This window comes from Hyperoodon ampullatus (assembly GCF_949752795.1).
Source record: "Hyperoodon ampullatus genome assembly, chromosome: 6".
Classification (NCBI taxonomy): domain Eukaryota; kingdom Metazoa; phylum Chordata; class Mammalia; order Artiodactyla; family Ziphiidae; genus Hyperoodon; species Hyperoodon ampullatus.
In genome coordinates this window covers 106318236-106462414 of record NC_136919.1, presented here as the reverse complement: position 1 = coordinate 106462414, position 144179 = coordinate 106318236, and the positions used below count along the sequence as shown (strand labels likewise).

Here is a 144179-nt window from a genome sequence, read left to right as displayed (position 1 = left end):
AGCATTTAAATGTGGCTCCTGCCTGCAAAGAACATATGGCTTGGTTGGAGGGATAGTATTAATGGTCCTGGTGTAGTTTGAGATCATGAATTGTGTGGTTCTGACAATGAAGGATCAATAGGGACTCAGAACATTAGGATACTAAGGGTACTAAAGTATTCAGGCTGGTCCTTGAAGACTAATTGGCTTGAAATATGGAATTGTGATATGTGGGTTGTAGTCATTATTTATTGCTATTTAATATATTATTCCAAAACGTATCAGTTTAAAATAATATACATTTATTATCTCATAGTTTCTGTGGGTAGGGAATCCCTGTGCAGCTTAGCTAAGTGATCTGGCTCAGGGTCTCCCCTGAGGCTACCATCAAAGTGTTAGCCAGGGCTGGGGTCTCATCTGAAGCTCAAATGGGGAAGGAATCAATTCCGGGCTCTCATTGTTCTTGACAGGCTTCAGGTCCTTGAGGGCTGTTTAACTGAGGGGCTCATTCCTAGCTGGGAGTTGGTGGAGGCTGTGCTCAATTCCTTGCCACATCAACTTCTCCAACATGACAGTTTGCTTCATCAAAGTCAGCAAGAGAGAGAATCTGCTGGCCAGATGGAAGTTACTATTGTATGCAACCTAATTAGGGGAGCGACCTTCCTTCACCTGTGCTGTATTTTACTGAACAGAAGCAAGTGCCAGGTCTTTTCCACACACAAGGGCCATGTTTACTGTGCTTACGACTATGGACTACAGGAGAAAAATGATCTTTGTATAGAGCCCAGCACACACAGAGGCATGGAGGTGACCGCAAGATGCATCAGACCAAACACAGTGACAGTGTGCAGCTCTGAACAAGGAGCGGAGTCACAAGACCGATGGCTGAGAAGCTGGCCTGGGAGTAGAAGGCAGCACACGGATCTGTGAGATGAGAAGAAATTGTGAGAAATATCCACGTGTGTCTCCTACTGTGTTCTGGCTAAAAACATTTTAACTCAAATCTCACCAAACTTTTAGTCATAACTCCAGTTATAGGAAATACAGGGACAGAGCAACAATAAGATGACACCAATAGGGACTTCCCTGGTGGCGCAGTGGTTGAGAATCCGCCTGTCAATGCAGGGAATACAGGTTCGAGCCCTGATCTGGGAAGATCCCACATGCTGCAGGGCAAATAAGCCCGTGCGCCACAACTACTGAGCCTGCGCTCTAGAGCCCACGAGCCACAACTACTGAGCCCACGTGCTGCAACTACTGAAGCCCATGCACCTAGATCCCGTGCTCTGCAACAAGAGAAGCCACCGCAATGAGAAGCCCGTGCACCTCAACGAAGAGTAGTCTCCGCTCGCCACAACTGGAGAAAGCCCGCGTGCAGCAATGAAGACTCAATGCAGCCAAAAAAAAAAAAAAAAAAAAAGTGAAAAAATAAAACACCAACAGGAAACAATCTGAAAAAATCCTTAAAGTGAGACGCTTTTCATGACAACTGGCCTGGTCTCTCCAACAAGCCAATATCATGCAGATATAAGGGGTTGGGAGGGCTAGTTTAGATAAAAACAGAATGCAATGCTTGGATTGTGGTTCTAAAAACCAACTATAGCAGAGGTCCCCAACCCCCGGGCTGCAGACGGGTAGTGGTCCACAGCAGGAACCAGTTAGGAACCAGGCTGCACAGCAGGAGGTGAGCAGTTGGCAAGCGAGCGAAGCTTCATCTGCTTCTCCCCATCACTCACGTTACCCGCTGAACCCCACCCACTGTCTGTGGAAAAATTGTCTTCCAGGAAACCTGTCCCTGGTGCCTAAAAGGTAGGGGACGGCTGAACTATAGGACACATTTGGGGTGGACAACTGGGGAAATTTGAATATGGACTGAGCATTAGATTACATCTGGAAATGATTCATTATGAAGTATTCAGGGGTAAAGTGTCATGAAAGCTACAACCTATTTTATAAATGCTCAGAAAAAATACATACATAGCCTTATATTGGGAAGTCATAGCAGAAAAAACAAAATATTATAAGACTTGGGAACATGACAATACTCTCAAATAGGCTTTGCTATAAATTCCAGAAAGCCTCTTCCTTGATGCTTTGCCTTAGTCAAACTATGTCTTTCCCCTCAAAGTAGCACAGCGCTCTCTGCTCAGAGCAATTGCTCCACTATTTTTTGTTGAATTGAAAATGTTCAAAGACATTAGGCCACCTTTGGGTTCAATATGGCTTCAAAAAAGGAAGGGCTTCTTTTTCTTACAGAACAAGAAGTCTGGGGATAGCAGTTGCCGGTGTAGGTTCAGCCGCTCTGTGATGTACCCCGAGATCCCGGATCTTTCTGTCTCCCTGCTCCTCCATCCTTGGTGTGATGGATTTCAGATTCACATTTGCTGCCCCCTGTTTGGAGGTGGCTGTGGTGACCTTCAGTGCAAGAAGAAGGGGAAGCCTCCCATGGGACCTTCACTGACATATCTTTGGCCATAACTGCTCCCATGGCACACTGAGCTGCAAGGGAGTCTGGGAAACAAGTATGAAGCCATTCTTTTTAATTTTTTTATTGAAGTATAGTCGAAATACAATGTTGTGTTAATTACTGCTGTACAGCAAAGTGACTCCGTTTTATAGATATGTACATTCTTTTTCATATTCTTTTCTGTTATGGTTTATCACAGGATATTGAATATAGTTCCCTATGTTATATAGTAGGACCTTGTTGTTTATCCAAGTATTAAGCCATTCTAAACTCTCTTAGGGGCAAGCAAAGGAGTTGACTTTATGAATTGGGTTCTGGAGGAGCTAACAAACAAGTTTGCCCTCCAACTCTTTCTTACCCTATCGAAAGTATCTTCTAAGTAGATTTCTTTAGTAGGTATCCATGCACAAATTAAAGGAAAACGAAAATAGAAAAAAACCTAACTTGGAAAAATTACTGCATTTAGTATGGATGGAGCATTAATTCGTTCCATAAACATTTCGCAAAGCCCTGACTACACACCAAGCACTGGGCTGAAATCCCTGGAGACAAGGATGGCTGAGGGATGTCCCATATCCTTAGGAAGTTTACAGTACAACTGTGGAAACAGGCCTATAAATAGATAGTTACAGTATAATGTGGGAAAGGTCCTGTAAAAGAAACACTAAACAGACAGTGACAAACTAGCATGGGGACTCAGAAAGAAATGTTTCCAAGAAAATTCAGCACAAATGAAGGCCTGGTGATGAGGGCAGCTTGGCACCCCAAGGAGCTGTGAGCAGCTTTATGGGCCACTCTTGTGAGGGCTTGTGTGTGTTCTTCTAAGAATTTTCATTTTTTAGCTTTGCAGAAGATGTGCAAGACGTGGAGTCAAGAGCCTCCTGGTTCAGCTGCTGACTAGCTGTGGGAGATCAAGTTTGAAATTTAACTCAGGGAGCCCTTTTAGTTAGCGCTGCAATCTTAGAACGGTTCCCATCCTATAAGAACACTCGTGCTTGTGTGCTGGTTCTTAACTGCGGAGCTGCCAATGGTGGCTGCAGTTGCAGCCATCTGCTAGCACTTGGTACATTTTTTTTGCAGAACAAGCCAGACATAACTCACTATGGCAAATTTGTACCTGGAAATCACGGAGATGTGATGGCAGACAAGCGCTGTGGTCTTGGAGGAGTCTTGCCAAACTGTGAAGTGAAACCTGCAGAATTTCCTGTGACAGCACTGACTTCCCAATGACTAGCATCACCGAAACCAACATCACCAGGAGGAAAGCACTTTAAATCAGGAAATAATGAAATAACTTCGGATCTGCCAAATTCGGAGAGAGAGACTGCACGCTGTCATGGGTGCTCTAATTTCATTTAATCTTTTTTTTTAATAGAAAGCCTTCACCTCTCCTTTTTTGGTCACTTAAGCTTTTCTTGCTGGTGGTTTAAAAATGTCTTTTATTCCATGACATTATAGGAAAGGCTCTTCTGGAGCCATAGTTTAGTTATAAATGACTCTTGCACAACTGTTTTTTATTTCCATTTTGTTTCACTGACTGAGAATGTAAATTGAACTTTAGTGCTATTGTGCTTTGTTCTGCCTCTCTTTGTGGAAATGTGTTCTGAATTAAAGCCCACGAATAAACCAGAGCCGTCCCAAATATTGCCCTTCAGCTTTTGACTAGCCTGAGAGCCAAGAAAAGATAGAGAATGTGGTTTTATGAGCCCCAGATGGCGTAGTGGGTGTCATGATGTCTTTATGCGGAGAGGTCATGGGTTCAGTCTCCATCTGGAGCCGTCTCAGAGCCACTTTGTATCCAGAGGAGTCAAGATGGGATCTTGGGAAGGGGACGCAGTGCCCCCTCTACCTCCCCATGCGACCTTGATCAGGGTCCATCATCTGTGCCTTTGATGTAGACCAAAAGGCTATCCTGAATGATTTCCCCACAATCACTGTCTCCACTGACTTTATCTTTGCTAGGACCCCATGTTAGCTTCTTCCCTGTTCATCACTGGGAAACTTACGGCATCCTCTCACTCACTCACTCCTGAAGCAAGTATGAAGGCTTAGAGAAATATTTTTCTGGTCCTCCCTATGCTGTAGTCCTTGGAGAAAGAATAATTAAAAGAAAGTTTCTGAGACCATTTTCTGCTTCTCTCTAGAGCAGGCATAAATCCAGACATAGTGATGGCATTTCATTTTGCTTTTGAATAGTACTGGTACAGTAAAGTCATAATTGATTTGTGGCCATGTTATTAACTCATGTACCTTTTTTTTTCATTTTCAATTTAAAAATTAAAAAATTGTGGTAAAGTACACATAACATAAAATTTACTATCTTAACCATTTTTTAAGTATATGGTTCTGTGGCATTAAGTACATTCACATTGTTATGCTACCACCATCTCTCCACAGAACTCTTTTTATCTTGCAAAACTGCAACTCTATCCCCATCAAACACTAACTCTGCATTCATCCCTCTCCCCCAGCCCCTGGCAACCTTAATTCATGTAGTTTTGCTAGAATTTTAGATATAAGCTGTAGGGAAATCATCCTCCCTTTTTCTCCCCCCAGCATGCTGAGCTTAGCCCAGGAGCAAGGAATCTCTTCCCCTTTGCTCCAGTCAGCACAAGGGAAGAGGGGAATTTCTCTGATGGGTGTTTGGGGGAAGCCGAGAGTTTCTGGATCATCCATGATTTTTTGGAGGTAACAGTCTCTCCAGATCTGGTCATTGGGCTCTTCTGCCTTCTCAGGGGCTGTGGTGGCTCAGATCTTCCTGTGACTGGATGGGGCTGGGGGAGGATATTAAGAAAAAAGCCCTTAGAAAGTAAAGGAAAAACCCTTTTCTCCAATCCACTTTAACACTTGTAAAACTGGTATTCTGATCACTGATTGTCTTCTTTGTCAATTAGTTCCGAATTCAGGAGAAGAAAAGAGGGGTATTATTTTCTGCCCCCCAGCAATCTCAACACAAGCTTGAGAACTTTGTGCATGTCTTCCATTTTAAATTATGAACACATTTTAGTCAATTTGTTGGCATATCTTTGAAGATTCCTTAATTCGACTTTCTGTTCAAGTCATACACCAGTCTTGGCGATCAAGAGCCAGTTCTCTTAATACTAATAACTGGCACCTTTTCATTTTTCATGAGACTAAATAAATCTTGACCTTGATTCTCCTGGGACTGTTCCAGTTGCCCATGAGAGATTCAGCCAGGTCACTGATCACGAATCCATGGCAGCCATGGAGAGCAGCCACCCGTGGGACTCGTGATTTGGTGCTCAAGTGGGAGGAAACCATTCTCTCTGTTGCCATTGCTTCTTTTCTTTATATTTTTTATTTTGACATAATTTTAGTCTTGCAGAAAAGTTGTATAACAGGGCTGAGTGTTCCTGCATACCCTCACCCAGGTTCCTGTAACATCGCCCAAACCATGGTGATCAAATCCAGGAAATTAGTGTTGAAAGGATGCTACTACACAAATTACAGACCTTATTCAAGTCTCACCAGTTTTCCCACTACGTCCCTTCTTTGTTGCAGGATCCCACCTGGCATCTAGTTATCATGGCTCCTTAGTCTCCACGGTTCTGGGACAGTTCCTCAGTCATCCTTGTCCTTCATGGCCTTAACATAGTCTTGAAGAGCACTGGTCAGTTATTTCTATAAAATGCCTCTTGATTTGGGTGTGATGCTTTTTCATGGTTAGGTTGAGGTTACACATTTTCAGCAGGAAAACCACCCAAGCGGTGTTGCACCTTTCTTAGTGCAAGGTGCCCTCTCTGGGTTCCTCATGTGGGTCTGTCCGATCCTTGGTGAGGTCACCCTCAGTCCCCTGGGGAAGGTTGTCTGTTGGGGTCCCCACTATGCAGTGTTGTTATTGGAGGGGGGGATATTCTGAGACAATGCAACTATCCTATTTCTTCTCAAACGTTTCCTCACTAATTTTCACACCCATCGGTGGATATTGCCTACAACGATTATTATGTCTGTTACTACCTAATGTTGATTTTCTATTTCCCCACGTTCCTTATACCATTGTTAACTGGAATTCACCTGTAAGAAAGAGCTGTTGCTACTTCCCCATTTATTTACTTATTCAAGTTTTTATTTGTGCCCGTATGGACTTTCAGATATTTATTTATTCAAAGGGTTAGACTCCACTATGTACGTGGCTGCTCCATTGGTCAGCCCTTGGGTCCAAAATCTGGTGCCTCCCTCCTGGCGTGTGTAACTGATGCAAAACAGTTCTAAAGTCAGAGGTAGCCTTTGTTTTACGCTAGTTACCATTTCAACGGGTGCTCCATGCCAAAGGCACTGGATTTTTTCTAATATCTTAATATAATATCCTGCTAATTAATCTTGACCTAATGATTAAATTTTTAGTCATAAAAAGTTTGTTATTCGTGAGAGGTTTTGCCTGGTTTTTGAGGGAATCAAATAAGTGCTTGACAAAGTGTAGGGCTCATTAAATGCTAATCATTAATTATGGTTATTGTTCCGATCACTCAGGAACAGTATCATTATAAATAGGACAATTCATAAAGATGCCAGCAGAAACTCATTCAGAAAAACATTTCTCATTTATACAATGGGGTGAATACCTACCCCACGGAATTAATGTATATATTTTATATATATATATATATATATAACTGTTATTATTTTGATTTTAAGTGTTATGTGGACCACCTTCAAGCATTTCTTCTTTAAATGTTATTCCCCTGCCCCCTAAACTAACTCTATCACTAATCAAGTTACTCGTTGCAAGTATTAGTAATAATTAGTTTGTTACCTTTGTGGGGAAGGATCAAGGGTGATTTTTGTCCTTGATGCTTTCCTGAACAGTTTAAAGTTTCTATACAATGAACATATATTTTTTTCTATCATAATAAAATGTTATTTAAAAGATTTTATAATGTAACCCTTAAACCCTGCTCAAAATGAAGTAGAAATCTCCCTTTGTTGAAGAGACAGGATGTCTTTCCCATTTTGTTCCTCATATTGAAATGCACAGTTGTTTCCCCCTTGGGCACCCACACTTGTTTGTTTATACATCAGAACGGTGTTAGGGAGATTATTATGTTAGCTTGTAAAATACACACAACTGGATTCATCGTTCTCCTTTTGAAAATAGTACCACCAGGAAAATGTGATCTGTTCAAATTTCCCCAATACAGTAAAGAATTTTAATTTACTTATGTTTCGGCTTCGAGAAATAGGATTGCTTAAACAAACTCCCTCCAGACCTTGGAGTGCTGTGGGCCAGGTATTGGATTAAATTCAACAAGCCCGAGTTTTCTTACCTAAGTGTAACCGTATAGGCGAATTAGCATTTGTTCACCAAGCTCTGCTAAAACCTTGAATGGATTTTAACCTAGATGGGTTTAATTCAGAAAACTCTTTCTACAGCAATAAACCTCGAAAGCATTGAAGAAAGCATTTGGAATATAGCTGCCCAGCCTGAATTCCAGTTAAGATGGAATGAACTAAGTGACTGTAAACAGTGCCCCTGATGGTTCAGGGAAAGGGGTGGCAGCGGAGGCCTTGACACTGGGAAGGTCCCCCCAGGGGCCCAAATCCCAGGGCCTCACAACTTGTGGTCATTGAACAGAGCTCATCCAAGTCCCCAGGGCATTTGTTTGCATAGAGTATCCATTCTGGTTAAAAATCTCCAGGCTGTTTACCTGCTTAATGAAAGTGAATGACCCTGTTCTGGGAGAAGGCTGGTGGGACGGGGAAGGCGGGGAGGGGAGTGATGGAGACACCCCTCACTGAAAAAGCAGAATATGCCACCCCAAAAATGCCACTTTGGCATATTGATTTTTTTTTTTTCTGTACGCGGGTCTCTCACCGCCGTGGCTTCTCCCGTTGCGGAGCACAGGCTCCGGACGCGCAGGCTCAGCGGCCATGACTCACGGGCCCAGCTGCTCTGCGGCATGTGGGATCCTCCCGGACCGGGGCGCGAACCCGCGTCCCCTGCATTGGCAGGCGGACTCCCAACCACTGCGCTACCACTGCAAACACTTGAAAAATAGCAGGTGCAGAAAGGGCTCTGACCTCCTCCTTCTCAACTAAAAGCAGGTCATCAATTTCCAGTGATAAAGTGCTCTCTCCATACTAAGCAGAGAACATTCTTATCACAGAATCAATACCGAGATGGATCCCCACAAACAAACCTTACTAAAACAACCCTTATCTTCCGTTAGTTTCCCCCATATATTTATCTTCCCTCAATTTACTGCCCCTAGAAACATGAACCCCCTTTCCTTTGTTCTGTTTCCACAATCTTTCACTCATTTTTCCATTTCATTTCTGTGAGGCTCCCTCATTTGTATACAACATAAACTTTTTCTCACCTTAACCTCTTTTTTTTTTTTTGTCAGTTTAATTTGCAGGGTCCCAGGAAATGAACTTAAGAGTGTGAAAAAATGGATTTTTTTCCCCCCTCTCATTACACCACCACTTGACTCTCCTTTATCCACATGAGTAAATCTTGCTCAAGGAGCCCCTGCAGCTCAGAGAAACTGGAGCTCTTTTCATTGTAAAAATAAAAAGAAGAAAGTTCTGTTTCTTAGCTTTTTGGGGGGAGCTTAAGATTTAGACTGGTAGCTTGTTTAGTAAATTAACCTTGTTTGGGATGATAAGCCCCTTTGAGAATCTGATGGAAGCTATGGACTCTCTTCCCAGAAGAGCCCAGTTGTGTATAATGAGGGTGGGTGGTCCCTCCTTACAGCATCCAAAGGCATTTCTTGCAAACTTATGGGAAATGATCAGGGAACACTGCCTGGGGCGCTGTGGGCTCAGGAGGAGGACTGTAGCTGACACTTCAGGTCTGGGTCCATGGCTCCTCGCACCCTGGTGTAGGTCTCAACCAGTAGTTCTTTAGAAACTTGAGATCTCTTTGCAATAGCTAAGGAGGGGTTATCAGTCCTTTTCAAATGATCTCCTGTTTAAACAACATTCTTTTTTTTTTTTTTAACTGAATTGTTACGAGCACTCCTCCCAGTTGATGAAAGAGCAGAAATTGTATCAATAGCTTTATCTTGCTTACCCACTCCAAGATGTCTTGGGCAAGTGTCCTCGTCTCTTTGTTTCTCAGTTTTCTCATACTAAAATTGGGGTAATAATAGTATCTATCAAATAGCATGGTTGTGAGGATTAGATAGGCTAATATGTGTAAAACTCTCAAAACTGTCCCTGGTACCTGGTAAGTGTTGTCTAAATAGCTTTGATTTGATGATCAATGGACTCAATGATTTCTAAGGTTCTTTCCTGCTCTAAAAATCACAAAAGCTACCTCCATATATTAATCTACTACCCTGTTGACATACTTTATTTCACTTAATGCCCCAAACAATCCTGTGAGTTGGGTTATATCACCTGGTTAGAAAAGAGGAGGCTGAAGTTGAGTAATTTGCCTAAGATCACAAAGGAGTTGGTTCAGTCTCAAAGATGACACAACCAATCTATAAGGGAAAAGAATCTGAAAAGGAATATATATATATACACACACATATATATATGTGTGTATGTATATATGACATATATATATATATAACTGAATCATTGTGCTATATACCTGAAACTAACACAATATTGTAAATCAACTATACTTCAATAAAAAAAAAAGGAAGAAATAACTCAGTCTAGAAATGCCTACATACTGGATGGTTCTGACTATACCACATTCTGTAAAAGGCCAAACAATGGAGACATTAAAAACATTAGTGGTTGTCATTGAAAGGGGAGAGAGCAAGGGATGAAGAGGCAGAGCTTAGAAGATTTTTAGGGCAGTGAAACTATTCTGTATAATACTATCATGATGAACATATGTCACAATACATTCATCCAAACCCATAAAATGTACAATTATCAAGAGTGTACCCTCTCTCTCTCTCTCTCTCTCTCTCTCTCTCTCTCTCTCTCTCTCTCTCTCTCTATATATATATATATATATATATATATATATATATAATGGAATACTACTCAGCCATAAAAAGGATGAAATAATGCCATTTGCAGCAACATGGATGGACCTAGAGATTATCATATTAAGTGAAGTAAGTCAGAAAGAGAAAGACAAATACTATATGATATCACTTATATGTGGAATCTAAAATGTGGCACAAATGAACCTATCTATGAAACAGAAACAGACTCACAGACATAGAGAACAGACTTGTGGTTGCTAAGAGGGAGGGGGCGTGGGGGAGGGATGGAGTGGGAGTTTGGGGTTAGTAGATGCAAACTATTATATATAGAATGGAGAAATAACAAGGTCCTACTGTACAGCACAGGGAACTATATTTAATAGCCTAGGAAGAGAATATAAAAAAGAATGTATATATGGGTATAACTGAGTCACTTTCCTGTACAGCAGAAATTAACATAATGTTGTAAATCAACTATACTTCGATTAAAAAAATAAATGAAATAAATGAAAAAAAGAATGTACCTTAAGGTAAACTATGGATTTGGGGGTGATTATAATGTGGCAATGTCGGTTCATCCTCGGTAACAAAGGTACCATTATGGTGAATGATGTTGATAATGGGAAAGGCTATGCATGTGAGGAAGTAGAGGATATATGGGAAATCTCTGTACCTTCTCAATTATGTTATGAACCTAAAACTGCTCTAAAAAGTAAAGTCTTTAAAAAAAAAAGGTGACACAGCCAGAATGCAAGCCCTAATCTCCCCAAATTACAGACTGAGAAGTTATTTTCAACATAGAGAACAAGGAATTAGTACCAGAAGACAAAAGGAAATTTACCCATCAGTAAGCAAAGAACAAGGAATTCAAAGTGTATAAAATGAGTGGACAGTTCCTAGGAGAAGAAATCTACATGGCCAATAAATCTGTGATAAATGCTCAGTCTCACTGGCTATCAGCAAATGTAAATTAAAGTGACAATGAGAAACCATGGGGTACCCACTGGAAGTGCTTGTGAGGACAGAGGGAAATGCACACTCTCTACAAATCTCTTACTCTTTTAACTTCTCATATTGCTGCTGAAAAGTTCCATGCTACTATTATTTCTGATTCTTTGTATGTGTATTATTAAGCTGCCTTGGGTAGCAAGGAACTGTAGGGGAGGCAAAACTTTTCCTCTACCCTCTTAGTTTCTGTAGCTGCATTTGCAAATGAAACTGGCAAAAGACAGATTAACAGGAGAAAACCCACACAAATTTTATTTGATGTTAATTTTAACTTTTATGTGTACATGGAGGCTTCTACAGAAAAAAAGTAAAGACCCCAAGGGGTGGTTAGACCTGGGGACTTCTATGTCATTTTAACAAAGTGATAAACTGTGGAGATGCAATTAGATAAAGGAGAGGGGTTTAGGCTTCTACAGGCAGTAAATTCTGGGGAGGTAAATATACGGGAGAAAGTAGTGAAAGATTAGGATTATTTAGTAAGGTTTTTCAATGCAGACTTATCACCTCCATCTCCAGCGATAAAGGTGGTTCTTCCCTTCCTGGTAGGGGAGAGGGGTACAGCTTCATGAAGGGAAACTTATGCCCTGTTTTTAGGCAGATAGGGGGAGGCTAGAGATCCTTTCCTATATCTGCTGCTTCTCAACTGCTTTCAGCTCAAAATAATCCTTATGCCAAAGTGGCATATTTTGGGGTGCATGGTTCTGATTCTTCCCAGAACATAACACCTGTCTAAAAGTAGCATGAGTACACTGATAGCTCCCTTAAGGAGAGGTGTAGAAGGAAGCAATCCCAAGGTTGGATTGGCACCTTCCCATGCTCTTCAAGGCTCCAGGCTCTTTCCAGCTCTGCCCCTCCCTCCTCAGTGTGTCAGCAATGGTGCTCTTCATTGGGATAAGATGGCTGCACCAGCTCCACACATCACAGCCCGAGTAACAAGGAGAGTAGCAGTAAGATTAAACAGTCCCAGTAGATGTCTCCCTGCATTTCCTTGGTCAGGGCTGTGCCACAACACACCCTGTCCAGTAACTGACCAAGGGGCCCTAACTGACCATGCCTGGCCTGGATATGATTCTTCCCCCAGGAGGGGCCATACTGCAGGCTTCTGATCTGGGGACATCCACAGTGTCTGTCACAATAGAAGATCTGTATTTTTTTCTCTATGGAAGTTTAGGATTATCAATTCTCCCTAGTGTTTTGGGCGGAAGTAGATAACTCTAAGCCCCATATTCTTTAATTCAGCTTCGGCTAGAACATTTGGCTGAAGCGGAAGCATTTAATTAAAAAAACCCAAGTGAGGGCTTCCCTGGTGGCGCAGTGGTTGAGAGTCCGCCTGCCGATTCAGGGGACACGGGTTCATGCCCCGGTCCGGGAAGATCCCACATGCTGCAGAGCGGCTGGGCCCGTGAGACATGGTCGCTGAGCCTGCGCATCTGGAGCCTGTGCTCTGCAACGGGAGAGGCCACAACAATGAGAGGCCCGTGTACCGCAAAAAAAAAAAAAAAAAAAAAAAACCCAAGTGAATGCGAATCCTCTAACATTTAACATTTTTTTTCCTGTTCTTTCTTTCTATACCTTTGGTAATTCAATATTGTTCCTCCTAGAATGATTCTCTAATTTTCTTATATTTTCCACCCTTCTTACCCTGATTCCTTAACTTTATCTTCCATGCCACCTACTGAACTTGTAAAAAAAATTAATTTAGGCTGGTTTTTTTTTTTTTTGGTCTCTGATAATTCTTCTCAATTCACAAATGCAGAATTTTCTCTTCTATTTCTGATGATATCCAACCACAGGAATGTGTGTGTAAATAATTCTTTACCTGATTATGTTTGATTTGTTCATTTGTTTTGGTCCCTCCCACGATGGTGATCCTCATCCATCTGCTCATATTCAAGAGTCAGGTGCTGAGAAGCTGGCTGAGGGAGTTTGGGGCTAGTGGCCTCCTAGGAGTAAGCCAGTTTTTTCACTTCACATGTCAGTGCTTGGAGGTTTTTTTCTCCAAAGAAGGACCCTCAGAGGGGTGGCCCTGGGCAGCTGAGAGCCTGCCTGCCAGAATTCTAGAACGTACTGGACAGACACACCATCCAGTTTCTCCTTGAAGGAAGGGCTTGTTGCCCCAGCTGTCAGCTCCTTCAGGGTCTGTCTCAGTTGTAGCGAGCTCCTTACCTTGGGAGCGCAACTTGCCCAATGACTGATTGGGGTGAAGGCCAGCTGTCTGTGCCTGAAGTTGAACTTGAGCATCAGGCCAGGCCTGCTCACCGTGCTGAGAACAGGGAGAGGCGGCACAGCCAGGCAGGGTGCTTCCAGGTCCTCCAAAGTCCTAGGTTTAACTCTCTGCTGAAAGTGACCACTGCCCCCTTGGAGACTCACTAAATGCTGAGTCCTCTTTTGCAAAACCTGTAATAGCAGTCCTAGCAGACGCTGTGGATGCCACATTCCCTCAGAGTTCATGTCTGCCCATCTGTGACACCTACAGCCAGCGCCTGTGGCTGCAGGAGCTTGTGCAGAGTGGGCTAGAATGTGCTGAGCAGCCCTCAGCCAGAGGGGCAGGGGTAGGGCCACTAACAAGCCTTCTGACTCTCCAAGCAGTCAACTGAGAGGTTCCCAGCAGGACTGAGCCCCTGATGTCCACAGCGTGACCCTCTCACTGATATCTATCCCTGGAGAGATGCCAGTGCCTCCCGCTCCCCTGCAGGTGCTTCCCGGGATCACCTCCCAGATACACTGCTGTTACTTTAATCTTCATTTCAGGGTCTGCTCCTGAGGGAGCCCAAACTCAGCCACAGTCAGTCAGTAGACATTCAATCAGCACCAAGCTGGATGCCCTGCATGACCCGCTTAGTCAGAGCTCAGTTTGAGGCTGGCTGTGGGCGCCATTCTGATTGGCCGTCGGTTGTGTGCATCCATTCTGACTGGTCATCGCTGGAATCAGGGCTCTGCCCTAAGGGGGTCGGGTAACTGATTACTTAAGCCTTGTGGAATTGCCCCACAACTCTGGGAAGCAGCTTGTCCCACCTCATTTCATAGAAGGGGAAACTGAGGCTCAAAACGTTGCCTGAGGTCATAGAGCTAAGAAACTGGGAGATGTTTATTGAAATTCTATCTTCCTGAAAAACCCCAGAGTCCTCTGTTCTTAACGTGGAAGAGTCTGCTCTGCCTGTCCAGAAACAGATGAAAAGTGATTCGGAAACAATAGTCCAGGAATATCAGTAATGTTCCCAAGACTCTAAACACCTATTCTCTAACAAATAAATGCGTTTCTCTCACTTTGTGATTTATAAGTTATTTTTTGATACACCAAAAAAAAAAAAAAAACCCACAAAAAAGCCCCAAATACCATCATGTGAAGGGAAAAAAATCCCAAATTTAAAAGTAGAAGGTGGTGAGTGGGACACAAAGAATGTTACAGTTCAGTGGAACAAAGGAAAGTCACGTTGATTAGAAATTAGGGGAGATTAGAGGGCCTTTTGGAAATTATTGTTTTCCCAGGATTTTATCTTCCAGGGCTATTTTTAGCCCATTTTGGATTGCTGTGTGATAGAGAGAAAAGTATAGCAAATGGAGTGAATAGAAGTCAAGAACAGGTCTTGGTGACCTCCTGGCTGTAGGACGAGAGGCAAGTTAGTTTCCCTGTCTCTTTTCTCATCTGTAAGTGGGTTTTGGGGGGGTGGTTTAAATGAGTTGCAGTTTCTTGGAGAGCTTTGAGATATAATGTGACAGATGCTAATAGTCTACACCCTTGGGTGCTTTTAAGCTAAGTCTTGGGGAGAAGAATAAGTGGGATCCAATTGTGTCATCCTGACGTGTGGGTACAAATGAAGATCCGCATTCCATTTCTTCTTGGTGCGCAATCTCTTCCCAAAATATTTGTTATAAAGCCCTTTCAAATTTGAAAGCTCTTCAAAATAACCCATTCATTTCTGAAACATAAACACACTTGGAATTTGGTTTCTATGAAATTATTTAAGAAATGGCTGTGTGACTATTTCTGAAACATAAGAGGAAATACAGTTGGTAAATGCTTTAGATGTTAAAGTGTGTTTTTTTCTTTCTTTTTTAACCAGACTCTGATTCTGAAAAATCAACTTTCAAATATAAACATTCCTGAAATCAGAAAACTGTACATATTAGCTGCCGAAAACTGGGTTTAAACCCAATTTTACACCCTCTTGTTTGACTGTAGTCAGGGTGGAGTGAAGGAAACAGTTGGGTTTTGAATTCCTGAACACTGGAGATGGAAAGGGAGTGAAGCCCGTGGGACAAAGTGTGCAGGTAGCCACAAAGCCGCCCACGGATCTCCCAGAACACAACTGCGTGTTCTTAATAGTAAATTATCTTAGGGTAATTTTCCATTCGTTTAACAAATATTCGCTGAAGAACCTAGTTAGTGTCACTTATGCTTCTGAAGGAAGAAGTTAAATATTAATAAAATGCTCCAGGTTTAATTTACCTTTGGCATGAAAGCCATCATTACTAATGAAAGATAATAGGTGACATTCTAACAGCTTATAAAAAACAGGGTACTGAAACAACAAAGTTGAGAATTAATATAAAAGTTTATTTCTAAGTATTCAGAACTCATCTAATCTGCCATATCATCTCGGTGAACAAGGGCTGTCTGCAGTAGCAGTTTTGCAGAGGGGTGGATGCCAGCACCCCACAACCTAATTTAAAATAATCAAGTCCAGATGCCGTTGCCAGAAAAGAGGTTTGCACCATTCACCACTGTGACCTAGATCATATTTCAAAAGTGTCAAATCAAAGCTGTCCCACCAAAGCCTGATTTCTTAATGAATTCCTTATGTATTTCATCTCTTGAATACAAAAAGTGGGGTATCCACTGGGGAGTAAAATTCAGATTTACAAAAACAAAACCTGCGAGTGTGATCCTTTGTGAAACACACCCCTCACAGTTGATCCCTTCACTGTAGAATTATTTACTGCTTCATTAAGATGTTTTTATTTAAAAAGCCACATCGAGAGGCATCATAATATTCACAGAGAAAAGGAAATATGAGCTGAAGGAAATCTCATTGAAATCTCAACATTAACATCTTTAAAAAATGCTGACATTCTGTCATGTTAATCTGGTGTTACTAAGAGTAAAATTTCAAAAATTTTATCATTTCTGTATCTTAAATACTGGCCTTTTTCTTGAAGAAAGATTCTAGCTAAGGGGGTGTTTTTGAGTCCTGACTTATTATGCTAAGTATGTCTGAATAATGAAGAGCAAGTTTTCTTCTTTTTGGAAAAGAGAAAAGAATAATGATCCTCGAGGTGATTATATATATACAGAGAGATGGATGGATGGATGGACAGACAGATGGATGGATGGATGGATAGACAGACATAAGGACATAGTAGTGTCATCCGCTTTTGAACAATAAAAATCTCCCACCTTCAGGCCACCAGTTCATTGTGGTCTTTTCTCAGAAAGATGAAGCCTAAAAGCCCTGAGAAGTACTTGTCCAAGAATTCAGGAAAACGGGGCTCTGTCTTACACATGCCTCCAGGACACTGAAATTAAAGTATGAAAACTCCATTTTTTTCATTCATTCAACCAATAATGATTACAGAGTGCCCACTCTGTACCAAGGCCCAGAAGTGACTCTTGCAGCCATGCAATTTAAATGGTTCATTCCTCTTTCCATATGCAAAATCTTTAATAGCATTTCCAGTTCCAGAACAAGAAAGTGTAGGCTCATTTATCCCTCCTCCACGACCCCCCCAAAAAAAAACAACTAAATAGCCTGGAAATAATCCAACAGAGAAGAATAAAGGATTCTGAAAACTGGAAAGAAGAGGTGGACTAGTTAGAGACCTCAGGACTTCAGGACTGATGATGTGGTGAGTACTTTTATCTCCTATATGCCTCATATGGGTGCCAGAGAGGCCTGAAACCTGGAATCACTAATGTGCATAGACAAGCAAGCAAACAAACAAACAAACAGACAAGAAAGGCATTGGCCAAAGAACCCAGAAAGGAGAAACTCAACAGAGCCAAAATGGTGGGGGGTGGGGTGGAATGCTAACTCCCACTTCCCAAGGGGGCACATCAGAGGGTTCCATTTGCCTTCAAAGTCACACTGGGCTGACCCAACGCCTTCTCCACCCCTTCTTCTGGGGACTGGTGGGTAGACTGATCCACCTCGGGGCAGCATCAGCACAGCCTGGCATGGCTTCACTCTCCATCCAATGGCATGAGAAGATCCAGGCCCTGTGGCTTCAGTCTCTCCACCTCCCTTGGCTGAAGGTGGTGGCCTTGCACTCTAGGTGACCCAGGAAAGCAACTTCTACCCCTTCAGGCAACACCTGCAGGGGCTGAGCAAGAGACCCAGAAATGCCAAAGAATGAAGCATACCAGAATAGAACGTCAAGGGCTCTGAAAACTAAACTGTCACTGGAACTACAGCCCACAAAAATAGGCCAGAACCTAGACATTAAACTTAAGAAGGGTGAGTGTCTAATAAAATAGATTTAAATAGCATTTAAAAGTCTCCTAATATAATAACCAAAATGTGTAGGATACAATAAAAGTTCACTCATCTCCTAATATAATAACCAAAATGTGAAGGATACAATAAAATTTCACTCATCATACCAAAAACCAGGAAAACCATACTTTTAATGAGGAAAAAAAAATCCAATACTAAAATTTAAAAAATGCCAGTACTGAAATGACTATGATGCTGAATTTATTTGATAAGGATTTTTAAATCCTTGTATTTAATAAGAATGCTTCAACAAGCAATTACAAATTCTCTTGAAACAAATGAAAAAATAGAAAATCTCAGCAAAAAATAGAAATTATCAATACAAAAGATAGCTATATGGAAATTATAGAACTGAAAAATATAATAACAAATATTAAAAAAAAACTCACGTGGTAGACTCAATAGTAGAGTAAAGATGACAGTGGATAGAATCCATGAACCTGAAGATAGATCAACTGAGTCTATACAATATGAACAAAACAAAAGTATAGACTGAAAAAAACATGAACAGAGCCTCAGTGATCTGTGAAACAGATATGTAACTAAATATTTAAAATTTATAACATCCTATCATCAGGGTCCCAGAAGGGAATGAGAAAGAGAGTGGGGCTGAAAAAATACTCAAATAGTTCTTTCATTATATCAAAGAAATAATGTTTAATTACTTCATTAATTTGGCAAGAGACATAAAACTTCAGAGTCAAGAAGCTAAGTGAAACCCAAATAGGATAAACCCAAAGAAGTCCAAACAAAGACACATCATGATTAAACTTCTGAAAAACTAAAGACACACACACAAAAAAGTCTTAAAAACAATCAGACAGGAATGATGCATTAACTATACAGGAAGACCAAATTAATGACACTGGATTTCTCATCTGAAACCATCAAGCCAGAACTTAGCAGCACAACACCTTTCAAGCTATAAAAGAAAAGAACTGTCAACCTTGAATTCTATATCTGGCAAAATTATCCTTCAGAAATGAATGGAAAATAAGACTTCTCAGATGAAAGAAAATTAGGAGAATCTGTTGCTATCTGATCTACATTTAAAGATTGGTTAAAGGAAGCTCTCCAAACATAAAAAAACCATTATGGATTGAATTGTGTCCCCCAAAATTCATGTGTTGAAACCCCAATCCTCAATGAGACTGTATTTGGAGATAAGATATTTAAAGATAAAATTAAGGTTAAGTGAGGTCATAAGGGTGGGGCCCTAATTTGATAGGGCTAATGTCTTTACTGGAAGAAGAGACACAGGGGCACATGAACATAGAAAAGTCTTTGTGAGGACACAGCACAAAGACAGCCATCTATGAGTCAAGGAGAGAGGCTTCAGGAGAAACTAAACCTGACAACACCTTGATCTTGAACTTCCAGGCTCCAGAACTGTGAGAAATAAATTTCTGTTGTTTAAGCCGCCCCACTCTGTGGTATTTGTTATGGCAGCCTGAGCAGACTAATACAGAAAATGACAGCAGACAAATGATGGGACCTTCAGAGAGGGGAAGAACCCTGGAATGAAGAAATATAGAGGTGAACCCAACAGACTATTCTTCACCTCTGAGTTTCTTTCATTATACTTTAAGTTTGAAGCTAAAATCATAGCACCATTTGATATGGTGCTCAATGTATATAGTGGAAAACACTAAAGACAATTATATTTAACAAGTGGGTAGGGTAAAGGGATCTAAATGGAAATGGGGTTTTTATACTTCACTCAAAAGGGTAAAAACCCTGACACCATAGGTGGTGAGAAATTACATAGGTAATTAACCTAAAGCAACCACCAATAAAGTTATACAAAGTGGTATATGAAAAAATATTACAAATAAAGAAGAATATTGCAAATAAAGAAAGAAAAAATGTTCAAGTAACTCACAAGAAAGCAAGAAAAAAATAGAGGAATGAGAAACAAAGGGACAAATAGAAAACAAATACCAAATGGCAGAACTTAAGCTCTAACACATCAATGATTAATTTAAGTAAACCAATTAAAAGAGATCAGTTATTCTTCAGTAAAGTTGGAAAAAAAATTAAAAATAGATAGAGTGAATAATACACATTTATCAATTATATACAGACTAAGAAAATGACTTCACAGATAGCATAGATAAGTAGGAAGTAAAAGGATAGAAAAAGATGTATCATGTAAATAGGAATTAGAAAATAGTAAGAGTGACCATAATAATAACAAATAAAGTAAACTTCAGGGCAAGGAAAATTATTAGGAACAAAAGTGGGCATTGCATAATGATAAAGGATTAATCAACCCACCAGGATGTAGCAATCCTGAGAATGTGTGCAGCACCTAGCAGCGTTTCAAAATACATGAAGCAAAAACTGATAGAGATTAAAAGTGACATAGACAAATTCACAATTGTAGTTGGGTATTTCAGTACCCAACTTGCAGTATTTGGTAGCACTACCAGAGATAAAATCAACAAGAATACAGATGAGTGAACAATACCATCAGCCTAGTAGCTTTAACTGACATTTATAGAACACTCCACCCAACAATAGCAGAATACTCATTCTATTTAAGTGTTCATGGAACACTCACCATGATGACTATGTCCTAGGTCATATAACCTTAATGAATTTAAAAGAATTGAAATCATAGAGAGTATGTTTTCTGTCCATAATAAAATAAAATCAAGAAGTCAGAAGCTGAATAGGGGAGATCAGCTCAATGCTTTGTGATGACCTAGAGGGGTGGGATAGGGAGGGTGGGAGGGAGGCTCAAGAGGGAGGGGATATGGGGATATATGTATACATATAGCCGATTCACTTTGTTGTACAACAGAAACTAACACAACATTGTAAAGCAATTATACTCTACTAAAGATATTAAAAAAAGTCAGTAGATGAAAGACAACAGAAAACTTTCCAAATTCTTGGAAATTAAACAATACACTTCTACATAATCCATGGGTCAAAGAGGAAGTCTCAAAAGAAATTAAAAAATAAAAATAAAAAATTGCATAAATGAAATAAAAAATACAACATATCAAAGTTGGTGGGATTCATCTGAAGCTGGGCTGAGAGGGGAGATTTATAGCACTAAATCCTTATATTAGAAAAGAGAAAATATATCAGTAGTCTAAATTTCTAACTCAAAAGACTGGAAATAGAAAAGAAAGGAGAAAACAACAATAAAAAGCAAACAGAAGGAACAAAACAAACAGCAACAACAAAAAAGCAGAAGTCAATGAAAATAAAAACAGAGAAAATTAATGAGACAAAAAACTAATTTGTCAAAAAAAATCAGTAAAATTGGCAAACCTCTTGACAAAAAGAGAGATGACACAAATCACCAATGTCACAAAGGATCCTGCAGCCATTAAAATAATAAGAAACAAATACTACAAGCAACTCAATGCTCATAAATTTGATAACGTAGAAGAAATGAACCAATTCCTTAAAAACCACAAACTACCAAAATTCAGCAATATAAAATAGATACATGACTAGTTCTATAATCATTAAAGAAATAGCATTTGTAATGAAAGCTCCTAAAAAGAAATCCCCAGGTTTCAGATGTTTTCAAATAGACAATTTCTCCAAACATTTAAAGAATTAATACCAATTTTTACAGATTGCTCCTCTTTCAGTAAAGAGAAGAGAACACTTCCCAACTTATTTTATGGTTAATTACAAGACAAACATGCCCACTACCACTGCCACCATTTAATCTTGTTCTGGAGATCCTGGACAATGCTACAACGAAAGAAAAAGAAATAAGAGGTATAATGAACATCTAACTAGAAAAAAACAAAAGAATCAACAAATGATTCAGTAAGTTTTCAAAATCGACTTATAAAAATCAGTGCTGGGGCTTCCCTGGTGGTGCAGTGGTTGAGAGTCCGCCTGCCGATGCAGGGGACACGGGTTCGTGTCCCGGCCTGGGAAGGTCCCACATGCTGCGGAGCGGCTGGGCCCGTGAGCCATGGCCACTGAGCCTGCGTGTCTGGAGCCAGTGCTCCGCAACGGGAGAGGCCACAGCAGTGAGAGGCCCACGTACCACAAAAAAAAAAACCAGTGCTGGTCATCGTGTGGCTCAGAGTGTGCTTGGAACTTTGAATTATAATGCCAAGACATTTTCTGAATACGTTTCTGCTCTCAACTGCTCATAACTTCTTAATTATCTACTGAATGCATAAAGGAATAAGCCAGAGATAAATTAAAGGGAAGCCCAGAGCCTCAAGCTTCTCCAACATCCATCAAGGAAGCTCAAGCATGTCAACTGAATAAAAAACGTCATCTTTCTCCCCTTCAAATGTCCAGCTGCAGTCTTGACCAGTGGCGTCTAATACAAATATGATGTGTATATCATATATATAATGAATTGTTTTCAGTACCCACAAGAAATGAAAATGGAAAATAGTGTCCTTTCTAAGGACCCTTTCTGCCTTCCTGAGGAAAAGACAGAGGCCGAAAGGATGATGACTGAGTGTTTGAGAAATTGTTCTGGGGACTCAGTGACCTTCGCTGATGTGGCTGTGGACTTCACCCAGGAAGAGTGGACTTTACTGGACTCTTTTCAGAGATGTGATGCTGGAGAACTACAAGAACCTGACCACAGCAGGGTATCAATCATTGAAACCCACTCTGATCTCTTAGTTAGAACAAGAAGAAGGTTTGAGGACAGTGGAGAGAAGAGGAGTCCTCCAAGACTCAGCAATTCAGCAGGATAATCCTGGGGAGAAAAACATCTGTTGGAATTGAAGCAGTAACATCGAATTGAAAAATGCACTGAGGAATTTGGAAAGACGAGCTCATCTCTCCCATTGAGACAACAAGCAGGTTTGGTTCCTACTTCAAAGAAACTGAAATAAATCCCACAACCTCAGCATTCCTCTCCTGTGAGACAACCAAGCGTATGTGCAGACTTCACGTGGGCCCTCTGTGTCACCCCTGAGAGACTCAGGGACAAAGGGAACCAAGACAAACAGGCTAACTTTCCTTGGAAGAAGGGAATAATCAAGTCACAAGTCCAACAGTTTTGGTGATGGAGACGTGGCTTCCTGGAAGAGGCAGAACTGTAGTGGCCAGTCTGGGTGGAAAGACAGAAAAGCATCTGGAATCCACTTATGAAAGCTCTTCCCCTAGACATCTGCCCGTGTTTGGGACAAGAAGAGGGAACAAGGATCCCTGCTCTCCTACTTCTTAATGATGCTCATCAGTAAGTATATCAGTAGTTACATCAGTTTGCTTTTCCTTAATTGCTCAATCTTATACTACCTTACTTTTTCAATGTCACTTTACACACAGTGGACATTATGTGGAGTTTTAAGATACCTAAGTTTTTTCTATCCAATCTTAAAATTCTTTTCTTTTACTTGGAGCATTTACTCTATAATATAATAAATTACTAATAAATTTGAAAAAAAAGTCAATGCTTTCCTACACCAGCAAAACTGACCAGTAAATACTATAAAAGTAAAATACAAATTACAATAACTAAAAGTATAAAATATCTAGAAATTATCCAAGAATCCAAAAATCCCTTTATGGGAAAACTTAACTCTAATAAAGGAGATTGAAGATCTGAATAAATATTTACAAAGATGTCCCATTCGCTTAGATTGGACAATTTAATATTATAAGATGTTGATTCTTCCTAAATTAATCTATGAATGAAATGCAATATCAGACAATTCCACTTGGATATTTTTTGAGGAACTCAACTAAATTTATTTTAAAACATATATGAAGGAATAAAAATCTATGAATAGTGAAGTCAATTTTAGAGAAAACAAAGGGTGAGTGTGCCCTGCCAAATATTAAGACATGTTGAAAGATGATAATTTAATAAAGACAGTGAAATTGACACGAGAACAGATGAACAGACCAAGGGAACATAATAACTTAAAGACTGATCCTTGTTTGTATGAGACTTAATATAAGATAAACTATAAGAAAAAATGAATGGAGAAACAACAGTTTGCTTAGTGAATGATTTGGGAAAACAATCTCACCATGTGAAGAAGAATAAAAATGAAATTTGACCCTTACCTAATCCTGATACAGGGATAGACTTTAGCTGGATTAAAGACCTAAATGTGAAAATAAACATCTGAAATCAGTGGAGAGCTAAGAGTTTTGAAAAGTCCTTAAATTAAACTTCAAAAGCAAAAACTCTAAGGAAAAAAAGTTGATAGCTTTCATTACATCAAAATGCACGCTTCTGCTCAATGAGACAGCTAAGATATAGAGGTCAGCTAGTAATGCAATTGCATGAAACTATAAGGGGTTGTTACCTGGCATAAACCAAGAACTCCTAGAAGAATGAACAAGTGAAAGGTAGTAATTCAAATAGAGAAATGGGGAAAAGATATGTAAAATATTTTCAAAATAGGAGATCCTAATTAAGGCTGATAAATGAGGAAATAGAGACATAACATTACTTAGATAAATGTTTGGTTCTCCAGAAGAAATAAAGAGAAAAAGGTTTAAGTGGTTGCCTCGTGACAGTGTGGCTGAAGGTGGGAACATTTGGGGTAGAAATCCTTCAATATAACTTGATTTTTAAATTTTAAAAGAAAAAGAACTAATGTCAGATAGCCTCATCCATATCTTTCAAAAAATTAAAGGAAATATCTCAGAGTCATCTAGTCAGTAGTAATTACACTGAAAATGTTTCATAAGAATAAAAATTTTAAGATATAATTTCAAAAATGACAGCAACATACTATTCACAAAATAGAAGGATTCAAATAGGTACAGATAAGTGACAAATAAAAAACAGATCTAATAAATCTTATAGAGGAATTAAATATATCATATTTTATAAGACTTTTTAGCAGATTACAAGAACACAAAAATACATTGAACAGATAAAATTATATTGAAATGAAATAGATATGAAATACAAACGCGAGAGTACATAAAAATATAAACCAAGAAATCTTTTTTTTTGGGGGGGGGATAGGTAATAAAACAACAGTAATTTATTCTCTCACAGTTCTGGAGGCCAGAGTCCAAAATCAAGATGTTGGCAGGTCTGCACTCCCTCCAGAGGCTCTTGGGTAAGATGACCAGCTTGTGACGGCTGTTGGTAATCCTTGGCATTCCTTGGCTTGTAGCTACATCACTCTGATCTCTATCTCTGTCTTCATGTCTTCTCATCTCCCCTGTGTCTCTCTTCTAAAGATACTTATCATTGGACTTAGGTACGCCCCCGTCAATTCTCAATACTCCAGAATGATCTCTTCATCTCAAGAACCTAAAATTAGTTACATCTGCAAAGATCCTTTTTCTAAATAAGGTAGCATTCACAGATTCCTGGAATTAGGATGCAGAAGTCTTTTTTTTTTTTTAATTAACGAATTTTTTTTTTTTTTTTTTTTTGCGGTACGCGGGCCTGTCACTGTTGTGGCCTCTCCCATTGCGGAGCACAGGCTTCGGACGCGCAGGCTCAGCGGCCATGGCTCACGGGCCCAGCCGCTCCGCGGCATGTGGGCTCTTCCCAGACCGGGGCACGAACCCATGTCCCCTGCATCGGCAGGCGGACTCTCAACCACTGTGCCACCAGGGAAGCCCTAATTAATGAATTTTTAAAATGGAAATTTAGTTGATTTACAATACTGTATTAGTTTCAGGTATATAGCACAGTGATTTGGAAAACAAATAAATCTTTTATGTTTAAAGTACGTTATAGTTTCCAAAGCATTTTCATTTTGAATATGAATTAACATTAACATTAGCTGAACATCACTCCAGACACCTTACTTTGGAGATAAGTATCAATATATATCTCTAAGATTCTTAGGATCCTCAGATACATGTAACCAACAGAGAGAGAGAGCACACTGAAAATGTGATTTTGGGGCTTCCCTGGTGGCCCAGTGGTTGAGAGTCCGCCTGCTGGTGCACGGGACACAGGTTCGTGCCCCGGTCCGGGAAGATCCCACATGCCGCGGAGCAGCTAGGCCCGTGAGCCATAGCCGCTGAGCCTGTGCGTCCGAAGCCTGCGCTCCGCAACGGGAGAGGCCACAACAGTGAGAGGCCAGTGTACCGCAAAAAAAAAAAAAAAGAAAAGAAAATGTGATTTTGCATAAGAAGCAGTGTGATTTGATGGATGGACACATAGTCGCTGGAGCCCAACTACCTGGGTTCTATGTAGATTCTACCTCTTATTGGTTGTGTGAGGATGGGCAAGTCACTCCACCTCCCTGTGCCTCAATTTCCTCAACCATAAAATGTGGATGTCAATAATCCCCACCTCACAGGGTTTCCTTGAGGATGAAAAAGTGCTTAGAACAGCATCTGGTATATTGTAAGCTTTCAATTAAAGACCACCGTTTTCCTCGGTCTGATTTCCAACAGACAGAATGCCAAGGAGGAGCAGAGACAGGTAAGGATAAGGAGAGAAGGAGCCATTGCTGGGTCTGGGCTCTATACACTCTTTTTTTTTTTTTTTTTTTTTTTGCGGTATGTGGGCCTCTCACTGTTGTGGCCTCTCCCGTTGTGGAGCACAGGCTCCGGACGCACAGGCCCAGCGGCCATGGCTCACAGGTCCAGCCGCTCTGCGGCATGTGGGCTCTTCCCAGACCGGGGCACGAACCCATTTCCCCTGCATCGGCAGGCGGACTCTCAACCACTGCGCCACCAGGGAAGCCCTCTATACACTCTTTTGCAATTTTGTCAGATGTTTGAAGCAGAGTTTCATTCAACATTTTTGGAGGTGTTTTACTCCCCCAGGTCCCAGGCAGCTCCCTAAGACTTCCAGGGACCCTGAGAACAGGATGTCTTTTGTCTCATCTAGAGCCTTCTGTGGGTGGTTGGGGGATGGGTAGCAAACAGTGCAAGGAGAACACTTTCTTTCTTGTCTAGCTTTTACCTGTCTTTCCACCTCCTCCCCTTTTCATTTCATTAGACAGGGAGTTTCACCTTAGCTCATTCTCTTAGTGTTCTGACACCACATGGCACTCATTTGGTTCTAGAATCACCGAGAGGTAGGCAGGACTTGTAAGACTGTGACCATATTACTGATGAGAAAGCCAACTGTCATAAAGTAAAGCTATTTGCTTAGGGTTGTACAAGGCTGTAAGGAAGAGCCAATGCCGTGAGTCTATAACAAGAGCTCATTGCTCTTGTTCTAGAATCTATTCACTCAATGTTTACTGGGTCAATGAGGGTCAGGTTGCACTGATGCAGGGGGCAGAGGGGACAAAGATTAATAAATATAGATCTTCTTTAAAAAAATTTTTTTTTCCTTTGGCTGCACTGTGGAGCATGTGGGATCTTAGTTCCCCGACTAGGGATTGAACCTGTGCCCTCTGCATTGGGAGCATGGAGTCTTAACCACTGGACTGCCAGGGAAGTCCCTCCCTGTGGATCTCCTAGCATGTTCAGAAGAGGTTTCCATCAACACAGCTGGTTGAAGCATTTGACCTCATCAGGTAGTTTCTGCCTGAGAGAATTAAGGTCTCCATCAACATGTTTGAAGGCTGTATGGTGCAGATACAACCGTGCCCATTTTAAAATATGATAAGTTGATTCTAACATTCTTCCAGAAGAGAAAAAGTGTGAGAATGTCAAAGAATATTTTGAACAAGAGAAAGATAGGAGAGTTGTCCAACCAGATACGAAAACATATTAGAAATCAACACTAGTTGGAAAGTTCTGACATTAGCCAAGGCAAGACAAACGGCTCTCCAAGCAGCTATGGATCCATACGAAGAAGTATTTGAAGGAGAAAGGATGGCCTTTTTATAATTCTGGAGTGGGGACACCTTTTTAGCAAGGCAAAATTTCCAGACCATAATGGAAGAGACTGGAGGACTTGATAGCATAAAAATTTGAAATAGTTGTAGAGAGAAAGATAACAAACTCAAGAAAAGAAATAAAAAAAACTTGTCATATAGATACCTGATAAAATTATTTGTTGGTATCTATCCAAAGAAAGACTTTGCAAACTCTTAGACTCAAGATTCCAATTCTAAAATCCACAAGGTAGAAATACCCACAGAGGCACATATAGTTACATGTTCCAGGATGTTCATTTCAGCACTGTTTGTCGTAGGAAAAAAATAAGAAACTTAAATGTCTACAAAAAGAAAATTAGTCAAATAAATTGTAACACATCCAAACTACAGAATACTCTTCATAAAGTAAAAGGAATGAGGGCCTGGTATAGAAAAATTCCTAGGTTAAGTCAGAACAAGGAACAAGGCTGTTGTTCTGCATTTTAAAAAATCTATTTGAATATAGGTATATATGTAAATAGAAACCGGTCCTGAAGGATCTCCAATGAACTGTGAATAAGAGTTACCCCTGGGAAGGGGAGTGGAATGGGTGGAAATAGGATTTTCAGGTTTTATTCTTCATGCCTCCTCATTATTCGGATGTTTAATTTGAACATGTAATCACTGTGTAATTTTAAAAATGTAAACAACAAGGAAGCAAGGCTCCTCATCCCCAGGGACGAAGAATAAGGACTTTGCACATCCATCTAAGCTGGGGAGTCAGACGAGCCAGGAGGCCACCCAGCCACTAAGGGACAGAAAACAGATGTGGAGGAACCGTGGGCCACGTGCACTCACCAATCCCCTGGTGCTCAGCTAAAAGCAGAGACTGTGGGTCGATTGCACAGGGCAAAGGAGGGTTTTCTCTTCACTTGAACAAAAGAAATCAAGAATGTGCAAGAGGCAGATGTGACAGCCATAAAATGATGTATCACCCACAGATCTGAGGCCGTGGAAATGGCAACTCAGCCCTGTTCTAACTCAACTCAGCTCAGCAGCAGCAGTGTTAGGATGCTCAGATAGAGAGACATCTCTGCTATCCCGGTAGGGGACTCAGGCCTGCCTGCATGGAGGCAGCCTGTTGGGAGGCCTGGCCTCCAGACCTCTACTAGTTCTGGGCTTGTGAGCTGAGAAAGGGCTAAGCTGCAAATACAGGTCTTTCTTACCTGCAAGGAGCTGGGAAACCCAACAACGCACCACACTTTCCCTGCCTCTTTCACTTTCAGTGGCATCAGAGCCTAAAGAAACATGCTGGGAATTTGAACAGAGGTCTCTCTCTTCAGCTCCAGCCCCCAGGGTGGGTGGGGCACTCAGTTTCTCAGCTTTCTATCAGCCCCCGTGTGGGAGATGGAGGGGTGGGCTTGGAATTAACTGCCAGGAGATCTGGATTGTCAACAGAACATGCAGGAAGCTGGTTCTAAGCCGTGTATGTGATTTAAAGGGACAGAAATACTCCTTCAGTCTTCAGTATTTGGGGTAGCTTCCATAAAGCAGTTGCAGGAAAAATCACGGACCTGGATGTCATGTAAGTCCTAAGCCCTCCTGGAGTGATTTCTTACTGGATCATGTAAGAGGTAAGAGATCTGCACTCCTGTATTGAGTTCTTTTTGCCAATTTGTCTCATTCACATTATTATCATTAATAATAACAATAACACATATTTTGTACTTACTACACATCAGGTGCGATTTAAAGTATTTGCATGTATCATCTCACCTAATTCTCACAACGGCTCTGTGGGCTGGGGCACGATTACTCTCATTTCACAGATGGAGAAACTGAGGCACAGTCAGTTTAAGCCACTCTCCAGGCTCACACGGATGGCAGGTGGTGATGCTGGTTCTTGCCTAGATGACCTGACTCCAGGGCTTCCTCTGCACTGTGCATGGAACCTTCAGCAGCCTCCTCAGACGTCACGGGGTCTGTGGACTAAATGAGGGTGAGAGGACAAAGGGGCCCATGGTGACGAGCAGCATGGGCGGTGCCTCCAAGGAAGTTCTTGGAAGCCATCAAGCAGGGGAGGGATGGCGTGGGGTTCAGGGGGACAGTCACTCTGAGGATAAGTACCAACAATTGGGGGAATGGAACCCAATATTTGAAGTTTTCTGGCTTGTGCATTTTCATCAAAATAGGGTATCGGTTGGTGTGAGGCTGAACAAAGGGGCCTCCACATCCCCTCTGGGAAAGGTGTGTATGGGTAGTTCTTTCTCAGCGACAAGAGGTCTGTCTGGAGCCAAGGAGAATTTTCCAACTTGGCCTGGGAAACACTATGACAGCAGGAGGATTTAAGATAATTCAAATATAGTCCTTCAGCCCAACTCTCTATTTCACAGAAAGAACTTGTTCAGTGAGGAGTAGGGTCTTGTCCAAGGACTCATGGCTATTGAGTAAATGAGCTAGGACCAGACCCTGTTCTGTTTTTGAATTTGCCTTGGGCTGCCTCCTGCTCTGTTCTGGCACGTGGGCCACGTGCACTCACAAACTGCGCACATCACAAAGGGGATGAGGAACCCAGCAGAAACCACCTCTGTGCTGAGGCCTGCCACCCCATGCACGTCACAGACTTCCAAATGTTCATCATGGACAACACAGATAAGAGAGTATTTGCTGTAATGACTGCAAGAAAGTCAGTTCATTAGTAGTTATGTTCATTATCAGAGATTCATACTTGATTCAACGGTTTCTAGTATATTCAGAGTTGTGCGCCCATCACCACAATCCGGTTTTCGAACACCTCCTGGAAAGGTCCCCGGTGCTGACAGTCTTCATCAGTCGATCCCATTCTCACCCCCAGCCGCAGGCAACCACTAACTTATCTTCTTTTTACATTGGTTTCTCTGGACATTGAATACACATGGAATCACATAATTTCGTGGTTGTTTTCATCTGGTTTCTTCACTTACCAAAATGTTTTCTTTTTTGAGATTTACTTATCCATTTTTTTATTGCTCAATTGTATTCCACTGTATGAATATACCACTTTTTGTTTACTCATTCATCAGTTTGCAGACATTTGACTATTATGAATAATCCTGCTATGAATAGGGCTTCCCTGGTTGCACAGTGGTTAAGAATCTGCCTGCCATTGCAGGGGACACGGGTTCGAGCCCTGGTCAGGGAAGATCCCACATGCCACAGAGCAACTAAGACCATGTGCCACAACTGCTGAGCCTGCGCTCTAGAGCCTGCAAGCCACAACTACTGAGCCCACATGTTAAAACTACTGAAGACCGCGCGCCTAGAGCCTGTGCTCCACAACAAGAAAAGCCACTGCAATGAGAAGCCTGTGCACTGCAATGAAGAGTAGCCCCCACTCGCCGCAATTGGAGAAAGCCCACGCGCAGCAACAAAGACCCAATGCAGCCAAAAATAAATAAATAAAATAAAATCCTGCTATGAATACTTGTGTACAATTTTTTGCACAAACGTGTTTTTATTTCTCTTGGAAGTGGATTTGCTGGCCCACATGACAAATTTATAATAAGAAACTGCCAAACTTTTCCGAAGTAGTTGTACCATTTTACCTTTCCACCAACAATGTATTGTTTCCAATTTTTTCCATATCTTGCCAATATTTGGTGTTATCTGTCTTTTTGATTATAGTCATTCTAGTGAGTGTGTAATAGTATCTCTTTGTAGTTTTAATTTGCATTTCTCTGATGACTAATGAGGTCAAATATGTTTTCATGAGTTTAGATATTTCAATGTCTCTCTTGATGCAATGTCAAGTCTTTCACCATTTTAAAATTATGCTTTTGGATTTATTTTAGGGTTGTGTTCTTTATATTTATGGATACACATCTTTTATTATATATGAGTGGCAAATATTTTCTCACAGTCTGTGACTTGTCTTCATTTCTTTCAAGCTATCTTTTGAAGAACAAAGTAAACAATGAATTAATGAAGCTTAATTTACCAATTTTTCCTTTTATGGCTTACGCTTTTGGTACTGTATCTCTGTTTCCCTAACCAAAGATTTAAAATATTTCCTCCTGTGCTTTCTCTTAGAAGTTTCATAGTTTTAAGCTTTATATTTAGGACTGGGGTGCATGTGTCCTAACCTGACTCAAAGCCCCACTTTTCCTGAGCTAGAGCCTCCTGTGGACAACAGAAAGGGAGCCGTTGTGGGTGGCTTCTTTCTCCCCTGGGGGCAACTGTTGAGTGGAAACCGGCTCAAAAGGTCTCCATGCTGCTCACCCAGCCACTGCCTTTCTAAACAGAGGTCCCTTGATAGAGCACTTCAGAATCCTCTCTCTCTCACTGTTTCTAAAACAGCAATTTGTAACCTGCTTGAGGTTTGAGATGACTGTTGTTTCTCAACATTTTGCTTGTTTCATACAAATTTATTGCTTCCAGTACATATTTTCTGTGATGTGTATTACCAGATTGTGGTCACTCTATAGCTTTAATATAAAGACTCTATTTTTGGTTCGTGTTGATGTGTTTCAAGGGTGGAAGTTAAATAATGTGTGAGCATTAAATAATGTTAATAAAGTTAAATAATGTCTACCATCTTTTCCAGGAACGTCCAATCATTTTTTAAACGTAGCAATAAACAACTAGATTATTGCAATTTTGACTTATAGAGTATTATAAAAGTAGCTAAAAAGTTACAATCCTAATCTGTTTATAAAAATAATAGGCCTGGTATTTTTGTAGTCATAAGTGGCCAAGGGTTAAATCAGAAGGAACCAAGGAAATTTCAGATACTGTACATTGAAGAAAGGCACTAAGAAATTAATATTTTCCAAAAACCCCCACGACAAAAACACATACACACGCACACACAGAATACTACCCTAGGTCTGCAGAATTTAAAATCAAGAGACTATTCTGTTGAATAGATTACATATGCAAAAGACTGATTATCAGGAATGGAGGTTTATTTCATTAAAAAACAAAACAAAACAGATTCATCCCCCAAAGAGTACTGTATCTTTTAAAGCAGCAGCAACCACAAGGCACATATGTACAAAATACCTCAAGCAAAATAGAAACTAAACATTAAAAAAATATGTTATTTAAAGATGTTGAAGACCATTTGTCAATATGAACATATATTATAAATGACATTTTTAATATAATTTTATTCCTTTCCCTTTAATAGAGATGGAGTAATAGTGTAATATTTATGTACTACCTTATGGCACATATCACAAACATTTATACCACCCAACTTGGTTTGCTAAAGAAAAACAGATAGCTGAAGCACAGCTTAAAAATTTTATTTTTAGTGCTTTCACATCTTTTTTAGATATTTGGAATTCATAAGCTGAAAAGAAATAAAGGTCTCATTTTCTTTAGCTTAGAAAAAAAGCTTGTAGTTATACGTCCCTATACAAAAAAGAATACATTCTAGATATTCTAAAATATCAAGGACATGATTTCTATTTTGGGATCATCACAATAATCCTCTTCTGAAAACAGATTAGAAGTCAACACATAACAAATGTAAAGGTCAATTATACTAAAATAAAATCGTATTTGATTTAAATTATTGCTCGCTTAGGAAGTATAATGACTATTCTCTGGTTAGGGATGCTAAGATTCACTGTTAGAAATGGTGCAACATCAGTATTTAGTGTATATAAAAATTCTAGGATTCAAATATATTATAATGAAAACTTTATAATAATCACACATAAAGTATTCTTTATATATTAGCTACCATTGAGCTTCACATGATGAAGACTGAAAAAGATGTGGTTGAATTAGATCTTCAATACATTTTGTATCATATATGCTGAAGTGCCTCTAAGCTTTAATGTTGCACAGACAATTTTCTATGAGATATTAAGGAGTGCTCACAATCTTTATCATTAGAAGGGAAAGAAGATACACTGAAGCTCCATTTTTAAACAATGACAACAAAAAAAAGAATATAAAATCTAGTATTAATAAAACGTTTAAATAGTACTAAAGAGCACAATTTAAATATCAGTTATATGCCGTCATTAGTTTTTCTCTTAAGAAAATCAGTTCTTGGGCTTTTGGATTTAAGTACCCAGCATCCTTCTCATGGTCATACACTGAGTTGATATCCACACCATCTAGTGACACCCTGTCTGGTTCCCGCAGGCCCCCTCTGGCTCACTCTGCAGTGACTCAGGTCTGTCTGCGTGTTGCGTGGTGAGAGGCCACCAGGCCCCAGACTAAAGCAGCACAGTCTGGGCCACCTTGCTGATTGTGGTCGCAGCTTTCTCCAGTTCCTCTTCTGTTTGTTCCACTGTGACCACAACCCTAATGCTGAGAAATAATAAGGGACACAAAAGATAGTCAACTGAGAGTCTATACCAAGCATCAGCCTGCCACCTGTTTTTGTGAATAAAGCTCTTCTACTGGAACATGGCCTACTGTCCATAGCCACTTTCTCACTGCCCCGGCAGGGTTGCGTAGTTGTGGCAGGGACCTTGTGTCCTACAAGCTGAAAGCATTTTACTATCTGCTATTTACAGGAGTTTGCTGTTCCCTGCCTGGACTAGTAGCGATCTAGTCAAGGTAACCTTGCAGTAGGGCTCTGCCCAGGGCCGGCAGAAAACTCTGTCCTTTAAATCTACCGCTGCAAGCAGTATCAGGCCCAAAGCAGGAAGTCAACGTTTCTCATATTAACGAGTGTGTGGTTGTTCATAAGTGTAATTCAATATGTCATAGAGAAGTTCTGCAATACTTTGATGCGAGGCAGAAAGTTTCAAGTTTTCAGGAAACTGAAGACAAGAAGTATCAGCCTGACAGGGCACTTCTACCCCTCTCCCTCTCACTCCCCTCTGCAAACATCCGCATCAGCCACTGGACACATACACACTGAGTTGGGATGGGCCCAGAGTCCTGAGGGCACAAAACGGTGGCCCCTGTCCTCACGAAACACAGGATCACAACTTTGGATGGTGTAATTAGAACGGAGAGAGCAGGATCTTTAGGGTGCTTTCGAGCTGCTGCCAGAACAGTCTTCCAGAACCCAGCCCAGTGCTCCACGCCTGCACAGCGCTGACTTTGTGTGCTCTCGCGGGTCTCTCCCAGACTCTTCCAGGCTCCCTCTCCATGGTGCCTCTCAAACCTGTGCTCTGGGCTCCCCAGATGCACCTGTATGTCTCCACGCCACTGCAGATCCTGCTGGAAGGCCCGATGCCCACCCCAGCTTGATTTTGCAGGCTCGGCTTAAGTGTCTCCTGCTCTAGGAAGCCTCAGCCCCTCCCAGGCCAGAACTAACCATGCCCTCCTCCTCTGTGACCTCCCTGACCTGTGTCATGACCCTGAAACCCTCAAGCTCTGGGTGTCTACCTTCTTGGACTACACTGTTTTAGTGCTTAGGGGACAGAATCCGGTGTTGAATGAACACCAATCTTAACTCATGAGTCGAGGCGCCTTCCCATTGAGGGCTGCTTGAACCTCTGTAGAGGTTTTCCCCACTGTCACTTTGCTTTCCCTTGGGTGCTTAATACGTGTTTGTCAGATGAAGTACCGCACAGCGCTTGGGCCAGAGGTGGGATGAGCAGCGCCCCCCAGACTGTGCTCACCCCCACCCCCGTAAGGACTATCCTGGTGGTGGAAACAGCTGACCCAGCACATGCTACCGCAGCACAGTGGTAGGTCGTCACCAATGCGAACCTGGGCTCTCCCAGTTCTTCTTGGGATCTCAGATGTGTCATTAAGTTAATTACAGAGTCCTGAGGGGATTTTCAATTAAAATGGGAAAACATCTAGGTTAAGAACAGAAACAGGTGATGTTCTATCTTTTAACAATACACATTCTTCCTTATCCTGTGACAGTCTTTCAAAAAATTTCAAAACATAATACATTTCATACAGAGTTGAAAGTAGAAAACAATGACTCAAGTCATAATTTTAAGTCTACCAACCTCGGAGGAGGGAGATACTTCTCTTCTTTCTCCAGGTAGCGCGCCTGAGTTAACGCGATGCCTCTGTCCATGCACTGTGTGAGGAAAAGGAATACATTTGCGACCTGGACTGCAGACACTGGTCATTGAAACAGGAAGGTGCACTGAAATGCTACTCTCAATAGTAGTTTTCATTCATTTTCCCAATTATAACTGCTAGAAGACAAAACAAAATACCACAGAATCATCTTATCATCTTGAGAGCACAGTTCTACAGAACTTCCTGCAATGATGGAGGTGTTCGCCCTGTGCTGTCCAGGACAGCAGTCAGGGGCCCACGTGGCTCTCGGGCACTTTGAGATATGGCTAGTGCAACTGTAACACTGAACTTTGAATCTGACTTAATTTAAACAGCCATAGGTAACTAGTGGTTACCACTTTAGGCAAAGCAGAGTTAGGACAAGGGGAAACAGGACCAACAAAGCTCCGGAGGCTAACCAAGAGCTGGACTTAACAACGCCAGCGGAATCATTTCAGAGAGGAATTGCTCACACGTCAAATATCAACAACACCTCTGATTCCCATGTGCTACACTTGGACACAGTGCTACCAAGCACAGAAGAGTCTGGTGTCACATTCTGCACAGCTCTCCAATACATCAGCTACCTGCCAACATTTTTTTAAAAATTAAATAATCGCTATCAAAATAAAGCATAAAGTCAGACGAGAGTAATGGTTTATAAGGGTTTCTCTTCGGGGTGATGAAATGTTTTGAAATCAGATAGTGATGGCTGCACAACCCTGTGAGGATACTAAAAACCACTCAACTGTATACTTTAAAGAGTGAATTTTATGGAACGTGAATTGTATTTTTAAACAAACAAACAAACAAACAACCAGCTAGAGCAAGGGGTGCTGTAAAGGAAAGAACCATCACTGCCAGTGTGTGGCGGTGCAGGTATTTGCCTGAAGAGGCGCCATTCTGTAAGCTGTGAGGCAAGGTTTTCCTCTGCTAGGAAAAGATGGAAAACAATGGCAGGCAATGTCTTTTGCTGATTCTACATTCTGGAAGTGTACTTGGAAAACTTAACTCCTTCTGCAAACATCTGGACTGGCTCTGTTTCTAGTCCTGTCTAGTTAAGAAACAGTATAAACCATAGCTCAGTTTGTAAAAACTGTTTTATCAGGAAGTCAACAAAAATTTGGCAGAACTGCTCAGCTCTGCAAAGCTTAAACAAGAACTACGGTGTCATGATCCTTTTTCTCTTTCAAATACTGAAAAGAAAAAGCAAAGAGGAACAGGAGAAAAGACTTATTAAGATGGAAGCTGCAATGATGCAAAGAAACTCTAAGGGTTTTCCTCTTCCTTCCTACAAATGCAGTTTCCAGATAGTATTCTGTTCCCTTCCCCAGAGGCTGTTCTCTCCTCATTCAACTCTCAAGGTGATTTCCTGAAGACAGCCAATATCCAGTGGGAGCCCACAGATGTAATTTCGGGATCTGTGAATTGTCCAGACTCACTGTTTCTTTCTGTTATGAGGATAACCTATGTAAGAGAAGTATCGAGTCACTTGATTCACATGCCCTTTCTGAGTCTCGCTCTGGAACAGAGTAGCAGTAGGACCTTAGCTGTTGCTACCTAGTGAGAAAAGAACTGAGGTGGATCTGACTGGAACTGACACCCTGGCACCTAGAGAAGGCCCACGTCCCGTGACACCAAGTGTGTAGAGAAGCACCCTGAGGGGGGTTCGAGGGGAGGCTCTGGGATAATAACGGCGCCACCACAGACTCCAACACAGGACATGCAGCTTCACAAGGCTGCTCTGGCGGTGGTCAGCGTCAGTCACACCACCTGGCAACTCAGTTAGAAAACAAACTCAGCTGACACATGAAGGTCATGTCATAATTTGACTCTTACTAGGCTTGTCTGTTCTGCTTATATTTAATTTATAAATTTGTTTTGGTATTACATTTGTATAGGAGCTCTAATTAAAAGGATGCTGTACTTCCTTTATACATTTAAGTAATATGACAATAAAAACACCGAGGCAGTAAAAAAGGTCTGTGGGACGCTTTTCCCCTTTAAAGAGTTTTTTTTCATGTTTGCAGAGCTGCACCTGAGGAGACAGGCGTGACATTTCCTCACCCAGCAAGGCGAGAGCCACTGCAGCCTGTTCATTCATAATCTGACACGTTTCCTTAATTAGGAATCTCATATTCTGGGTTTGGTTTTATTTCGTTTTTTTAGGACAACTGACTCTGGAAGGCCACAAGTTGCAAGAAGCTCTCCACAAATCAATGATCCACAAGTTACAAGAAGCTCTCCATGAATCAATGACTGCAGGTACTGTGGTTCACACATCGTAGGGTACAGGTCAGCTGAAGCCAGCGGTGAAGCCAGAGGCTGGCTTAGCACCACAGTCTCCATACTGAGCAGCCACGTGACTGCCTGCCGTGCCACAGCCGGGCAGGGGCACATGGCAGACTTGACCATCACTACTACCCTGACGCCTGGCAGCACGGACTCAGGGAAGGAGCCTCTGAAAGGAACCGTCAGGACAAGCAGGACAAGGAAGCAGAGCGAAGCCTGTCTTCATTCTCAAAGACATACTCCATGTATTTCAGATTCAAGTACAAGGCAGCACCACCCTCGGTGCTCAGTGCTGCAGGGCCACTTGACCGTCCTTTAGAAGGAGGAAAGTGAGGAGAGAGGACTTGGGTGAATCCAACTCTACTGAACAGTAAAGGCCAAGGGATCTTCCCTAGTGATGCGTTTCTTAGTTAATAACTAAGGTACACTTAGTAGTAAGACTTTCAGAAGTCAGACATTTAAATCAAGCTCCCAAGTTAGGCATGGTAAAGAAGTGGCTCTTCCTTCCTTTTTGGTTACAAGATTATTTCGACCTGTTTCTGAGCTATGCTGGGTGTTCAGAAAGTCAGCTGTCCGGTGTCGTGCGCCATCACCATACACAATGCCATCCCCACCTACATGGGCAAAAGCCTGGCTTTGTAACTGGTAAGCAACTGGGTTTTCTGGAAGACTAATTATTCAGAGTGGAAGCAAAGTGTATTTTTAATACAATGTGGCAAAGAACACAACTTCAATGTGAGCTGAAAACTGACCCAATGGAATAACCTGCAGCCTGTCAGTAGAGACGTGCTACAGACTCCATTGGGCAGGGAAGATGTCGGGAAGGCTGGGCAGCAGAACAATTCCATGTCACCAGAGGGGGAACCACAACTTCTATTGTACCCAGTCTCTCAGGGCAAAGAGAGCATTCTTAAAAATGACCTTAAAAATTGCCTGGGTTCAGGGTAGAAGGGTACAAAGAGATTCACCCGAATAACTGGATACTCACTTGAGTTACTATTTCCTGAAGTAGTTTAACATCTCTTTCTCGACACCCAGTGCTCTCTTCCAGCTGGAGGTGAAATGCGGGAGAAATGGACTCACCCACCACTTTTAATCCAGAAATGCTGAGGAAGGGAAACACACACACAAGCATAAATCCTCTTCCGAGCTCAGATTTCTCACATATAAATAATTTTACAAAGTCTGCATTAAAGAATGTGACAGAAACTTGGGACTTCCATGGGAAACATCACGTGGTGGAATTCCAGATCTGGCAAAGGGAGGTAAAAACGCACGCCCTGGGCAGTGCCTCCTTGTCTAGGACACCCTGCAGCATGGCTGGGGAGACGATTCCCGGTCCCGCGGGACCCTCCGGCTCACATTTCACAGAGAAAACGTGCGTCATCCCCAGCCTCCCACCAGACGCGGTCTACGTGCCTCACTCACCTTGGCTGGGGCCACCTCCTCCTCAAGGGGCCCCTTGCATGCCCACTCAGCCTTGGGCCTCTGCCCTGTCGCTTCCTCTCCTCACCTGCTCTCTCCTGTTCTTGCACGGCTAGCGCCAGACACGCCCGGTCCCAGGGCCAGGGCCAGGGCCACTCCTCTGGGGGCCTCCCTCACCACCCGCTTTAGGGAAGTGTCTGCACCATCATTTCCTATTACCTCTGTTTCCTCCACGGATAACATATTATAATTGGTAATGCTGCTTCCTTATTTTCTAAATCTTTAGCTTATATCTTGTCTTTTATAAACTAAAGGGATGATTTCTGACACTAAAATTTTATACTTTGATCACCAACAATATATTTAGGTTGTAAAGCTGTCTTCTTGTGTACATGTTTAATTTTAAATTTTTCTTGAATTACAATTATTTTCTTCTCTCTTAGGATTAACAGCACAGAAATCTGCTGTTTCTCAGGAAGGAAGGAAGATTTCTTTAGGGGTGAAAGCCTGCATTTTCAAATGATTATTGCAGTGTTATGAGAACTGTAGGCCATATAATTTAGCCAGGTATGGTTTGATTTCTGACCTATCTCCTAAGACAAAAATAGTGATACATGTCTATGTGAAATTGGGCTAAACATTTTAAATGGCTTTCATTTAGTCTGCTCTACCTGGAAAGATTTGCTTTTCCTTTAGAATGAAATGAGCACAAAAAGCACTTGCTAGCATATTCGATTCTTCAAATATGTTTAGGACTCAACAAGCTTTTACTGAATGACTACCTGTGCCCCGAGTATCACACGAAGTGAGGAAGCTAAGCTCACCTGCCTTTCAAACCACCCTTGAACATCATTAATTTGTGTCTATTTTTTTTTTTTTTTTTTTTTTTTTGCGGTACGTGGGCCTCTCACTGTTGTGGCCTCTCCCGTTGCGGAGCACAGGCTTCGGACGCGCAGGCTCAGCGGCCATGGCTCATGGGCCCAGTGCTCCGCAGCATGTGGGATCCTCCCGGACCGGGGCACGAACCCGTGTCCCCTGCATCGGCAGGCGGACTCTCAAGCACTGCACCACCAGGGAAGCCCTGTATCTACTTTCTTTAAATGTAATGCATCACATTAGGATCTCTCAATAAATCAGGCTGCAGATTTGAATCATGGAATCTTAGACTCCAGGGCTTCGGGAATATGGGGAAACCTTATAGATCAGTTGTTTTAATACTGTAAAAAATAAGAAATATGCTTTCAAAACCCATTTCCTAGGTGAATTTTGAATGTGTTAAACTTGTACACAAAGAAGTATTAATTGTTTTAGGTCATGTACTCTCAGGGAGAACTTAAAAAATCACTTTTCAAATTGCATTTCATATGAATTAAATGGCCTGGATTTTCCTTGATACAAACAAGGCACCTATAAGCCCAATCGAGCTTATTATTTGATCAAATGGGCTCATCTCACATGTTAGGTGGAGCAAGTTGGTGAGAGAAGGAATGAAACAAAATGCCCTCTTTCTGGCTGCCTGGATGCTGAATGTCACATTAAAGTTTAACTAAAACCAAATGGACAGAGAATTATAACTTGAGTTTAGAAAGTTAGAAGCTGTGTTTCAGAGCCTGTTATACTTAAAAAAAACATTTCTGGAGAGCACATTATTTACCATATTATTTTACCCATTTTACCAAATGGAAATACTAAACACTGGTCTAGGTCCTAGGGATAGAACAATCAACAATTCAGACGTGGTCTCCATCATGTGCTTAGTGTGGGGAAAGCGCTGGACATGAATAATTATCTGTTAGAATTTAGGGGCTCTTCAAGATTCCAGCAAGGACCCAAAGTAGCATAGGCCACTGACTTCCTCTCCCAAATGCAACCTCAGAGATGAGAGAAGCAAATCACTGATTAGAGGAGACTAAAAAAAATTACTTAGAACTGAACACTGAAAATACTTACTGCCTTTGAAATGTTTATCCTTAAGATAATTATTAGAAAATAACACCAATAACCTAAATGTAAAAAGCTAAGAAAGAGTAAAAAAACACAATTCAATGAAACAAGAAAGTAGAGAAATAAGGAAAGAAAATCAATCAGAGAAGACAAAATATGAGTAAAAAACAAAATCAAACTTAAAAAAACGTGCTGGGCAAAATCCTGGAAAGATTATCATAAGAATGAAAACGACAGAAACAGAAAATAAAAAGGGGAAATAATACAGACACAAGAGAGATAATCACAGACTATGCCCAGCCCAAAGGCCCCAAGTCTAGAGAGTCTTACAGAGGAGTCCTGCTCAACTTTGAAGAAACAAATAATCAAGCCTGGTCTTATACAATGGTTCCATAACGCAGGGAAGTGGAAAAACTGCTCAAAACTTTATTGAGGCTACCACACATTGATTCGTAGGTTATGTAAGGTTGCTGTAACAAAAGATTATAGGCCCATTTAAATTATAAATGTGGATATAAAAATTCAAAATTCTAACTAACAGTGCAGAAAAATATACTGTAATCAAGGAGGGACTTTCTCAGGAATGCAAGGATGTTTTAACATCAGAAAATACCGTCATCCCTCGGTAGTCACAGGAACATTCTGGGTAAAGTGCAGGAGTAGAGGTGGGTTTCAGTAGTTTCAAGTGTACATGAGAGGTGAGGATATGGAGAGGGCACAAACAACTCTGGAAAAAGACTGGCTACAAAGAGAAGCAGAGCAATGGGCTAGTTGCTAGAGGGGAGTGTGGGGTGACAGGAGAGAAGAATTTAAGACAAGATAGGGCAGAGTGTACTTGAATGCTAATCAAATGACTCAGGAAAGGGGAGAGACTGAAGAGAAAGGAGAGGAGACACCCGAAGGCACTCGGTCCTTAAGAAAGAAGAGCTGTGACGGATGGAGGAACGTTTCTTTGGCTATAACACGAGGGAAAGACTGGTTCGGATACCCGCAGGTGTGCAGGTTTGTGAGGGAAAATGAGGGAGTTCCCAAGTGACAGCATGAGGCAAGGCTGTCAGCTCAAAGTGGGTGGAGTGAGACAGAGGGTTAGGGATTTTGGAGAGAAGAAAAAGTGTGAAAGGGCTGGGAAAAGTAGAGGATTGGACTTGAAAAATAAACAAATTAACACTCATAGAATAAAGGGCATCTGAGGTAGGTGTTATGAATTGACAGTGACTCCAATGTGCTAGGCTGAACTGGTTTATTAATATTTCATAAGCCAATGTAACTGGAAACAATAATATCTCTCTACCATAAATCATGCAAGGACTTTTGTTAGGATCAGAAAGTCAGACCCAGACTTCAATTATTTCTCCCCCTACTTTATCTGGAACATCTGTGACCTGCTTATTTATTAACTGTCCTTTTTAGAAAAGTTTCTAGTTTCCATATCTGGCAATAGGGACAGGACTTCCATGACTGAGAAGGCAGGTTTCAACTTGGAAAGGCAAAAAGGAACCACAGGCAAGGGGAGATCATTTTCTGTAAGATAAGAAATCTGCCTGAAGATGTCACTAGCCTCAATTTTTTTCTCAATTCTAGAGGAATCTTAAAGAACTACTCTTGCGTAGTTAAAACGAAAGTAAACAGAACACTCATAAGGTTCACTTCGATTTCACTTGTTTCTTTTTCTTGAGGTAACTTAAAATAAATCAGTAATTTTCTAAAAAGCAGCATGGACAGTATGAACCCACTGTCATCCTTTTACCCTTACAGATGTGTGGAAATTCTCCAGTGTTTATGCTGGTTATTTCTGGTGGCAGCATGTTGTGTTATTTTTTTTCATCTTTGTTACCTTCTGTACTGCTGTAATATTTCACCAATGAGCTTGTATCATTTTTAGAAAAACAAAGTTATGATTTTTTAAAACAATGACAAAATGGATGCTCTGGTTTCACACACAGAGACAAATTTGAATGAACTGTGTTTTTGGTTTCTTAGCTGCAATTTAGACAAACTGACTCAAGCCTATTAAATGCACTGAAAACCAAAGAGGTGACGTTCAAAATTTTTCACAAGTTGTTTAAATGTTGTGCAGATAAACTTTTGAGTTGGTTGAAAATATAGAAAACTCACCCTTGTAAAGCTTTATGAATTCGTTTGCACTTTTCCTTCAACACTGCAAAAATACCTGAAGGAAACAAATACATTTGATAGTACATTTGGAAGATTGCATATACTAATCTAAAAATGTTTTTAAAGATCCAGTTCATCAATTTAAAATGCAGCAAATCCTTCTGCCCACTAATTACACACAAATAGACAGCCAGTAACTCCTCTGAAGGTCCCCAACTACCATCTGTGGCATATACTAGCTGGCACCTACTCACCCAACTTTCAGCAAAATCTGGGATGAGGTTTTCTACAACAAAACAATGGCTCTTGTTATTATTAAGATACTATAAATTATCTGGCCAAGAACAAAAGGGTACAAATATATTAAATATTTCTGGACCCTAAACAATTTGGGAAAAAAATAGACACTGCAGTAATGTTTATGATCTCTTCTTGATATTTTCACTTTCTTTTAAGGAAAATCCACAAACTGAAATATCGGAGGAGACAGGAGTGGCAGGGTCTCTGACAAGCAAGTATATGAATGTGCACACAGAAACACTCACTTTTACTGATTCTCTGAATTAAAACCAATGCTGAATCTTTAGAAATTTATAAAATTTAAAATTACAAACACCAGGCCTGCTTTTCCATTTTCCTTTTAGCCTTTGGTGAGGAGGCGCTATCACAGCCCAAAACCACATTTTAAATTGAGTCGACTGCCCATTAAGCAAGCTTTAATAGTTGGTAAACCTGTATGGCCTCAGCACCAACTCATGAATCAAAGGCTGATGAGGAAAACTAGGTAACAGTTATAAAATTATAAGTACCAAAAATTAGCATACTTCAGCTAATTTCTCAAAAAAACCTGATAAACTAAATGATGACTGACCCAGAGCTAGTCCCTCCTTTTTCTGGCATCTCTGCCCACCAAGGGAGCGAGCTTTGCTTTGGCTCTGGCTTCATCTCCAGAAACACGAGAGAAGCTCTAACCTGAAACCCTGAGGCAGAGACAACTTTTTCACCATCATTTTTCCCATAAATTGCCAGATAATGTAATTCAGAGCCAGAGCTTTGTCTGGGAAATCATTTCCTCCAGCTATTTTCTCCAAAAAGGCAAACCAGCAGCATGGCTAACATGACTTGAAATATCTTTGATTTCCTGTGTTTAAAGGTTATACCTGGATTTTCTTCCATGATGTTGAGGGCCTCAATTGCAGCAGCAGCTAAGAGGGGAGGTAATGAAGCTGAAAAGCAGTATCCCTGGCCGGAAAGTCGCTGAGAAGAAACACACAAGTTATAAAACATAAACACTTTTTTTTGTCTTTGTTTTTCTTTGGCTAAAAAAACTAAAGGCACCAAATCTCTGCGCTCCCTATCAAACAGCACGTACAAATGGTGAGGTGGTAAGACCCAGGCATGTACAGAAGTTATGTAACAAAACCAAAACTTTTTTAGAAAGGGAGATAATTTCTAAATGTAAATATTTTGAATGATTCTTTAACAAATCTACTTCTAAATTAAAATTGTGTGACAAACTAAGTTAGAATGAAATTCTGTAATAGCGGTTACATTTTTAGTTGACCAATGGAGCAACAGGTTTCAGTTTTTGCTTCTGTTTTTAAAAAGAACCCACCTGATGGTCAATTACGAAAGACCTGCCACAGCAGAAACCCCCAATAGAAGCAAGTGAATTCTCCATGTTGGCACTAATAAGATCAATATCATCAATCTGTCAGAAAAGAGGGACAGCGGGAGTTATTTCTCAATTTAAAGAAAAGGAGGGGGTAAAAAAAAAGGCCAATGTCAATCCTAGAGACAAAATTTCAGCACTAATCATGTCAACATCTGGATTCAAACTACCTCCTTGAAAGTAAAGGGTAAGTCATACAAAATCAATCGTTAAAAGGACCGATGTTTCACAGCCCACCTCTGAAGATGTCTCACTTTATACTTTTTTGCCATTCCATCATTCGACAATTTATTCACAGTGGAAGAGACAGATAAAAGATGAAATCTAAAGTTGTTTGAAACGAAACATATTCAGAGGTACAAGATAAGATCATTTCCTTGCTAAAACAGTGGTCTCAGCTGGCCTTCTCCATAGAAGGTACTTGAAAGAAATAAAAAGAAATCTATCAGGGTTTTGAACACTTTGGAACAAGTACTACATTCCATTTACCTTTTCCACCTTTTCAAAAATGAAATCAATTTATCCAAACATGATGGCAATGGGCCATCGTGGGCTCTGACCAAAATGGACCAACTGGGCAGTGGATGAACCTAATGTGCCCACTGGGCTCCTGAGTACCCACTACCTCCTCAACTGCTCAGCACTCCTTTGGTCCTCACCTTCTGCTCCAGCCCCCAGCACCAAGTTCCATCCTGCATACAGTAGCCATTCTGTAATTACTCACTGATGGCCATAATAATGACTGGTCAGATCACATCTTGTGTTTTTCCAAGTGTTCCACAGATCCAACAAGGAAACCTGTGCACTCTTCTTTTTTTTTAACCTTTCATTATGAAAAATTTCAAACATATACAAAAGTATAAAGAATTCCCATCAGCAGATTCAATAATTATCAACTTACGGACAATCCCGTTCCATGTATAAGCCCCCTACTGCCCTCTTCATTTCTTTGGAGCATATCTCAGACTTTATATGTTTTCATCTATAAATATTTCAGTGTGCATTTCTAAAAGATATGCACTCTTTCAAAAACATTACCACACTTAAAAAATGAAAAATTTCTTAATATCAAATACTGAGTGTTCAAATATCTCTGTCTCACAAAGCTTGTTTTTCACAGTATTTGTTTGAATTAGGGTCCAAGTAAGGTTCATATATTCTGCACTCTTACTCAAGCCATTATAAATACTACCTCTGAGACAACTGCTGGAAGCAGTGAGAAAACTAGAACAGTGAAATTAGATAGTGCTTTTTCCTTCTTTAAAATTTTCATGCTTAAAAATTGCTCTGGTGTAAATTTTACTTGAATTACATTTCCATTTATCTTAAATTCTTCAGTGCATTTCATTGCCAAATGTTAGCTTGTCTTTGAAGAGTATGCTTCAGTCAACTTGGTGTGATATTCATTCTGCTCTACATTTTTCTCTAGGTCTGTATGGGTAGAGGGATGCAAATAATCTAAGGTGAGTTTATCTTTTATAGTTCAACATTTTAACACAAGTTGCAAAACTTTTATGCACGAGATTTGGAGAAAAGTTTCCTTCACATCAACCACACAGCAGTGGGTAAGGACAGGTGACACAGTGGTGCGTGAGGACAGGTTCTGCAGATGGGCCCACACTGTTCCTCTCCGAGGCTCTAGGAGCAAAACCCACTAAGAGTGGGGCTAGTTGAGGCTCATTTCCTTTCAGCAAAAGAAACAATGAAAAACTCACTCCAGTTGTCTGGGACCTTGAGCGGCTTTGTGAATCCATGCTGGTGGTATTTCTATTATATATATAAATATAAATCACCCCCATACACACAAATAACAATATAGAATTTTAAATATTAGAAAGAACATCTTTTCACTGCTTTGATACTTTCTAAAGGACAACTTAGAGAATTCTTACTGATTTTAAAGGAAAAATGGAAGGCAAATTTAACTGTTTCTAGAGAAGAAACACTGAAAGCTGGGATCAAATGTTACCGTGTAAACAGAACATGGTATTCTAATGATTAGCCACTGAGTTCCAAGGGAAGATAGGGACCCTGGTCTGGCTGACCTAATCCTCTGTGGGCTCAGTGAAGTGACAGACACCAAAGCTAAACCCTGCACATCGATGAGGAACACTGTCTTGTGCCCATGAAACCTGCCCAGCCAGACGGAAGTGCATGGTTACTATACGAGGGAATGTTCCAAAAAAGGAGAGCTTACATCGATTCCAAAGTGTTCAGTGACTCCTCGGCCATGCTCCCCCAGGACTCCAAAAGAAAGGCTTTCCTCCAGAAAGATCCTTGCTTTATATTTGTATTTTAACTTAACCTAAGTGGTAAATAAACACAACTTTAAAATACTGAAAATTCATAAAATTCATATTTGTGAATCTGCCTACTTGCTAAAATTTATTTGTAACCTTCAAATCAATACTTAGGGCATATCTGCAGGGTGGTGAAAAACTTTGAGTCACCTGAAATGCACCTTCCCATCTGAGTTAACAGGCTACTGCTTCAGCTTATACTGCAAACAAGTGTCCTTTTCACATTCTGTTTACTGCCAAATTTTTCGCATTCTGTGCTTTTCTTTGTGATTTTGTTGTTTAAAATGGCCCCCAAGCACAGTGCTAAAGTTCGGCCTAGAGTCCCTAAGTGCAAGAAGGCTGTGATGTGCCTTATGGAAAAAATGTGTGTGTTACATAAGCTTCATTCAGGCCTGAGTTATAGTACTGTTGGCTGTGAGTTCAGTATGAATAAATCAACGATATATATTAAATAATGTGTCTTTAAACAGAAACACATATAAAACAACGTTACGTATTGAGTGACTGATGAAAATGTTGTGACTAGAGGCTTGAAGAAAACTAACTCTGTATTTGCCCTAGGAGCAAAAGTTCAGTATTTGGTAATTCAGTATCTGCAGCAGGTTTATAGTACATAAATATATATACACACACACACACACACACACACACATATACACACACACTTTATAGAACATAACTACAATGAATAATGAAAAATAACTGTACTTTAGATGCTCTAAAATGATTCAATTTAACTCAGTAATACAGACAGCACAATGCCAATTTTTAAAGAAGGAACTGTTAAGACATTATGAGTACAGACATGTAATCTAAATACTGGTCTGATTATACATAAAAACTCCTAGGGAAATGTTGTAAATATTCTTCCCTCAGAGGCACTGTTCCAATTTAGATTCATTTTTTTAATCCAGAAAAAGTTTTCATTAATATGTTTTTTAATCTTTTTTTTTCCCCTTTGCTATCTGGCTTATAAGAAAGTCCTTTCCCAACTAAGGTTTAGATGCATATTTATCTATATGTTCTTCTAATTATTTCATAAATTTTTTAGTTTATACATTGGGAGGCTGAACATATGTACAGATTTTTCCCCCTAGTGTTTAATTGATTTACCCCTTTATGATATGTATGTGATAAGTTTCACAGCTGAATTAAAATACAGTGATTATCAACCACTAAATTTTTATATATATAACATGAAAAGTTGGGCTCATAAATCTTTCCATGACTCATGTAATCTTCTCTTGTGCCAGAATCATAATTTTAATTATTAAATGTTTAATTACTATGATTTTTTCCACTGAAACTATAGAAATAATGCACAGAAATATGTAAGATGGGTTTATGTCTCATATCATGAGTCTGATAATTTATTTTTTAACCATCAGGATCTTACAGGCTAATCTTGTGAATCAACATCAAATTGGGAGACGGGTCCTCACTGGGTTTTTAGCTGAATTTTCATTAACAATGAACAAACTAATTTGGGGAGAATTACATCTTCTCAATACTGATTCTTTCCCATCCATTAATATGAGGTATTATATGAGTGAGATAGTTTCTAAAAACCATGTTTTAGAAAATATTTAATAATATTATCACAGTACTGGAACACAAATAGACAAGTAAAACAAAACAGGAATCTTTTTGTCAAACCCTAATTTGTATCCTCTAATTTTACACACTCAGTACTTTAGGTACTTGATCTGTTCCTACACTTTACATTTTGTTTCATTGGCTGTATATTTGCCCATCAGTACTGCTTTATTATTGTACCCCGTAACATACAGTTCTAGTATCTTGTGGCCGACTATCTCTCCTACATTATTCTATCAGTCTTTGACACTCACAAAAGGAAGGAGAGCAAAACAAATCATCTCTTTTATTGACATTTAGGATGTACCTAGATTTCCTCAAGAAATAATGAAAAACTAAAAAAATAAGATATGAAGCCTTTATTTTGAATCCCTATTCAATTGATGGACTCATAGATTCAGATTTTAATGGTCAAATGTAATGGTGGTTTATTACAGGAAAATCAGTGTAATACATCATATTAATAGAATGAAGGATAACGACATGATTAACTCAACTGGTGCAGAAAAAGCACCTGACAAAACCCAAATCTCTCATGAGAGAAGCATTCAACAAATAAGAAATAGGAGGGAACTTCCTCAACTTGATAAAGGGCATTTATGGAAAACCCACAGCTAAAATCATACTCAATGGTGATGGCCTGAAAGCTTTCCCCTTAAAGAGCAGGAATGACACAAGGACACTCACTCTTGTCACTTCTAGTCAGCACTGTACTGGAAGTTCTAGCCAGAGCAATCAGGCAAGAAAAAAAAAGAAAAGCATCCATCCTTGGAAAGGAAGAAGCAAAACTAGCTCTATTCACAGATGACAAGATCTTATATACAGAATAAGATCCACAAAAATACTGTTTCAGCTAATAAACAAGTTCAGCAAAAGTTGAACGATGCAAGATCAATATACAAAAGTCATCTGTATTTCTATAATTAGTAGTGAACAATCCAAAAAGGAAATTAAGAAAACAAGTCCATCTATAATAGCATCAAAAAGAATAAAATACTTAGGAATAAATTTAACCAAAGAGGTACAAGACTTTACAGTAAAAACCACAAACAATACTGAAAGAAACTGAAGAAAACTGAAATAAATGGAAATACATTCCACGTTCATCAATGAGAAGACTTAGTATCATTACGACGGCAGTACTTCCCAGAGCAATCTAAATATTCACTATAATCCCTATAAAAAATCTCAATGTCATTTTTTACAGAAATGGAAAAGCTGATCCTAACATTCAAATGGAATTTCAAGGGACGCCAAATAACCAAAATAATCTTGAAAATGAACAAAAATGGAGAACTCACGTCTTGATTTCAAAGTTTACCACAAAGCTACACGAATTAAGTACTTAAGCATGGTACTGGCATAAGGCTAGACATATAGACAAATGGAATAGAACTGAGAGTCCAGAAATAAACCCATATACCTACAGTCAATTGACTTCGACAAGGGTGCCAAGATCATTCAATGGGAAAACAATAGTTTCTTCAACAAATGGTACAGGGACAAATGGATAACCACATGCAAAAGAATGAAGCTGAATCCCTCTCTCACAGAATATATAAAAATTAAGTCAAAGTGGATCAAGGACCTAAAATAAGAGCTAAAACTATAAAAATCTCAGAAGAAAACAGAGGGGTGTATCTTCATACCCTGGATTTGGCAATGTATTTCTTAGATATGACACTAAAAGCACAAGCAACAACAAAAAACTAGATAAATTGGACTTTGCCAATATTAAAAACTTTCGTGCATCAAAGGACACTATCAAAGAAATGAAAAGACAACCTATAGAATGAGAGAAAATATTTGCAAATCACGTACCTGATAAGGGTCTAGTACCCAGAATACATAAAGAACTTTACAAAAAGATAACCCAGTTTAAAAATGGACAAAGGACTTCTACAGACATTTCTCCAAAGATATACAAATGGCCAACACAAGAAAAGTGGCTCAACATTATTAGCCATTTACGAAATGCAAATATACTTCACACCTACTAGAATGGCAAAAATTAAAAAAAAAAAAGTATACATTGGTAAGGATGTGGAGAAACTGGAACCCTCCTCCATTGCTGGTGGGAATGTAAAATGGTACAAGCCACTGTGGAAAACAGTATGGCAGTTCCTCAATAAGTTAAAAATAGAATTACCACATGATCCAGCAATTACGTTGCTAGGCACATACACGAAAGAGTTGAAAACAGGGATTCAAACAAATACTTGTACATGAATGTTCACAGCAGCACTATTCACAAATGCCAAAAGGTGAAACAATCCAAATATCTGTTAACAAAAAAACCAAAATGTGATATACCCACACAATGGAATATTACTTAGCTTTAAAAAGGAATGAAGCGAAGAGTAGCCCCTGCTAGCCAAAACTAGAGAAAGCCCGCGCACAGCAACGAAGACCCAACGCAGCCAAAAATAAATAAATTAAAAGAAAAAAAGAAAAAAAAAGAGGAATGAAGTACTGATAAATGATGCCACAAATTGGATAAATGATGAAAACATTATAAGTGAGTGAAGCCATAGTCATATATTATATGATTCCATTTATCAGAAATACTCAGAATAGGTAAATCCATATAGACAGGAAGCAGACTGCTGGGGGCTAGGGGCAAGGAAAAATGCAGAGTGATTGCTTAATGGGTACTGGGTCTTCTCTGGGAGTGACAAAAAGGTTTTACAACTAGCTAGTTGATGAGTGCACAACACTGTGCACGTACTAAATGCCACTGAACTCTACACTCTAAAATGGCTAGTTTTATGTTATGTGAATTTCACCTAAAAAAAAAAAATCTCAATAGTCATGGTTTCTAAAGACAGTGTACTGTATCCCCTTTTAAAAAGCTGAGTTTTAAAAAGTACATATTATATGATTTCATTTATATGAAATTCTACAAAAAGCAAAACTACAGGAACAGAAAGCAGATCAACAGTGGCTTGCGGCCAGGAATGGGGGATTGATTACAAAGGGGCATGAGGGACTTCTGGAGTAACAGAAATGTTCTATATCTTGACTGTGGTGGTGGTGATAGGGGAGTATACATCTGTCAAAACTTATCAAACTATACACTTAAAGTGAGTATATTTTATTTTGTGTCAATTATACCTCAATAAAGTTGGTTTTATAAAACTCAGTCTTTTTTTTTTTTTTGGCGGTACGCGGGCCTCCCACTGTTGTGGCCTCTCCCGTTGCGGAGCACAGGCTCCGGATGCGCAGGCTCAGCGGCCATGGCTCATGGGCCTAGCCACTCCATGGTATGTGGGATCTTCCCGGACCGGGGCACGAACCCGTGTCCCCTGCATCGGCAGGCGGACTCCCAACCACTGCACCACCAGGGAAGCCCCTAAAACTCAGTCTTGATTACTCTTTAAAGGTCAGCGTTGGCATTTAATGTTAATCTACTTCCCTAGTATGATCAGAATGTGCTTATGATACCTATTAAGCAAAGCAATGCAGACATTATACATTAAAAATGGTCATAAACAAAAGGCCTAAGTGCCAAATAGTCTGAATACTAAAATAATAAATAAACATGGTTGCTCACCAATTCTGGAAGAGGGCAAATAGTTCCAGTATTCATATACAACCCTTCGACTACAATGAAACGTCGAGTTACACGAGCCTTGCGAGGATTCTTTGAAAGAAAAAAAAAATAGAAGTTTTAAATTTCAGTGACTCCAAATACAAAATCTGTTATGTGCTCTCTAGCACTTTCACCCTACAAGATTTATTCACCAAGATAAATCAACAAATAGATAGTCAAACTAAATTAATTTCAAGCTCAAGGTGTGAGATCCTGTTATTTTGAGATGAAAAACAGTGCTTTCTTCTCTCAGACATGTTTTCCGGTCACACAGTCAACTAGGAGGCCTCACACACAAACACGAACTGTTTAGACACTGAGAATACTAAAACACAATAAAACCTTCCAAGCCCAGAATGACTGGGAAGGGACCCAAGGGAACTTTCTGGGGGAGATGGGGACGTTTTATGTCATGATGGGGGCCATGATACCGGGCTACATGGGTATAACTGGTCAAAACTGTATAACTAGGACTAATGTATTTCAATGCCTGTAAATTTTACCTAAAATAAAAAGAACTCTAATGATGATGACAATCATCATCATCACAGAGATTGAGTGGGGAGTTAGGTGAAGGTTCAGATGATACAAGAATGGCAGAATATTGAAAACAAAGCTGGGAGAAGGGTACAGGGGGCTTCATTATACTACTGTTTCCTTTGAATGTGCCAGAAATTTTCCTAATAAAAAGTTAAAAAACAGACAAACCCTGATCTCACTTATTTACCAAAAAACAGATGAAACCTTTTTCCTTCCTTACTCCTCACTACTGGTTCAAGTAAAACTGGACTATGACCTCACCCAGTGATGTTCGAAGGTGGTGCAGTAGAGGGACTCTTTCAAGTAACACACACCTTCCCACACCCCACTGATGTCATATCACTAATAAACCACTCCCACTGCTGAATTTGTAGATGTTTCAGGTACACTGCACTGAAAAAATTCCACAGAGTTTGCCGCCACCTTTCTACTCAAAGGTTTCTTGCCTCTAAGCTTCTAATGAACAACTAGAACCTCAAATATCAGAGCTATTCTTTAAGGGGTATTTTAGAACCCACAGCTGTATGTAATGCTCAAAAAAGTGTCGGCTGAAGCATGCAAAAGTTTACATCATTCTTGGTCATCTTCACTCTGCCACTAACTCAAACCTGAAGGCTGTGGGTCTGCTGGGAGGTCACAGCTGAGGACATGGGGGCATCCCGCCTCTCCCTGCCTTTAAAAAACAAAGTATCTTTCTTATGATCTTAAAATACTCAATGAAGGAATATTTTATTTTTGGAATATTCTTGGGAAATGGAAAATTACAAAAAAGAATTTAACAAATGAGCTCGTTACACTGCACACTGGTAACTTTTTCTTGTAAATACGTATCTTTGTAAATTACCTTGTTCAAATCAGGATTTTACTGCAATCGGTCTAGGACGTGAGGTTTTAAAATATTATGCTGTGAACATTTTCACATTATTTAATATGATTTAAACCATGATTTTAATGGAGATTTAATATTCCACCTTGTAGATATACCGTAAATTATTTAACTGCTCCCACAGTGTTGGATTTAGGTTGTTTCCCTCATTTTGTTTTTTTACATCACGTGAATACCCTTCAATCTTTGACACCATTTCTGATTCTCTTCTAAAGATAGCACTCCAGAGGGTATGGATATTTAAGAATCCCAGAATATACCTGCCCATTTACCCTCTAGAAAGGCTGTGCCAACTGAAGCTCTCCTCAGAGTTTTTGGAAGACCCTTTGTATCCTCACATACATCAGTGTGGCACTGATTATTACCATAAAAAGTTTTCCCTAATTGGACAGGCAAAAACTCTTATCCTAATTTCTGTAATTGTTAGTGAGGTCAGATTATTTTCTATTTGCTCAGTTATCTGCATTTCTTCTATGAACTGCTGTTTTTATCAACTGTCTTTTTTTTTTTTTTAAGAAGGATTAATATGGGATAAGAGAACTCTATAAGAAAAGGAATGAAAAAACATATGAACCCCATTAGTTGGGAAACTGACAAAAAGAGTGTGATCCAAACTCAGATTATTTAACTTACTTTCAAAGGAAATATAAGCATCTAAGTACAAAATACTAAAAAATTTAACATTTATTATTTTTGTGAAAACAAAATTAAAAAAGAATTATTTCTAAAAACCAAAATGTAAAGTAATTTAGAAAGCCTACTCTTGGCAGGAATATGTGGTATAAATTAACTAGTAAAAAGGTAAAAACTATAAAATGGAAATAAATTTTAAGATAACTTTATTTCTTGTTATTCATTAAAAAAAAGTTCCACAGATTATAAATCTTACACAACACACACACAGAACTTTAATATGTTGTCTTCCAAATTTGTACAATGCTAACTTGGCGAAATAACTCTACAGCAGAATGGTTCATTGGTCACACTTTCTAAGGTAGTGTTTTTCAATACGGTAGCATTCCATTACTGAATCGGAAAAGGGACATCCTTTTACAATCTGTAGAAAGAATTAATCAGTGGAATGGTCTCAATTTTAAGATTTTCCCTATAGATTTTTGTAAATTGTGTAATTATAAAACACTGTCTATAGCACACCTAGCATAAAATAGCAGAAGTCTACGCATATTCATCACAAGAATGTGTATGATCATGAAGTGCTGCTCTTAGGCTATCACCTCAACAAAGATGATAGAATCCAAAAGGAATAATGCAAATATCTGGAAAAATGGAAATTAACACAAAATTAAGGATGTGATGAGCATTTTTATTAGTTACTCTAGTAACGGACGAGTTACACTGCGAAAGTCCACTTGAAAGTGGTGTTTGAGACAAAGGATGTGGTGAACGGGTTCCCAGTACAATCCACACACGGTGGTTCCTGATGTAGAACCACAGACCATAGAACTACCTTCTCTGTGCATGTTGTCAGGGGCAAATAAATGCTAATACTAACAGCGATGCTTTGAACACGTTTCCTCTGTTCCACTCTCTATCAGAACAACAAGGAGCAAGTTCCACCTGCCTAATTCCCTCCCTGTCCCAAGGGACTACACAGGTGCTTGAGAAGAAGTGTAAATAGGTTGCAAGGTAGAAGGAAACCATGCTTGAGGCAGCTGCTTCCCACAGGGAGCAGCTGCTCAGAGATCTGGGACGAGGTTGGGGTAGGGAGAAAGAGTCTTCACTTTGTTCATAAATTCATAAATTAAGATCTGCTGTCATAGTTTCTTCCAGTGAATTGATACATGATTTATTCTGATATGAATAAGCCTATTTTGAATTCACTAGATACATCTTGTTAATGCCCTAATGAGTTCTGTTGTTACTTCTGTAGAGTTGAGTGTACATCCCTCCACCCCCAAAATGCATGCTGTTTTTCTTTCTCTCCTTTAGAAAGCTGCCTAGATAACCTTCCCCCAAATTTGCCATATATAATTATGGCAATGATGAGGCAATTACTATCAGGCTTGACTCTCTAATCTGAAGTACATTTAATAAGCAGAAACACCCTTATTTAATGTCCAAATGTGATCCACAGGCAAGTTTTCATGACAAATTACCATTTCACTTATAATTTAGCTAGTTAGAAAGTACAAAAGAACTCTGTAACTTTCTTCAAAAGAATCACACCTTTTTAAAATTTTTATTTTATTTTTATTTATTTTTATTTTTTTAAGAATCATACCTTTTGATCTTCAATTTCTTGTTCTTTCAATAGTCGCTCCAGGTCATCCATATCATTATGGTTAAATAGCTTAATGTCACTACGTGATGCCTGTAATCCCTTCTGAATAGCAAAGCAGGCAGCTTTATCTCTGCAAGGAAGAGAGACCCACCAAATTGGGGTTTAAGGGGTCTTGTCAACATTCTCAGAAAAGGAATGCTTGCTTTTGTAAGCTGACCAACATCCACTTGTTAAACTGAACATGGCAAATAAACAAAACATGTTTGAACATTAATACATTATTGTTTGCACTTCACTCTGCAAGCCTTTCCACATAACTACCACACTGATTCTGTTCCAGGAAGCAAACTCTTGCCATATTTTGACCTCTGAGAAATCAGCATGCATCTTACTATATGGATGGCATATTAGTTTCTTCAAAGTACTTTTCTCTTTCTGAAAAATAAATGAAATATTGGTGTATCTCACCATCAGTGGCATCTCTGATTTGACTGGCCACCATTCTGCCATTACTTTGCTATCAAAAGGAATACTAGGTTACTGACTCTACATAACCCAGGGGAGAACTCTGAGTCATGCAGATTAATCTTCAGTAAGATCTCCTAAATTGAGTTAATGGGGGGCAGGATATATTTCTTAAATTAAGTGTATTATTTAAAAGTACATGCAACACTTCTACTTCTGAGAAATTAGACATATTTTCCCTATTTTTCTCACTGGGTACAACCAAAAATCCTGGACATCATGATAAGACAAACATAAGATGACGCTGAAAAATGGAGAGAAAAGGCAGACCAGCGAGGGACCTGAGAAATGACATGAAACAAGTTCCTGGATTTTCCTAACTTGGAGCTGATGCAGCTGGGAAACTGGAAATGCCAACAGGCAGAGACAGAAAAGCTCTGACGAAAGTCTGCTCTCTGTAGCCAAAGGGACAGGAAAGCGGGCAGCCCAGCAAATGTCTCTACTGCAGCCAAACCACAGAAAAACCTGGGCCTGTCCCCTCCACACTAGCAAAGGCTGAGAGGGAGACCCAGACTCTAGCCCTCACAAGGCCATAACAAGGCTCCCCAATACCCCTGTGGGAGCTGTCAGAGAAGGGAGCCAGAACTTGTATCTCTGCTGGGTAGTAACAAGTGGCTCCCACTGTGGTGTTAGTGAAGACCATGTGGAGAGACCTAACTTCCAATCCCCTGCAGGGAGAGACACTCTCCCCTGCCTATGCTTAGGCTGTGTCAGGGGAGGCTCAGAGAAGAGCAGGACTCTCACCAACAACCAGAAGAAATGAAAATAACCCCACCTCAGTGTCAGTGGAGGCCCCGTGGGGACCCTGGACTTGTACTTCCACCTGACAGTAATGAGGCAGCAGTGCCCCCCTGCCCTTGTTGGAAGACTGTCAGAGAAAGCCAATTAAAACAGAAAGTTTAAATAAAGCATAAACTATAACAGCATAATATGAAACTGTTCATGTTTCACTTGTCATACCAAGAACCAAAAAATATCAAACAATGAAAAAAAAACCAAAAAAAAAAAAAAAAAATCAACAAATGCCAGTACTAAGATGACAGAGCTGTCAGGATGATCTGATAATGACTTTAAAACAGTCATGATAAAAATGTTTCATGAGTAATTATAAACATGCTTGAAACAAATGAAAAAACAGGAAGCTGCAGCAAAGAAAAGGAAGATACAAAGAAGAATCCTGTGGGGATATTAGAACTAAAAAGCAAAATAGTCAAAAGAAAAAGCATAGTGGATGAATTCAGCAGCAGAATGGAGAGAGGAAAGAATCAGTGAGCTGAAAGATGTTAACAGTAGAAATCAAGTCAATGTAAATCGCAGAGAGAAAGTAGACTAGAAAGAAAAGAACAGTCTCAGGGACCTGTGAGACTACAATAAAATATGCAACATTCAAGTCTGTGGAGTTCTAAAGAAGAGAATGAGGGTGGGACTAAAAAGTTACTTAAAGAAATAATGGCTGAAAACCTATAGATTAAAGAATAGGCTTAAAACTATAGATTAAAGAAGCTGAGCAAAATTCTTGCAGGTAAACCCAAACAAATAAATGCCAATACAATTATAGTCAAACTTCTGAAAACTAATGACACAGAAAAAAATCTTGAAATCAGCACAAGAAAAATGACACCTTACATGTAAGAGAAAAGCAATTTGAGTGACAGTAGATTTCTCATCAGAAATCATTAACACCAGAAAAAAGTGTCCCAATGTATTTCAAATGCTGAAAAAAAAGACCTGGCAACCAAGAATCCAAAACTAGCAAAAATATCCTTTAGGAATGAGGGGGGAGAAGACATTCTCAGTTGAAAAAAAACTAAGAGACTCTGTTCCAACCTGACTTCGCCTTAAGGAATGGTTAGAGAAAGCTCTCCACACAGAAAAAATAAATAAATAAAAGAATCTTAGATTATCCAGAAGGAAGAAAGAACACTGTAAAAAGTATGAACAAACACACTAGGCTTTTCTTCCCCTCTTGAGTTTTCTAAGTTATTTTGGATGGTTGAAGTAAAAATTATAACACTATCTGATGTGGTTCTCAAAGTGTTTACAGGAAATACTTAAAACAACTGTATTATCAATAAGGAGAGTAAGGGGATGTAAAGGAAGATAAAAGATTCTATAACTGAACTGGTAAAATAACACCAGTAGAATGTGATAACTTATGCATACATATAACATCATACTTAGAGCAATGACTAAAAAACTATACAAACAGAAACACTCGAAAACAAATAAATAAAATAAATGAGATAAATAAAAATGGAACTCCAAAACTCATTCAATTAACCGAGAAAGGCAGGAAAAAGAAAAAAGAAAACAAAAAACAGAGAGAATAAGAAACAAAAAATAAAAATTGGGAGATTTAAGATCCCATATATCAATAATTACATTAAATGTTAATGGCTAAAATATACAATTTAAAGACAGAGAGTGGCAGATTGGATTAAACATGCTGTCTACAAGAAATTCACTTCAAATGTAATGAGATGGGTAGTAAGGGAATGTGTGTGTGTATACATGTAGTTATATATATATATAGTTATATGCTATATATATGTATGTATGTATGTTATATACAATAATATAGGTAGTATGGGTATACATATATATTACATACAATAAACACATAAATGCAAACATTCAAAAGGGAAAGCAGAGTGCCTATGTTAAAATCTGATAAAGTAGACTTTGGTACAAAGAAAATTACCAGAGACAGAGAAAGATGTTATATAATGATGAAAAGAATCAATCAATTAACCAGGAAAACTTATCCTAAATATGCACCAAATAACAGAGCTACAAAAGACACAAAAACCGATAAAAGTGTAAGAAGAAATTGACAAATTACAACAACTGACAGAACTACCAAACAGAAAATCAGCAAGGATATAGAAGAACTCAATAACACCATCAACTAGGAAGATCTAATTGTCATTTATAGAACACTCCATTCAGCAGAATATATTTTTTTCTATTTAATGATAATGACAAAAAAATTTTTTTTTCTCAAAAGGTAAATAAAGTTTCATATGTAAATTGCTTTTTGTCTCACTAAAACTTTTATATAAGTATACCTTAGGAAGTCGACACGTAAAACTAGCGCTCTCTTAGTGGATTAAAGGATAGCAGTGGCAAATGAACGTTTTGAATGTTTTTTTTGGTTTTTAATTTGCATATCAGTGACTTTAAAAAAATAATGGTCAGTGTAACGTTTGATCATTGAATACTATAATATGAAAAACAGAAATGTATAAAGAAGGAAATTAATCACATGTGTCCTATCATGGAGTAATACCTTCTCACTGGTGTCTTCACGTGGCCTTTTCTCTGTATTTACCAGAATTTTTTTTTTTTTTTGTGGTACGTGGGCTTCCCACTGCCGCGGCCTCTCCTGTTGTGGAGCACAGGCTCCGGACGTGCAGGCCCAGCGGCCATGGCTCACGGGCCCAGCTGCTCCGCGGCACGTGGGACCCTCCCGGACCCGGGCACGAACCCGTGTCCCCTGCATCGGCAGGCAGACTCCCAACCACTTGCGCCACCAGGGAAGCCCCAGAATATTCTTTTTTAAGTGACTATGGAACATATTCCAAGATAGACCACATCATGAGCCATAAAACAAACTGTAACAAATTAAAAATTTCCGAACGCTTGGAAACTAAATAACACACTTCTACATAAGTCATGGGTCAAAGAGAAAGTCTAAAGAGAAATAAAATACAAAAATGAACTAAACAAAAATGAAAATAAACACATCAAAATTTGTGGAACACAACTATATCAGTGATGACAGGGAAATTCATAGCACTACTACATTAGAAATGAGGAAAAGTCTCAAATCAGTAATTGAAGTTCTCACCTCAAGAACCTAGACAGAGGAAACTAAACTGCAAATGAGCAGAAGGCAGGAAATAATACCAGAAATCAGTAGAAATGAAAACAAAAATACAATGTAGAAAAATCTATGAAACAAGGAGCTGATTCTTTGAAAAGATCAATAAAATTGACAAATCTCTAGCAAAAATGACAAAAAAGAGAGTAGACAGAAATTACCAGTTAGGAAGGAAACAGGGATCTGCAGACATTAGAAGGATAATAAGGGGCTATCACAAACAATGCTACACACACAAATTTGACGATTTAGAGGAAATGGACCAACTCCTTGAAAAACACAAACTACCTCAACTCACTCAATATTTGAATAGCCTTACAAGTACTAAGAAAATTAAATTCATAGTTAAAATACCTCCAAAAAAAAAAAAAAAGACTCCAGGTCCAGCTGTTTTTACTGGAGAATTCTACCAAACATTTAAAGAATTAACAACAGTTTTATACAGTTTCTCCAGAAAATAAAAGAGGGAACACTTTCAAACTGACTTTATGAAGTATTACCCTGATGCCAAGACCAAAGTCTAAAAACAGTAAGTATGGTAGCATCAGGGAAATATAGACTAAAACTACAATGAGATATCTGTACACACCTATCAGAATGGCTTAAAAAAAAACAAAAAAGTGACAACATCAAATGCTCCTGAGGATGTTGGAGAAACTAGATCACTTATACACTGTTGATGGAAATGTAAAATAATACAGCCACTCTGTAAAAGTTTGGCAATTTCTTAAAAAACTTAATGCACAATACTTTATGACCAGCAACTGCATTCCTTGGCATATATCCCAAAGAAATGAAAACTTATGTTCACAGAAAAACCTATACATGAATATTTACAGCACCTTTATTTGTAATAGCCCCAAACTAGAAACAACTCTGATATCCTAAATAGGTGAATGATTCAACAAACTGTGGTGTATCCATACCATGGAATATGACTCAGCAATCAAAAGGCACAAACTCTTGATTCACATAACAACCCTGGAGAATCTCCAAATAATTAATGCTGAATGAGAAAAGCCAATCCTCAAATGTTTCACCTACCGTATGATTACATTTGTACAACAATCTTGAAATGATGAAATTATAGAAATGGAGAATAGATTAGTGGCTGCCAGGGGTTAAAGAGTGGGTAGGGTAGAAGGGATATGGGTGTGGCAACAAGAGGGATTATCTTGACTTTATCAATGTCAACATCCCACTTTTGAAACTGTATTACAGTTTTGTAAGAGGTGACCATTGGGGAAGACTGGGTAAAGGGCACATAAAATCTCTGTATTATTTCTTACAAGTGTATGTGAATCCACAATTATCTCAATATAAAACATTTCATTAGAAAAGGGTACACAAAGTAACATAAAGACAGAGTGACAAGGAAAGACTTACGTATATAAACAACCATTGTTCTGAGACCTACTGGCAAAGCATTATCACTGTTTACTACAAAAGAAAGAAAATAAAACATCGAACGTAGAGTCTATGCCTAATGAATTTATCAAAAACAATTTATCAAATAATTTACTAAACACCATTTTTACCTCTAGCGTTCCTACTTTCAAATGAGTTTCAGGTGGAATATTTAAAATTATGTATAAGGATGTGACAAAGCGAGAGAGAGGCATGGGCATATATACACTACCAAACGTAAGGTAGATAGATAGTGGGAAGCAGCCGCATAGCACAGGGAGATCAGCTCAGTGCTTTGTGACCGCCTGGAGGGGTGGGATAGGGAGGGTGGGAGGGAGGGAGACACTAGAGGGAAGAGATATGGGAACAGATGTATATGTATAACTGATTCACTTTGTTATAAAGCAGAAACTAATAAAAAATAAATAAATAAATAAAAATAAAATGAAAAAAATATGTATAAGGGAATAATTAAGTTGTCTAATGACTCATTAGAAACTGAAGTTCTAAGACACCAGGCATAAGATTTGAAAGTGAGTTTAGACTAGGTTTCCTAGCAGTGAAAACCAAAAGGACAATATAGTATTTATTATCTGACAAAGGAAGCATACAAGTTCAACTGTAACTGTAAACTTTTTCTGGACTTTAAACTCAAAAAGGAATTTGTGGTGGGGGCTTGTATAAAGCGATATTGGCTGGCACTGTATTGTAGTTGTCTGCAACTATGCTTTATTAAAAACCTAGAATCACTGTTTAAATCACTGGCTCTCAAATTTGTAATGAGTCTTTATTATTATTGATTTTTTAAACTATGTGCAAGAAATTAATAGAAACATTCATTTTCATGGTCACATTGGGGAACAATTCTACTCAGGCCCAGGCCATGTGCTGGAGTGCTCCCAGGTAACTGTCACAGGGCTGTGGGGAAGAATGGGACACAAGCGTGCTGAAAACCCCTAGGAAGAGCCAGCCCTGCAGCGTGTGCTTGAGCTTGTTGCACTACAGGTGCTCCGACAGTGAGTGAGAAGCTGCAGGATGGTATAGGGACTGAGGTAAGCCGGGCTCTGAAGTCCAGTCACTTGGACCCCTCTTTTGAGCTCCAGCCTCCATTCATTCTCTTACTGAAGGTATTTATTGAGTACCACTAAATGGCACATGCTATCCTAGGCAATGGGCTGGTATAAACTGTTGAATGTGCTATAAAAGAGTACAGTGAGTGTGAGGCAAGATGTGCCAAGAGCAGAGGGTACGGGTGCACATGAGCACACATGCACACACCTGCATATATAAGTTAAGGGAGGCCTGAGAAACTGATTTTGACAGGCATGTAAGTGCCTACATGGTCATGGATTCACAAGGATACCAAACTCCTCTGGCTGTAAAATTTTCTCCACATGCAGCAAGGGGTTTTGACCTGGTCTGAGAGCTTGGGGAAGGCTTTCCTGCAGAGGTGGTATATGTGCAGGAGGAGCAGGGATTAAGTAGGAGATGAGAGGAGGAACAATGTTCTAGGCATAGGAACTTAGGGTCTTAGCACGTGCAAAGGCCTTGAGATAAAACTAGCATATAAGGCTGGTAAGGCTACACAGCATGACCACCTAAGGGAAAATGGCCCTAAAACAGGAGTATAGAATGTACAAGATCATAATAAGAACTTGGATATTTATTTTAGGAACAATGGAAGCTCTTAAATGGAGTGTCTGGCTATGGTGTCAAAAAGGAAAAGAGGAAACAAAAGTCACTCTGAGACCTAAATTAAGAGGGTCATTTAATAGTCCACTCAAAGGATAACAGAGGCTCGGGCTAGTGGCAGGTGCTTCTGAAGGGTACAACCAGCTGCCTGGGCTATGCCAGCCCTCACTCTACTCCTCTCTGCTCTTCCCCTGATGTTGCTGTAAAAAGCAACACCATACATCTAGTGCACATGTATGCAAGTGTGTAGATTTGTTCCTGGAAAGTTAAGGAAGTCTGCAACTCATGACTTCTATATTCTTAACAAGCCATGAAGCAAGATCAGCAGAGACCAAGAGTTGCAGCGAGGGTGCTGAGAAGTGGAGTGACTTTATCAGGTAGTGTGAGTGACTATGTGGGTTACGACCATGGACTCACAAGGACACTACACTGTCACAGAGCTGCACAGGGAAAGCAGAGGGCTGGCCCCCTCCTACATAAGTTTGGCCTTCTCAACATCAATAAATAAAATCATAATGGCAGATAACAAAGTACTGACACCTTAAGGCATCCTTCCAGTGGAGGTCTCACTAATTCTGCAGAACTACTTGGCTGGGTGACTATATATTTCTTTAAAAATGAAAAAAAAAAAAAAAGTCAGTATTATTTTAGGCAGATGACCTCTAACAAAGAAGTTCTCTAGGAGGGCCAATATTATTTCCAAAGGAATCCTGGTAAGAAATGTCAGTAAAGATTACTTACACAAACACAATGTCCCCTCTCTTAGAGTAAGCAGGAATAGCACTGGCTATGGTGGCAAACCCATATGAGTATATAATGGCTTCTTCTGTGTTCATAAATTTTGCCAGGCGGTCTTCCAAATCCAAGTGCACATCTAGTTCAAGAGTAAAAAGTTAAATGGTTAAACTGTCTTATAATTCTTTTTCTTTGACTAAAGAATAAATAAAATAACATAAGCAGTTTAGTTATTAATACTGTCTAAGATAATTCTGGGCCAAAACTGTTTCTATACTCTGTGAACTGAATCAGCTACTCATTTGTCTATAAATATGTGACTGGGACAGCTCTGACTCTAGGTTTTGCTTTTATATCACTCTAGCAATAAGAATTCAAGGTCCAGTGACCTTGCCTGCTTTAACTTCCCTCAACCAACAAGGCCAAGACTTTACCGATGTATGACATTAATTTATTAACGCCTTTCTGCATTTTAGTAGAAGTGACCAAACCGGGCATTAAGACAACTGTCAAGCAGCTTTTAAAAGGAAAAGAAAGAAAAAAGAAAAGTAGTTAGGTTAAAAAGAACCCCACATACTCTGCGTCAAGAGAGAGGAACGTTTTCAGTTGTGGTGGTCACTCCTCTAACAGCTTGGGTCAGCACTTAGTTGTGGCACCTGCCATCACTCTGCAGGACTGAGTTTGCCTGAATTTCTTTTTAAGTGTACTGGTGAATTCAAACGTATAGTACAAAGAGAAATACGGTCCTTTTATGGAAGCAGCTTAAGAAGAATGTTGATGTAATTATAGGGATAAATTGTAATTATTAAACTGGTATTTTTTTTTTCTCTCTTACATCATGGTTCCATAAAGCCTTTCACCTTCCCAGGCTAAGCCATGAGGCTTCACACCCTAGGATGGAGGGACCAGCGATGTCTAAAATAAATAGTGTACCAGCTGGCTGTGAACTGGAAAACTTTGAAGTGTCTGAAAAGGAGGCATTACCCAAGAGAGAGAAAACTTTTTTAAACCTTCTTTAGCTCTTTTAACTACAGCAGGACCCAAGTCTGGAGAACAAGATCAGAGTTTTACCACAGGCTCTGTGCAAAGAGAACTCAGAAGTTGATACAGGAAGGATGCAGCCAGGCCCCTCCAGCCTTGGAGCTTCGTGGGAGAAACGAGGAACTCTGAGGAGTGAAGGCAGACTTTCAGAGCCGCGCCATGTCCACTGAGGGGAACTCAGAAGTGGAGGCAGTGGCAGGGGACCCAGACATTCCCCAGTGAGGGGTGGTGGAGAGGGCCGATGGCCCGGCAGAGCCCTCCGGCCCAGATGTCGAGGACCTGTGGCTGGGAGCCTCGCTCCAGGAGACCCCTTCAGCATCAGCCTTCCCTCCAAGTATGCCCCTCCCTACCAGAGACATTCCTGCTGAGAAGAGGGAGAGGGAAAAGACCTGAGGGACTGAGACGTACAAAAGAAACAACATAACCCAGCTGGATACAAGGCTGGACACTGAGTGGACTAAATATTTCCAACAGAGACCTGGTTAGTTGTTAAGCGTGAGATTTCCACCAACTGCCAGGGAGGAACAAGTGAGTAAGGTCAGTTCAGCAACAGGAACAACCAAGTTTTTAGAACATTTGAATAAAGTGTCTAAAATCTGTAAACCCACTCACTGATTTATCAGAGGCAAGTTAATCTTATTGTGATGCTTTTTAACTAGTAAAAGACAAAATTAAGAATTATAAAAGATACAACTTCACAAAGGACTATATTTTAAAAAGTAGTTAAATGAGGGCTGTCCAACAATCTCATTCAATTGTTAATCAAACATTTAGTAAGTATCACATAAAAATACTCTGATAAGCACTGGATCAAAGAGAAATATAGGGTTTCTGCCACTTGACAAAGTGAGACAGCTAAGAGAGGCATCTGGCAGCTGTCAGTGGAGAACTCGGAGCCCAGAGGGCAGCTACAAGGCTAAGCTGTGCCTTCAGTCCCCTGGTCTGAAGCACTTGGGTCCCTTCTACACTCAGACCTACAACACGTTCACAGTGACTTCTGATTAAGGGCATACAGGTCCCTCGACTGTGAACCAAAGGCTGCTGGGGTGGGCACCAGCTATTGAGTGAGAGATGAGAAGACACAGAAGGTCCGAACTAAATCTCAATTTGATGGCAAGAGAGGTACAGTGAGGAATTAGAAAATTTAGCAGCAATATCCAAATAATAAAATAAACTGAAGACCACTTCATTTGTAGACTTCTTAAGGGATGATACAGAATTGTGAAAATGAACTATTTATCCCATGCCAATTTATCCCATCAAGTAATGATAAACAACTAAGCATGCTTCTTCCCATTTATAAGTTAAAATGTATACCAACAGAGTTTATTACATAAAAAACACATGAAATACCATTTGATTTCCATTACCAATCAGGTAGTCATTTTTATAGAAGTGACACTTTCATTAGATCAACATTAAATAAATATGAGATTTCACAGTAACGTTTAGAAGAATGCATCCCGGTTGATCAAAATGGTACCAAAAGAGTGCTTAGCTCTTCAAGCATCCAATCTGTGACATCAACACCACCAAGTCCGAAGACTTGATCTTGCTCCTGGCTGCCTGCCCTTCCACGAGATATGCTGCCAGGGAAATGTGGCAGGCAAAGTCTCGCAAGAACGAGGAAAGCAGCAAAGCACCAGAGAGCCAGCTACCTCCATGCAGCTGAGCACGGGCGTGTCTCAGGCATGTCTTCCTTTCCTCCTTGTTAGTGCTCTCTGAGCACCCTGCCTACAGATAGGTCCCCACCACTCTGCTGCCTCTCACTTCTGAAGAGACGGGGGGGTAGGTCCCCCGTAGGAGGCCTCCTTCAAATTACAGTGCTGCCTCTGAACTGGGAATTATCTACCCCAAATCTCAACAATTTAGCTAGCAGATGGACAACCCAAGCCACAGTGAATTGCTCTCATTCAATATCTACATTTTAAAAAGAAAAAACATGCTATGGATACAGACAAACTGTTTTTGCCAACTACAAAAAAGGATTTTAAGTCATTCTGTAGCTCTAAATGACTCTCTTCATTGATTAGCAATAAAACAGTAAAACAATCTTGGCTTTGTTTTAGGGCTTTAGAGTTAGCTACCCAGTTGATAAAAATTATGTTAGTATTCTCATTATACATACTCATAGCCATTTTTATGTCATTGCCATAAAGTGGTAAGAAGAATCTCTCTACAATAAATCAATGACTTACTGGTTCTTCCCTAGTCCCAAAAGTTTAAAAGAGATGGGCCTTTCCTCCTCCTATCTAAAGACTGGGTTTTAGCTGATGTCAGCCTTGCAAAGCAGGTTTTGTGACAGGTAAACTCGGACAGTTGCATAACTTCTTTTGATGTCTGATAGCTACTCTGCAATGAAGAAACTCTTAACCCAAGGACAGGGGAGGCAGCAAAGAGAAAAACTGCCAGGGCATGTTCTTTGACTTTGGATGCCTATCTTCTGTGTGTATGATCCATTTCAACAATTAGTGCCACAGATTTGCATGCGTCATTCTCTAATTCACTGCTAGGAACCAATATGGTAGGCAAGAGGCCACGGAGGAAGGTGACCAGAAAGCCTCTGTGTCTTCTCAGCACTTGCTGCCCTTTCTGGCACCTGCTCCCTCACCAGAACGTAACAGATGGGAGGCAAGGCCAGGGCAGGATGCCCCACACCAAACACAAGGCCTGGTTATGGCAGTCATCATAGGGGGTTCAGATCTGGGCTCCCTCATTGCCAGGTGTGAACCATGGACAGGCCCAAAACTGCTCTGTGCCTCTCAGGTCCTTCCTCTGTCAAATGGTTAACAGTTCTACCTGCCTCAAAGGATTGTTAGGAGAACCGCAAGAGAATGCTTATGAAACACTCAGAACAATGTCTGGCATGGAAAAAGCAACATGCTGGTGTTTGTTCAATTAACTCAATATTTGTAGAATTAAAAAAAGTAATCTTTTAGAAGGAAAAAAGGTACGCTATCTGCTAATTAAGTTATCCAAATCCTGGATATTTAAGGACTATCTTATATTAAAGCCACTTGTTCAAGTTCCTATTTATCAGAATAAAAGGAGGTATTATGGCCTTCTTGATTGTTTTTCAGAGGAAAGACTATAAAACACCCAACTTTAGAACAGTTTAAAAACAACCAACTATATTTTCTCTTAAAATCTCCATATTTTTGTGTTACATACTTTTTAAAAATCCCTTGAGACTTGGGCAATTTCCTTAAAAGTACAAATATCACCTATGCGCTCATTAGAACATTAAAAACAGTGCTGAATGTTTTCCAGAATGTTTTCACACACAGTATCTTATGTGATTCTTACCAAAATGTTCTAAGTTGTGCAACGAAGATCATTCCCTGCCTACACTGCGAAAACTACAATTCCATGACTGGCAGGAAGAAGTGGCAGATCTAGGAATTTTATGACCAAATGCCCTTCCTACTAAAACATGCAGTCATGGTCCTGCAACAGAGAGAAAATATTTTAAAAAATAAACAAATGAACAGTTGTTCACTATTGGCTCTAGAACACAATTACATGCCACTATCTCTCACCACGAAACTCTGCCACTAATTGTCTTTTGATTTAGTTTAAGACCAAAGAGTCAAGTAGGCATCATGTATGCAAAGCAGATCCCAGGCACAGGGATAAACCACATGTAAATGACATCTGAATGCATTACAAACAAAACAGTCAGAGAGGTTCAACAAGAGAAACTATCAAAGTGCACAGGGACGCCATTAGCCTTAGAGGAAAGGAAGGCTCCACAACCTGATGAAATCACTTGATTGATTCTAAACTACACATTAAAATGATAAGATGAGAAGGTGGAAAAACTTCTGATCCACACAGTCCTCACAAGACTATTTTAAGAACCTGCTGGGCCTTTAGGAGGCAGGAGAACATTTAGCCTAAGAAACTAGAAGAATTTTAATTCAACTGTCAATTTTCTTTTTCTGTGTTAATCATCTAGTACCATCTAACATGTTACTATGAAATAATAAACAGAAAATGTTTTAATAAGGAAATTTACTTTTCCAATAAGTGATTTTCATTCACTATCTGAAAAGTTGAGAAAAGAGCTAAAAGAGGGAGCATTTTCATCACTGAAAACAGATGCCTGAGTGATATTAGTACTTCCAGGAAAAGAAAAAGCCAAAATCAAAAGCAACCTTTTGGTGGGCCTGGGAAAGAGACCAGAGCCTCACACACAAGCTACTAAAATGAGAGGAAAGGGAAGTTCACTTCTGCTTTAATGCTCAGTACAAAGGGCAAATGTACCCTAAATATTTAGAATAATTTAATTATAGAGGGTATTTTATTTTATTTTATTTAAAAATAAATTTATTTATTTTTGGCTGCGTTGGGTCTTTGTTGCTGTGCACAGGCTTTCTCTAGTAGTGGCGAGTGGGGGCTACTCTTTGTTGCAGAGCACGGGCTCTAGGCACGTGGGCTTCAGTAGTCATGGCGCACAGGCTTAGCTGCTCCGTGGCATGTGGGATCTTCCTGGACCAGGGCTCGAACCTGTGTCCCCTGGATTGGCAGGCGGATCCTTTTTTTTTTTTTTTTTTTTTTTTTTTGCGGTACGCGGGCCTCTCACTGTTGTGGCCTCTCCCGTTGCGGAGCACAGGCTCCGGACACGCAGGCCCAGCGGCCACGGCTCACGGGCCCAGCCACTCCACGGCATGTGGGATCTTCCCAGACCGGGGCACGAACCCGTGTCCCCTGCATCGGCAAGCGGACTCCCAACCACCGCGCCACCAGGGGAAGCCCGCAGGCGGATTCTTAACCACTGTGCCACCAGGGAAGTCCCGAGGGTATTTTAGAGATTTAAAATATAGCCTTAGCTGACCTCAAGTAGCTTCTTGAACTTATCTAACACTGAAATTTCAAGGTAATTTAATACAACTACAGTAATTTAAGTGATTAGTTCCAGAATAAGGAAGAACACAGAAAATACCCTGTTGGAAAACCAAGTAAAAATACATACAATATACACATAAAGAAAGGAAAAAAGATGATAAGCAAGCATGGGCAACTGTTGAAAAGGAACAAAACAAGTTTACAGGAAGGACAATGTACTCAGAAAACAATACATATTACTCCAAGCTGTAGGTCTGGTGTCTTATTACAAAACCATCACACTGCAAATTAACCTTCAACCTTTGTCCAGATACCACAGTCTGTTTGAAACTTCAACTACATTAGGATAAGGATGACACAGTGACCAATAATGTAGTTCACAGAGTAGCTAATACACAACTATGTGTTCATTATATTGACTCTGGTGGCCCATTCAGACACTTGAAAGATCAAATCCAATTTAAATTTACAACGCACTTGAACAGCACAACACATGTATGTGGTATGCTACCATTTTTGTAAAACTGGGGGGAGAATGTATGGAAGTGGTTTGCACACACTGAAAAAAGCCTGGAAGAATGAACAAGAAACTACTGATAGTAGCTGACTTTTTTGGGGGTGGAATGGCAGTGGGGAAAAGACTTCACTATCTCTTTAAATCTTTGAGGTTTATATCATGGATTGAATTATTGAATCAAGAAAATTAATTTAGGATGGATCAAGAGGGTTTTATGAAAAGTGAAATAAGTTGGACAGAGAAAGACAAATAGCGTATGATCTCACTAATATGTGGACTCTAAAAAACAAAACAAGTAAAATACAACAAAATGAAAACAGACTCATAGATACACAGAACAAGGGGTGGTTGCCAGACGGAAAGGGGATCAGGGGTGGGGAAAATTAGGTGTAGGAGATTAAAAGGTACAAAGCTCCAGTTATAAAATACATAAGCAATGGTGATGTAACATACAGCATAAGGAATATGGCCAAAAATACTGTAATAACTTCGGGGACACATGGTTACTAGACCTACCATGGTGATCATTTCATAATGTATGCATGTCAAATCACTATATAGTACACCTGAAACTAACATAATATTGTATATCAACTATATTTAAATTTAAAAAATTAATTGAAAAATCATTAATTTAAAGACCCCCCCCAAGTCTGGAGGCACACAGCATCCTATTACACATATTTCAGGTGATCTAAATGAAAAACTGACTGGGCAATTAAAACAACATATTTCCGTAGCTCTGGGAAATCTGGTCTTGAAGATTTGAAACTTTTTTTTCACTGAATTTAGCAATAAATCTCTTATAGGTCTTCTCAGATTAACTCCCAAGCAAGAGCCAAGGCCACACATGCAAATAAGATCTACTAGAAAGAGCGGCTTTTAAGAAAGCAATTTCTTTACCCCGCAAGCAGATCATGGAAAGAAAGCCTTGTTGATCAGACTACAACAAACAACCTTGTAAAAAAAATGCCTTTTCTAGTTTTCTAATTCTTATGAAGGAAATAATACCCTACCAATAAAAAGCAGGCAAACAAATCATGTTTGCACTAGGCTAGAGGAAAGAGGGAGCCTCTGATCTGAGCTCTTTTAAGTCTTTGATCTTGCCATTAATATTGCAAATCAGAATACTTATTTTCTAGTTTTAGGGCTGAAATTAATTAGCTGTGTGACCATGAGGAAGTCACTTAACCTCTCTGAGCTTTCTGTTCTTCTTCTGAATAGCTGGGATGCTGGAGTACAAGATTTTAAAGATCCTTTCCAGCTGTAGGAGTCTAGGACACCAACTCCCATCATCTGTTTCCAATAAAAATAATTTAACCACTAAATTAGCTAAGGGATAAAGAAAGGTGCTCCCTTAAATAAAAACATCTTAACTGTTAAAGTGAAAAACACAAAGACCCAGAAATGAAAATGAATAGAGATGACAAAAGAGACTTCCCTGGCCCCGTTGTCCCCACCCTCTGACATTTTGTAAACCAGAATGTTATTTCCAGTAATATACTCATTTGGAAAATTATTTAACAACATTTTTGAAATTTTCAGAAGCAAAGAACAATATACATTTAATAAAAAAACCACCATAAAGTTCCAGGGTCTTCTTTGAGGACTCTGATTTAGGGAGTTCATCGTGTTTGAAATCACACTCTCATCCTAATATGTAGTTAGCCCATCTCCAGGTCATCCACACACAAGTAAATCAATGATCCTTTGTCTTCATTCCAGAAAGAAAAGGGCTACACAGTCTATGACCTCCCCCATCCCCCAAATCTGTTCTCACTTTCCTCCTGGCACGTGGTGGCTGCCCAGCTCGAGCAACTTTCCAGTCCCTCTGCTGGGAGACGTGACCTGGGTTATGGTCTCACCAACAGAATGTGGGCAGAATGATGAGCAACACCACCTGCCCACCTAAACAGGTACCAATGCCCTGCACTCCTGCTCCCCCATACTCATCACTTGGCTTCGGCCACACAGACAAAGATGGTGCCCTCAGGCCTAGAGCAACGAGACAGGGAAAATCTGGGTTCCTGCACGACTACGAAGAGCAGAGCCACTCACAACCGGACGCTTCCCTTTACAACAGTCATGCACGGCAGAAACAGTCTCCTCACAGCACTGTCTCCTGGGGCAAATGCACCAAGAGCTCTCAGGCTTCGCCCTACTGAGACAGTGTGCCTTAGGTACCTATGACTCTTCTCCACAAGGGACAGTCGGCCCCAGACCAATGCATCTCCTACCAACGATTTCAAACACAAAATCTAGAAAGTTCACCAGCTTATTACCACAACTAATTAAGGATACCTTTTCCAAGGAGTTTTGAAATCAAACTGAATCTTAATTCTTGAAAGCAGTAGTCTGAAAAATATGACAGAAAACATACCAAATGTGCCATAAAATCCTCTAGGTCCACAAGTTCCCACACCATACTTCTTTAGAGATGCCAAAGCTGCTGCCTTTGTGAAAGTAAAAAAAAAAAAAAATTAGACTGTAATAATATATCTTTAACAATTTAAAAATGACATTTCCTATTCTTTAACCCACATAGCTCCACAATACCCTGGCTTTTCCTTTCTTAGCACTAAGACAATTCTAACAGGATATAAAGAAAAGAGGGATGGGAAGACTTAGGTATACGACTTAAAACATGGAAAAGTTATATTAGCTTGATCATTAAAACCTGGTTAACTCAATGCATTCGCACTTTCTGGCATTTGTGGGCACAGGTCTTTCCTCAAAAAATGTTTGCTGGCCCACAATCCCAACAGGAGATGAAGCAATTTCCTAGACACATCTCCAACTATTACCTGGGTCTGGTTCATATAGTTCTCTGGTTGTCACCCAACACTAAGCCACATTAGGACACTCTTGCCTCCCTTTGTTGAAAACTAGGTTACAGCTCTGTCACTAAAGACTAAAGAGTAAGTACTTACACAGCCCCTTCTGATATTCTGCATCGGTCTCTTATTTTATGTCCAGATGCTTATGTCAGTCATGTTATCTGTCCACTTCAGCATATGTGCTACTTACCTTGAGCCTAGGGTTATCCAACAATCCAAGAAAATTGAATGAGGCAAAGTTTATACATTCTTTTCCATTCACCACAATGTTATGGCTTGGAGGGCTGGGGAAAGAGACAAGCGTGGTATACTTCAACAGTCATTCTTGTTACAGGACACACATTATCAGCTGTCCAGAAGAGGGAAGGTGACAGGACACACAAGTGTTGTCATTCTAGTCTATTTGCATTCTGGCCTCCTAGCTCTCTTTTTATCTTAAAAAGTAAAATTAGACGATAGTATATTAAAAATCAGATACTCGGTCATCAATTCTACTCTTAATAGGCCACCCTGTAGTACTTAAATAAAAAAAATTGAGCTAGAATTCCAAGATGAATAGATGAATGGCAAACCGTTGCTTTAGTTTTAAAACTCACTTAAGAAAGACGTTGCTAAATAAAGTACCTGGAATGAGACAAACAGGGAGGAAATAGAAAAAGATCAAGATCAAAGGTATGAAGAGGCAGAGCAAGTAACAATCTTACAGTTAAGTGGTTTAAACATACATGTTACTAGGACTTCCCCTGTGGTCCAGTGGGTAAGACTCTGCGTTCGCAATGCAGGGGGCCTGGGTTTGATCCCTGGTGGGGAACTAGATCACGCATGCACGCTGCAACTAAGAAGTCCTAATGCAGCAACTGAGAAGTCCGCATGCAGCAACTGAGAAGTCCGCATGCAGCAACTAAGGCCGGGCGCAGCCAAAATAAATAAATAAATAAAAATAAATAAATATTTAAAAAAAATTACATGTTACCTACAGGAAGCCACCAAAAGAATAAGTGAGCTCTGTTCCCAATTTCTAAAGTTAATGCTGGAATACCATTTAAAAGGAATCCCCCTCATCCAAAAAGGCGGGAAACAGAGTGGCCAGTTGCACAGGAGAAGCATAGATTGAGTTCAGCTGAGACAAGAGATGGGCTCTTGAGGAGACAACCTATTATGTCCTCTGCTGACAAATACTCCAGCTTTAAGTCATGCTTCAAAAACACTGGCCAGGGCTTCCCTGGTGGCGCAGTGGTTGAGAATCTGCCTGCTAATGCAGGGGACACGGGTTCGAGCCCTGGTCTGGGAAGATCCCACATGCCGCGGAGCGGCTGGGCCCGTGAGCCACAAGTACTGAGCCTGCGCGTCTGGAGCCTGTGCTCCGCAACAAGAGAGGCCACGATAGTGAGAGGCCCGCGCACCGCGATCAAGAGTGGCCCCCGCTCGCCACAACTAGAGAAAGCCCTCGCGCAGAAATGAAGACCCAACACAGCCATAAATAAATAAATAAAATTTTAAAAAAACAAACAAAAAAAACACTGGCCAAACTATGGGACATGAGCTATTAAAGGGTTGTGAGATCAATTTACTTAGTCACAGCCAGCCTATTTCACCTAAAGTAAACCATAAGAATTGAATGGAATGGAAATGCACCAACAGGGCCAGGGAAAGGACGGTGGCACGGAACTGTTCTACACATGCATTGTGCTCTGTGTGCTGGGCTGCTCTGTAAAATGCACTGTGGTCAGGAAAGGTTGGGAAGCACCACTCTCACTGGTATGTTTTAACAGAACTGGTTTTCTTGAGAAAAATAATGAAAGATGCTGGGAAACTAGGGAGGGAAAAGAATGACTACTTGAAGTAAATTCACAAAAGCAGATGAACTCATACAAGACTCGGTGAAAAGAACATGGTTGTGGAGTCAGGCAGATCCCGTCAGTATTATGGCTACTGACCACTTCAGAAACTCAGAGATGTTACCTGGCCTACATAAGCCTCAGTTTCTTCATCTCTCAACTTGTCATTATAAGAGGTGTTCATTACATATTTTCTTCTTTTTTCCCTATTGCTTCAAGAGCTTCTTCTCTTTCAAATAATCCACTGTGTTATTTAGCTTCCCACTTCCCAGGCCTTCTTTAGTTTCATAAGTCCTTCCTGATGTGGAGGTGCTGGCACCCACAAAAAGATGAAAACACAAAATATCCACGTAGACAAGTCTGTACTAACGGTTGCTGCTGTGAAGGTTGAGGCCATTCTACAAAAACTGTTGACACACAGAGAACTCAAACTATCAGGAATAAGTACACCTAAAGCCCCTGACCAGAGTCGATAAGCTGCCAGCATGACGTAGGGATGTAGACATCTTGTTTCTGCCTAGCACATGGGGTAGGAAAGGAAAACAGTTTCCATGAGAAGTGGAAGGCTCACACCTGTGCCCCATGCAGGCTTGCAGCAGTAAGCCAGACAGGGCACTTACCACAGGAATCCTGGAGCTGAAGACACTTCAAAGTTCCTCACAGAAGCAAATAAAACCGATACAGAAAGACATCTCCACAACAAGGCTTCAGAAGAGTCAAAGGAGGGAAAATAAAACCCTTCCCAGTCAAAACCCACAACCACACTATTAGTGAGAGTCAGTAATTACACAAGTGAACTTAGAAATAGGACAATGGTGCTTTACCAGAAAGAAACAAATACTACAGACCCCCATTAACAACAGGTTTGGCACTTGAGGGAGAACAGACAACCGGACGAATGAAAGAATCCAGAACTCAAGAAAATTGTGTATACAGGAACACCTCAGAGATACTCCGGGGTCGGTTCCAGAACACCACGATGAAGCAAGTACAGCAATCAAGAGAACCACATGAATTTTTTGGTTTCCCAGTGCATGTAAAAGTTATGTTTACACCATACTGTAGTCTATTAAGCGTACAGTAGCATTATGTCTAAAGAACAATGTACACACCTTAATTAAAAAATAATTTATTGGGACTTCCCTGGTGGTGCAGTGGTTAAGAATGCACCTGCCAATGCAGAGGACACAGGTTTGATCCCTGGTTTGGGAAGATCCCACATGCCACGGAGCAACTAAGCCCGTGCTCCACAACTACTGAGCCTGTGCTCTAGAGCCTTCGAGCCACAACTACTGTGCCCACGCACTGCAATTACTGAAGCTGCACGCTCTAGGGCCCGTGTGCTGCAACTACTGAGCCCACATGCTGCAACTACTAAAGCCTGTGTGCCTAGAGCCCGTGCTCTGCACCAAGAGAAGCCACCACAGCAAGAAGCCTGTGCACCACAACGAAGAGTAGTCCCTGCTTGCCACAACTAGAGAAAGCCTGTGTGCACCAACGAAGGCCCAATGCAGCCAAAAATAAATAAATAAATAATAATTTATTGCATTGGGAGTGGCCAAGATGGCACACTAGGAAGACCCTGAGCTCACCTCCTCCCATGGGCACACCAAAATTACGACTATTTACAGAGCAGCTATCGATGAGAATGACCTGAAGACTAGCAGACAAGATCTTCCACAACTAAAGATGTAAAGAAGGGGGGCTTCCCTGGTGGCGCAGTGGTTGGGAGTCTGCCTGCCGATGCAGGGGACACGGGTTTGTGCCCCAGTCCGGGAGGATCCCGCATGCCGTGGAGCGGCTGGGCCCGTGAGCCATGGCCGCTGGGCCTGCACGTCCGGAGCCTGTGATCCGCAACGGGAGAGGCCGCAGCAGTGAGAGGCCCGCGTACCGCAAAAAAAAAAAAAAAAAAAAAAAAAATGTAAAGAAGGAATCACAACGAGATGGGTAGGTGAGGTGGAGACATGGTATAGTCAAGACCCATACCCGCAGGTAGATGACCCACAAATGGGAGAATAACTACAATTGCAGAGGTCCTTCCCAAGGAGTAAGGGGTCTGAGCCCCACAGGAGGTTCCCCAGCCTGGGTGTCCTGCACCAGGAAGATGAACCCCCAGAACATTTGCGTTTAAAAAAAAATTATTTATTTACTTATTTTATTTATTTTTGGCTGCACCGGGACTTAGTTGAGGCATGCGGAATCTTCATTGAGGCATGTGGGATTTTTCCTTGTGGCACGCGGGCTTCTCTCTAGTTGTGGTGTGCAGATTTTCTCTTCTCTAGTTGTGGCATGCAGGCTCTGGGGTGTGTGGGCTCTGTAGTTGTGGCACAGCGGTTCCAGAGCGCATGGGCTCTGTAGTTGGCAACACGTGGACTCTCTAGTTGAGGCATGCGGGCTTGGTGTAGTTGTGGTGCGTGGGCTTAGTTGCAACAATGCATGTGGGATCTTAGTTCCCTGGCCAGAGATTGAACCTGGGTCCCCTGCACTGTAAGGTGGATTCTTACTGGACCACCAGGGAAGTCCCAAACATTTGGTTTTGAAGGTCAGTGGAGCTTCTTCTTGGGACAGCCAGAGTGCTGTGGGAAATAGAGACTCTACTCTTAAAGGCTGCACACAAAATCTCAAACACTCCAGGATCCAGGGCAGAAGTAATATGAAAGGAGCCTGGGTCAGACCTGCTTGCTGATCTTAGAGAGCCTCCCAGAGAGGCAGGAGGCAAATAGGACTCATCCTGGGGACACAGACACTGGCAGCAGCCACTTTTGGGAGATCATCATACCATGGCAACACTGGTATTGGCGAGTGCCATTTTTGAATCCTCACTCTAGCTTATTAGCACTGAAACTGATCCTTGCCTACCACCTAGTCAGCACCAGTACTGGGAAACACCAGGCCAAGGAGCCAGCTGGGCGGGGACACAGTCCCACTCGCCAGCAGGCAGGCTATCATAGGACCCCCTGAGCCCCAGGCAATCCAGGACTAGCCCTGCCCACAAACACTAGGCCAACACTAGCTCTGGGACCCCTGGCCCTACAGCCAGCTGCTTTGTGACCTGGGCCCACCCACCAGCTGGTTGGCACCAGGACTGGGACTCCCCTGGCCATGCAGCCAGCCATGCCAGGATCTGGGCATGCCTACCAGGGGCCAGCAACTTCTGCACAAGGCAGGGTCTGGCAACCAACTGGACCAAGGGCCAGCCATGGCTACCAAGCACCCATTGTAGTTAGTCAGCACACCAAAACAGAAAGACTCGCTCAGCACACACACAGGGCACACTCAGAGCACGTAGCTCTGGTGATCAGAGGGAAGTGTGCTGTTGCAAGTTTAAAGCAATATAAGACTACCTCAGGGAACAAGAAAAAGTCAAATAAACAACCTAACCTTACACTTAAAGGAGCTACAAAAAGAACAAGTAAATCCTAAAGTTGGTAGAAGGAATGAAATCATAAATATTGGAGCAGAAATAAATGAAATAGAGACTAAAAAACAATAGAAAAGATCAATGAAGTTAAGAGCTGGTTCTATGAAAAGACAAACAAAATTAATAAACCTTTAGCAAGACTCATCAAGAAAAAACAGGGTCCAAATTAATAAATCAGAAATGAAAAAAGAAGTTACAGACACTGCAGAAATATAAAGGATCATAAGAAATTACTATGAACAACTAAACGCCAAAAAATAGACAACCTAGGAGAAATGGACAAATTCCTAGAAATGTACAATCTCCCAAGACTGAATCAGGAAGAAGTAGAAAATGTGAACAGACCAATTACCAGTAATAAAACTGAATCAGTAATAAAAACTCTCAACAAACAAAAGCCCAGGACCAGAGGGCTTCACAGGTGAATTTTTCCAAACCTTTAAAGAAGGGTTAAGACCTATCCTTCTTAAACTATTCCAAAAAAACCGCAGAGGAAGGAATGCTTCTGAAATCATTCTACAAGGCCAGCATCACCCTGATACCCAAACCAGTGATATCACAAAAAAATAACATTACAGGCCAATATCACTGATGAACATAGATACAAAAATCCTCAACAAAATATCAGCAAACTGAATTCAACAATACATTAAAAGGATCATACACCATGATAAAATGGGATTTATCCCAATGATGCAGGGATGGTTCAATATCTGGAAATCTATCAACATGATACATCACAATAACAAATTGAAGAATAAAAATCATGAACATCTCAGTAAGGATAAAGACAAAGTCTTTGACAAAATTCAACAATCACTTATGATAAAACCTCTCAACAAAGTGGGTATAGAGGGAACATATCTCAACATAATAAAGGCCACATATGACAAGCCCATAGCTAATATACTCAATGGTGAAAAGCTGAAAGCATTACCTCTAAGATTTGGAACAAGACAAGGATGGGCAGGGTATCTGAATAGATATTTTTCCAAAGAAAACATACAGATGGCCAATAGGCACATGAAAAGATGCTCAACATCACTAATCATCAGGGAAATGAAAATCAAGACCACAATGAAATATCACCTTACACCTGTCAAAATAGCTATCATCAAAAAGACCACAAATAGCAAATGCTGGCAAGGAAGTAAAGAAAAGGGAACCCTCATGCACTATTCATGGGAATGTAAATTGGTGCAGCCACTATGGAAGACAGTATGGAAACTCCTCAAAAAATTAAAAATAGAACTATCATACAATCCAGCAATTCTACTTCTGGGTATTTACACAAAGAAAACAAAAACACTCATTAGAAAATATTCTTGCACCCCTATGTTAATTTCAGCATTATTTACAATAGCCAAGATGGGGAAGCAGTATCTGAGTGCCCATTGATAGATGTACGTATAAAGAAGATTTGGTATATATGTGTGGTGTGTTGTGTGTTATTGAGTCATGGGTATGAAATGTACAGTGTGGGGAATATAGTTAATAATTACTGTAATATCTTTGTATGGTGACAAATGGTAACTAGACTCATCATGGTAATCATCCTGAAATGTACAAAACTATAAAATCACCATGCTGTGTGCCAGGAACTAACAGTGTGTTAAGTCAATTATACTTCAAAAAGGAACAAACTCATAGGAAAAGGGATCCCATCTATGGTTACCAGAGGCAGGGTGGGGAGAGGGGGAACAGGATGAAGGTCAAAAGGCACAAACTCTCAGTTATGAGAGAAATAAGTACCAGTGATACAATGTACATCATGACAAATATAATTAATGCTGCTGTTAAATTATATATGAAGATTGTTGAGAGTAAATCCTAAGAGTTTTTATCACAAGGAAAAAAATTTTTTTCTATTTAATTTTGTATCTGTATGAGATGATGGATATTCACTAAACTTAATGTGGTAATCATTTCAAATAATTATGCTGTACACCTTAAACTTATACAGTGCTATACGTCAATTATATCTCAATAAAACACGAAAAAATATTTTTTCTAATTTTTAAAATTTTATTTATTTATTTTCTAACATTTTTATTGGAGTATAATTGCTTTACAGTGGTGTGTTAGTTTCTGCTTTATAACAAAGTGAATCAGCTATACATATACATATATCCCCGTATCTCCTCCCTCTTGTGTCTCCCTCCCACCCTCCCTACCCCACCCCTCTAGGTGGACACAAAGCACTGAGCTGATCTCCCTGTGCTATGCAGCTGCTTCCCACTAGCTATCTGTTTTACATTTGCTAGTGTATATATGTCCATGCCACTCTCTCACTTTGTCCCAGCTTACCCTTCCCCCTCCCCGTGTCCTCAAGTCCATTCTCTACATCTGCATCTTTATTCCTGTCCTGCCCCTATGTTCTTCTGGTGGGTTTTTACCTTGCTCCTTCATCTGCTGTGTGTTTCTGTCTTCTCATTTTGTTTAACTCACTGTATTTGGGGTCTCCTTTTCGCAGACTGCAGGTTTGTAGTTCCCGTTGTTTTTGGTGTCTGTCCCCAGGGGCTAAAGTTGGTTCAGTGGGTTGTGTAGGTTTCCTGGTGGAGGGGACTAGTGCCTGTGTTCTGGTGGATGAGGCTGGATCCTGTCTTTCTGGTGGGCAGGATCACGTCCGGTGGTATGTTTTGGGGTGTCTGTGACCTTATCATGATTTTAGGCAGCCTCTCTGCTAATGGGTGGGGTTGTGTTCCTGTCTTGCTAGTTGTTTGGCATAGGGTGTCCAGCACTGTAGCTTGCTAGTCATTGAGTGGAGCTGGGTCTTAGCACTGAGATGGAGATCTCTGGGAGAGTGTTCACTGTTTGATATTATGTGGAGCCGGGAGGTCTTTGGTGGACCAATGTCCTGAACTTGGCTCTCCCACCTCAGAGGCAGAGGCCCGACACCCGGCTGGAGCACCAAGACCCTGTCAGCCACACGGCTCAGAAGAAAAGGGAGAAAAAAAAGGAAAAAAAAAAGTTATTAAAAAACAAAAAAAATTTTTTTTTAATTAAAAAATTAAAAATAATAAAGAAAAAAAAAGAAAGAGAGCAACCAAACCAAAAAAGAAATCCACCAATGATAACAAGCACTAAAAACTATAATAAAAAGAAAACAAACAAAAAAGAAAAAACGGACAAATGGAACCCTAGGACAAATGGTAAAAGCAAAGATATACAGAAAAAATTATACAAAGTCACCGCCTCAATTTTGTGATGATTCATTATTCGGTATTCCAGAGATGCAGGGTACATTAAGCTGATTGTGGAGATTTAATCTGCTGCTCCTGAGGCTGCTGGGAGAGATTTCCTTTTCTCTTCTTTGTTTGCACAGCTCCCAGGGTTCAGCTTTGGACTTGGCCCCGCCTCTGCGTGTAGGTCACCTAAGGGTGTCTGTTCTTCGCTCAGACAGGACGGGGTAAAGTAGCAGCTGATTAGGGGGCTCTGGCTCACTCAGGCCGGGGAGACGGAGGGGTATGGAATGTGGGGCAAGCCTGAGGTGGCAGAGGCCGGCATGATGTTGCAACAGCCTGAGGCGTGTTGTGTGTTCTCCCGGGGTAGTTGTCCCTGGATCACAGGGCCCTGGCAGTGGCGGGCTGCACAGGCTCCTGGGAGGGGAGGTGTGGATAGTGACCTGTGCTTGCACACAGGCTTCTTGGTAGCTGCAGCAGCAGCCTTAGCATCTCATGACCGTCTCTGGAGCTTGTTTAGGTGGTGCTCTGAATCCCCTCTCCTCACGTTCCCCAAAACAATGGTCTCTTGCCTCTTAGGCAGTTCCAGACTTTTTCCTGGACTCCCTCCCAACTGTGGTGCACTAGCCCCCTTCAGGCTGTGCTCACGCTGCCAACCCCAGTCCTCTCCCTGGGATCTGACCTCCTAAGCCAGAGCCTCAACTCCCAGCCCCCACACGCCCTGGCGGGTGAGTGGACAAGCCTCTCATGCTGCTGAGTGCTGGTCGGCACTGATCCTCTGTGTGGGAATCTCTCTGCTTTGCCCTCCGCACCCCTGTTGCCGCGCTCTCCTCCGTGGCTCCGAAGCTTCCTCCCCGCCACCCACTGTCTCCGTCAGTGAAGGGTCTTCCTAGTATGTGGAAACTTTTCCTCCTTCACAGCTCCCTCCCAGAGATGCAGGTCCCGTCCCTATTCTTTTGTCTCTGTTTTTTCTTTTTTCTTTTGCCCTACCCAGGTACGTGAGGAGTTTCTTGCCTTTTGGGAGGTCTGAGGTTTTCTGCCAGCGTTTAGTAGGTGTTCTGTAGGGGATGTTTCACATGTACATGTATTTCTAATGTATTTGTGGGGAGGAAGGTGATCTCCACATCTTACTCCTCCACCATCTTGAAGGTCTCCCTTTTTTCTAATTTTTAAAAGATACTTTATTGCTAACACATGATAACCATCTTCTGACAACACAGGGTTGCCAGAAACCTTTAATTTGTAAAAAGTGCAGTATCTATGGGAGTGCAATAAAGTGAAGTGCAATAAAATGAGGTTTGCCTATATATAAATATATGGCAAATGATACCAGCTGCCCTCACTAACTACTAAGTTACACATATTTCTTTCTCTATGGAGAAAAATAAAATTGAATAACCATATTCAAAGATGAATTCCACGCATATTAAAAAAAACCTAAAAAGTATTTTGGAACAGAAGAAAATTTAGAAGGTCTTTGTGACCTTGGAATAGGAAATGATTTCTGAAACAAGTATGCAAACACACAAACCATGAGGCTAAAATGGATGAATATGACCAAGTCCAAATTTAGAATTCTGGTTCAATGAAGATACCAAAGACAAAATTAACAGATGAGTGATAAAGAGATATACTGGATTTCATGAATCTAAGATGGCATCGGCTGTATTTTATCTATCACTAAGGAAGAAAGACACAGCCAAGTAAAATGAAATGATGCAGGGACTTCCCTGGTGGTGCAGTGGTTAAGAATCTGCCTACCAATGCAGGGGACATGGGTTCAAGCCCTGGTCCAGGAAGATCCCACATGCCACAGAGGAGCTAAGCCCGTATGCCACAATTACTGAGCCTGCACTCTAGAGCCCATGAGCCACAACTACTGAGCCCGTGTGGCATAACTACTGAAGCCTGTGTGCCTAGAGCCCATGCTCCACAATAAGAGAAGCCATTGCAATGAGAAGCCCGCACACTGCTACAAAGAGTAGCCCCTACTCGTCACAACTAGAGAAAAGCATGCACGCAGCAATGAAGACGCAACGCACCCAAAAATGAAAAAAAATAAAATAAAATGCAATGATGTTTTCTTATCGTTTATATTTTAGTTCATATTTAATGAAAGGGCTATCTTGACACAGATTTTTGTCATTCTACTTTTGTACCTATGAAAAGAAAAATATAAGCAAGATCAATCAGGCAAGGCATTCGTAACTTCTAGTCAGCAGTTCTGTCTGCTCTCTGCTACGTAATGGATATCATGGGTATTCATACTGCCTGCTAACATATTCTGCTCCCTGCTGACAGGAGGATCCTGGCATTGCTTAGGAGGATGCTCTGCTGTCATCTCTGGGATTACCTGACAAGTCAGTATCACCCATTTCTCTAAGTTTGATGCTGGAACTTTCCTACTGGACTAAACTCTTAGTTTCATCTTTATGCAGTTGAATCACGTTTCTAGAAAGTAAACTGTTATTACCCAAAGGCAGTAGGAGTTTGACAAAGGAATGTTCAAAGCCTTAGTCCCAGCAGCCTCTGTTCAACTGTCTGGAGGGATCTGGCCATTTCTCCTTCCATCAGCTGATTTACTTACCAGCAGTGCACAAAACTCAACTGAGGTGCTGGCAGTAAGCATAGCCATGACCAAGTTCATCAGTGTGCAAGAAATGATACCCTCACCTGCCCCCAGCTGACAATGACTCTGTAATCTTACTCTGCAGCTGTAAGATTCATACCTGTTTCAGAGATCTTAAAATCGGAAAAAAAAAAGTTTCTTAGACTCATTGTAATAGATTACTACTCAAAAACTGACCAAGGATTAAAATCTACACAATACTGGGGACTCTTGATAATCGAAAGATAGACTGGGAATCAAATAGAAGAAGAACTAAAAGATATGAAGAGGCATTCACAGGAGGGAAAAAACCCAGTAGGTAATAATAAGTAGATCAAATGATACGTAAAGGCTCAAATAATCAGAGAAATGCAAAATATAACCATGTTACCAAACACAGCTGTGGGAAAATGAACGCCCATATACTAACTCAGGAGAATCACAATGTAGGAAAGTCCCATAGGGAAATGAGACAGGCATATAGAGTAGTACCCAATTCCTGGTCCCACACCCCTAGAGAGACTCAGACAGGTCCACAAGAGGACATTAATCAGGTTTAATCACCAGGTTTTTTTGTGGCAGTGGGGAGTGGGGGTAGCTTAGGTATCCATCACGAGGAAAATCACTAAATTTACCCATCACTAAGTAAAACATGGTGGCCATACACAACAGAATAACATGTAGCAGTTGGAAGAAATGAACAGGAAGTCCATCTAGCAATTCCACCTCTCTGCCCTGCTTGATATTTCTTCATACCGCTCAGCACCAGCTAACATTGTATTTATTTCACTCTTGGTCAGCCTGCCCCAAGAGAACTAAGATTTTGATTTATCGCACATGCTCATCAGCACATCCCTTAAACATGGTAGGCACTCAAATATTTGTTGAAAAATAAGTGCTGAGTAAAAAACTTGTAAGAAAAAAACCAGAATGAAGTCTAGAGCACAAAATTAAAAACATACTTTCATAAAACATTAAGATTACATGGTTTCAAGCATACATACATAATAAAAATAATAACATATATGATTTTAATAACATAAAGTAATAAAAGAAAGCAAAATACACGTATCACAGTGGGATACCTTACTGGGGAGGAGAACAGATGCAGGCACTTGGGATGAAGGAAATGATAAAGCAAATGAGAATGCTGCTTTACATGGGGGCTGATGAGAGCGGTGCTGAAGGGAGAGTCAGTGCCTTTGCAGGAAAGGCCCAAAGTGAAGAAAATAAAACAGAGACTCAACTAAACCAGAGAATAAACCTTTGGCAAATTTGAGTGAGAAAGGAGGAGACACAAATGCCTGCAATGGAGACACAAACCCCATAGATGTGTTGTTTTATACATCTATATACAAAGTTATATGTATATATTTTACATATAACTGCCCAGGAGAATCCTGTGAGCTACTTCATGCCAATGCATTTGAAAACAAAAGAAGAAATGAACAATTACTAAATGGCAGTAACCAAAACTTACTCAAAAAGGAAATCTGAACAGCTTTAAAAACTCACTGAAGACATTAAATTCATGATTAAAAATCTATGCTCAACAGAACAAACAACAAATAGTGTTGCCAGGAAAACTGTAAGACTAATATACCTCTGATACCAAAGCTGGGCCAGCACAGTAAGGGAAAAGAAAAAGACTAAACTCATTTTTCAATACTGATGCTAAAAATACCAAATATTAGCAAAAAAAAAAGAAAGAAAATCCAACAATAAAAATTAACCAAATAGTCATGCTTAAATAGGGTTTATCCCTGAGTTGTAAGAGTTCTTTTTATATATTTAATATTTTGGACACTAGCCTCTTAACAAATATATGACTTGAAAATATTTTCTTCCATTTTGTGGGGTTTTGTATCATTTCTCTGATAGTGGGCTTTGAAGCACAAATATTTTTAATTTTAATGAAGTCCAGTTTGTCTATTTTTTCTTTGCTGCTTTTGTGTCATATCTAAAAATCTCTGGCCAATCCAAGATTATGAAGATTTACTCTTTTGTTTTCTTTCTTCTAAACTAAGGACTTATAGTTTTTGCTCTTAAATTTAAGCCCATGATTAATTTTGAGCTACTTCTTACACATGGTGTGAGGTCAGGGTCCATCATCATTCTTTTACATGTGTATATCCCATTGTCCCATCACAATCTGTTAAAAAGAGTATTCTTTCCCTACTGAATTGTCTTGGCATTCTGTTGAAAATCAATGAACCATAATTTAAGGTTGTCCACCCATTTTTAAGAATAAGACACTGAAATGCTAATTGCAAGCACTGGGTAAATGGGCTTGGCTTCTTGACTGATGGTGGGCTTCACTCTATGATAACGAGACACAGACTTGTTTATTCATCTGTGGAGACCACAAACTCAAAATTTTCTGTTTTTACTCTCTTGACTTTGAGTTTCACCAGAGAGGAATCCTCCAGTGAGGTGTATATGAGGATATAACTCTAGTTTCCAACTTTCTGAAAGCTGAGTTGGAGGAAATGGGATTAGCATCCCATTATTCATTATATACTTGCTTTCTGTTTTTAGAATGGCACCTGCCTCCTCACATATTCTTAGGACTTTCAATTTATATTTAGCCTTTCCAGAGAGTAAATCTCCCATCTTTCTGCAAGTCTACAGAGCTGGAATCTGGGGTGAGGATGAGTGGCACGGTTGCTTGCAATTTTTCTCATAAAAATTTATGTAAATGCTTAATTAATGTAAAAAAATCAATCAGTACAATTTAATATAGTAATGGATTAGAGGAGAAAAGTCACAACCATCTCAATGGATTAAAAAAAATTTAATAAAATTTAACACTGACTTTAAAACTAACAAAAAGTTCCCTTAGCAAACTAGGAAGAGAAAGGAAGGCCTATAACACCATACAGGTTATCCCTTAAAAGCCATCAGGAACAGGATACAGAGGCCCTTGTTACCACTCCTATTCAACACTGCATGGTAGGTATCCTAGCAAGTGCAATAACACAGAAACAAGAAGAAAATGATGCTTCATGACAGAAGTGAAAACTCTCTGGAACCCAGAGACGAAGCTATTAAAAGATATGCAATGTTAATTTCCTAGTTGTGATACTGTACTATAGTTAAGCAAGATGTTACCAATGGGGGAAACTGATGAAGGATGTATGAAATCTCTCTGTATTATTTCTTACAACTGCATGTGAATCTACTATTATTTCCAAATAAAAAGTAGGAAAAAAAAAGTTAAGCAAAATCTCTATGAAGAACATTATGTACCTTCTCTTAGAGACATAAAAGACCTAAGTATACAAGTGACACACAAGGTACGTGGTGAAGAGATTCAGTATTAGCAATATACCAATTCTCTCCAAATTAATCCATAAATTCAATGCATTACTAGTCACAAACCCAAACCCATTTTCTGGTCAAATGTGATCTGCTAAACCTAAACTCATAAGTGAAGAGTCAAGGATAGCCTAGACAATTGTGAAGAACAAGGAGGTGAAGGACTCACTCTAGTCAAGTCCTATTATTAAGCTGTGGTGTAAGCGAGGTTCTGGCACAGGGAGAGATAAATATACCAAAACAATAGAAATAAAGCCAGAAACAAATCCTTTATAAGGGAACTTGACATATGAAAGAAGGGAAATTTCCAATCAGTAGGTGAAAAATGGACTATTCAACTAATAATGTTAGGACAACTGACTGTCATGTGGAAAACAGGCAAATTAGACCTTTGTGGTCGGAAGGATTTTATAACCATAACATTAATGATTGGTAAGTCTGATTTCAGGACAAGTAAAATTTTCATGAGACCAAAGAAATTCGTGAAAGTGAAGAATACAAGCCTCTCTCAGATCAGACCAGAAGTAGAAGGACATACTCAGGAGAATATCCTACATCATATTTTTAAATAGAATACTAAACACTTTCATGGCAACAGGCATGCTGTGGCAAAAGTATAAATATAAGCAAAGGACAAACATCTACCAACTTCAAGATGGTGGTTATCCGGCCTGGGAGGCAAGAGTAAGTGATAGATGGGAAGGGATTTCTTTAGTGATACACCTGACCCCTGAACAACATGGGTTTGAACTGTGCAGGTCCACTTATACACAGATTTTTTTCAACAGTAGATACTACTGTACTACATGATCCATGGTTGGTTGAATCCATGGATGTAGAACCACATATCTGGTGGAACTGGGTATCTGGAGGGCTGACTCTAATTTATATGCAGGTTTTTGACTGCCCAGAGGGTCAGGGCCCCTAACCCCCATACTGTTCAAGGGTCAACTGCATTTCTAATGCTTTATTTCTTTTAAAAAATAGATTTAAACTAAAGATAGCAAAATGTTAATACCTATTACTTCTGGGTGGTAGATACATATGTGACTGATATTTTCTGTATACTTAAATTTAAGATATAAAAATAAAAATAAATAAAACATTGGAAGCCAGGAGGTAGGTAGCATAAGTGAGCTGAAGTTTCATAATTCATATTGTGAAAGTCAACAGGCACTGCCTATCATTAATCAATCAAGAAATAGTAATGTAAGCATACTGCTAATATCTAGTTATGAAGGTAACCTTCAACAGATCTAAAATCAGAAACAATCCAGGTGGGAAAAAGTAGGAATGCTGTTTTTCATTTTAAATATTATGTGTGTGTATTACTTTAAAAATATATATATATATATTTTAAAAGGGACAAACTTGGAAACCCAAATTGGAGACTATTAAAAAGCAGTTTCTGATCTCCAGAAATTTCTAAAAATCTTATTTCAGTTAAAAAAGGAATACTATAGGGCTTCCCTAGTGGCGCAGTCGTTGAGAGTCCGCCTGCCGATGCAGGGGACACGGGTTCGTGCCCCGGTCCAGGAAGATCCCACATGCTGTGGAGCGGCTGGGCCCGTGAGCCATGGCCGCTGCTGAGCCAGCGCGTCTGGAGCCTGTTTTCCGCAACGGGAGAGGCCACAACAGTGAGAGGCCCGCGTACCGCAAAAAAAAAAAAAAAAAGGAATACTATATAAACCACTGTATACTTTGTTGAGTTTACCTACAGGAAACCAAATACAAGCCCTTGACTAGCAAAACCAATTTACCCTGAAACGATGTTGTAGTTGAGAGCAGGATGGTCTTTTGAGACAGGAGGAACAAGAGGTTCTGGTTGCCACTCTTCAATCAATTCTTCCTTTTCCTACAGGAGAAAAGCAGTTAAAATACAGCACAGTGCTACTTACTGGACAGCAACTCTAGCAGTATCTAGGCTGTTTGTTGTAACGGAACCATCATAATGAACACACTGCTAGACACAGACGTCCAGCTGCTGTGCCTGGAAATGACACAGAATCACTATTGAGTTTTGTGCACTTAACCCCTCACCTCTTTCCTTATCTCAGGCTAAAGGCTCTTTTTCCATGAAGCTTTGTGGCTGACTGGAAATTTCTTAAAAATTTTATTTCTGTGTTCAGGATTTTTCACTGTGGGAAGCAGGAAGTATAACTGCCACTGATGATAAAACAAAAAGTCTGTAATACAAAGGTGAGAGGCATGACTGCAGGTAAGGGAGCTCAGCCTCTACTGCAAGATATGACAGACAGCCATGCCTTAAGTTCTTACAGGCATGGCTGTCACAGGAAGGGATCAACTAGACTACAAAGCACTGTTTCTACAGGCCATTGGCAAGGATTCAGAAGTAACTGAAATATACCAAAAGACTCTCATAATAATTATTGTAATAGGATTTAATTGTTTGGAAATTTCTCATAAAAAACCACTTTATTCCTTTTAGCTGTTATTTCACACATTCCAAGTATTTTGACTATTTTGAGTTTCTCATCCTTTCTTGAACTAGAAAACAATGTAATTTTGAAAATGTAGTCTGGATGTACAGGATGAGATGAGGCACCTGATGAACATGACAGCCACAGCAATTCTTGCCTTACATAGGCCCACTCTCAATACTTCTATTTTCACACTCCTGTTAAATGCTTCTGTGCATTTTTTCCTAATAGGCAATTATAGGGCATGGCTAGGAGCATATTCACCTGATGCTCAGGCACTCAAAAATGCTGGCTGAATAAATCAGCCAATAAATTCTTCATCTATTTCTGCCAATGACTGCACAGAACAGCAGCCTGAACAAGCCTGAAGTATGAATCACGCACACTGTCCACTTGCTACCACAGAGACAGATTTGAGAATCAACTCAAGATTGCCTGGTAGTCAAGAGTCTCTGCAGGGAACTTCCTTGGTGGTGCAGTGGTTAAGAATCCGCTTGCCTGGGGCTTCCCTGGTGGCGCAGTGGTTGAGAGTCCGCCTGCCGATGCAGGGGACACAGGTTCGTGCCCCGGTCTGGGAGGATGCCACATGCCGCGGAGCGGCTGGGCCCGTGAGCCATGGCCACTGGGCCTGCGCGTCCGGAGCCTGTGCTCCGCAATGGGAGAGGCCACAACAGTGAGAGGCCCGCATACCACCAAAAAAAAAAAAAAAAAAAAAAGAATCCGCTTGCCAATGCAGGGGATATGGGTTCAAGCCCTGGTCTGGGAAGATTCCACATGCTGCGGAGGAACTAAGCCCGTGCACCACAACTACTGAGGCTGTACTCTATAGCGCGCGAGCGACAGCTACTGAACCTGCCTGCCACAACTACTGAAGCCCACACACCTAGAGCCCGTGCTCCGCAACAACGGAAGCCACCATAATGAGAAGCCTGCGCACCTCGACGAAGAGGAGCCCCCACTCGCTGCAACTAGAGCAAGCCCATGCGCAGCAACGAAGACCCAATGCAGCCAAAAATAAATTAATTAATTAATTAATAATAAAAAAAGAGACTCTGCAGACCTATAAAACTGAGAAGGACATTTCTTCTTTGCTGCCATAAGTTAAGCTTTAGAAACACTCATATAGTTTTTTTTTCTTCCACAGCTTTTAGGGTAAGATGTCAGTGATTACTGAATCTTGCTCTAGGTAAGTTCTGCTTTTAGACGGTTATCCTAAAATTATGTTTCAGTATCCTTCTTTTAAAATGCATATTTGTGTGGATTGACTTGTCTAAACTTAAACTAAGAATATTAGGAATGATCAACCCCTTAAAAAGTTGGGCTATAAATCTATTCCACAGCCTCATAATCATTCACGTGGAGTTCCTAAATACCAAGGGGAAAAAGTAGATTTCTGGCCCAGACAGCCCAATCTTACTGCAATGCTATCAAAAGAGTGTTCTGGGCTTCCCTGGTGGCGCAGTGGTTCGGAGTCCGCCTGCCGATGCAGGGGACACGGGCTCGTGCCCTGGTCTGGGAGGATCCCACATGCCGCGCAGCGGCTGGGCTCTTGAGCCATGGACGCTGGGCCTGCACGTCCGGAGCCTGTGCTCCGCAACGGGAGAGGCCACAACAGTGAGAGGCCCGCATACCGCAAAAAAAAAAAAAAAAAGTGTTCTATGGCACACTAATCCCACAAGGTATTCATAAAAAAAAGGCGGGGGTGGGGATCTATGGTCAAGTTTAGGGCAGTTCTCCAAAGAGTGGTTCAAATATCCACTGGCATATTAAAGGTTACAAGAAATCATGCACTGAGACACCTCTTTAGTCTTCTTTACCCAGGTTTCCAAAACTTATTTGCCCTAAGAACCATTTGCTGCATATCCCCTATCCCCTAGGGGGGATACTGCCTGACCATCTCATGACAAATATTAATGATCAGGACAGCAAGGGCAGCCAGTGAAATCAGGGAAACAATCGCCACATTGCTGTAATTCCATTCCACTTGCACTTCCTTCTGTGAATGCTCCAGAAAAGAGCAGTGCTCCATCGTTGTGCCACACTCAATGCTGCCTTGTGAACCAAAGTTTCAGGCATTTTTGTGGGAAAACATCTCTCACCGTCTCTGTATCCCTAAGTAGTATTCTGGCACATTGCTACAGAGGCTGGATGAGGAAACAATCCAAGTTACAGAAACCACACTGCAGTCAAAACTGCTCTTCCTCTCACACCTGGGGCACAGTTACTAAGTGTTCCTACCTGCGTGAGAAGGTAGGGGATTCCACAAACCCCTTGGTCCCTCATACTAACAGACTCGAAGTGGGCAGGACTGCAAGTCCTCTCGACACTTCTGCTTCCTAAGGTTTGCCTAGCTTGGGCTTGAGCTGGGTCCCTTACCATACAGAACACATCAAAATTTGATTTGGGGTGGGAAGGTGGAGAGCAGTGGGATGGGGAGGATTCTTTCTAACTCTGAATTTCCTTTATAAAGACGACAGGGGAAACTTTCATTCAGCCTTCAGAAATGGTGGTGCTTTTCCCGAGCAACTCATGTAGTCTTTCTTGTATACGGACATTTGAAATCCAGCATGCATCCATGCTTCCCGTCCAGCACCTAGTACGTTCCCAGACTGCTGTTTACTCCTAGAAAAGTATAAAGGTCTGTAACATGGTACTCCTTTGTGTATTCACTTTATCCCTGGCTTCCCCATATTTTACTTACCCTGATTTCCTTACATTCCAGAAAATATTTTAACATTTATAGTTGAGCCACCACAAGTCCTGTTTTGAAAGATGTAGCAACTATAATCATACACTGAATAATAAAATAGAGATTTAACTTCTTACCTTGACTGTAAGATCAGATCGTTCTTGTAACTTGTAAGTTTTAGAAAAAAGAAGTCTGATTATCCAGAGTATTAAAATTCCTTCCAAAATAAGATGATAAGCAGGAGCCTAGGAGTGAGTCAAAAACAAAAGCAAAAGAAGTGAAATAAACATTTCCAAAACCTGCACATAAAATGTAATTCACCTGCATATACTGCTCCCATGACCTTTAACCTATTTATTACTTCTTAAAATTTAATTTCAAAGCTCACTTCATTTCTACTCATTCATTCCTTTTCCCATTTCTAACAGAAGGCAATTTCTCCTACATGAAAAATCTCTAAAACTGCAGCGTTAGGAATAAAAACATCTTTAGGAATAAAAATTAATTTTTAAAATTAAATCTGACACAGAATTCCAATAGTCAAACAATATCAACTATCAGATCCTTCAGGTAATTTATATTTTTACTGGTGGGAAGTGACTGTAACAAACATTTCGCAGCTTCACAAGCCTTCTACAACCCCCACATACCATGGATAGATTGAGAATTATTTGGACACCAGTTTCCATAATTCTCAAAGACTTTTGCACAACTTATTATATTTCCTGTATCCCCAATAGGCCTCTTTAAATTCTCCTTGGAACGTGGAAGAGAAAAAAAGACTTTATAAATACTTAAAGAAATAGCAGGTCTCTTTTCTACCACAGTTCCCCAAAAGTATGTAGTGTTTTCCATGTCAACATCCATAAAGGTACCTTAATGAAATTATCCACATCAGGTCTTCTTTTCAACTGTACATTTCCAGGATAAAAGCCAGGCTGACTTTTATGTCTTACACAACTAGATACAGTAAGTGCATATAAAAGATTCCACATATCAACTAAACCTCCATAAGTCAGTTATGGGGTGCTACATTATAATAGGTTGTCATCGGAAAGTCATTTAAAAGAGGTATTTATGCAAGAGGGAAGAGATATGGGGATATATGTACATGTACAGCTGATTCACTTTGTTATAAAGCAGAAACTAACACACCATTGTAAAGCAATTATACTCCAATAAAGATGTTAAAAAAAGAGGTATTTAGAAACGTAAATACACATTATTTTCAAACATCAGACAAAAAGAAAGCAATGATGATTCACAATAGTTAAAAAAGTTCAGAAGGGGGGACCAGGGAAACTGCTGACTATTTCATAATAAACTTTCAGGTCACTGGACAAATAACTTTAAAACTACATACATGTTACATATGTATGGGTACACAGCAAGACTCCTCAAATTATGCATACACTGTGCACAGAAATTAGAAGCAAAACCAGAAACCTAAGACTATTTTTAAAATTTGCTGATCCCTCCTGACTGTAATTCATTTAAGAATGAGGACTCTACTAAAAAAATCCTTTTGGTTTTATCAATAATTGGATTATAGTTGACAAACATAAGTCCAAGTTACTAAACATTGCACTCCACAAAGAAATCCTAAAAAAAGCTGAAATGTTTACTGAATTAATAAAAATCACAAATGTGGCTTCTTTTCTTCCCTAGGAAATGTTACATCAAGGAGACCTTCTCTCAAATCTCACTCAAGGTCAATACCAAGGTATGAGAAGTTACATAGTTACAGGGCAGTCTTCAAAAAGGCAGCAACAATATATAGTAGAAATTATTCATTTCTAAAAAAGAAAAACAGATATCTTAAATTTTAGTGGTTCTTCTTAGTCACTGTAATCTACCTAAGGTTGGACATCACCTAAGTTCTATTTGCTCTCTTAACTGTTTTCTTTTTCAAAAAGTCCTGATGGGTTTTGCAATAATACATCTTGCATCATCACCCTTACCAGTAAGTGCTATATTAAGTTTTAAGAAAATTATCAAAAGAAAACAGATTCACTTTAAGTGAATGTAAGCTCTGTAAGCACAGGGGCTTTTACCTGTTCCCTCATTTGCACCATTCCTAGCATCTAGATCTCTGCTGTCCCATACTGTGGTCACTAGCACCATTCAACTATTTAAATACACATCTAAATTAAATTAAACGAAAAATTTAGCCCCTCAGTTGCACTAGCCACGTTTCAAGTGCTTAAGAGCCACATCTGGTTAGTGGGCTACTGTACTGAACAGCTCAGAGAACACGCAGAAAGTTCCATTGCACAGTGTATGGAAACTCACTAAATGTCTAAAGAATGAACATTCTCCAAGACTGACATTTAAATTTCATATTATTTTACCTACCTGAAATAGCTGGCCTTTCAAAAAAGCTCCTAACTGGTCTTTCTTTAAAATTTTACTAAAATAGTTGTATCTTTACAAGACAGAAAATGGGAAGTAGGCGGAAGAATGACAAACTATTTCACATACCTAACTAAATCATTCGGCTTCCTTTCTAACCCCACGTCCCAACAAAAACAAAGTCCACCTTATTACAAATCTTTCCTCTATTCCCTGCTCCACAGTTCCGAGAACCTGTCTTCCCTAGGACCTCTCCAGACTGATTATCCACTCTACTTTCATCACTCCGTTTTACCATCAGTCCCAACTCTTGTTTTTAACTAGCCTCTCTCCTGTATCTGAGCAGTACCTGGAAAGGGCTCCGCGCTCACAGCAGCCCAATACGAGACCTCCGGCTCCGGCTCCCGCCCGTGCCTCCCTACATTCTGCCACTGGGAAATGTGTGCGCCTATGAGCCTTTCAGCGAGGGACGCCGGGGGTCCGGTTGTAACCGGGCCAGCCCCGCCCAGGCCTCAGACCAAAAATCCACACAAAACGTCCCACTTCCCCAGGGCTGGGTGTGGTCGTGGACCCCTGGGGCCGCCAAGCTCACCTCGTAGAGCGCCTGTACCATCTCCACCAGCACCCACTGCTCCGCGACTGTCGCCATAGTTAGCCGCCAGGGTTTCCTTCCGGAAAGCGGGCCACAGGCACGTCAGATATTGCACGGCGCGGTCCAGTGACGTCTATACGCCAGGAAGGCGGGGCTGCCGTGAGTTGGGCACCGCCTTCTTGCGCCTGCGTACTGGGCGGCCGGTGGCTGCGCTGGCTGAGGAAGGTTTAGGGGTGAAAGGTCAAGTTGGGGTCTCGCTTGGGTGCGGGGAGGAGTGGGAAGCGGCAGGCTGGTCCCGACAGCAGGTGTTCACAACGCGGCCATTATGTGCCAGACCCCGTGCTGGGCTCTCAGGATGGAGAGATTTTAATTAATGGCCCTCGCGCTTGGCAGGCAGTTGGGTGCAGGGAGTTATTAATGCAATCGCAAACATATTCTTTACTTTTAAATTACAGAAGGAATGCAGGAATGCATTATCGTAAAAAAAAAAAAAAGACAACTCTTATATAGCACTTATCGTGTATAAAGCCTAGCCTAAGGCTTTGCAGGTATTAAGCCATATAGGAGCTTGGTGTGGAACCTTCAAGAGCCTATGTATCCCAACGTGGTGTGCACACACACTTCAGTTGGATTTCTTAAATATAACCAGGAGCACAGGGACAATATTGTTCTACAATTTGCTTTTCTTCCATTCTTTTTCTGGCTATAAATCTTGTGTTTTTAATCAACGAAGAAGCCTATTTATTGGAATAATTTGTTATGTATATTTCTCTTTCCATTTTATTTAAACATTTTCCTATTGATGAACACTTAGGTTTTTTCTACTTTTTCACCTATTACAAACAATGCTACAGTAAACGTCGATGTGCCCTATTGTCTTTCTGTGCGTGTTGGGGTATATCTGACAAGTTTCCTCAAAGTCGAATTTTACTCAATATGCATGTTAATGTCGATAAATACTGCCATACTGCTCTCCAGAATGGCTCAACCAATTTTAAACGTTTGAAAGTGTATCCACACTCTATCTCATGATGGATATTATCAATCTTTTAAAATTTCTGGCCAATTTAATTTAATGGAGATAAAATGTCTCTTCACTGAATTTTACTTTCCATGCTGCTGGTTATTCATGGTTATTCTTATATGTTTATTGGCATTTGTAGTCCGTTCGTGAATCATCAATTCATATTCTTTGCCCAGTTTTCTATTAGTTTTTCACTTTCTAATGGATGTATGGAAGCTCTTTATGCATTCTGAATATCTTATATTTTCCTGTTTCATATGTGACAATTATTTTTGCCCAACTCCTGTCTAGTTGTTTACATTGTCTTTTGTCATACCTATATTTTAATTTTTGTGTAATGTGTCAGTCTGTTCCTTTATTGCCTGTGGGTTTGTATCTTACTTAGAAAGACCATCTTCACCACACTTAGGTTTTCCTCCCATGTTTCAGTTTGTTGTTTATAGTTAGCTCTTTAATTATTCTGGAAATTATATTTTTGTGGCTGCATCACTCTAATTTCTATCTCCATCTTCACATGGTCTTCTCTTTCTCTGTGTATGTCTCCTCTGTGTTTCTTATAAAGATACTGTCACTGGATTTAGGACCCATCTGGATAATCCAGGATGATCTCATCTTAGAATCCTTAATTACACCTGTTACAGCCCTTTTTCCAAATTAGGTGATATTTACAATGTAGGATTAGGATTGGGATAAGACCACGTCTTTGGGGGCCACTATTCAACTTACTACCACCTCCTTTCTTTTCTGATCCTACCACCAATCTCTCCCACCAGTTTTTCCCGAGAATGCTTCTTAACAAATCATTTTCACACATATCCTTGTCTCTGGAAAACCAAACCTGATAGAGTTTGTATCTGGAGCATCTATTTGATTCCATTAATCTATTTTATTTGTGCCCATTCTGATACAATATTACTTTAAAAAATAGATTACTTATTTTGAAATATTTTCAGGTCCATATGGCATTGTAAGAAATAAATCAGAGAGATCTCATGTCCCCTTTACCCAGTTTTCTTCAATCATAACATCTTGCAAAACTATGGTACAATATTAAAACCAGAATACTGACATTGATACAGTCAGGATACAGAAGCATTCCCTTGCCACAAGGATCCCTCATTTTGCCTTTTTATGGCTACACCCACTTCCCCTTCTCCCTCCTCAGTCTCTGTCCCCTGACTCCCCCTAATCTGTTCTCCATTTCTATAATTTTTCGTTTTTAGAATTTTATATAAATTGAATCATACCATAGGGGAAATTTTAAGATTGGCATTTAAAATTCAGCATAATTCCCTGAAGATTCATCCAGGAAGTTGCATGTAGCAATAGTGTTTCCCTTTTCATTACTGAGTGGTATTCTGTGGTATGGATGTTAGGTCATTGTTAGGCCATTCACATGTTGAAGGACACTTGAGTAGTTTCCAGTTTTAGGCTATTAAGAATAGAGCTCCTATGAAGATTTGTGTACAGATTTTTGTGTGAACATCAACTTTCATTTCTCTGGGATTCATACCCAGAAGTGAAATTGGTGGGTCATATGGTAATTTTATGTTTAGTTTTACAAAACCTGCCAAACTATTTTGCAGAGTGCCTGTACCATTTTGCTTTCCCATCAGCAACGTATCAGTGATCTAGTTTCTCTGCATTCTCACCAGGTGTTGTCACAATTTTTTACTTTAGCTATTCTGATAGTATGTAATTATATCTCACTGTAGTTTTTATTTGAATTTTCCAATGTTCATATGTTTATTTGTTATCAAATAAGGATGAGAGAGGTCTGTATATCCTCTTTGTAAAATGTCTATTTATGTCTTTTGCCCATTTTCCAATTGGATTTTATGTTAACTGTTCAGTTTTAAGAGTTCTTTGTGTAATCTAGATACTATTCCCTTGCCATTAAGTGGTTTGCACCATGTTTTTTTTAATTCACTGTAGTTTTGTGGTATTTTGTTCTTGGTGAATGTAGCAATTTAGTTGGCTCATTGTTTCTTATTCATAAGTCAGTTCTTCTTTCATGAGGTTACATTTTCTCTTCATTTACTCTTTCAACTGATATTTAACCAGTACCCACTATAAGCCTAAGGAGATAGGGACAAAGAAGTGAACAAAATAGTCAAAGATCTTTTTCTTCCTGGAGCTTATATCCTACTAAGGGAACCAGAAAGAAACAAGACAGACAAGGAAAATATATAGTGTCTTAGATAGTGATAAATGCTAGAGAGAAAGTAATAAAGCAGGGAAGTGGGATATAAATTGTTTGAGAGGTTGATATTTTAGATAGTATGACCAGGGAAAGCTTACTGAGAAGTTAACTTTTGACTTAAATACTAGTTGCAAATGAAAGAGCTAGCCATGCAGTTACCTAGTCGACACTATTTTCCTTTATGCTACACACAACAAAAATTTCTCAGCTCCTATGAACTTTGCAGGTAGAGAGACTAACAGGTGCAAGGCCCTAAGGTTGGAGCATTCTCAGAGTGCTCAAGGCAGAATGAGGGGCCCATCTGGCTGGATTGGATTGAGCCAGAGGGCAGAAGAGTAGGAGGTGAGGTTAGGAGTGAGGAAGAAACCTGGTCTTATGGAGATTGTAGGTCGCTCTCAGGACTCTGCCATTTCCCAGATGACATGGGGGCTGTTGGAGTGTTCTGAAGAGAAGAGGGACATGCTCTGGCTTGCATTTGCCAGGATTTCTCTGCCAGCTCTTTGAAAATTGATTGATGGTATCATTTTAGAAGCAATGTATCAGCTAGGGTCTAACAAGGAAAAATAAACCACTTGAGTGGTGAGAAAGCAAACCTGACACTTTGCTCTGAGTCAAGTTTGCCCTGCCTGAAGTTCTTTAGCACTTTTAATGGCAGCTGCCACCTAAGCAAATAGCTCTGCTCAGGGGCAACCTCACAACACCTATGTCTAGCAAATATTGCTAGAGGCAGAATAAAGTGGAATCAAAAAAGGAAGAATCATGGGATTCATCACAGAGGGATGAAAATCTTTTGATAATTATTAAGAAGTGGGATATATAAAACAAACACTGATGTGGTTACTTACTCCCCTACTTAGCCCCCAACATTAAAGGGTCCCAAACAAGTCTATTCTATTTACCTCAGTTTGGAGAAAATGGGAATATTTGAATGGGCTTTATGTAAAATGGTTGTGTCTCTTTTGCCTGATTGTTTTGTGGGAGTGAACTTTGTGTCTCACTGTGGAATGCTTCCCCTGCCTGGTATTGTAAGACAGGCCATATAAATCCACCTTTTGGGCAACGTAGTACGTGAATTGAACATACTAAAAGAAGTCAATAGGGTTGCCTGATCCCACGTAGTGTAAGGTGGAAACTGGGGATTGACAGGAGCAGTGGCGGAGGATTTTTGTCCCTAGCATGAACTGGTTTAGGGTTGACTTATGCACTCAGATAGAGGGCCTTTGTTGAATGCCTTGTGCAGACTTTTTAAAGATGTGGTACATAAACCCCGAAATTCTAGAATGTAGAAATATTTTGATTTCCATTTTAGCTTCCATTTTAGAAATCTCCTTGATATAAAGAAGCAAGTGAAATAAAATGTAATTGAACCAGCAAGTCAGCCTTTTCATATCATTTAGGCGGCAACCCAGTTCTTTGGGGAAATTGAAAACATTGTCTTGTAATCTCTACCTAATCAGAAATGTAAACACAGCTCACTATTGCCTAAGACTGGGCCCTGTTACCTCAGTCAGGTAGTACCTGAAACTAAAGGGGGAAAAAAGAGGGAAAGAGAGCTTTAAAAAAGTGCAACCTGCTGGAAAGATTTCCTTGCCCAAAAATCTAATTCATAGTCTCTGTAAAGATTTTTCAAGGACAAATGCAAATCTTAAAAGTCTCTTCCACAAATAGTAAAAAACCTTAGTCTTCTGAACAGATAAACTTAACTTATTCCAACTGTTATTTATAAACTAGTGAGTTTTATATTGTAATACTTGATTCATGACTAAAGTTTTAAAATGAAGCTATGAGATCACTGGTTGTGTCTGTATGTCTGTGGTATATGTTAGAGATACGGTATTTTTTCTACCTCTGATAGTATTATTGAAATTAATTTGTAAAAGATTCATGACTAAAGTTTTAAAATGAAGCTATGAGATAACTGGTTGTGTCTGTATGTCTGTGGTGTATGTTGGAGATAGGGTATTTTTTCTACCTCTGATGGTATTATTGAAATTAATTTGTAAAAGATTTATGACTATAGTTTTAAAATTAAGCTATGAGATCACTGGTTGCATCTGTATGTCTGTGGTGTATGTTGGAGATCAGTATTTTTTTCTACCTCTGATTGAAATTAATTTGTAAAAGACCTCTGTTTACTTTGCTTAAAGTGCTTACAAATTAAATATTTTTAAATGTAATAGAAGCAAACCCAAATATTTTTCAAGTTCATGTGATCCAGTATTAATCTTTAACAAATAAAAGTAAATTTAAGGTTATCAGTTCAATTAAAATAGGCATGTGTTTAGAGTTGTCAGCATTAAATGTAAAACTTTTATTCAACCTAGGTTTATCAAAAGTCAAATAAGTTTATGTTATCTCTGATACAAAATTTGTCAGCAAGAAAAATAGCTTGGGATGTTGATCGACTTTGTCTAATGTCTCCTGAAGTTTTCAAGGGTGATCTAAACATAATTTTTGGGAACAGTGATGTAGATAAATGTAAGTAAGCTAAAACTTAAAAACAGCTTCCAAAATAATTTGGTAACAAAACTGTACAGTTTTGCTAAGTTAAGTTAAATGATGAAAATTAATCGAATGTCTAGATCATTTACAAATATGATAAATTGCTGAAATATTAATTACTAAATGAGTATAAATATACTTACTTTTTGTCTTCTTATTACAGAAAAACTAAATATGTTTAGATTTATTAGAAACATGTCATGTACCACATTAAAAAATTTATTATGTTATGAGGAAATGTATGTTTCTAAAAATTATGAAATGTATTCACATGTTTGCCAACCAAAAAATATTGGTATAACAAACAGGTCACAATTGCTTACTCCTTAGTTTTCACTAGAAATTAAGGTTTCTAAGGGTTAAGAACTCTAATTAATATAAATAATTAAAATTATTAAAATTAATAAGGAAAACATCTTTATATGTAAGGGGAAAAAAGTATAAGGAATGGAAATGCATTTTGTTAAGGGGAAAACAGTAATTTTGTCCTAAAAAGAAGTTAAAAGAAAAAGGAGAGAGAGAGAGAAAGGGAAAGCATAGGACAAAATTTGAATATACAAAAGAAAGGTGTTATAGAGGTTTATGGAAAAGAAACACTGAGAAAAATTTTTGTGCATGGTTAAGACTGGCTAAGAATAAAATAGAATAAATTTAGAATAAATACAATAAATTTAATTGAGTGAATGAATTTTAATATTAAAACTAAGCTGTTGCAAAACTAGAATTTGAATTTTTCTCTCTGTTAAGTGGACAAAGTTATCTTGCAATATTGATCTGTTTTTGATAGCAGATTGTAAAATTTCTTTACCTTTTAAATAATCTGTTGTAATTTTCTGTATTTGCCTTTAAAATATTTTATTGTCACTTTGGTTAAGTGAATAAGTATTCTTGCACAGTGACCTATGATCCTATTTGACCAAGTGTTTTAAACCTTTTGATATCTTTGACAAATTTCCCCAAATCAAATTCTAGATGAAGTCTTTTTGACCTCTAGCTAACTTTGAGGTTTTCAGAGAGCCCCTGAAAAATCTCAAAGAGAGATACTAAAATTATTAGGCTTATTTGGTATGTTAAATTACATGGAGAACATTGTCAAATGAGTGATAATTTGAGATAAACCTTAGCTTATATTGTATGAATGAATGTTACTAACATAAATGTTATAGAAATTATATAAAATTCTTAAAACTCAGATATGTCCTGGTATAATATCAATCACAATTCTAGTTATTATTTTATAATGTTGTATGTCACAGAAAAAACCTAATTTTCTTGTCAATTTCATTATAATAAGATCTTTAGCCATACCATTTTAAGTATTTTGTCATTTATAGACAGTTACTGTTTTACTCTGATGCTTTTACAAAAATGCTTCACATTCAAGAAGATTTATAGAAAGAATTTTTTGACATATATACCTTTCTGATAACTTTCAAATCATATACTTAACTGAGTAAGAAATTACAGAACTCTAATGAAAACCCTGATGGCTTCATAAAACTGCTAACAAAGATCAGGATCAATAAGAATTAATTATACCAGACTGAATGAATTGATGAACATGATCATAATTTTTATGATTTTTCATCTGAACTATTACAGGCTTTTTCATCTTTGCTTTCCAGATATAAGGAAATCTTTCCTCTTAAGCTAACAATATTATAGCTACTTGGTAAATTATACATTTGTAAGTAGAATTGAAACATTTATCTTTTTTTCTCCCTACCTGATTGCTCCAGAATTTGGAGACTCTTAGTGAGTATTCTTATTTTCATGGCAATATAGTTATTTGTATAAGTTCAGTAAGAATATGTTCCCCTTATAACAGGACCCAATTGGAAACTTTGGCTATGGCTTTGGCTGGAAAGTCATATTTGAGAATGTGCATAGAATCAGATAAAACCAGACAGCTTTAAGGAACTGAGGTTGACTTCAGGGAGCCATAAAATCCCTTGGAAAGTTAGCCTGGTGCCCTGCTAACAGGTTCTCAGTGGCCTTACCAGGTGAGTAAGGAAGGTCACTTCCTGGTTGGCACAAGAATCTCAGAATATTTTGGGGACCTCAGGAAGAGAGGAATTCACCCAAATGTATAGGTATCACAGGCAAGTCAGATGGCAGGTCCTTGGTGTGGCTTCATGGCTTCCTGGCCTCCATAGGCTAAAAAAAATTTAATCTGGAATTCCTTGTGAAAAGTTCCAGCAAAGCAAATTTAAAATAGTCTTTATGGTCAATCACTATTCTTTCTTGATTTAAGTAATCAGGCTAGGTTTAATGAAACTAAATTTATTTGGCAAACAAATTAAATGTTAATTCAGCTATCTTTGTTAGAAATGAGGGTGACTTTAGAGAAAAAAGTTGTTTTTCAGTAGAACTTTAATACACAGTCATGGATATTAGATTCTAGTTCTGTTAATTGTCATCAAGGTTTTGCTTTTCCACTCGTTAGCTGGTCTGGATCCTGAATTCTTCTAGTTTACTCAAATCTTTTACTACAACTTTTCAAACTAATGTTTCCAATTTTTCTCCCACTTTGGATGTGGAATCGTTGAGAACTAAAACTGCCCTTTTCCTGAAGCCCTGTGAACTGAAACTGAACAACTTGATATAAACTTAAGAGAGGTTACCTCAATAGCCCATGTTTAGACAATCTTTGTGCTTATTGCTGTGTAAGGCACTCAGAAAGTTTACCTGAACACCTGATGACATCCTCAGAGACATTTCAAACTGCAAAAGATGCTTCAACCCTGACATCAAGAAATCTTCTGGACTGGCAGCAATCAGAACTCACTCAGACAGTGAGTTTATAACTTGCTCCAATCATTAACCAGTGTTTTTCTTTTGTCTCCATAGAAATGCCTCTTATTAAATACCCAACTTCTCACACCCTATAGGCCTAGCTTTGGGAGGCCACCTGCATCTCTGCTTCCTGAAATGAGTAACTGAACTGACCTATTATCAGGACTAAGATACTGGTTCAATGAGATATAAAGCAGTCTATCAACTTAACTTCTGGACTGTGAAAGTTAAGAGAAGTTTCAAAAGTGGGACTACAGAGGAGCAAAATTTCTCACCCCAAAATGTTTCTTTGGCATGCAGATTATTTTGAGCTGAAAAAAATCAAAGCCCAAAAGACTCAGGGAGAACCTTTGACCTTCCTCCTAACTGCCTAAAGAATGTAGATAGAGGACCTGTTTCAGGAAGGGAGCTATCACCATAGATAACTATGGTATGAACTGGGTGTGTACACAGGGAGGAACCTAGCAGTGTGTTTTTTAAAATCCCTCTCTGTCTCACTATCTCTGCATGGCCAGCAAACATTTGTTTACCAAACAGTTGCTTTTCCATCTCCATGTAAATTGCCTTCCCCCTCTTTGAAGTCCCAAACTGCTATCCCCAACATCCTATTTTGTCTTTAGCTGAAGATGATATATAAGGTGAGGGTTTCTGCCATTTTGGTGAGTTATCTGGTTTTCCTGGGTCTCTCCAATGTATACATGTTATTAAAATTTTGTGTGATTTTCTCCTGTTAATCTGTTTCATGTCAATTTAATTCTTAGACCAACCAGAAGAACCTAGAAGGGTAGAGAAAGATTTCTTCCTTCTGACAGAGTGAACCTGCAAAACCCTACACACCCCAACCTTGGACCCTAACAAAGGCAGAGCCTCTGATTCTTGCTAGGTTCTCTCTCTCTCTCTCTCTCCCCCCCATCCCTCCCTCCCTCCCTCTCCATGACCTCACAGTGTGGTCCTGGAGCTTGCCGTGTACCCTCCAAGACCTGTGAGTAATAAACCTTGTTCCTTAAAGTTCCCTGATGGTTTTTGCTGAAGTGCATCCTGCAATCATAATAAGAACTACAAGGACCAGACCAGCCACAACATTGGCTCAGGTCAGGGAAATGTCTGTGGGGACTGACTGCTTGTAATATAGGCCCTGGGCAAGTGTCTCAGGCATTCCTAACCATGAGCATCACTATCAAGAGTCTGAGACTAACACAACACACACACACAAGTATTATATGTAATAATGTTAAACATTTTTCATTTATTTTGCTGGGTACTAGGTGGTTTCTTTCAAGCTGAAGCATTATGTCTTTCTTCAGTTCTAGAACAATTTTTTTGACTATTTCTGCCTCATTATTTATGTTACCTTTAAAACAGCTTTTTATTTATGGGAGAAAATATTTGCAAACTACATAATTGATAAGAGGTTAATATCCAGAATGTATAAAGAACTCCTGCAACTGAACAAAAACAACAAAACAAACAACCAAGTTAAAAAACGGGCAAAGGATTTGAACAGATATTTCACCAAAGAAGGTATACAAATAGTCACTAAGCACATAAAAGGATACTTAATGGTACTGAATTATACACTTTAAAGTGGTTAAAATGGTAAATTTTGTTATGTATGTATGTTTTACCACAATAAAGAGCTCCTTTTTCTTTATATGTATGTATTTAAATTTTATATAGATTAACTTTTTTCCAAAATTTCCAATTTTTGTCCTTTTAAGCTTCATTTTGGTAAAATTCCTGGTTTCAATATTCCAGTCCACCATTTTGTCTTTAGTTGTGCCTATTCAGCCCACCAGATCATTGATTTAAAATCTAATTTCAGTGATCATTTTTAATTTCTAGAGATGTTAATTATTTAAAATTCTAAATGTGGAATTCATCAACATTTATTTATTGAGCACTTACTTCCTATGGCACTGGAGCATAGAAATGCACAAAACATGTCACATCCCTGCCCTCCTGGTGCTTACACTCTAGTGGGTAGACAAGTAATAAATAGATAAACAACAAAATATATGGCTTAATATCATGAAATGTTATGAAGAAAGGGAAAGTATGTATACAGATAAAGAATTACAGAAAGTAGACAGGGAAGCCTCTCTAAAGAGTTGTTGTTTGGATAGAACTTTTAATAAAGGAATGAAATTTATGAATGTTTGGTGAAAGACTGTTATAGGTAGGGGAAAGGCCAAGCGATGAGAAAGTATTTTGGGAGTTCAAGAAATACCAAAGATGAGTGTGTGGCTGGTGTATGGTGAGGGGAGCTACTGCAAAGGTCCTGACTTACTTAGACGCTGGCGGTAGAGTTGGATGAGGTGAGAAGTCATCATACCAGAGACAGTTTGAAGATAGAACTGATAGGATTTGCCACTGTGGGATAGGAGAGAAAGGTAGATCAAGGATTCTCCAAGGTCTTTAGCCTGAATCACTGAGTGAATGGCATTACCATTTTCTGAGATGGGGAAGACTGAAGGTGAGAAAGTTTGAAAGCAGATGTTAGACATCTACATGGAGATGTCCCATAGGCAAGTGGATGTTTGGATCTGAAGTTCAAAAGAGAGGTAAGGAATAGAAGTGGAAATTAGTGTAGATACAGGAGAAAAGAGGTATAAAGGCTCTGCCTTAAAGCACCACTTTCTGGGTATATTAGCTACATTTACTTTAAAATGGCCTCCTGTTTTCCCTATTAACCATATTTCCTCAGATATTACTTCTATTTGGTCATATTAGGTATTAGTTTCCAGTACATTTGAAAAACATTTCTAAAATTTAAAAAAATTTTCTAAAAGTTTAATTTTTTCCTACCTTGGACTGCTGCCCGCTCAGAGACTGAATAAAGTGAATGTTAATATAGTGACAGACTTTACCATAGTCACTGAAAAGACTTTTTAAATTAAAGCCCAGTAAAATCCCATTTACTTTATATATCAGGATTTTCCTAACTCTTAAGTACTAATGGTCATCCAAGAGTCACCACAGAGTTGAAAAAATAATTTAACATGAAAGAAAAACACCAAAACAAAGAATAAAAAGAGCTTGGCACAATTGGCTTTGCAGTTGTGACAAATGCACCATACTAGTATAAGCTGTTTAATAATAGGGGAACTAGTTGTGAGTTATATAGGAACTCTATTATCTTCACAATTTTTTCTGTAAATCTAAAACTATTGTAAAATAAAAAGCTTATTTTTAAAAAAAGGAACTTGGGGAAACAGGGTTAATGTGAAATGAAGAAGGAAAAAATATAGTTTCATGGAAAGAAGAAGAATATAATGCAACCATGAGGCAAGAGCCATATGTCATAAAAAGGAACATCTAGGTAATAAGGAAGAGCTCTTAGGAATTAAAAACATGGAAGCAGAAATGAAAGAATGTGTTAAAAGTCTTGAAAGATAAAATTAAAGAAATGTCCCAGAAAATATAACAAAAAAAACAAAGAGATAGAAATTAGGGACAAAAGACACACAGATGAGAGAAACAGTTTAGGAATTGCAAGATTTATATACTTGAGTTCCAGAAAGACAGCACATAGGAAAAGATGGAGAGGAAACAATCTAAGACATAATAGAAGAAAATTCCCCAAAGGACATGAGTTTCCAGATTGAAAGGCTCCCTCAAGTGCCCAATGTACTGATTATAAGAAGTCCCACAACTACTTATACCATTGTAAAGTTAAAGAAAAATGAAAATAAAAAAAGCTCCTAAATCTTCTAAAAAGGGGGATAGGAGGACAGGTCATATAAAAAGGATCAAGTGTAAATATAGGGTCAGACTTCTCATTAGCAATATTAGAAGCCAGACAGCATAGACCAATGCCTTCAAACTTTTTTTTTAATTAATTTATTTTATTTATTTTTGGCTGTGTTGGGTCTTCACTGCTGCGAGCGGGGGCTACTCTTCCTTGTGGTGCGCAGGCTTCTCATTTCAGTGGCTTCCCTTGTTGCGGAGCACCAGCTCCAGGCTTGCGGGCTTCAGTAGTTTTGGCACGCGGTCTCAGTAGCTGTGGCTCACCGGCTCTAGAGCGCAGGCTCAATAGTTGGGCACATGAGCTTAGTTGCTCTGCAGCATGTGGGATTATCCCAGACCAGGGATTGAGCTCCTGTCCCCTTCATTGGCAGGCGGATTCTTAACCACTGCACCACCAGGGAAGTCCCCAATGCCTTCAAACTTCTGAAGGAAATGATTTCCAACAAAGGAGTCTATCATTAGCTATTATGCAATAATAAAAGTAGAATGAAGACATACAGTGTATATCAATTAGGATCAGTTAGGTGATGCTACAGTAACAACCATCCCCCAAATCTTTGTGGCTTATTATAACAAGTTTATTTCTTGCTTATGCTACACCCCTTTGTAAATCTGAGAGTAGGGGAGATTCTGCAACACTGCCCTTTTTCATGATCCAGGCCAACACAACAACCACCATCCTGGACATCACCTATCATTGTGTTAGTGCCAGTTTCACACTAGCAGTTAGTGCTGTGGCATGAAGGTGACATGCCACTTCTACTCATGTGGCAAGGAGATGTGATGTTAGTCCATGTCTGGAAAACAGAACAGCACTGATGCCCGCACACAAGTTCTTAATAACCGATCCACCTTGGTACTCTTTCTCAAGAAACTCCTGGGAGATATGCCACACCCAAATGAGTAACAAAACAAGAAAGAAGATGTCATAGGACACCTCACACAGAAAAGAAGGGAAGGAGATTCCAGGATGACTGCCTGAATAAAGTGGGGTTCTGTTTTCAGGAAAGAGGGAGTAGAATTGGATGTGCCACTGTGCCAGCCACACCATTACTTAAAGCTCCATCCTTAACCATCCTTCCTTCTGTGTCCCATCCCCACTAGCCCTTCCTTTCTTCTTCTGTGCATCTTGGCACATGTACCTGGAATGCACACTCTGTGCCTAGAATGCTCTCATCTCCCAGCCAAGATCTGAGATATATATCCTTCAGATCTCAGCTCAAACACTACTTTCTCAGGGAGCTCTCCCTTCCCTGAGTTATAAGCTCTCTTAGGACTCTGCACTTTTTTTTTTTTTCAGGACTTCTTGGTTTCACGTAATACAACCTAAGTATGTAGTTGTGTATGTATGAATTAATGTCTGCCTTCTCCATTGACCAAAGATAGGAGCTGTGACAATATTTTCATCACTGTATTCACAAGTATCTAGTGCATACTCAATAGATAATTATAAAATATATGAACACTGTGTTTTGCTCTCTCACCTTTACCCACACCTCCCTAGGCTGGTATTGTATAAACACTGAGTCATTTAAAAATGTTATTCTGAATCCTAAATCCTGAAAAACTTCAAAAGGGTGATCTTAGATTGTCCAAGCAATGATTGTCCAGCATTTTACTTAAACAAGAGCTTTTTTTTTGCGGTACACGGGCCTCTCACTGTTGTGGCCTCTCCCGTTGTGGAGCACAGGCTCCGGACACACAGGCTCAGCAGTCATGGCTCACGGGCCCAGCCACTCCGCAGCATGTGGGATCTTCCCAGACCGGGGCACGAACCCGTGTCCCCTGCATCGGCAGGCGGACTCTCAACCACTGCACCACCAGGGAAGCCCCAAGAGCTTATTTTATGCTTGGTGAAATTATTAAGTTTCAGTTCAGGATACTACAAATAAACAATTTATAATGTCATAGAATCCTATTCATCTTTCAAGTTTTGGATAAGTACGTTACACATTTTTTAAAAAAGTGCAGATTAACATAATTAGGAGAGCCCTCTTAAAGAAGGATAAATTAATTGTTCTAGAAACGAATGTATTTTATAGTATACCCAACCTGAGGGTCCTGGGGTGATGCTGTGACTAGGTTTCTTGGGGAACAGAATCTTAGTATTGGAGGAAGTTTTGAAAGGTAAATGATTTGGTATTGGAAAAATTTCCGTGCCAATATTCTACAGGTAGTTGTAAAAAAAATAGTATTTCCATACTTTATTTTAAAGGAGAAACCCAGTTCTAAGTTATCGTTTGTGCTTATGAACATCCCTCCTATACATACCAGCTCTGTGACCTTGCGCAAGTTGTTTAATCTCTCTGTGCCCCAGTTTCCTCAGTTGTGAAATGGCATGAGACCGTTGTGAGGATTAGGTGAGTTAGTATATGCAAAGTACTTAGAACTGTGTCTGGCTCCTGGTAAGTGCTGTGTACCTGGGGTTGTTACTCCAATGTCTAGCATAGAGGAAGGATCTCAATGCAGAGCCGCCAAAAGCATGGGTTTTCAAGGTTTGAATCCAGGCTCTACCACTTAACCAGCTCTAGGAACCTTGGTAAATCATTTATTCCCTCTAAACCTCTTTATTCTCATCTGTAATGGGGATATTAATATCTACCTCATGAAATACAGTTGAATACATGAAATACATGAAATCAAGTTGTGGCTGCAAGTACCTGGCACACCATGCTGCTCTCACTTGATGCCTCAGCCACCAAGAAGCCATCATCCCCACAGGGCAGCCCAGAGTGCCCTGGAGTGCGGGGACTGAAGGGCATGCAGGAGCCGTCAAGTTCAAATTCAGTCATTTTTCAGAGGGAACAACTCAGGGGCGGAAGGAGAGGGGATAAAGTGACTTGTTCAAAGTCACCTAGCTAGTTAGAGACAGAGACACGTTGAAAAACAGTTGTGCACCTCTCTGTTTTAGGATAACATTTTATTTTATTATATTTACATTGTGTTAATTTGTAATCCCTTTCTTTTCTAGGAGTTGTAAATACTTCCTGTGGTCTGGCCATTACCCATCAAGGTACAGAGAAGCAGGAATAAGTTAGTTGCATGAGCTGGGACCCCTTAACCCCTCACTGTCTTTTAGGAGACCTGTTATAGACAGGTTTTCTGCGCTCCTCTGAATAGGAGTCGATGGATTGGAGCAGCTCTGGGGAACACTGTGGCAGAGGCCATCTTGGTTCTGAAGCCACTGAGAGGACCGAGGGCCAGGAGTCCTTGGTCCTTAGCAAACTCTATCTCTGTTCCCTCTAATGAGCAAAATATAAACATTCTTTCTAATGACTATATTAGTTTTTAATTAAAATGTCTTCTCTTAATTGGTGATCTTTAATACTACTACTATGCACCTATAGAGAATATCTTTATAAAGGGCTCAAAGGTCATATCAGATAAATATCTGGAATGTAGAAAATGATCCTAGTGGCCTACCTTCTCTTGAAGGTTCATCGAGCTAACTGGGGGAGCCCAGAATGGCCCCTGCTTGATCACTGAGTGAGCTGGCCGTGCCTGAACTGGAGGCAGCTCCAGGGCCTACTGCAGGGCAGTGCTTCTGCCAGGAGTGAGCGCTGGGCCCTGAAATGCATCTGGGCCACCAAGGAGACTCACCCCAGCAGCAGTTGAGGGATTTTCATCTCTCAGATGGACGGTTGCCCAGTGTGATTGCCCCTGAATTAGGCACTGCAGCTAACCCTACGCCAGCCTGGAATCAGCCCGGATCTTCCCTGGGTTCTGGTGGTGAACTTTTCTCCACTTCCTGAGAAGAATAGAATTTTACCTGCTTAAAAGTGTTAAAACTGCTTATAGGAAACTTGAAAAATGAATTTGAACTGCTAAAATGAATACGCTCAAGAGAAAAAATGCTGTTGATAATGTTTGTTGTTCTCCATGTTGTGCTTTTGGGCTAGGCAGTGGGAAGCATGCTGTTTAAAGGGAAATCCCAGGCACACTGCAATTCTCAACTGTGCTGGTCATACAAACAGAACCGTGAACTTAAAATCACCAGGGGCTTTGGGCTTTGGGCTTGGACAAAAGGAAATGCTATTTTAGATGCAAACTATTATATATAGGATAAACAATAAAGTCCTACTGTATAGCACAGGGAACTATATTTAATATCCTGTGGTAAACCATAATGGAAAAGAATATGAAAAAGGATATATATATATATATAACTGAGTCACTTTTCTCTGCAGCCGAAACTAACACAACATTGTAAATCGACTATACTTCAATAAAATTAAAAATATCTTTTTAAAAAGGAAATGCTATTTTGAAGGTGAACCTTCTGACCTTACAAGATCCGTGCTTAGTGTTGGGGAGAGCAAGGGGGTGCGGAGTGGTCCGGAGGATGGGTTAAGCCCCATACACACTCTTCCTAGTTGTGTGCCTCGTTCCCTCATCTGTCAAGCAGGGATGATGGTGGAACACATTTCCAAGGATGACTGTGGGGGAATAAACAAGACAGAACAAGACAGCACATGCTAAGTGCTCAGAACTGTGCCTAGCACGTAACCTACATTCACCCAGACCCGTACTACTATTGTGTGGGAAAAAAAGTCCAGATGTTTTAAAATGAAACATTTCTACAAGAAACTTACATTTTTGCTTTTATTTTGCTTCCTGTTCTATGTTATTTCCAGCATAGTCATAGCAGTCTTCATTGTTGAGTACCTATCATGTTTTAGACTTAGTGCTGGGCGCTTTTATGTAACTTATCTCCCTAACTCCTCATGACAATCTCAACAATAAATAACAGTAAAGAAGAACTCATTGTATAGGGTTTCAGACAAGAAAAGAATTGTGAGCTTGTGTTGATCAGGAAAAAATTTCCTGGAATAGGAAGACTTAAGTTGGGCCATTTAAGGAGGAAGAGGATGAACTGAGGGGTTGAGTAGGGAGTTGGGGATGAGGTTTTCAAGAGACAGCAACAGCATATGCAAAGGCACAGAGGCAGGGGTGGGGCACTTTCCACCCAGCACAGTTAACGACCTTCCCCAGTGACAGGGAAAAAGAGAAGTCGGAGCTACTCAGATCCCACCAGGTGATCGTGGGATGCCCAAGTGTCCCCTCTTCCTGTTCCACTGGTTGAGACAGATGACTTGCATTTGTCATTCAGGAAGCATCTTTTCACATGCATTTAGCATTTCCATTTCAATGACTCACAATCATGTACAACCAATCCTTACTAGTTTTATACATTAGAGTCAAATATATACATTACATATATATTCATGTCTACACACTCCTGCATATATACATGCATTCATGTGTTTGTATGTGTATGCATGTGCATATGTATGTGTATGCATGTATGTATTGATGCACTGCTTTGCACTACTATGAATACCCCCAGGGTAGTGAGATAAGCTGGTAGAGGGAGGTTTGCTTTAGTATCTTTCTCTCTCCCTTCCTCACTTCTCCTTCCTTCTCTCTATTTTTCCATCTATTACATTTCTTTATTAGGTGAAGACCCTGAAACAAAGTCATCACATCAATCTTCTTTATTAGATAGTCAAGGAGCCCCAGGCTCTGGGTCTAGCTTGGGTTCCAGGTGTGATGTGTTCATGGAATAAAAAAAAAAGATTTAAGTTTGATTCTTTTGGGAAGGCTGCAGGCCCATGTCTGCGAGCTGGCATGGGGACAGGAGGCCACAGTCCCCAGAGCGGGGGAATGAGTGTAGTCCAGGCCCAGTTGAATGGGTCTGGCCTCCTGTCCTAGCTTTAACACTCTCAGCACATTTAAAAGAATCCCTCTGCTTTCTTAGTTTTCTCATCTGTACCATGGAAATGGTAATTCCCTCTTGGATTATCATGAAGATAAAATGGTTTAATAAATATGAAGCCCCTAGCACAGTAATAGACAGTAATAACTGGCAGTGATTATAATCATTGGAGAAGTTCCCGTTTCAGTGGTGACAGAAGGGCAGGGACCCACTACCTGGAAGTTGGAGGATGTGTTCAGAGCCCATTTAGGGAGTTACTAGGTGACTCGCCCGGATCCCCAGCAGAGATGGACCAGACATGCACACCTGTGGCTTCATCTGGGTCATCTAGGTTGAAGAAAGCATTCATAGGTACCCTGAACCAAAATATGATCAGAGAATAAGGCAAAAGGACTCTCCGTGTCATGTTTATATTTCACCTCCTTTCTTCCTCCCACCTCAATCAGCAAGGTTTAAAGGGAGGAGCCAGAGAGTTGGCACAGTTCATCTGCGCACAGTGAACAAGGGTAACCTATTGGTGACTGACCTCCCTTCTGTGCTTGCTGCTTATTTGCTTGGTGTCCTCAGGTGAGTCATTCCACCTTTCCTAACCTCAGTTACCTGATCTGTACATGAAGGGGTTTGACAGGGTGCCCACTAAGATTGCTGATGTCACTGGAAACAATGAATAAACCAATCTATGACAAGAATAGAAGAGAGTTTTATTCAAGCCAGACTGGGGACTATAGCCCAGAAGACAGATTCTCAGATAGCTCTGAGGAAATGCTCCAGAGAAGCATGGTTTTCAGGACAGTTTTATATTTTGTCGGAACAAAACATCAAATCTGATTGGGGGGGCTTCCCTGGTTGGCTCAGTGGTTGAGAGTCCGCCTGCCGATGCAGGGGACACGGGTTCGTGCCCAGGTCCGGGAAGATCCCACATGCCACGGAGCGGATGGGCCCGTGAGCCATGGCCGCTGAACCTGCGCGTCCGGAGTCTGTGCTCTGCAACGGGAGAGGCCCCAAGAGTGAGAGGCCCGTGTACTGCAAAAAAAAAATCTGATGGGGGTACATTTCTTCAAGGTTTCAGAAAAGACAGATTGGCACATACACAGCGAGTCAGTATGGCCTTAGCTCATAGGAAGGAAGCCTTATCATCAAAGGAGTCCCAGGAAGGGAGGCATTTATCTCTGTCTTCCAGATGGACACTCTTTACTCCTGGACAATGCACCCTTTTCTTTAATGGTTAAAGCAGGTGTACAAGGTATGTTTGATAGACCACAAGACGGGTTGTTCTAGTTAGCATAAAGTTCAAGCCAAATTATGTACAGGGCAACATAAAAGCCCATCATGAGCTGCCATGTTGGTCCAAGGGGTAGAGACTCAGAGAGGCACCCAAAAAGGAGGTGGTGAAATCAGGGCAGTGCCAAGCGGAGGCCAAGGGGGGCTCTAAAGTCCTTACAGTCCCTATTCTCCTCATTTCTCATAATTACCTGATTTGAAAGTCAGCTTGTTCTCCATCTTGAACAAAGTGCCCTCCAAATGCAGGGTCCAGACCCTCCTAGGTGGAGCCCCGAAATCCTTCCTTCTCCCAAATTCTGGACCGAGTTGTGTTCAATCAGATTTTTAAAGTGAAATCCTATTGTGCTTTGTGTCTGCAACCTCGAGGTCTCAAACTGAGTTTGTTTGTTTGTTTGTTTGTTTTTTATGTCACAGACTGGAGGAAATAAATAACCACTCCTTCTTCATTCCAAACATATGAGTATTCGGGTGTGTGGCAATGCTAGTCCTGAGCCCAGAGCACATCTTATTTTTGTTGGAAATGGTGAAGGAGCTAAGGAAAGTAGGAGTGTCCTGTGTCTTTTTGAAAATCTTGATTAAAATTAAGTGCCAGGTTTCTGGAGTCAAACATTCAGGATCCACAGGGAGTAGGTCAGGTTTGACAACATGCCGAATCCACTTTGCTGGATTTTTTGAGCTGGATTTCTCAGAGCTGGATTTCTCAATGGCAAGTTTGCACAATAGTGTTTAAGACGTTTGCAAGGCTACCCACTTAACACTGTGTTCCTTTTTATTTCTGTGATTAAATGTGGATTTAAATCCTAAACTGCATTTCTAGGGAGAGTAAGTGGTTTTCCCAATGCGTTCTAAAACCTTTTAGAATTCCCAAGGGAATGAGCAGGTGGTTAGAAATTTACTAACATATCTAAAACACTTCCTCACTCCTTGTAAGGAAAATTAGCAATGTAATCACCATAAAAATAACAACAGAACAATATTGTTCATGTCTTTGCTACCTGCGGTTATGTGTTTTTCTTTAATGAATAAGTTCTTTTTTAGAGCAGTTTTAGGCTCACAGAAAAACTGAGCAGAAAGTACAGAAATTTCCCATTTACCCCCTGTCCCTACAAGGTACAGTCCATTATTCCACTATCAATATCCACTATTAACGTCCCCGACCAGAGGGGTATATTTGTTGCAATTGATGAACCTACACTGATACGTCATTATCCCTCAAAGTCCATAGGCTATATTAGGGTTCACTTTTGATGTTATACATTCTACTGGTTTTGACACATTTATAATGACAGGTATTCACAATTATAGTATGATACAAAAGTTTTACTGCCTAAAAATCTTTTGTGCTCCAGCTATTCACCTCTTGCTCTCTTCTAACCTTTGGCAACCGCTGGTCTTTTCACTGTCCCCATAGTTTTTAGCATTTCCAGAATGTCATATACAGTAGTTGGAATCATATGGTTTGTAGCCTTTTTAGGTTGGCTCCTTTCACTTAGAGATATGCATTTAAGGTTCCTCCATGTCTTTTCATGGCTTCATAGCTCATTTGTTTTTAGTGCTGAATAGTATTCCATTGTGGATGTGTCACAGTTTATTTGTCCATTCTCCTACTTAAGGATGTCTTGGTTGCTTCCAAGTTTTGGTAATTATGAGTGAATAAAACTGCTGTACACATTTATGTGCAGGTTTCTGCACAGTCATACATTTTCAGTTCATTTGAGTAAATACCAAAAGGTGTTATTGTTGGATTTTTTGGTAAGAGTATATTTACTATATACACATACATACACACATAAGCATACATAACTGAATAACTTGCTACTAATATTATTGTGAACAAAAGAATAAGAAAAATATGTTTTTATTTCACCTTCAACTTATTCATTCTCTGATACTCTTTATTTATGTAGATTTGAGTTTCTGACCTGTATTATTTTCCTTCTCCCTGAAGAACTTCTTTTAATGTTTCTCACAAGGCAGGTCTACTAGCAACAAATTCCCTTAATTTTTATTTGTCTTAGAATATACTTCTCCTTCAGTTTTTTTTTCTAATAAAATGCTTTTGACTTTGTTTTTTTTAAAATTTTTTTGTCTGTGTTGGGTCTTTGTTGCTGCGTGCAGGCTTTCTGTAGTTACGGCGAGGGGGCTACTCTTCATTGCGGTGTGTGAGCTTCTAATTGCGGTGGCTTCTCTTGTTGCAGAGCACAAGCTCTAGGCACGCAGGCTTAGTAGTTGTGGCGCGTGGGCTTAGTTGCTCCGTGGCATGTGGGATCTTCCTGGGCCATGGATTAAACCCGTGTCTCCTGCATTGGCAGGCAGATTCTTAACCACTGCGCCACCAAGGAAGCCCTCTCCCTCAGTTTTGAAGGCTAATTTTGCAGTGTTCAAAAATCTAGATTAGTAGGGTTTTTTCCCTCTCAACACTTAAATATTTCACTACATTCTCTTTTCCCTTGCATGGTTTCTGAGAAGTCAGATGTAACCCTTATCTTTGCTCCTCTACAGGTAGGGTGTTTTTCCCTCTGGCTTCTTTCAAGATTTTTTTTTTTAATCTCTGATTTTCAGAAGTTTGAATATGATATGCTTAAGTGCAAGTTTTTGTTTTTTTTTACATTTATCCTGCTGAAATGTGCTTTAGTGTCTGACGTTAATTCAGAGATATTCTTAGTCATTACTGTTTCAAATATTGCTTCTATTTCTTTCTCTTTCTTCTCCTTCTGTTATTCCCATTAGTTGTATGTTACACCCTTTGCAATTGTCCCACAGTTCCGAGTTATCCACAGTTCTCGGATATTCTTTTTTATTTTTTCAGTCTTTTATCTCTTTACTTTTCAGTTCTGGAAGTTTCTGTTGACATATCGTCAAGCTCAGAGATTATACGTCTGCCATGTCCAGTCTACTATTGAACCCAACAAAAGCATTCTTCATTTCTGTTGGAATGTTTTTGATCTCTGGTGTTTCTTTTTGATTCCTTGTTAGAATTTCTTCTCTGTTGCCCATATGTAATTGTGTGCTTTCATATTGTGTACTTTTTCCATTAAAGCCCTTAGCATATTAATCATAGTTATTTTAAATTCCATGCTCTGATAATTCCAACATATCTGCCATGTGTAGGTCTGGTTCTGATACTTGCTCTGTATTTTCAAAGTGTATATTTTGCTGTTTGGTATGCCTTGTAATTTTCTTTTGGTGGCTAGACATCATGTACTGGGTAAAAGAACCTACTGTAAATAGGCCTTTAGTAATGTGGTGGTGAGGTGTGGGAGGAGGAGAAGTGTGAGTGGAGCAGAGGGCATGGGGCAAGGTGTGGGGGGATATGTTCTGCGACTTCCTTTTTAAAAGTTAAACATATCTTAGGGACATTTCCTCATCAGTATCTATACAACAGAGCATTGCATTGCTTCTTTTTCACAGACAAAAGCTGCATAAAGAGATTTTGCAAGAAATGGGTCAGAGTGGACCATTGAATAGATATTACATACATTAGAGGTGTGTGTGTGTGTGTGTGTGCATGTGTGTGTGTGTGTGTTTGTGTGTGTGAGATGAGCATGCTCTGTGGGATAATGCTGGAAGGAAGGAGAGGGGTGTGTCATTCAGTCATATATTTGATACACATTTATTCAGCATCTACTGTATGCTGGGTACTGTTTTAGGACCTTGGGATACAACTGTAAAGAAAGCAGTCAAGGTCCCTGCCCTCATGGAATTTACAATTTGGAGACATCAATAAAGGAGGCGAGATGAATGAAAACATAATACAATCAAGAAAAATAAGTAGGGCTTCCCTGGTGGCGCAGTGGTTGAGAGTCCGCCTGCCAGTGCACGGGACACGGGTTCGTTCCCCGGTCCGGGAAGATCCCACATGCCGCAGAGTGGCTGGGCCCATGAGCCATGGCTGCTGAGCCTGCGCGTCCGGAGCCTGTGCTCCGCAACGGGAGAGGCCACAACAGTGAGAGGCCCACGTACCGCAAAAAAAAAAAAAAGAAAAAAGAAAAAGAAGTAGTGTTGGAGGTGACTCTATTCCCCCAAGGTTTCTGAAATTTTTTTCTTTTGTATCTCAAATATGGCCTGAGGAAAAGAGGTAAGTAGATATGCTGGCCAAGGGGAGCAAAAGAAGTCCAAGATCTGACTAAGAAATTCTGGATGAGGTCACTGTTATGAACTGAATTATGTTCCCCCAAAATTCATATGTTGAAATCCTAAACCCCAACACGTCAGAATCTGATTGTATTTGGAGAAAGAGCCTTTAAAGAGGTAATTAAGTTAAAATGAGGTCACTAGGTGAGTCCTAGTGTGATCTGACTGGTATATACAAATTTGACTTCTTATAAGGATATGAAAAGAGGAGATTAGGACACAGACATTCACAGAGGGATGACCATGTGAGGACGCAGAGAGGAGACAGACATCTACAAGTCAGGAGAGAGTCTTCAGGAGAAATTAATCCTGGCAAGTGATCTTGGACTTCTGGCCTCTGGAACTGTGAGACAACACAGTTCTGTTGTTTAAACCACCCAGTCTGTGGTACTTTGTCATGGCAGCCCAAGCAGACTAATAGGGTCATTAAAACCATGTTTTGCTCATACTTCAATATAGTGTCCACACCTCCTGATTTCTGAGCCCATCTCACTCTGAATCAGAAACTCCAGGGCCTCCCTGGTGGCGCAGTGGTTGGGAGTCCGCCTGCCGATGCAGGGGATACGGGTTCGTGCCCCGGTCTGGGAGGATCCCATATGCCGCGGAGCGGCTGGGCCCGTGAGCCATGGCTGCTGAGCCTGCGCATCCGGAGCCTGTGCTCCGCAACGGGAGAGGCCACAACAGTGAGAGGCCCGCGTACCACAAAAAAAAAAAAAAAAAAAAAAAAAAAAAAAAAAAAAAAAAAAAAAGAAACTCCAGGAACGTACCCAGCAATCTGTGCTGTAAGAGCTGCCAGGGGTCTGACACTCAAGTTAGAGACCACCTCCTCATTGCTCCTCTGCCCGTCCTCCAATTCAGGGTGGGGGGAGCTCTTAGAAGCCTCCAGAAGGCTAGAGCATTACACCAGTAAAGGGACTTTGAGCTCAAACTCTGCTAAGCTCTCAGAAGAGAAATGAGTACATCTGGGACTTCCTGTGTGGCTGTCTCTCCTCTGCATGTAGCTCCTGTGTGTGACCCAAGAGCCTGGTGCCTTGACCAAGACTGGCTGGATCTATACTGCCACCCACAGAACTGGCAAGAGCCTGTAACCCTGCTTTGTGCCCACGCAGCACTTGTGAGTCTGACAACGGAGAAATGAATGAGTCTTAGTGGATTTGACTGATGGTCCCTCATTTCCAATGAGGTGTTTTGTGCTGCTCACTGCCCATTTGTAAAACTTCTTCAGGGCATCGTTTGTTCATAATTTTACCCATTTTCCCATAAGGTTCTTTTTCTTTTTCTGTATGATTTGATGTATTTTTTATATTTATCTCCTTTTATGTATGTTGTACCTATTTCCCTACATTGCATCTCTCAGTGTTTTAAAAAAAACTTTGTTTAGGTATCTTTTATTGTACAGAATTAAACATTTTTTTTGTGGTCAAATTCGCCATTCTTTTCTGTTTTCATCCCTTGGGTTTTGTGTCTTGTGCAGAAAGGTCTTCAAACTTACCTTTTTTTCCCAGTCTTATTGAGATATACATATAACATTGTATTAGTTTAAGGTGATTTGATATATGTGTATATTGCAAAATGATCACCACAAAAAGTTAACATCTGTCACATACACATTTTTTTTCCTTGTGAAGAGAACTTTGAAGATCTACTCTCTTAGCAATTTTCAAATATACACTTCAACTTTCAACTCACATTTAAAAAAATTGTTCTCTTCAAATATTTTTACAATTTTAATAATTTGTTTTTAATGATGTAACTGCGTTTTATTTTGGTGTGTAGTGTGGAGGAAGTACCCAGCTTTTTCCTTTGTCCTGCAAAAATCTGAACAGTTAATAAACATAAGAAATTAACTCGTTTTCAGAGTGGGAGACCACTTTCCAGCTCTCTGATGTACAGGACTAGAAAGAGATTCTGTCATGTGCTGGTGGTAGTGTGGATGAGACCCCATGGGTGGACAGCACTAGAAATGGTTTTTAATCCTGTGATGGTGTGGCTGGAACTCGATGCACTGCTGGCGAGGCTGTCAGTCAAGGCTGCGCCTGGGAAGAGCAGTCTGGCTGAGCTGGGGAAACTCAGCACACACGTCCTTTAGACCCAGTAATTCTACTCTTGGGCCGTATATTCAGAAACCCTCCCACACAGCATCATAAGGAGACAGGAGCCAAGGATATTCAATACAGCACTATATGTGGTAGCAGAAAGCTAAGGTCTGTCTAAAGCAGAACGATCATGAATGATGCTGTAGCAGAGGCTGTTTGTACCTCCTCCCCGCCCCACAATGCCCCCAGCACTTACAATTTCTCTGCCAGTACCTGCACCTCTTTGCCAGGGGCTTCATCTGGTGGCTGGAGTCACCTTTGCCTGTGTTCAAGGCAGGCCAGAAGTGCCAGAGAAGAAACTGATTTCCTTCTCTCCCTGTTCCACTTTCCCACAGCACTCAGGAGTTTCTAGGGGTCATGTCCCAAATGAGCCACTTGGATCCACATTCTGAGATGCACTCACATCTCAGGGTCTCCCTCGCAGGGGTCCTGAATAAGACAGATGTATACAATGGAATCTGACATAGCTGCTGACATATAAGTGCACGCACACACACGCTTATCAACATAGATACAGCTTTAAAACTGAGTACCAGGTGAGAAAAGTAGGGAACAAAATGAGATTTTAAAGCCCATGCTATTTGTATAAATAAAAAATTCTTACAGATAAAATAACAGGATATACTTTTCGAGGCTACATATATAACCAAAGACTTATACTAAACACATTATAGAAAGAAACAGGAGTCAGCTATCACAGATGAAGTGTGAAACCAGGCTGTGAACTGAAGTTTATAGTTTTATATATATATATTTATATAAATGTATAAATCACAGCTCACACTCACATTTTTGGGTTCCAGAGATCTGGTCCTCTGGCTCATCCTGCCATGTTATGTATGTCAAAATCAGGGTCCTGGCCTCCCCCATGTGGCCAGCTCAGGGCATTTTGGGGAGGAGACTATGAATGCAGGCTCCCGAGTGGCCTGTGTAAGCTCAGGTCCTGATTCCACCTCTTTCTAGTTGAGCGAATGTGGGGAGCTAATTCACTCTGTCTCTTAGAAGAACCGGGGAGTCTGTATGTTCTACTACCCAGGGTTGCTGTGGGGATAGAACAAAACTAACCTTGTAAAGCGTTTCCTGGAACATCATACGTGCTCAATAACCCTTGGCTCTTAGCCCAGGGCTTCTGTGATGTTCCACTGCTCCAGCCAATGCTTGGCCTGGGTCCCGAGCTGTTCTTGTCCTAACAAAGGTTTGCCTCAGTTTCTGTTATGTGCACTCTCTAAGGAAAGGCTGAAAATGCCGCTAAATGTGCCATAAACTCTTTATGCCAATGGGCACAGAACATTCTTTGGTCCATTTTGGCTTCAGTTTGAAAAATCACTGTGGAGGTCATTTTTTTTTTCAGGTTTCTGATCTTTAAAATGGGGAAGTAAGGGTCTGCCTTCTGCACAGATGACTGTGAGGTCCAAGCAAAATCATCAACATGAAAGCACATGGAAGACTACACTCCAGAGCTCATACTTCCAAGCTCTGAAGGTTTGAGCAGTCCTCTCACCCACACACCTGTTTTCAGGAACTCAGCCACTCCGTTGCTCTTTTTTATTATGGTAAAATACACGTAACATAATTTTTGCCATCTTAACCATTTTCAAGTGTACTGTTCAGTGACATTAAATAGATTCATATTGTTGTGCAACCATCCCCACCATGCATCTCCAGAATTCTTTTCATCTTGCAAAACTGAAACTCTCTACCCATTAAATAATAACTCCTCATTCCTCCTTTTCCCCAGGCCCCCAGCATTCTACTGTCTGTTTCTATGACTTTGACTACCCCAGGCACTTCATATGAGTGGAGTCACACAGAATTTGTCTTTTTGTGACTGGCTTATTTCACTTAGCATAATGTCCTCAATGTTCCTCTATGTTGTAGCCTGTGTCAGCATTTCCTTCCTTTTTAAGGCTGAAAGATGTTCCATTGTATTCATACACCATATTTTGTTTATCCATTCATCTATCGATGGACACTTGGGTTGCTTTCATGTTTTAACTATGTTATTTGCGGTTACCTTGGGGATTACATTTAACATCCTCATGTTAAATCACTCTAATTTGAATTTATAACAGCTTAAATTCAATAACATAAAGCAACTCTGTTCCTTTTCAGCTCTGTCCCCACTCCTTTCAGTTACTGATGTCATGAAATTACATCTATACATTGTGTGTCCAAAAACATGAACTAATAATTTTTAAAAATGCATTTATCTCTTAAATTATGTAGAAAACAAAATGTGGAGTTACAAACCAAAGTTAGAATAATATTAGCATTTAGACTAATAACTTTTTATGTATTAGTTTCGTAAATCATGGAGGAAACAGAAAGTGGAGTTACAAACTGTTGTTAGAATAATACTAGCTTTTATAATTGCCCATATATTTACACTTCTTGAGGATTTATTTCTTCATGCAGCTTTAAACTACTGTCTTATGTCCTTCCATTTCAACCTGTAAGACTCCCTTTAGAATTTCTTGCAAGGCAGGTCTAGTGTCACAAACTACATTATTTTTTGTTTACCTGAAATGTCTTAATTACTTTCTCACTTTTGAAAGACAGTTTTGTTGGTTATAGGATTGTTAGTTGTTAAATTTTTTTTCTTTTAGCAGTTAGGAATGTATCAGCCCACTGTTTTCTGGCCTCCAAAGTTTATGATGAAAAATCTACTGATAATCTTAGGATCCTTTGTATGTGACAAGTTGCTCCATTCTTGCTGCTTTCAAGATTCTCTCTGTCTTTGTCTTTTGAAAGTTTAATTATAATGTGTCTTGGTGTGGATTTCTTTGATCTCATCCCAGTTTGAATTTGTTTAGCTTTGGGGATGTTTTTATTCATATCTTTCATCAAACTTGGTAAGTTTTCAGCCATTATTTAAGATAATTTCTCTGTCTCTTTACTTTCCTCCTAGGACTCCAACTATAGGTATGTTGATCTGTTTGGTACTACCCCATAAGTCCCATAGGCATTTTTCACTTTTCTTCAGTCTTTTTCTGTTCATCAGCTTCAATAATTTCTTTTCTTCAAGTTCACAAATTCTTTATTCTGCCTGCTTAAATCTGCCTTTGAATTCCTTTAGTGATTTTTTTCTTTTTTGCCAGTCGTAATTTTCAGCTCTACGATTTCTTTTTGGTTTTTTTTTTTTTATGTTTTCTATCTCTTTATTGACATTTTCCATTTTGTTTGTACATTGTTTTTTTTTTTTTTTTTTTTTTTTGCGATATGCGGGCCTCTCACTGTTGTGACCTTTCTGCTTGTGGAGCACAGGCTCTGGACGCTCAGGCTCAGTGGCCATGGCTCACGGGCCCAGCCGCTCCATGGCATGTGGGATCTTCCTGGACTGGGGCACGAACCCATGTCCCCTGCATCGGCAGGCAGACTCTCAACCACTGTGTCACCAGGGAAGCCCTGTACATTGTTTTCTTGACTTTAGCCATATCTTCCTTGAGTTCTTTGAACATCCTTAAGACAGTTATTTCAAAGAGAGTTGTCTTTGTCTAGTAGATCCACCATCTAATGGATCATATGGTATTTCTAAGTTTAACCTTTTGAGGAACTGCCAGACTTTTTCCTCCTTCTTAAAAATTGTGTTAAAATACACATAATGTAAAATTTACCTTCTTAACTATGTTTAAGTGTAATGGTATTAAATACTTTCACATTGATATATAACCATCACCATCATCCCCTCCAACAAATCTTGCAAATCTGAAACTCTGTTACCTATTAAATAATAACTCCCCTTTCTCCCTTCACTCTAGCCCCTGGCTACCCCTATCTTACTTTCTCTCTTTATGATTTTGACTACTCTAAGTACCTCATATAGATGGAATCATATAATATTTGTTTTTCTGTGACTGGCTTATTTCACTTAGGATAATGTCTTTAGGGCTCATCCATGTTGTAGGATATTGCAGAATTTCCTTCTTTTTTAAGGTTGAAAAATCTTCCACTGTATGTATGTACCACATTTTGCTTATCTATTCATTGGTGATGGACAGTTGGGTTGCTTCCATATTTTAGCTATAGTGAATAATGCTTCTATGTACATGGGTGTGAAGATATTCCTTGAGACCCTGCTTTCATTTCATTTGGATATATACCCAAACATGGAATTGCTGGATCATATGCTAATTCTATTTTTAATTTTTCAAGGAACCTCATAGTGTTTTCCACAGTGACTATATCATATTGCATTCCCACCAACACTGCACTGGGTTCCAATCTCTCCACTTCACCACCAACACATTGTTTTGTTACTGTTGTTTTAGATTGTAGCCATCTAAATTGGTGTAGGGTCATATCTCATTGCAGTTTTCATTTGCGTTTCCTGAAGGATTAGTGAAGTTGATCATCTTTTCATCATCTTTTCATGAGCTTATTGGCCTTTTGCATAGCTTCTTTAGAGAAATATCTATTAAAGTCTTTTACCCATTTTTGAATCATGTTGTTTGTTTTTGTTGTTGAGTTTTAGGAGTTCTCTGTGTATTCTGGATAATTATCCCTTATCAGACATATGATTTGCAAATATTTTCTTCCAATCTGTGGGTTGCCTTTTTACTCTGTGAATAATGTCTCGACAAAAAATTTAAAATTTTCATGAAGTTCAATTTGTCTACTTTTACTTTTGTTGCCTGTGCCTTTGGTGTCATAGCCAAGAAATTACTGGCAAATCTAACGTTGTGAAGCTTTTGTTCCATTTTTTTTCTTTTTTCTCAGAGTTTTACTGTTTTAGGTCTTACATTAAATCTTTGATCCATTTGGAGCTAATTTTTATATACAGTGCAAGTAAGGGTCCAACTTTCCAACTTTATTCTTTTGCATGTGGATATCCAGTTTTCCCAGCACCTTTTGTTGAAAAGACTGTCTTTTATTGAATGATCTTGGCACCTTGTCAAAAATCTTTCATCATATATTAAAGAGCTTATTTCTGGCTTGTTATTTCTATTCCTTTGATCTATATGTCTGTCTTCATGCCAATGTTGCATTTGTTGCACTGTTTTGATTATGATAGCTTTGTAGTAGGTTTTGAAATTAGGAAGTGTGAGTCCTCCAGTTTTGTTCTTTTTTTTTCAATATTGTTTCCGTTATTTGGGGTCCCTTGAAATTCTATATGAATTTTAGGATGGATTTTTCTATTTCTGCAAAAAATATCTTTGGAATTTTGATAGGGATTGCATTGAATCTGTAGATCACTTTGCATAATACTGACATTTTAACAATATTAACTCTTCCAATCCTTGAACGTGGAATGAGTTTCCACTTATTTTGTCATCTTTCATTTTTATCACCAATATTTTGTCATTTTCATTGTATAAGTCTTTCATTTCCTTGTTTAAGGTTAAGATAATTCCTAAGTGTCAATATTTAATTCTTTTTGATGTTATTGTAAATTGAATTGTCTTTGTAATTACTTTTTCAGGTTGTTCATTATTTGTGTACTGAAATGTAACTAATTTTGTGTGTTGATTTTGTATCACTTGGTTGAATTCATTTATTAGTTCTAACAGCTTTTTTTGGAGTTGTCAGGATTTTCTACATGTAAGATTGTATCATCTGCAAACAGAGATAATGTTACTTTTTCCCTTCCAATTTGGATGTCTTTTTTTTCTTTTTCTTGCCTAATTGTTCTGGCTAGAACTTCCAGTACTATGTTGAATAGAAGTAGTGAAAGTGTGCATTCCTGTCTTGTTTCTGATCTTAGAGAAAAAGCTTTCCATCCCTCATCACATGTTTACTATGGGTTTTTCATACATGGCTTTTATTATGTGGAAGTAGTGTCCTTCTATTCTTATTTTGTTGAAGGTTTTTATTGTAAAAGGATGTTCAATTTTTTTCAAATAATTTTTCTGCATCAATTTAGATGATCATGCTTTTTTTCCTTCATTTTCTTGATGTGGCATATTACATTGATTGATTTTCATATTTTGAACCATCCTTGCATTCTGGAAATAAATCTTGCTCGGTCAAGGTGCATAATCCTTTTAATATGCTGCTGAATTTTGTTTGGTAGTATTTTGTTGAGGATTTTTGCATCAAGCTTCATAAGAGATATTGGTCTGTAGTTTTCTTGTAGTATCTTTGTCTGGCTTTGGTGTCAGGGTTATGCTGGCTTCATAGAATGAGTTAGGAACTGTTCCTTCCTCTTTAATATTTTGAAAAATTTGAGAAGGATTGGTATTAGTGCTTTTTAAAATGTTTGGTAGAATTCACAGTGAAACCAACAGATCCAGGGCTTTTATTTTGGGGGAGATTTTTGATTACTGATTCAATTTCCTTACCAGTTACAGGTCTATTCTCTTTCTATTTCTTTGTGATTTAGTCTTGGGTTTTGTGTTTCTAGGAATTTGTCCACTTAATTTAGGTTATTCAATTTTTTTGATTACAAAGATTCACAGTACTTTCCTTTTTATTTCTGTGGAATTGATAATAATGCCCCCACTTTCACTTCTGGTGTTAGTAATTTGAGTTTTCTCTCTTTTTTTCCCTTGGCCCTTCTAGCTAAAGTATTGCCAATTTTGTTCCTCTTTTGAAAGAAACACTTTTTGGTTTTATTGATTTTCTTTATTGTTTATGTATACTGTATTTCATTTATCTCTGGCTTAATCTTTATTTCCTTCCTTCTGCTAGATTTGGTTTCAGTTTGTTCTTTTTAAGTTCCTAAAGTTGTAAAGTTAGGTTATTGATTTGAGATCTTTCTTGTTTTTTAAATGTAAACTCTTATAGCTATAAATTTCCTCCTTAACACCACTTTCATTGAGAGCCATAAGTTTTGGTATGTTTTTGTTTTCATTCATCTCTATTTTTGAATTTCCCTTGTGATTTCTTCTTTTACCCATTGGTTGTTTAAAAGTGTGTTGTTTAATTTCCACCTTTTTGTGAATTTTCCAGTTTTCTTTATGTTATTGATTTCTAAATCCATCCCACTCTATTGGTCTCTTAAAACATACAGAAAACAAAAAATAAAGTTACAAACCATTGTCACAATAATGCTAGATTTATATTTGTCCATGTATCTATCTTTATTAAGATCTTTATTTCTCCACACATCTTTGAGTTACCATCTTTGTCCTTTCATTTCACTTCATAGGACTTTAATGATCATTTCTTGTAGGGAATGTCTGGTGGTCAGAAACTCCCTTAACATTTGTTTCTCTGGGAATGTCTTGATTTTCCTCTCACTTATGAATAATAGTTTGCCAGATATAGTATTCTTGCTTGAGAGTTTTTTTTCCTTTTAGCACTTTGAATAAATCAGCCCACTGTCTTCTGGCCTCCAAAGTTTCTGATGAGAAATCTACTTATAATCTTACTGAGGATCACTTGTAAGTGATGATTAATTTCTCTTTTGCTGCTTCCAAGATTGCTCTTTATCTTTAACTCTTGAAAGTTTGATTCTAATGTGTCTTGGTGTGGGTTTTTTGTGATCATCTCAGTTGGAGTTTATCGAGTTTCTTGTATGTTTATTTTCATGTCTTTCTTCAAATTTGAGAAGTTTCCAGTCATCATTTCTTTGAGTATCCTCTCTGCCCATTTATCTTTCTTCTACTTCTTCTAGGACTCCCATGATGCATATGTTAGTTCTTTTGATGGTGTCCCTATTTCTCTTAGGCTGTGTTCACTTTTCTTCATTCTTTTTTTTCTTTTTTTTCCTCAGCCTTGATAATTTCCATTGTCCTGTATTTAAGTTTATGGATTCTTTCTTCTGCCTGTTCAAAACTGTCTTTGAATCCTTCTAGTAAATTTTTAAATTTCAGTTTTTGTAATTTTCAGCTCCAGAATTTCATTTTGATTTCTTTTAAGGTTTTCTATCTCTTTATCGATATTTCCATTTTGTTCATACATTGTTTTATTGATTTTTTCCACATCTTCCTTTAATTCTTCAAGCATCTTTAAGACTGTTATTCTGAGGACTTTGTCTAATGTGTCTTATGTTAAGTCTTTCTCAGGGACAAATTTTGTTGAATTATTATTTTCCTTTGGATGAGGCATACTTTCTTTTTTGTGTGTAATATTTTATTTATTTATTTATTTCGGCTGTGCTGGGTCTTAGCTGCGGCATGCGGGATCTTTAGTTGTGGCATGCGGGATCTTTTTTTAAAATATCCATTTATTTTTTTAAATTAATTAACTAATTAATTTATTTTTGGCTGCATTGGGTCTTCATTGCTGTGCATGGGTTTCTCTAGGTGCGGTGAGCGGGGGCTACTCTTTGTTACGGTGCATGACTTCTCACTGTGGTGGCTTCTCTTGTTGCGGAGCATGGGCTCTAGGTGCGCGGGCTTCAGTAGTTGTGGCACACGGGCTTTGTTGCTCTGCGGCATGTGGGATCTTACCAGACCAGGGCTTGAACCCGTGTCCCCTGCATTGTCAGGTAGATTCTTAACCACTGTGCCACCAGGGAAGTCTGGCATGCATGATCTTCTGGTTACATCATGCGGACTTCCTAGTTGTGGCATGTGGACTTCTCTTACTTGTGGCATGCATGTGGGATCTAGTCTCCTGATCAGGGGTTGAACCCAGGCCCTTTGCATTGGGAGCGTAGAATCTTACCCAATGGACCACCAGGGAAGTCCCTGGGCCATACTTTCTTGTTTCTTTGTATGCCTCGTGGTTTTTTTGAACACTGGACACTTGAATTTAATAATTTGGTAACTCTGGAAATCAGGGTTTCCAGCCTTCCCCAGGGCTTGCTATTTTTTGTCATTGTTTTTGTTGATTATTGCAGCCTCTCTGTGCTGAGCATCAGCCTGTGATATAAACTTAATGTCTTCTTCTGTCTTTTCTGATACTTTAGGCATGCACAGCAGCTTTCTAAATTTTTCCTGTATGTGCACTTGTTTTTGGATGTCCTAGTCTTTAATGTCTGGCTTCTGAATGAGGAAAAGCAAAACATGTAGTGGAATAAAATGGCACCAGCCTTTGAAATTTCCTGGAAATCACATTAGCCAAAAGAGGAGGGGCTTGCAACAATGGGCAGAGGTGCAGCAACAATGATTGCCTGCCTCTTCATCTGTGCCTCTGTGACCAGAAGCAGCAATCAACAATTAGAACACACTATTTACAATAGTCAGGACATGGAAGCAATCTAAGTGTCCAATCAATGGATAAGTGGATAAAGAAGATGTGGCACATATATACAGTGGAATATTACTCAGCCATAAAAAGAAACGAAATTGAGTTATTTGTAGTGAGGTGGATGGACCTAGAGACTGTCATACAGAGTGAAGTAAGTCAGAAAGAGAAAAACAAATGCCATATGCTAACACATATATATGGAATCTTAAAAAAAAAAAACTGGTTCTGAAGAACCTAGGGGCAGGACAGGAATAAAGACACAGACATAGAGAATGGGCCTGAGGACATGGGAAGGGGAAAGGATAAGCTGGGACAAAGTGAGAGAGTGACATGGGCATATATACACTACCAACCGTAAAATAGATAGCTAGTGGGAAGCAGCTTCATAGAACAGGGAGATCAGCTCGGTGTTTTGTGTCCACCTAGAGGGGTGGGGTAGGGAGGTGGGAGGGAGACGCAAGAGGGAGGAGATATGGGGATATATGTATATGTATGGCTGATTCACTTTGTTATACAGCAGAAGCTAACACACCACTGTAAAGCAGTTATACTTCAATAAAGATGTTAAAAAATACATTACAAAAAAAAACCCCAAAACAATTAGAGCACAGATCCCCCCGTATTTGGAGGATAGAGTCCTTTTTCCTCATCCCATCTCCTACAAGCTCTATTCAAGTTGCTCATAGAACACGTGCACAGCTGCCTGCCACATGGCTGTAGTTGGGGGATGGGTAGCTGCTACTGTGGTAAGAGCTGAAATTGCCCCAAATTGACTGCAATTTACCATCCAAGACTTCCCTGGAAGTTGCAAGCCTTCAATAGGCTCCAGATTTCCAATATAGTTACATCAGACAGATTCTGTCAGTGCAATTTTTGTCTAGATGGAGAGACAGACTCCTGGCACATCCTACTTCACATGTTCCGTGAATTCCCTCCTGACAGACTTTATTCTCTACCAATTGCACCATTGCATATTCCCACCAGCATTGTATGAGGGTTCCAATTTCTTCACATCCTTGCCAAAACTTTTATTATCTCTCTCACAAAATGTCTTTTGATCAATGACCAAGTGACCGGGAGGGACTAGAGAAACAGAAAAGAACTGTTGAGAAGAAAAGGGATTGAGTGAAAATCCTGAAATAAGTGAGCAGGGGGGATGGGGGAGAAGTGGTAGGGACTGGGTAGGAAAAGGCTGGAGGAAACAAGGGTATGAACAGGGGCAAATATCAAGTCAGGGGAAAGACAGAAGCAAACGTGTGGGCTGGGAAAAGGCCACAAAAGTGGTAACAATTAGACAGATGTGAGGGTCTGGGGTACCTGCTGGATGCTGGGGGACTATGAGGACAGAGGCCAAGGTTGTAGCTGAGTTTGGCTGTAGCTGCACTGACAATGGTTTGGGACTTTATTAAGGAAACTCAAGCCTGCCTGGTGTTCAGTGGACCCTTGGAAAATACCACTTTGCAGGACAAGATTTTTGGCCATTTGTGCTGTAACAATTCTTTTTCATTTCAGGAAAGATAGATATGCCAAGCTGTCACTTGAGAATACCATGAGGCGGGACCACTGTCTTCCCAAAAGACCATTTACATAAGTTACAAGAGAGGAGATAAAAGCATGAGAGACCTGGTGAAGTCTGTGTGTCTGTTCTTTGCCAAGGGAACTTTTTTTTTTTTTTTTGCGGTAGGCGGGCCTCTCACTGTTGTGGCCTCTCCCCTTGCAGAGCACAGGCTCCGGAGCACAGGCTCAGTGGCCATGGCTCACGGGCCTAGCCGCTCCGCGGCATGTGGGATCCTCCCAGACCGGGGCACGAACCCGTGTCCCCTGCATCGGCAGGCGGACTCTCAACCACTGCGCCACCAGGGAAGCCCGCCAAGGGAACTTTTTGTTGTTGTTGTTTGTTTCTTTGTTTTGCAGCACGTGGGCCCCTCACTGCTGTGGCCTCTCCTGCCGCGGAGCACAGGCTCCGGACGCGCAGGCTCAGCGGCCATGGCTCACGGGCCCAGCCACTCTGCGGCACGTGGGATCCTCCCGGACCGGGGCACGAACCCATGTCCCCTGCATCGGCAGGAGGACTCTCAACCACTGTGCCACCAGGGAAGCCCGCCAAGGGAACTTTTATATGCTTCCTACTTGCTGATATTTCTCTTAAAGGTGGCCCACTTCCCTGAGTCCCAAATGAGAAAGAAGGAGTTAGAATCAGATATCATTGCTGTCAGTCATCTCAGACATGAGTGAGTGAGGAAGGGGTCTGACCTCCATGTCATGTTTATGGAGTTGTGTGTACACAAGTCTGTCTCTTTTTCTGCCTGATGGGTGGGTGATGGCTTTTTCCATAAACCACTCAAGGAAGGAAATATCACCCACAGAATAGCTGATTATTACTAATGTTGAGTAGAAAATTAAAGAAAGTTTGCTGAAAAATTCTTCTGGCCGTACCTGTCCCTTGCTGTACTTCATCTTTCACTCGCTACTTTACCATGAGAATTAAACCTCTATTACATATAGTCAGTTCACCTCAAACCTTCTGGTGCAGTTGGGCCATAGCAGAAGGCTCTGGGAGACTTTAGCACCTTAGCTGTGGAATTGGCCCTCCTGTAGATTGATGATAGTTGTATAAAATATGCTAATTGCACAGGTTAATATGTTTCTCCTTTCTCCTTTTCCTTTCTTGTATTTAGTAATCTTTTAGTGTAGTCAAAATGTAGGATACTTGGACAAGGCTAAAGGGAAAGCCCAAATGAGAATTTTCCATTCTCAAGTGGCCAATTATGAGATTGGTTCATTGAACCACAAATGAGCCAAATGGGGAATAATTCCTAGCTCACCCACAACTGTAGGGAAATTTTGTTTTGCATTTTATTTTTTTTTATACAGCAGCTTCTTATTAGTTATCTATTTTATACATATTAGTGTATACATGTCAGTCCCAATCTCCCAATTCATCCCACCACCACCACCACCCCTCCCCTTCTTTCCCACCTTGGTGTCCCTACGTTTGTTCTCTACATCTGTGTCTCTATTTCTGCCTGGCAAACTGGTTCATCTGTAGCATTTTTCTAGATTCCACATATATGTGTTAATATACGATATTTGTTTTTCTCTTTCTGACTTACTTCACTCTGTATGACAGACTCTAGGTGCATCCACCTCTCTACAAATGACCCAATTTCTTTCCTTTTATGGCTGAGTAATATTCCATTGTATATATGTACCACATCTTCCTTATCCATTCATCTGTTGATGGGCATTTAGGTTGCTTCCATGTCCTGGCTATTGTAAATAGTGCTGCAGTGAACATTGGAGTACATAACTCTTTTTGAATTATGGTTTTCTCAGGGTATATGCCCAGTAGTGGGATTGCTGGGTCATACGGTAATTCTATTTTTAGTTTTTTGAGTAAACTCCATACTGTTCTCCATAGTGGCTGTATCAATTTACATTCCCACCAGCAGTGCAAGAGGGTTGCCTTTTCTCCATACCCTCTCCAGCATTTGCTGTTTGCAGATAGGAAAAAATTTTTTTTAAAGAATTTAGAGAAGCACCAGGACAAAACACACACTATCAACTAAAAAGTCTTTGAGGAATCCTGTGCTTCTTTTTACAACTTCATTTGCATTGTTTATTTATTTATTATTATTATTTTTTGAGTTACGCTGGCCTCTCACCGTTGTGGCCTCTCCTGTTGCAGAGCACAGGCTCTGGACGTGCAGGCTCAGCGGCCACGGCTCACGGGACCAGCTGCTCCGCGGCACGTGGGATCTTCCCGGACCGGGGCACAAACCCGTGTCCCCTGCATCGGCAGGCGGACCCTCAACCACTGCGCCACCAGGGAAGCCCTGCATTGTTTATTTTAATTTATATTATTTAAAAATTTCACATATAGTAAGTCGGCTTTCTTTTGTGTACAGTTGTATGAGTTTGAACACGTGTATAGAGTACTGTATAAATGGAATCATACAGTATATAATTTTTTGAGGTTGGATTTTTTCACTCAGTGTAATGTCCTTAAGTTTTATCAAAGTTGTGTATTGTAATAGTTCAGGGTTTTTTATTGTTCAGTGATATTCCATTGTATGGATGTATCAGAATTTACTGAATAACCTATTAAAAGACATTTCTCTAGTTGGCAGCTTTTGATGATTTATAAAGAGTGCTGTTATAGACATTTGTGTATAGATTTTCTGTCAACATGTTTTTATTTCTCAAGAATGAATACATAGGATTAGGATTGTCGGGTCATATAGTGTTTGTATATTTAACTTCTTGAACTTACCAAGCTCTTTTCCACAGTGGTTGTATCATTTTGCATTCTTACTAACAATGTATGAGAATTCAAGTTACCCTGTGTTCTAGCCAGACATGGTATTGACATTTAAAAAAATTTAAGCTATTCTAATATGTGTGAAACTATAACTCATTATGATTTTAATTTGCATTTCCCAAATAGATAATGGCTAATTATACTGAGCATCTTCTGATGAGGCAACAATACATCTTCCCTGGTGAAATGTCTGTTCAAATGATTTGCCATTTAAAAAAGTTGGTTTGTTTTATTACTGTTGAGATTTGGGAATTTTTAAAAATATATATATATTCTGGATATAAGTTCTTTGTCAGATAAGTGTTTTGTAAATGTTTTCTCCCAGTCTATACCTTGTTTCTTCATTCTCTTAATAATATATTTTACAGAGCAAGAGTTTTTAATTTTGATGAAGTCCAATTTATTATTTTTTTTCTTTTAAAACATGCCAAGAACACTTTGCTCAACCAAGGTAATTAAGATTGTCTCCTATGTTTTCTTCTAAAAGTTTTATAGTTTTACATTTTACACTTAGATCTGTGATACATTTTTGAGTTACTATTTGTATAAGGTGTGAAGTTTAGTTTGAGTATTTTTTCTTTTGTATACAAGTAACTAATTGTTCTGGCACCATTTATTTATGAAGATTTATTTCTTCATTAAAGATTTGATAGTATTTTCCAGTGAAACTATTGGGGGCTGTAGTCTTTTGTAAAGGGGTATTTTTAAATTATAAGTTTAATTTCCTTGTTAGGTATAGTACTCTTTGGCTTGTCTAGTCTTTCTTGGGTGAGCTTTAGTATAGTTTATGGCTTTCAAGGAACTCATCTATTTTATCTAAGTCTAATTTATGTGCCTAGAATTGTTATATTGCTCTCTTATTATCTCTTATTATTATTTAATTATTATCTCTTATTATTATTTAATATCTGTGAGGTCTGGGGTGATATCTTTTTTTTTTCACTCCTGATATTGATAATTTGTGTCTTCTCTTTCTTTTTCATTGTTATTCTGGCTAGAGGTTTATCAAAGTTATTAATTTTTTAAAAAGAATCAGTTTTAAGTTTTATTCATTTTCATTACTGTTTTTCTGTCTTCAATTTCACTGACCTTAGTTCTTATCTGTACTAATTCTTTTTTTCCCACTAGTTTTGCATTTTTCTTTCTTCTTTTTCTAGTTTTAAGTTGGAAATTTAAGATTACTGCGTTGAATTTTTTCTTCTTTTCTAAATAAACAGTTAAATCTATAAATTTCTCTCTAGTGCTTTAGCTACATTCCACGAATTTTGATGAGCTATATTTTCATTTTCATTCAGTTCAAAATATTTTCTAATTTCCCTTGAAACTTCCTCTTTGCACATAGGTTATTTAAAAGTGTGTTTTTTGTTTCTAAATGTTTGGAGAATTTTCAGTTATCTTTTTATAATTGATTTCTAGATAGTTTAATTATGGTCAGAGAACACATTCTGTGTGATTGTTGAGGTTTGTTTTATGACCTAGGATATGATCTCTCTTGATGAAAATTCTGCTTCTGTTGGATGAAGTGTTCTATAAATATTAGATCAAGTTGTTAGATGATGTTGTTCAGTTCTTCTACATTCATGCTGATTTTCTCTCTGATTGTTGTGTTGCTTATTGAGAATGGAATATTGAAGTCCTCAGCGGTAACTGTAGATCTGCCCATTCTTTCAGTTTTTGCTTCATGTGGTTTAAATCTCTGTTGTTTGATGCATACACATTAGGACTGTTATGTATTCTTTGTTATCTGACACTTTTGTCATTGTTTAATGTTTTTCTTTATTCACGCTGTTTTTCCTTGCTCAGAAATCTACTTTGTCTGATATTAGTGTAACCTCTCCTGCTTTCACCAGTGTTTGCATGGTTTATCCTTTTTACATCCTTTCCCATTTAACCTGTGTGTATCATTTATTTAAACTGCATTTCTTCCAAGCAGCATACAGTCAGTTCTAAATCTGTTCCAACAATCTCTGTCTTTTAATTTGTGTGTTTATACCATTAACATATAACATAACATTGATATGTGTGCATTTAGGTCTACTCTCCTATTACTTGTTTTCTGTTTATTCCCTCTATTTTCTGTTCCTGGTTACTCTTTCTTGACTTCTTTTGAAGTATTTGAATTGTTTTTAGGTTTCCATTTAAAATTATCTATTGAATTTTAAAAATAATATTTCTCTAATTTTCTGTTGATTGCTCTAGGTATTAAAATATACATATTTAACATTTCTTATTATACTAAGAATTTTACATTTTACCACTTCAAGTTGAATATAGAAACTTTACCACCACATAAGTCCATTAACTTTCCCCCATTTACGTTGTAGAAATATATTCAAAATCCTATAAGACAATGTTATAACTTCTGATTTTAGTTGTCACACATATTTAAAAGAACTTAAGCAGAGAAAATTTTAAAGTATTTAAATAGATACTTACTATTTCTTTTTCTCTTTTCTTATTCCTGAATTTCTATATTTTCTTTGGGTGTTATTTCACAAGAACTCTTTTAGCATTTCTTTTACAACGGGTTTGCTGGTGACAAATTCTCTTAGTTTTCCTTCATCTGAGAATATCTTTTTATTGCCTTCATTCCTGAATAATATTTTACATGCACATGGATTTTTTTTTCTCATAGCATAACATGTGTTCCACTGTCTTCTGACCATTATGTTTTTTTAACGTCTTTATTGGAGTATAATTGCTTTACAATGGTGTGTTAGTTTCTGCTTCATAACAAAGTAAATCAGCTATACATACACATATATCTTCATATCTCCTCCCACTTGCACCTCCCTCCCACCCTCCCTATCCTACCCCTCTAGTTGGTCACAAAGCACCGAGCTGATCTCCATGTGCTATGCAGCTGCTTCCCACTAGCTATGTATTTTACATTTGGTAGTATTTATAAGTCCATGCCACTCTCTCACTTCATCCTAGCTTGCCCTTCCCCCTCCCCGTGTCCTCAAGTCCATTTTCTACATCTGCGTCTTTATTCCTGTCCTGCCCCTACGTTCCTCAAAACCTTTTTTTTTTGATTTTTAGATTCCATATATATGTGTTAGCATATGGTATTTGTTTTTCTCTTTCTGACTTACTTCACTCTGTATGACAGACTCTAGGTCCATCCACCTCACTACAAATAACTCAATTTCATTTCTTTCTATGGCTGAGTAATATTCCATTGTATATATGTGCCATATCTTCTTTATCTATTCATCTGTCGATGGACACTTAGGTTGCTTCCATGTCCTGGCCATTGTAAAGAGCTGTAATGAACATTTTGGTACATGACTCTTTTTGAATTACGCCACTATGCTTTTTGATGAGAAACATGTCATCATTCAAATCACTCTTTGTCTCTGTGTTATGTATTATTTTCCTCTGTGTGTGGGTTTTTTTAGCAGTTTGCTCATGATGTATCTGAGTATTGATTTATTTGGATTCACTGACTTTCTTCAATGTGGAAGTTTATGTCTTTTGCCAATCTTGGGAAGATTTTAGTCATGATTTCTTAAAATATTTTTTCTGCACACTCTCTTCTCTTCTAGGACTGCAGTGACACAAATATTAAACCCTTTGATGTTGTCTAATAAGTCTGAGGCTCTGTTCCTTTTTTGTTTTCCAATCTATTTTTCTCTCTGTCGTTCAGTACATTTCATTCCACTATATTCAGTTTTCTATTGCTGCATAACAAATGGCCTTAAACTTAGTGGTTAAAATAGAACATACATTTATTATCTCAGAGGTTATGTGGGTCAGGAGACTCCAGATAAAATTTAGATGAGTCTTCTGCTTAGTGTCTCATATGGCTGCAATCAAAGTGTTGGTCAGGCTGTATTCTCATCTGGAGGCTTAACTGGGGAAGCATTTACTTCTGGTTCATTCATATTGTTGGCAGAATGTATTTTCTTGCAGCTATATGACTTTTGCTGGCTATCAGCTGGAGGCTCCCTCAGATCTTATAAGCCATCTGCTTTTGTCATGTGAGCTTCTCCAGCATGGATACTTAGTTCATCATGCTCTGAAGGAGAATCTATGCTAGCAAGATAGAATTTTATATAAGGCAATATAGTCACAGGTGTAACATGCTATCACTTTTGACATATTCTATAGGCTACAAGCAGGTCACACGGCCCACCCACCTTCAGCAGAATGGAATTATACAAGGGCATGATAGCAGGCATAGGATAGAAGCTTTAGACCTTGTGGTTCAAAATGAGATAAAATGGAAGGTAAAAAAGTAGTCACTTTACCATACACGTTCTGAAATCTAGCCAGGTAAATATTGGGGGTTCCTCAATTAGATTTCAAGGTCTAGAAATAACTCTCCTTGGCCCTTGACTTCACCTCCTGATCTTGATTCTCCCCCACGAGTCACCCTTCTTTATTGTTAAAGGTAGATCAGAAAGAAAAGGCTTCTCTTGGAATTCATTCTCTCTACACCTTTTGTACAATTTCAGATTTCAAGCTGACTGTGAATTCAGGTCAAGAGATACAAAGGGGGTAGGAAATATCTAAGAATCTCACTGCTGGATTGTTCTTACTTGGATTCTGGTTTGTTTCTTCAATCTACCTTTTACCATTTACATTTCAGAGTCCTCAGATAGCTGTTCCATTTATTCTGCCCTAGGATTTTATTTGCATTCAATAAGGTGGAGTGTGCTTGTTCCATCTTTACCAGAACTGGAAACTTCCAGTGTTTACTTAAAAAAATTTAATAGACAGAATAGATAATAAATTTACAAGATACAAAAGAGCATACAGTGAAAAATCTCCCTTATTCTGCTGTTTCCCACTTAATCAATTCCATTCCCTGCTGGCAAGCAATATTATTAATTTCTAACATATTTGTTCAAAGAACACTTATGTGTACATTCAGGGAAGATACAAATACTCATATATACTTTTATACTCTCCTTTTCACAAAAGATAGCATACTGTGTGTTCTGTTATATATTTTGCTTTTTTCATTTAAGAATATAGTGGCGATCAATCTATCAATACATGATCATTTCCTTGATATGGCCACTTAGTATTCCATTGAGTCAAAGTATGAAAATTGATTTAACCATTTACCATCCTTAAACAAAAGCCATGGATAATAATGTTATCCATACATTCTTGCAAACATTTGAGGGTTTATTTGTAGTGTAAATTCTTGTATGTGGAATAGCCGAGTAAAAGAGTATGTGAATTTGTAATTGTTACAGATAGCATCCATCATCTCATATAGCTAAAAAATGTTTTTTTTCCCATGTGATGAGAGCTCTTAAGATTTACTCTCTTAAAAACTTTCAAATATGCCATACAGCCATGTAAACGATGCTCATCATGTTGAATATTATATCTCCAGTATAACCACATGCTTTTTTGAAGTATATTCTTTACTGGGTATAGAATTGTAAGTTGGCAGTTATTTTCATTAAGCACTTAAAAAATGTTGTTCCTTTATTGATCAAATAATGAGAGAGATACTCCCATAATTTTTATGAAAAATGTTATTGTTTTCCATTTGAAAGCAAAATGATTCTTTTCTCCCTCTTTGTCACTGATTATCAGCAATTTTAGTAAGATAAACTTAGATTTGGCTTAATTTTTGTTTGTCAGATTTGAGGTTTGTAGAGCTTTCTGAATTTGTCATTTGATATTAATTTTGGAAAACTCTTGGTCAGTACCTATTCTAATACGACTTTTGTCCAATTCTCCCTCTTCATTATTCTTGTACTATAAATACTTTTGTTATACATTTTCACTGCTTTTCATGTACAGTCTTCAAACTTTCTGTATCTTCCTTCTCCCTTCCCATTATTTTTCTATCGAAAAAATTTTTATTGACCCATTTTCCGGTTCACTAATATCCCATCTGTTGAATCTCTGTTTCAAGTTACATGTTTTGTGTTCTAGAATTACCATTTTTGGTGGCCATGAGAAGGCACCTCTCACCTCCCAAAGTAGGGACCATATTTAATTGGCCATTGGTCTCAGCTGCTGCATTCTAAATTCATCACAGTGTTTGTACTGGGGCTGTGATTCCCACAGGCTGATCCCAGCCAGTGAGCTTTGTAGGAATACCAAGGGCAGGATGGTCCTGAGAGATGGACTCATTTGCCAGGATAGTTTGCCTTAAGGTGTCCCCGACATCCTTGCCAGGTATACCTTAGAAATGCACTTCAGTATAAGGTCCTTCCACACATGTTCCTTTCTTCTCTCTTTCCTTCTCCTGGGGTCATATCTGGGTTCTCCCAGGGTCCCTCTCCATTTCCTCTCTGTTTTGGTGGGTAGCTTGGATTTGGTTTAATTAGGTATGGTAAGATGATAGATATGGACTGATGACTGCCTTGAAGGAGGAGTTTATTACTTAAAATTCCCAAGGGGAGGGAGCATACTGTGCCCTGCAGGGCCACATAGGGAAGCACCAGGGTCAGTCAGGAGGGAGGAGAGGGGAGAGCATGGGCCAGAGAATTTATTGTGGTTTCATGGGGGAGAAAGGTAAGACAGGCTAAGCATCTGAGCAGGTCTAAGATTGGATAGTTTGAATGATTTTGGTGGACTCTGGGCTATAGAAGTCATCCCTAGTTGTCTGATACCTGGCACGGATGTGATGTAGGGCAGGAGGAGTACTGGCTTGGTGTGTGTGAGAATTAGATAAAGGAAGTTGTTGGGGGTATAGGCTCTGGGTTAGTTGGTTTGCATATCAAAGCCATGCTTTCAGGCAAGTTGTTTGCTATCTCTAGGAGTTAGCTAACCCTGCAAGGGTCAATCTCCCTCTGGGACCATAAGGCCTCAAGATATCAAAGCATCATAAAATATAGAAAATAATAAACATGATTAATACACTCTTACAAGTGTTTCTCCTAATAAATATCTTGCACATTGAATCTTGTCTTGGCTTCTGTTTTTTCGTAGGTCCCAATAACAAGACATCTTTTTAAAATCCCAGTTTAGTTTTATCTATCTTTCATCTTTTATATATCCTCTTGAACATGTGATGTGTACCCACATTCCTTCTTCACTGAAACGTTTGTTGGCTCCACTGCTCGGAGTTCTGTCAGCAGACTACTTTCAGCTCTCAGTAACTCCAGGGATTGCCTCAGCTGTAGATGCAGAACCACTTTGCCAAGGTCTTACCACCCTAGGGAAGCCCACATCCATTGACTGATGAGGAACATAAATGCCTGCCTATCTTTGCTCAAGTTGACACAACTCAGAAAGCCCATTCTTGATCTAGAGTTCTCCATGGAGTCAGTTTAGACTATAATTGGGTCTTCATGATGACTCAGCTTCTCTCTCTTCCCAGTCCTGCCCCTGTACCCTCCCTTCCATAATTATTGCTCACGAGTGCATTTCTGAATAAACTCTGACTCACAGTTGGCCTTTGCGGGATTGGAGACATGACAAGATATGGTTTACCTGTGGGTTTTCTCTATTGTCTGTTTTTACTTTTGTATTTTTGATTACCTGATAATGTTTCCTGAATTCTTAGTGCGCTGCATTTTCTTTAAATAACAGAAATTTCATAAGCAATTATAGAGGCTCAGAATGAAGCTGTTTCTCGTTAGAGTGGATTTTCTGCTGGTAGGCAGATAGAGAGTGGGTAGTTTACCTGAATCCAGTTCGGATGGTATTTCAGACATTGTTAAAGCTGGCATTTTCTAGTTTGTTCTGACTCCCATGGTGAAGATTTTCTGAGGTCTCAAATGAAAACCTCAAATGTTGACCAGGACTTGTACTCTTTGATAGGCTCTGAACTCCAACTTCCATTTCTCCAGCACTATTAAACAGCTGAAATTCTGCTTTCATTTTATAGTTTCTTAAAACTGCTTTTTTGCTTGTCTTCTTTGATCCATACGTACAGCCTAGAATTTATCAAATGCCCTGTGAAGAAGGAAGTTGCATGCAGAATGTCAAGTCCTCTTTGGTTCCCTTTCTTCTCAAATTTTGGTCATCAGCTCCTTCAGCCCAGTGAGATTGCTGTAAGCTCTGGGCTGCTATTTTTTGTTTTGTGCCTGTGCACAGAATGGCAAACTAACAAATGTTTTGAAGGAAAGGGTTGTGGTGAATATAAGGCCCACTCTATGTATTTCCCTTTACTCTGGTATCTTGGTGGCTTTGGCTGTCCTCAAATGGCTTCAAAGACCTGGATTTTTGTTTTATGCTATTTTAGTCTTATTTTATAGTCATTTTGGGGTAAACTTAGCTGATGTCTAAAGTTTTATCATTTTTCTTTTTGGCTTAAGATGGGGAGAAACTAGAGCTTGTTGTAAGAGGTTAGAGGAGTTTGTATATGATTTCTACACAGTTCCTCTTATCCAGATGTATTACTGAACACAGTATTCTGGAAAGAACCATCATTAAATTTTTTTCAATAATATTGTGTGTGGTTGTGTATGTGTGTAATCCCTCACTAACAAGCAAAACTTCATATCGTGGCAGATAATCATTTATCTTCCTTGAATTAATTAATTTTCTTAAACAATTTGATGTATGTAGAACAGTTTCCAATTACGCTTTTCAGACCAACTAGTCCTTATTTACTCTTGTCTTGGAAACCATCATCTGGAGTGTCCCTGAGCTGACCCACACTGGATGGTCTCATTGATAACATACATCATTCAGCAAGCATTGATAAAGCATTCTTTCACACTGCCTTCCAGTCTTCTCTTAGCAGATTTCAGAAAGTCCACTAAAATGCTATGAGTGTATCAATCCTGCCCTCAAAGATTACATTATAAAAGAGATTTATAATATAGAATACTACCTATTAATTTAATATAGCTAAGATCATTGAATGAACTGCATTTAACTCTCATTTAAATGAGAATTTCCTGAGGGTCTAGAGTTGAGATTAAGGGACTAGATTGTGTCCCACGGAGTCTTGCCTTCCATTACTTGCCTCTTTGTGCATCACTCAGTATGAGCCCAACCAAATGAAGGCTCTGCACTAACAAAGTCCCCAAGGAAAATAGGTATTCATCTCTATGTTTTACAGACTAAGAGTTGTTGTTATATAGCCATATTTATTCCAACATTAAAGTAAATGTGAATGACCTTTGTGACTATAGGAGTAGAGATTTTGAATACAGAACATTTAAGACTCAAGGTATTGCTAAGAGATACAGCTGCCACTCTGCTTAGCATGCTTCACAGCTGTTTCTCAGGTGAACAGGTGTGGTAAGTGTCAACGACTCCTGATTCTATGAGGTTTGTCCACAATGTTGTCTGGCTCC

The 144179-nt window shown here is 39.6% G+C and overlaps 1 protein-coding gene across 4 annotated transcripts; it reads right to left on the bottom strand.

The window, feature by feature from the left end:
* Window positions 1–33765: 33765 nt before the first annotated feature.
* SPTLC1 (serine palmitoyltransferase long chain base subunit 1) lies at window positions 33766–96114 on the bottom strand (the record flags this gene model as incomplete). 4 transcript variants are annotated; one of them, XM_079706497.1, is made up of 15 exons in its annotated part: window positions 33766–33859; window positions 35470–35543; window positions 38808–38925; window positions 43304–43358; window positions 44464–44560; window positions 44919–45014; window positions 47173–47280; window positions 52425–52514; window positions 56132–56261; window positions 64380–64512; window positions 73160–73228; window positions 73803–73900; window positions 89744–89838; window positions 93251–93358; window positions 96058–96114. In XM_079706497.1, the coding sequence occupies 15 exons, from the start codon at window positions 96112–96114 to the stop codon at window positions 33766–33768; spliced, it is 1422 nt and encodes a 473-aa protein (XP_079562623.1). The 4 variants fall into 4 exon arrangements, with proteins under 4 accessions (XP_079562623.1, XP_079562622.1, XP_079562624.1 ...); XM_079706496.1 differs by having other exon boundaries at window positions 73160–73232; window positions 73807–73900; XM_079706498.1 differs by having other exon boundaries at window positions 89744–89832.
* Window positions 96115–144179: the final 48065 nt, after the last annotated feature.